The sequence below is a fragment of the Scomber japonicus genome, chromosome 6 (genome assembly GCF_027409825.1).
Source record: "Scomber japonicus isolate fScoJap1 chromosome 6, fScoJap1.pri, whole genome shotgun sequence".
Taxonomy (NCBI): Eukaryota; Metazoa; Chordata; class Actinopteri; order Scombriformes; family Scombridae; genus Scomber; species Scomber japonicus.
The window spans coordinates 39,079,253-39,189,578 of record NC_070583.1 but is presented as its reverse complement, the minus strand read 5'-3'; the positions used below and the strand labels follow the sequence as shown (position 1 = coordinate 39,189,578).

Below are 110,326 nucleotides of genomic sequence, written 5' to 3'. Positions count from 1 at the left end.
CAAACATAAATAATAATACGTGTAGTATATATACAGTAATTATTCAAACCTAGACTCTCTTCACAGAGTCCAGTCTAACCAGCTGGATCTGTGTGTGATTAACTGTCATCTATACAAGAGACTATATACACTATTTATCATGTTTCTTATGTGGGTGCAAGGATGTTTATGTGTACATATATATATATAGTATGTGAGTGCATGGGTATGTATACCAGGGTTATAGTTAACTAAAACTAAACTAAAGTTAAACTAGCAATGAAAAAATAATTTAGTTAACTGAAATTAAAATAAAAACTACAATTAAAACTAAAACTAAATAAAAACTACAATGAACAATTTAAAACTAACTCAAACTAAACTGAACTGCAGATAAATTCAATTACTTCCTGTCCTGCAGCAGCCGTGCTTAAAGAATGAAATTAAAAAAACATATTTAGTGTCACTCATTCTTTCATCTTTTTCAGCTTCTACAAGTCAAGACCTTCTCTGAATACCTGAAATACTAAAACTAAATAAAAACTAAACTGAAACTACTAAATCACATGTTGAACTCACTAAAACTAAACTGAAATAAAAAAGTAAAACTGAAAAACTAAAGAAAAAGAAACACTAAAGAAAATTTAAAAATTATAATAACCTTGATGTATACATTATTTTGGTGCATGTACATATGACTATACATATAATTTTGTTTTTGGGGCGGGTGTGGTTGACTTGTTTGGGGCGGGTGGGGTTGACTTGTTTGGGGCGGGAGGGGTTGACTTTTTTGAGGCGGGTGGGGTTGACTTGTTTGGGGCGAGTGGGGCTGGCTTGTTTGGGGCGGGTGGGGTTGACTTGTTTGGGGCGAGTGGGTTGACTTGTTTGGGGCGGTTGGGGTTGACTTGTTTGGGGCGGGTGGGGTTGACTTGTTTGGGGCGAGTGGGTTGACTTGTTTGGGGCGGGTGGGTTGACTTGTTTGGGGCGGATGGGGTTGACTTGTTTGGGGCGGGAGGGGTTGACTTTTTTGAGGCGGGCGGGGTTGACTTGTTTGGGGCGGGTGGGTTGACTTGTTTGGGGCGGGTGGGGTTGACTTGTTTGGGGCGGGAGGGGTTGACTTGTTTGGGGCGGGAGGGGTTGACTTTTTTGAGGCGGGTGGGGTTGACTTGTTTGGGGCGAGTGGGGCTGGCTTGTTTGGGGCGGGTGGGGTTGGCTTGTTTGGGGCGGGGGGTGAGGTTGGCTTGTTTGGGGCGAGTGGGTTGACTTGTTTGGGGCGGGTGGGTTGACTTGTTTGGGGCGGGAGGGGTTGACTTTTTTGAGGCGGGTGGGGTTGGCTTGTTTGGGGCGGGTGGGGTTGACTTGTTTGGGGCGAGTGGGGTTGACTTGTTTGGGGCGGGTGTGGTTGACTTGTTTGGGGCGGGTGGGGTTGACTTGTTTGGGGCGAGTGGGGTTGGCTTGTTTGGGGCGGGGGGTGGGGTTGGCTTGTTTGGGGCGAGTGGGTTGACTTGTTTGGGGCGGGTGGGTTGACTTGTTTGGGGCGGGAGGGGTTGACTTTTTTGAGGCGGGTGGGGTTGGCTTGTTTGGGGCGGGTGGGGTTGACTTGTTTGGGGCGAGTGGGGTTGACTTGTTTGGGGCGGGTGGGGTTGACTTGTTTGGGGCAGTTGGGGTTGACTTGTTTGGGGCGGGTGGGGTTGGCTTGTTTGGGGCGGGTGGGGTTGACTTGTTTGGGGCAGTTGGGGTTGACTTGTTTGGGGCGGGTGGGGTTGGCTTGTTTGGGGCGGGTGGGGTTGACTTGTTTGGGGCGAGTGGGTTGACTTGTTTGGGGCGAGTGGGTTGACTTGTTTGGGGCGGGTGGGGTTGACTTGTTTGGGGCGAGTGGGTTGACTTGTTTGGGGCGGTTGGGGTTGACTTGTTTGGGGCGGGTGGGGTTGACTTGTTTGGGGCGAGTGGGTTGACTTGTTTGGGGCAGTTGGGGTTGACTTGTTTGGGGCGGGTGGGGTTGGCTTGTTTGGGGCGGGTGGGGTTGACTTGTTTGGGGCGGTTGGGGTTGACTTGTTTGGGGCGAGTGGGTTGACTTGTTTGGGGCGGGTGGGGTTGACTTGTTTGGGGCGAGTGGGTTGACTTGTTTGGGGCGGTTGGGGTTGACTTGTTTGGGGCGGGTGGGGTTGGCTTGTTTGGGGCGGGTGGGGTTGACTTGTTTGGGGCAGTTGGGGTTGACTTGTTTGGGGCGGGTGGGGTTGGCTTGTTTGGGGCGGGTGGGGTTGACTTGTTTGGGGCGGTTGGGGTTGACTTGTTTGGGGCGAGTGGGTTGACTTGTTTGGGGCGGGTGGGGTTGACTTGTTTGGGGCGAGTGGGTTGACTTGTTTGGGGCGGTTGGGGTTGACTTGTTTGGGGCGGGTGGGGTTGACTTGTTTGGGGCGAGTGGGTTGACTTGTTTGGGGCGGGTGGGTTGACTTGTTTGGGGCGGATGGGGTTGACTTGTTTGGGGCGGGAGGGGTTGACTTTTTTGAGGCGGGCGGGGTTGACTTGTTTGGGGCGGGTGGGTTGACTTGTTTGGGGCGGGTGGGGTTGACTTGTTTGGGGCGGGAGGGGTTGACTTGTTTGGGGCGAGTGGGGTTGGCTTGTTTGGGGCGGGTGGGTTGACTTGTTTGGGGCGGGTGGGGTTGACTTGTTTGGGGCGAGTGGGGTTGACTTGTTTGGGGCGGGTGAGGTTGACTTGTTTGGGGCGGGTGGGGTTGACTTGTTTGGGACGAGTGGGGTTGGCTTGTTTGGGGTGGGTGGATTGACTTGTTTGGGGCGAGTGGGGTTGACTTGTTTGGGGCAGTTGGGGTTGACTTGTTTGGGGCGGGTGGGGTTGGCTTGTTTGGGGCGGGTGGGGTTGACTTGTTTGGGGCGAGTGGGGTAGACTTGTTTGAGGCGGGTGGGGTTGACTATTTTAACAAGTGGTCATTAATTTAATCTACAGTTAAATACTCCCAATACACGTAAAGTACAAGAAGTACTAAAATAAAATATTTTTTTCCTAATGGGAACCTGCGTTAATCTCAGAAGTTATTCAATCATGTGATCATCTGTTAAATCTAAATCTTTACCATAATTAATGAAGGGCGTCCATATACTCTCTAAAACATGTCGATGAGCCTTTAATCTATGTTATCCTTTCTAATGCAATGCTAGATAACAACTGCCTCTTCCACTCAGGAATACTTGCTTTGTGAATGCTTTTTCCAGCTTCTTCCTTTTTACTCTAATTATGTTTGAATTGGGTCAAAATGTGACCTGACTTTACAGGAAAGAAGTAAACCCTTAAACCAAACCCAGAGTGAAGGCCTGAAGCTGCTTTGTTTTCAGCCGTAACCATGGTGACAGCAGAGCATCCTCCCATGATCCCCTGTGATGCAGAGTGTCCTAATTGGCTGGAGCCTCCAGAGTGTCCAAGTGTCCACACAGAAGTCTCTGGGGAACTGGCCTTGTGTTTGTTACAGATGGAAAGAGCTGCTGGAGCTCCGCTGAGGCTCATTACTGTCATAGATACAGTAAACATAATGAACCCCCCCCCCACTAGACAGAGATACAGTAAACATGATGAAATGCCCCTCACTGGAGTTCAACCTGATTCATCAAATGAAGTTAGAACAACTAATTTTTAAAGTATAAAGTTTTATTGGTTGACTTCAGGTTGGTTTTATCTGAGCTCCTGAAGTTCTACTGTGGACCACCATAAAGACCCCACAGAGTCCAGCAGAATGACCCCTGCAGACAATTTCTCCTAAAAGTGTGTGTTTGCATCAGAAATGGCAAAGTTTAGTAATATAGCTGCATATATACATAATACATAAATACGTTTTTTATTTATACTGTATGTATGTATGAGCATACCTGTACAATCCAATACAACAGCTCTGCCATGATTCTACAAGTGTTACTAATATTTTGACCTCCTCCTGTATCTTAATGAAGCTGACAAAATATATATCATTAACATTTTAAGACTCCTTAAATGTGGTTGTTGTGATTTGAAGTGAGTGGGACATTTTACAGTGTCTGTGCTCTCTAGATGATGTCAAACATATTCTGAAGCCTTTATCTACTGACGTTTAGTGTAAATACTGTAATAAGACAATATTAGGTGACAGATGTTCAAGGCTGCATTATCATCCATGCGGTCAACTGCTCTGTGGCTTCAAACCTTTGTGCTGATTTGATGTAAGTACTAGTACCTCTAACTGTACTACAGTAAAGTACTAGTACCTCTAACTGTACTACAGTAAAGTACTAGTACCTCTAACTGTACTACAGTAAAGTACAGATACCTAAAAACTGTGCTGTACTAAATGTACTAAGTGACTTTCCACAACTGATTTCAGCCACACGTTTCTCTGATGTTGATTTTGAATCATTAGGGTTAAGAAGGTTAAAGTACCGCTATACTCTGATAGTATGACCCATAAATACTCCTGTCCTGGACTTCTTCCCTGCTGAGGAGATTCTGTGAGAGGAAAGGAATGAAAAACAGCAATGAAACAGATTTCTTCTTTGTCTCTTCCTGTAGTTGGTATGTTGTGATGACTAACACTGTAGACTGGGACAATAATTCAGGCCCTTTTTGTGCAGACTTCTAATTTTGTATTCTAACACTATTTGTTGATATAACGGTTAAAAGATATTTGGGAGTGACAAATAAGTTCTCTATTTGAATATGGTATTTTCATTGAAAACCCTGTATTCAAATGTTGCAATGAGTGAACCCTAAAAAAAAATCCACTGGCATGTGTAGGCCTACTTTGAAATAAATGAAACAGAGCTATATGCAGGCCTATTTCAGTCCTCCCTGTACATGTGGAAAATGAATCAAATGAAAAGTAAAGACTATTAATACCAGTAAACTGCAGCAGAGACTTATGTTAACTGCTCGTCTCCTCTCTCTCAGCGTGTACAGCTGGGACACAGACAGGAAGTGGTGGAGAGTTATCAAAAACTTAACTTACTAATTTAACAATATTTGTATGTTGTGATGACTAACACGTGTCTCTGAGGAAGTTCTGTAGCTATGTTTAGCTCATTGGATTCTGCTAACGCTTGCAAATATAGTAATCAATAATTGAACTTGTCATTAAAGCTGTTTGAGCCTTGATAATAAGGTGGGACTGAACAGGTATAAAACAGTAGGTTTTGCTACTGCCTGCAGGTAGAGGTGACTGCAGAAGTCTGCAGCACAGTAGGTGACTAATATTGAACTGTGTGTAATGATCATCAGTTATTAACAGATCTAAAAGTCTTTTTGTGAGGGCAAAAACTGCTTGCTTCATTTTCTGTTCATGTAAAAATGTTTCAGATTTAAAAGGAAACCTCAGTGAATAATTGTCAATAAGGTGTAAGCAGCCCATAAAGTTCATAAATGCAGTGTAATGTCACTGGTCTTTATGGTAAAAAAGAGAAGCACTCACTTTAAAGAATGATGGGAAATTCAACTTTATCAACTTTTTCATATTTCATTCTTGGAGCTTATATGTACACAGGCCCTTTGAGATACTTGTATTTCATGTTAACTGTGATGACGTACATTGTTATTGTTATTTCCAACACATCTCTCATTGTGGTTATCTGTATGAACAGAAGCTTACATGAACCTATGTACCTTTTCCTGTGCAGCCTGTTTGTAAATGAACTGTATGGTAGTACAGGGTTGTTTCCATTCCTTCTGCTTCAGATCCTCTCTGACATTCACACTGTTTCTGCTCCTTTTTGCTTCCTGCAGATCTTCTGTTTGTACACTTATGCAAATATAGAATTTTGTAATTTAGCCATCATGTCTTATGACAGATATCTTGCTATCTGTTTTCCTCTGCAATATAACACACGGATGACGTCTAACAAGGTGGTTATCTTTATTATTTTAATATGGTTGTACTCATTTGTGAAATTTCTCATTACTTTATCCTTAAACATCCGTTTGACATTTTGTGGAAATGTCATAAACAGTGTGATTTGCCGAAACTACCTTATAGTAAAGTTGGCATGTTCTGACACAAAAGTAAATAACATTTATGGACTTTTTGGCATTTTTTTATCGATCATAGTCCCTCTGCTTCCAATCCTTTTCTCTTACATGGAAATTCTTAAAATTTGTTTTTCTGGTTCCAAACAGACCAGACAGAAAGCTGTCAGTACCTGCACACCTCAACTTGTGTCTCTGTTGAATTTTTCTTTTGGCTGCTGCTTTGAAATACTTCAGAGTAGATTTGATATGAACCGTGTACCAAATGTGCTGCGCATCATTCTCTCGCTGTATTTTGTAATACTGCAACCGCTTTTGAATCCTATCATGTATGGATTCCAAATGTCTAAAATACGAAATACATGTAAACATATCTTCTTCTGTAAAATGTGGGCTTGTCACAAAGATCCTATGCAGATGTAATAATATATCATTTCTTTAAATAAAACATAGATTTTTCAGTCTCATTGATTAATATTAAATGTGATGAATTGAAAGAGTGTCTCAGCAGCTGCAGGTGTGTGTGTGCAAAGAATCTAAATGTTGATACAAAGCAATACTTACCCTGCTCCATAAAAAAGACTAAAACAGCAGAAATACTAATAATATGAAATAAAATGGAACAAATGCCACATTCCGAGACAATATTTTAGTTATTACATTGTCAATGTTGTACAAAGCTACCTGCCAATTATTGATCTTTTACTAAAGTAAAATGATACCAAGTGTGCTTATGAACGTGTTTGAGGGTCCGGCAACAAAACATCATGGGTCAATAACAATGTAAGCATCACACTGCTCTCTGTATTATTGACCAATGATCAGTTTTGAGTCATTTTATTTTATAAATATTTCTCTAATTGTTGAATTTTGGAATTTGGTGAACTATTGGACAATTTGAAGTTTGAAGTGAGTGAATGAACTTAGTTACTTTTGATAACTGCCTGACAGTTATTTCATCATATCTGTTTTCATGAAGCCAAATACAATCACAGAAATGTTATAGTTTTAAAGAAAGTATTCATTTGTACTTTGTGCTTTTTATCATCAAAGTAATTCTACACTTTACAGGGGGAAGAGGGATTCTAATACAACACAAAATATTGTTTTACACATATTCAGCATGTAACAGAGACACAGGATTAGATGTTGGAAAAATGATATTTAATTTCAGTCTGTAATTGATTCCTAAAAACAGAAAAAACTATTGAAGCCATGTCAACAGTATAGTATAATAGTTCCTAGTATAAATCAACATGTCTCAGGGTGTTTTCAGTAAATAAAAAAGAATGAGGCAGATTACTGCACATGAAGCAATGAAATGACATTAGATACTTGAAAAAAGCTGATTTGTAGTTTAATATATGGTATGAACTGAAATGTAGATGATGAAAGGTTTAATCATCCTCACTGTGGATCAAATATTGGATTTTACTTGTGAGTCTCATTAACATGGCAGGAAGACCTTAAAACATTACTATATAATGACCACATGAGGGCAGCACATATGTAAACTGTGGCCTGCCAGTACTCCAACACACTTCTCTACATCACTGACACATCATAAAACAGCAGTTACCTCCATTACACCACCAGGACAGTTTAATGAACCAGTGAAAGTGTGTAGAGGAAATAATCAATAGCATTGCCTTAACTAGCATAGAAATATCTCCTTGAATGATTCCAATTTTATGAGTACATGCACAACACTCTGAATTGAAGAATGTCTCAAACCAACAATCAATTTTCTAAAGTAACATGAAGTGTGAAGCCTAAACGAGTAGTGAGGGTGAACTGGGAACGTCTGGCGGAGGCCCCCATACGTGAAGTCTTCAACTCCCACCTCCAGAGGAACTTCTCCTGCATTTATAGAGAGGGTTAGAACATGGAGTCCTCAGTTGGGGAGGCTGCTCAGAGTTGCGGCCGGAAGGTCGTCGATGCCTGTTGGAGCGTTACCCGGAGAACCCGCTGGTAAACACTGGTGGTAAAGGAGGCCGTCAAACTGAAGAAGCAGACCGTTGGGTCCTGGCTGGCCCAGGGGTCTCTGGAAGCAGCAGACAGGTACTGGACAACCAGGAGGGCCGTGGCTCGGGCAGTTGCAGAAGCAAAAGCCATGGTGTGGGATGAGTTTGGTGACACCATGGAGAAGGACTATCGGACGGCCTCGAAGAAGTGTTGGCAAACCATAAGGCGACTCAGGAAAGGGAAGCAGGGCTTAGCTCAGTTTGTTCTCAGTAGGAGCGGAGAACTACTGTCCTCGACTGGGAATATTGTCAGGCGGTGGAAGGAGGACTTCGAGGAACTCCTAAGCCCGGTCAACATGTCTTTTGTAGAAGAGGCAGATCTGGATGATCCGGGGGAATCTTCACTCATATTCCTGGCAGAGGTCACTGAGGTAGTTAAACAGCTCCTCAGTGTCAAGGTGCCGGGTGCGGATGAGATTCACCATGAGATGCTGAAGGCTCTGGACGTTGTGGGGCTGTCATGGTTGGCACGCCTCTTCAATGTCGCATGGAGGTCAGGGACAGTTCCCATGGACTGGCAGACTGGGATGGTGGTCCACATTTATAAAAATGGGGACAGAGGAGAGGAGGATGTCCAGTTTGGGGACCTCAGAATTGCTTCTCTGCTGTTTGTGGTTGATGTTGTTCTGTTGGACTCTACATGTGAAAACCTCCAACAGGCTCTGGGACAGTTTGCATCCGTGTGTGAAGCGGCAACTGCCCGAGCCACGCTCCTCCTGGTTGTCCAGTACCTGTCTGCTGCTTCCAGAGACCCCTGCGCCACCGGTGTCCACCAATGGGTTCTCCAGTTGCCGCTCCAAAAGGCATCGATGACCTTCCGGCCGCAACTCTGACCAGCCCAACTGAGGTTCTCACCCTCCCCAGAAATGCAGGAGAAGTTCTTCTGGAGGTGGGAGTTGAAGACTTCACGTACGGGGGCCTCCGCCAGACGTTCCCAGTTCACCCTCACTACTCTTTTAGGCTTCCCACGTCTGTCCGGCAGTCTTCCTCATCACCTGATCCAACTCACCACCAGGTGGTGATCAGTTGACAGCTCTGCTCCTCTCTTCACCCGAGTGTCTAAAACATACGGCCGCAGATCCGATGACACAACTACAAAGTCAATCATCGACCTTTGGCCTATGGTGCTCTGGTAACAGATACACTTATGAACACCCTTATGTTCAAACATGGTGTTTGTTATGGCCAATCCGTGGCAAGCACAGTAAAAAGTTTAACACAAAGAGGAGAGCAATAAAACAGTCTATAATTTATACTTTGTCTCTTCCTGTTGTTGGTATGTTGTGATGACTTACACGTGTCTCTGAGGAAGTTCTGTAGCTATGTTTAGCTCATTGGATTCTGCTAACGCTTGCAAATATAGTAATCAATAATTGAACTTGTCATTAAAGCTGTTTGAGCCTTGATAATAAGGTGGGACTGAACAGGTATAAAACAGCAGGTGTTGCTGCTGCCTGCAGGTAGAGGTGACTGCAGAAGTCTGCAGCACAGTAGGTGACTAATATTGAACTGTGTGTAATGATCATCAGTTATTAACAGATCTAAAAGTCTTTTTGAGGGCAAAAAGTGCTTGCTTCATTTTCTGTTCATGTAAAAATGTTTCAGATTTAAAAGGAAACCTCAGAGAGGAATTGTTAATAAGGTGTAAGCAGCCTATAAAGTTCATAAATGCAGTGTAATGTCACTGGTCTTTATGGTAAAAAAGAGAAGCACTCACTTTAAAGAATGATGGGAAATTCAACTTTATCAACTTTTTCATATTTCATTCTTGGAGCTTATATGTACACAGGACCTTTGAGATACTTGTATTTCATGTTAACTGTGATGACGTACATTGTTATTGTTATTTCCAACACATCTCTCATTGTGGTTATCTGTATGAACAGAAGCTTACATGAACCTATGTACCTTTTCCTGTGCAGCCTGTTTGTAAATGAACTGTATGGTAGTACAGGGTTGTTTCCATTCCTTCTGCTTCAGATCCTCTCTGACATTCACACTGTTTCTGCTCCTTTTTGCTTCCTGCAGATCTTCTGTTTGTACTCTTATGCAAATATAGAATTTTGTAATTTAGCCATCATGTCTTATGACAGATATCTTGCTATCTGTTTTCCTCTGCAATATAACACACGGATGACGTCTAACAAGGTGGTTATCTTTATTATTTTAATATGGTTGTATTCATTTGTGAGAATTCTCATTACTTTATCCTTAAACATCCGTTTGACATTGTGTGGAAATGTCATAAACAGTGTGGTTTGCCGAAACTACCTTATAGTAAAGTTGGCATGTTCTGACACAAAAGTAAATAACATTTACGGAGTTTTTGCCATTTTTTTATCGATCACAGTCCCTCTGTTTCCAATCCTTTTCTCCTACATGGAAATTCTTAAAATTTGTTTTTCTGGTTCCAAACAGACCAGACAGAAAGCTGTCAGTACCTGCACACCTCAACTTGTGTCTCTGTTGAATTTTTCTTTTGGCTGCTGCTTTGAAATACTTCAGAGTAGATTTGATATGAACCGAGTACCAAATGTGCTGCGCATCATTCTCTCGCTGTATTTTGTAATACTGCAACCGCTTTTGAATCCTATCATGTATGGATTCCAAATGTCTAAAATACGAAATACATGTAAACATATCTTCTTCTGTAAAATGTGGGCTGGTCACAAAGATCCTATGCAGATGTAATAATATATCATTTCTTTAAATAAAACATAGATTTTACAGTCTCATTGATTAATATTAAATGTGATGAATTGAAACAGTGTCTCAACAGCTGCAGGTGTGTGTGTGCAAAGAATCTAAATGTTGATACAAAGCAATACTTACCCTGCTCCATAAAAAAGACTAAAACAGCAGAAATACTAATAATATGAAATAAAATGGAACAAGTGCCACATTCTGAGACAATATTTTAGTTATTACATTGTCAATGTTGTACAAAGCTACCTGCCAATTATTGATCTTTTACTAAAGTAAAATGATACCAAGTGTGCTTATGAACGTTTTTGAGGGTCCGGCAACAAAACATCATGGGTCAATAACAATGTAAGTATCACACTGCTCTCTGTATTATTGACCAATGATCAGTTTTGAGTCATTTTATGTTATAAATATTAATCGTTGAATTTTGGAATTTGGTGAACTATTGGACAATTTGAAGTATGAAGTGAGTGAATGAACTTAGTTACTTTTGATAACTGCCTGACAGTAAAAGTAAAAAAAAAACTAACATTTCATCATATCTGAGTAGAAAGACTGACTGCACATGAAGCAATGAAATGACTTTAGATACTTGAAAAAAGCTGATTTGTAGTCTAATATATGGTATGACCTGAAATGTAGATGATCAAAGGTTTAATCATCCTCACTGTGGATCAAATATTGGATTTTACTGGTGAATCTCATTAACATGGCAGGAAGACCTTAAAACATTACTATATAATGACCACATGAGGGCAGCACACACGTAAACTGTGGCCTGCCAGTACTCCAACACACTTCTGTACATCACTGACACAATATAAAACAGCAGTTACCTCCATTACACCACCAGGACAGTTTAATGACCCAGTGAAATTGTATAGAGGAAATAATCAATAGCATTGCCTTAACTAGCACAGACATATTTCCTTGAATGATTCCAATTTTATGAGTACATGCACAACACTCTGAATTGAAGAATGTCTCAAACCAACAATCAATTTTCTAAAGTAACATGAAGTGTGAAGCCTAAACGAGTAGTGAGGGTGAACTGGGAACGTCTGGCGGAGGCCCCCGTACGTGAAGTCTTCAACTCCCACCTCCAGCGGAACTTCTTCTGCGTTTCTAGGGAGGGTTAGAACATGGAGTCCTCAGTTGTGGAGGCTGCACAGAGTTGCGGCCTGAAGGTCGTCAATGCCTGTTGGAGCGTCAACCGGAGAACCTACTGGTGGACACAGGTGGTAAAGGAGACCGTCAAACTGAAGAAGGAGACCGTTGGGTCCTGGCTGGCCCAGGGGTCTCTGGAAGCAGCAGACAGGTACTGGACAACCAGGAGGGCTGTGGCTCGGGCAGTTGCAGAAGCAAAAGCCATGGTGTGGGATGAGTTTGGTGACACCATGGAGAAGGACTATCGGACGGCCTCGAAGAAGTGTTGGCAAACCATGAGGCGACTCAGGAAAGGGAAGCAGGGGTTAGCTCAGTTTGTTCTCAGTAGGAGCGGAGAACTACTGTCCTCATCTGGGAATATTGTCAGGCGGTGGAAGGAGGACTTCGAGGAACTCCTAAGCCCGGCCAACATGTCTTTTGTAGAAGAGGCAGATCTGGATGATCCGGGGGAATCTTCACTCATATCCTTGGCAGAGGTCACTGAGGTAGTTAAACAGCTCCTCAGTGGCAAGGTGCCGGGGGTGGATGAGATTCACCCTGAAATGCTGAAGGCTCTGGACGTTGTGGGGCTGACATGGTTGGCACGCCTCTTCAATGTCGCATGGAGGTCAGGGACAGTTCCCATAGACTGGCAGACTGGGATGGTGGTCCTCATTTATGAAAATGGGGACAGGATCTCAAGGCACAGCTGGGGAGAGGAGGATGTCCAGTTTGGGAACCTCAGAATTGCTTCTCTGCTGTTTGTGGTTGATGTTGTTCTGTTGGACTCTACATGTGAAGACCTCCAACAGGCTCTGGGACAGTTTGCATCTGTGTGTGAAGCGGCAACTGCCCGAGCCACGGCCCTCCTGGTTGTCCAGTACCTGTCTGCTGCTTCCAGAGACCCCTGGGCCAGCCAGGATCCAACGGCCTCCTTCTTTAGCTTGACGTCCTCCTTTACCACCGGTGTCCACCAGCGGGGTTCTCCGGGTAACGCTCCAAAAGGCATCAATGACCTTCCGGCCGCAACTCTGACCAGCCCAACTGAGGACTCCATGTTCTCACCCTCCCCAGAAATGCAGGAGAAGTTCCTCCGGAGGTGGGAGTTGAAGACTTCATGTACGGGGGCCTCCGCCAGACGTTCCCAGTTCACCCTCACTACTCTTTTAGGCTTCCCACGTCTGTCCGGCAGTCTTCCTCATCACCTGATCCAACTCACCACCAGGTGGTGATCAGTTGACAGCTCTGCTCCTCTCTTCACCCGAGTGTCCAAAACATACGGCCGCAGATCCGATGACACAACTACAAAGTCAATCATCAACCTTTGGCCTATGGTGCTCTGGTAACAGATACACTTATGAACACCCTTATGTTCAAACATGGTGTTTGTTATGGCCAATCCGTGGCAAGCACAGTAAAAAGTTTAGCACAGAGAGAATAGCAACAAAACAGTTTTTAATTTCTTCTTTGTCTCTTCCTGTTGTTGGTATGTTGTGATGACTTACACGTGTCTCTGAGGAAGCTCTGTAGCTATGTTTAGCTCATTGGATTCTGCTAACACTTGCAAATATAGTAATCAATAACTGAACTTGTCATTAAAGCTGTTTGAGCCTTGATAATGAGGTGGGACTGAACAGGTATAAAACAGCAGGTGTTGCTGCTGCCTGCAGGTAGAGGTGACTGCAGAAGTCTGCAGCACAGTAGGTGACTAATATTGAACTGTGTGTAATGATCATCAGTTATTAACAGATCTAAAAGTCTTTTTGAGGGCAAAACGTGCTTGTTTCATTTTCTGTTTATGTAAAAATGTTTCAGATTTAAAAGGAAACCTCAGTGAGTAATTGTCAATAAGGTGTATGCAGCCTATAAAGTTCATAAATGCAGTGTAATGTCACTGGTCTTTATGGTAAAAAAGAGAAGCACTCACTTTAAAGAATGATGGGAAATTCAACTTTATCAACTTTTTCATATTTCATTCTTGGAGCTTATATGTACACAGGACCTTTGAGATACTTGTATTTCATGTTAACTGTGATGACGTACATTGTTATTGTTATTTCCAACACATCTCTCATTGTGGTTATCTGTATGAACAGAAGCTTACATGAACCTATGTACCTTTTCCTGTGCAGCCTGTTTGTAAATGAACTGTATGGTAGTACAGGGTTGTTTCCATTCCTTCTGCTTCAGATCCTCTCTGACATTCACACTGTTTCTAAAGCTTTTTGCTTCCTGCAGATCTTCTGTATTTATACTTATGCAAATATAGAATTTTGTAATTTAGCCATCATGTCTTATGACAGATATCTTGCTATCTGTTTTCCTCTGCAATATAACACACAGATGACGTCTAACAAGGTGGTTATCTTTATTATTTTAATATGGTTGTATTCATTTGTGAAATTTCTCATTACTTTATCTTTAAACATCCGTTTGACATTTTGTGGAAATGTCATAAACAGTGTGTTCTGCCGAAACTACCTTATAGTAAAGTTGGCATGTTCTGACACAAAAGTGAATAACATTTATGGACTTTTTGGCATTTTTTTATCGATCACAGTGCCTCTGTTTCCAATCCTTTTTTCTTACATTGAAATTCTCAAAATTTGTTTTTCTGGTTCCAAACAGACCAGACAGAAAGCTGTCAGTACCTGCACACCTCAACTTGTGTCTCTGTTGAATTTTTCTTTTGGCTGCTGCTTTGAAATACTTCAGAGTAGATTTGATATGAACCGTGTACCAAATGTGCTGCGCATCATTCTCTCGCTGTATTTTGTAGTACTGCAACCGCTTTTGAATCCTATCATGTATGGATTCCAAATGTCTAAAATACGAAATACATGTAAACATATCTTCTGTAAAATGTTGGCTGGTCACAAAGATCCTATGCAGATGTAATAATATATCATTTCTTTAAATAAAACATAGATTTTTCAGTCTCACTGATTAATATTAAATGTGATGAATTGAAAGAGTGTCTCAGCAGCTGCTGGTGTGTGTGTGCAAAGAATCTAAATGTTGATACAAAGCAATACTTACCCTGCTCCATAAAAAAGACTAAAACAGCACAAATACTAATAATATGAAATAAAATGGAACAAATGCCACATTCTGAGACAATATTTTAGTTATTACATTGTCAATGTTGTACAAAGCTACCTGCCAATTATTGATCTTTTACTAAAGTAAAATGATACCAAGTGTGCTTATGAACGTTTTTGAGGGTCCGGCAACAAAACATCATGCTCTCTGTATTATTGACCAATGATCAGTTTTGAGTAATTTCATGTTATAAATATTAATCATTGAATTTTGGAATTTGGTGAACTATTGGACAATTTGAAGTTTGAAGTGAGTGAATGAACTTAGTTACTTTTGATAACTGCCTGACAGTAAAAGTAAAAAAAAACTAACATTTCATCATATCTGAGTGGATAGACTGACTGCACATGAAGCAATGAAATGACATTAGATACTTGAAAAAAGCTGATTTGTAGTTTAATATATGGTATGACCTGAAATGTAGATGGTCAAAGGTTTAATCATCCTCACTGTGGATAAAATATTGGATTTTACTGGTGAATCTCATTAACACGGCAGGAAGACCTTAAAACATTACTATATAATGACCACATGAGGGCAGCACACACGTAAACTGTGGCCTGCCAGTACTCCAACACACTACTGTACATCACTGACACAATATAAAACAGTAGTTACCTCCATTACACCACCAGGACAGTTTAATGACCCAGTGAAAGTGTGTAGAGGAAATAATCAACAGCATTGCCTTAACTAGCATAGAAATATTTCCTTGAATGATTCCAATTTTATGAGTACATGCACAACACTCTGAATTGAAGAATGTCTCAAACCAACAATCAATTTTCCAAAGTAACATGAAGTGTGAAGCCTAAATGAGTAGTGAGGGTGAACTGGGAACGTCTGGCGGAGGCCCCCGTACGTGAAGTCTTCAACTCCCACATCCAGAGGAACTTCTCCTGCTTTTCTAGGGAGGGTTAGAACATGGAGTCCTCAGTTGTGGAGGCTGCTCAGAGTTGCGGCCGGAAGGTCGTCAATGCTTGTTGGAGCGTTACCCGGAGAACCCGCTGGTAAACACCGGTGGTAAAGGAGGCCGTCAAACTGAAGAAGCAGACCGTTGGGTCCTGGCTGGCCCAGGGGTCTCTGGAAGCAGCAGACAGGTACTGGACAACCAGGAGGGCCGTGGCTCGGGCAGTTGCAGAAGCGAAAGCCATGGTGTGGAATGAGTTTGGTGACACCATGGAGAAGGACTATCGGATGGCCTTGAAGAAGTTTTGGCAAACCATGAGGCGACTCAGGAAAGGGAAGCAGGGCTTAGCTCAGTTTGTTCTCAGTAGGAGCGGAGAACTACTGTCCTCGACTGGGAATATTGTCAGGCGGTGGAAGGAAGACTTCAAGGAACTCCTAGGCCCGGCCAACATGTCTTTTGTAGAAGAGGCAGATCTGGATGATCCGGGGGAATCTTCACTCATATCCTTGACAGAGGTCACTGAGGTAGTTAAACAGCTCCTCAGTGGCAAGGTGCCGGGCGTGGATGAGATTCACCCTGAGATGCTGAAGGCTCTGGACGTTGTGGGGCTGTCATGGTTGGCATGCCTCTTCAATGTCGCATGGAGGTCAGGGACAGTTCCCATGGACTGGCAGACTGGGATGGTGGTCCTCATTTATAAAAATGGGGACAGAGGAGAGGAGGATGTCCAGTTTGGGAACCTCAGAATTGCTTCTCTGCTGTTTGTGGTTGATGTTGTTCTGTTTGACTCTACATGTGAAGACCTCCAACAGGCTCTGGGACAGTTTGCATCTGTGTGTGAAGCGGCAACTGCCCGAGCCACGCTCCTCCTGGTTGTCCAGTACCTGTCTGCTGCTTCCAGAGACCCCTGCGCCACCGGTGTCCACCAATGGGTTCTCCAGTTGCCGCTCCAAAAGGCATCGATGACCTTCCGGCCGCAACTCTGACCAGCCCAACTGAGGTTCTCACCCTCCCCAGAAATGCAGGAGAAGTTCTTCTGGAGGTGGGAGTTGAAGACTTCACGTACGGGGGCCTCCGCCAGACGTTCCCAGTTCACCCTCACTACTCTTTTAGGCTTCCCACGTCTGTCCGGCAGTCTTCCTCATCACCTGATCCAACTCACCACCAGGTGGTGATCAGTTGACAGCTCTGCTCCTCTCTTCACCCGAGTGTCTAAAACATACGGCCGCAGATCCGATGACACAACTACAAAGTCAATCATCGACCTTTGGCCTATGGTGCTCTGGTAACAGATACACTTATGAACACCCTTATGTTCGAACATGGTGTTTGTTATGGCCAATCCGTGGCAAGCACAGTAAAAAGTTTAACACAAAGAGGAGAGCAATAAAACAGTCTATAATTTATACTTTGTCTCTTCCTGTTGTTGGTATGTTGTGATGACTAACACGTGTCTCTGAGGAAGTTCTGTAGCTATGTTTAGCTCATTAGATTCTGCTAACGCTTGCAAATATAGTAATCAATAATTGAACTTGTCATTAAAGCTGTTTGAGCCTTGATAATGAGGTGGGACTGAACAGGTATAAAACAGCAGGTGTTGCTGCTGCCTGCAGGTAGAGGTGACTGCAGAAGTCTGCAACACAGCAGGTGACTAATATTGAACTGTGTGTAATGATCATCAGTTATTAACAGATCTAAAAGTCTTTTTGAGGGCAAAAAGTACTTGCTTCATTTTCTGTTCATGTAAAAATGTTTCAGATTTAAAAGGAAACCTCAGTGAGGAATTGTTAATAAGGTGTAAACAGCCTATAAAGTTCATAAATGCAGTGTAATGTCACTGGTCTTTATGGTAAAAAAGAGAAGCACTCACTTTAAATGATTGGGAATGATGGGAAATTCAACTTCATCAACTTTTTCATATTTCATTCTCGGAGCTTATATGTACACAGGACCTTTGAGATACTTGTATTTCATGTTAACTGTGATGACGTACATTGTTATTGTTATTTCCAACACGTCTCTCATTGTGGTTATCTGTATGAACAGAAGCTTACATGAACCTATGTACCTTTTCCTGTGCAGCCTGTTTGTAAATGAACTGTATGGTAGTACAGGGTTGTTTCCATTCCTTCTGCTTCAGATCCTCTCTGACATTCACACTGTTTCTGCTCCTTTTTGCTTCCTGCAGATCTTCTGTTTATACTCTTATGTTAATGTAGAATTTTGTAATTTAGCCATCATGTCTTATGACAGATATCTTGCTATCTGTTTTCCTCTGCAATATAACACACGGATGACGTCTAACAAGGTGGTTATCTTTATTATTTTAATATGGTTGTACTCATTTGTGAAATTTCTCATTACTTTATCCTTAAACATCCGTTTGACATTTTGTGGAAATGTCATAAACAGTGTGTTCTGCCGAAACTACCTTATAGTAAAGTTGGCATGTTCTGACACAAAAGTAAATAACATTTATGGACTTTTTGGCACTTTTGTATCGATCACAGTCCCTCTGTCTCCAATCGTTTTTTCTTACATTAAAATTCTTAAAATTTGTTTTTCTGGTTCCAAACAGACCAGACAGAAAGCTGTCAGTACCTGCACACCTCAACTTGTGTCTCTGTTGAATTTTTCTTTTGGCTGCTGCTTTGAAATACTTCAGAGTAGATTTGATATGAACCGAGTACCAAATGTGCTGCGCATCATTCTCTCGCTGTATTTTGTAGTACTGCAACCGCTTTTGAATCCTATCATGTATGGATTCCAAATGTCTAAAATACGAAATACATGTAAACATATCTTCTGTAAAATGTGGGCTGGTCACAAAGATCCTATGCAGATGTAATAATATATAATTTCTTTAAATAAAACATAGATTTTTCAGTCTCACTGATTAATATTAAATGTGATGAATTGAAAGAGTGTCTCAGCAGCTGCAGGTGTGTGTGTACAAATGATCTAAATGTAGATACAAAGCAATACTTACCCTGCTCCATAAAAAAGACTAAAACAGCAGAAATACTAATAATATGAAATAAAATGGAACAAATGCTACATTCTGAGACAATATTTTAGTTATTACATTGTCAATGTTGTACAAAGCTACCTGCCAATTATTGATCTTTTACTAAAGTAAAATGATACCAAGTGTGCTTATGAACATTTTTGAGGGTCCGGCAACAAAACATCATGCTCTCTATATTATTGATCAATGATCAGTTTTGAGTCATTTTATTTTATAAATATTTCTCTAATCATTGAATTTTGGAATTTGGTGAACTATTGGACAATTTGAAGTATGAAGTGAGTGAATGAACTTAGTTACTTTTGATAACTGCCAGCAATGAAATGACATTAGATACTTGAAAAAAGCTGATTTGTAGTTTAATATATGGTATGAACTGAAATGTAGATGGTCAAAGGTTTAATCATCCTCACTGTGGATCAAATATTGGATTTTACTGGTGAATCTCATGAACATGGCAGGAAGACCTTAAAACATTACTATATAATGACCACATGAGGGCAGCACACACGTAAACTGTGGCCTGCCAGTACTCCAACACACTTCTGTATCACACTCGGATGCAAACCGTCCCAGAGCCTGTTGGAGGTCTTCACCTGTAGAGTCCAACAGAACAACATCAACCACAAACAGCAAAGAAGCAATTCTGAGGTCCCAAAACTGGACACCCGCCTCTCCCCGGCTGATGAAACACTCTGAATTCAAGAGTGCCTCCAACCAACAATCAGTTTTCTAAAGTAACATGAAATGTGTTAATCAGTCTGTAATGATTCCTCCTGTTCATACTGTGTATGTGTGTGTGTGTGTCTGTGTGTGTGTGAGTGTGTCTCTCTCTCTCTCTCTGTGTGTTTGTGTGCTGTGTTCTGATTTCTTTTTTCTGTTCTTTTTTTTCAGTCCTTTGAAAATCAATCAACTTTTTTTTTTAAGTCTTCATTAATAATTACTAAAACTGAACAATAAAAATCACAGTTATTGTCTCATTCTGGAGAAACTTGTCTCAGATTAAAGCGAATTGCTGCATCAACATGTGACTGCAGGTCTCTAACAGTAACCCTTACATGAGAACAAGATTTAATGGATCGACTTTAAATTATATCAGATATCTAATGTGTGACTGTCTGATTCACTGATTCCCCTCCATGCTGTCAACAGCGTTGGTGGTATAGTGGTTAGCATAGCTGCCTTCCAAGCAGTTGACCCGGGTTCGATTCCCGGCCAACGCAAATGTTTTCCTCCGTTAAACCTTTTTATTTATAATTTATCTATTGAAAACAGTCCCATTTAAATTAAACCTGTAACATAGCAACAAGCAGGAAGAACAACAAGCAGGAAACAACGAGCAGGAATTCAGTTATGACGTCATTAAGTTTAAAACAAACAAAGAAGAAGAAAAAGACAAAACCATCATTAATTAATTATTTCGTTTATTAATTTATTAATTTATTCTTCTGTCAGATGTGTAATTGATCACAGATGTGCAGATTTAGTGATATGATATGAGATTTAAACTATTGATAATACGCGGTACTCCCATACAGTCTATGAGTACTCCACACCAGGTGATGGCGGTAAAGACAAACACACACACACACACACACACACACACACAGAGGAAGTGGTGTGCAGTGACTCGGAGGTGATTGTGTGTGTGTTGGAGCTGTGAGCGGTTTGTTGTTCACGCTGTTCGGACCGTTGGAGCTTCTCTTTCAGCGGCGGGAAGATTCAGTCGGACATTAAGCTACCGTTACTATCCGCCATTAAGCTGCCGTTACTGTCCGCCATTTTACCTCCGCTGCCTACGAGCTGCTGCTGTCATGGCGACCGGAGGCGGCGCGGCTGCTGCTCATGTGGGTGATGTTGAAGAAGATGCTTCTCAGCTGCTGTTCCCTAAAGGTCCGTAACTCACTACAGACACACACTGACTGTCTGTAACTCACCACAGACACACACTGACTGTCTGTAACTCACCACAGAGTCACACTGACTGACTGTAACTCACTACAGACACACACTGACTGTCTGTAACTCACCACAGACACACACTGACTGTCTGTAACTCACTACAGAGTCACACTGACTGACTGTAACTCACTACAGACACACACTGACTGACTGTAACTCACCACAGACACACACTGACTGTCTGTAACTCACCACAGACACACATTGACTGACTGTAACTCACCACAGACACACACTGACTGACTGTAACTCATCACAGACACACACTGACTGTCTGTAACTCATCACAGACACACATTGACTGACTGTAACTCACCACAGACACACACTGACTGACTGTAACTCACCACAGACACACACTGACTGTCTGTAACTCACCACAGACACACACTGACTGTCTGTAACTCACTACAGAGTCACACTGACTGACTGTAACTCACTACAGACACACACTGACTGACTGTAACTCACCACAGACACACACTGACTGTCTGTAACTCACCACAGACACACATTGACTGACTGTAACTCACCACAGACACACACTGACTCTCTGTAACTCACCACAGACACACACTGACTGTAACTCACCAGACACACACTGACTGACTGTAACTCACCACAGACACACACTGACTGTCTGTAACTCATCACAGACACACACTGACTGACTGTAACTCACTACAGACACACACTGACTGACTGTAACTCACTACAGACACACACTGACTGACTGTAACTCACCACAGACACACACTGACTCTCTGTAACTCACCACAGACACACACTGACTGTAACTCACCACAGACACACACTGACTGTCTGTAACTCATCACAGACACACATTGACTGACTGTAACTCACCACAGACACACACTGACTGACTGTAACTCACCACAGACACACACTGACTCTCTGTAACTCACCACAGACACACACTGACTGTAACTCACCAGACACACACTGACTGACTGTAACTCACCACAGACACACACTGACTGTCTGTAACTCACCACAGACACACACTGACTGACTGTAACTCATCACAGACACACACTGACTGTCTGTAACTCATCACAGACACACACTGACTGACTGTAACTCACCACAGACACACACTGACTCTCTGTAACTCACCACAGACACACACTGACTGTAACTCACCACAGACACACACTGACTGTCTGTAACTCATCACAGACACACATTGACTGACTGTAACTCACCACAGACACACACTGACTGACTGTAACTCACTACAGACACACACTGACTGTCTGTAACTCACCACAGACACACACTGACTGACTGTAACTCACCACAGACACACACTGACTGTCTGTAACTCACTACAGACACACACTGACTGACTGTAACTCATCACAGACACACATTGACTGACTGTAACTCACTACAGACACACACTGACTGACTGTAACTCACTACAGACACACACTGACTGACTGTAACTCACCACAGACACACACTGACTGTAACTCACCACAGACACACACTGTCTGTAACTCATCACAGACACACATTGACTGACTGTAACTCACCACAGACACACACTGACTGTCTGTAACTCACCACAGACACACACTGACTGACTGTAACTCACTACAGACACACACTGACTGACTGTAACTCACCACAGACACACACTGACTGTAACTCACCACAGACACACACTGTCTGTAACTCATCACAGACACACATTGACTGACTGTAACTCACCACAGACACACACTGACTGTCTGTAACTCACCACAGACACACACTGACTGACTGTAACTCACTACAGACACACACTGACTGGCTGTAACTCACTACAGACACACACTGACTTACTGTAACTCACCACAGACACACACTGGCTGACTGTAACTCACCACAGACACACACTGACTGTCTGTACCTCACCACAGACACACACTGACTGTCTGTAACTCACTACAGACACACACTGACTGTCTGTAACTGACTACAGACACACACTGACTGTCTGTAACTCACCACAGACACACATTGACTGACTGTAACTCACTACAGACACGCATTGACTGACTGTAACTCACTACAGACACACACTGACTGTCTGTAACTCACTACAGACACACACTGACTGTCTGTAACTGACTACAGACACACACTGACTGTCTGTAACTCACCACAGACACACACTGACTGTCTGTAACTCACCACAGACACACACTGACTGACTGTAACTCACCACAGACACACACTGACTGGCTGTAACTCACCACAGACACACACTGACTGTAACTCACCACAGACACACACTGACTGTCTGTAACTCACCACAGACACACACTGACTGTAACTCACCACAGACACACACTGACTGTCTGTAACTCACCACAGACACACACTAACTAACTGACTGTCTGTAACTGTCTGTGCTGGTCCTATCAGAGTTCGAGAGCTCGGAGACGCTGCTGAACTCGGAGGTCCACATGTTGCTGGAACATCGTAAGCAGCAGAACGAGAGCGCCGAGGACGAGCAGGAACTGTCCGAAGTCTTCATGAAGACGCTCAACTACACGGCTCGCTTCAGCCGCTTCAAGAACAGAGAGACCATCACGGCCGTGCGCAGGTCAGTGCTGCAGGTCATACGCGAAGGAGAGAGGAAAGAAAGAGAGAAGGAGGGAGGAAGGAATAAGGAAAGGAGGGAGGAAAGAAGGAAGGAAGGAAGGAAAGGAGGGAGGAAGGAAGAAAAGGAGAGAGGAAAGAAAGAGAGAAGGAGGGAAATAAGGAAAGGAGGGAGGAAAGAAAGAAAGAGAGAAGGAGGGAGGAAGGAATAAGGAAAGGAGGGAGGAAAGAAGGAAGGAAGGAAAGGAGGGAGGGAGGAAGGAAAGGAGGGAGGAAAGAAAGGGAGAAGGAGAGAAATAAGGAAAGGAGGGAAGGAGGGAGGAAAGAAAGAGAGGAGGGAGGGAGGGAGGAAGGAATAAGGAAAGGAGGGAGGAAAGAAGGAAGGAAGGAAAAGAGGGAGGGAGGAAGGAAAGGAGAGAGGAAAGAAAGAGAGAGGGAGGGAAGGAGGGAGGAAAGAAAGAGAGGAAAGAAGGAAGGAGGGAGGGAGGAAGAAAAGGAGGGAGGAAAGAGAGAGAGAGGGAGAGAAATAAGGAAAGGAGGGAGGAAAGAAAGAGAGAAGGAGGGAGGAAGGAATAAGGAAAGGAGGGAGGAAAGAAGGAAGGAAGGAAATGAGGGAGGGAGGAAAGAAAGGGAGAAGGAGAGAAATAAGGAAAGGAGGGAAGGAGGGAGGACAGAAAGAGAGGAGGGAAATAAGGAAAGGAGGGAGGAAAGAAATTTTCCTTCCTCCTTCCTTCCCTCCTTCGTCCCTCCTTTCCTTATTCCTTCCTCCTTCCTTCCCTCCTTCCTCCCTCCTTTCCTTCCCTCCTTCCTCCCTCCTTTCCTTCCTTCCTTGACTCCTGGACTGATGCTGTGTGATAATGAAGTGAGTAAGTACAGTCCTGCTGTTCATGTTTCTACAGCCTGATGAATGTCACATAAAGATGATTCTCAGTAAACAGTCAATAATCAATACATTAAAACATTAGAGTAGAACAGTGTTTACTGTCTTTGTACACTGAAACATTCTGCTGTGATCATTATCTCTATTAATACTGCAACTATCTATCTACTATATCTACTATTAACTACTACTTCATACTGCAACTATCAATGTTAACTGTACAACAACGAGAAACACCACATCACATGATTGATCAGGTATTGATCAGGTGGTTGATCAGGTGATTGATCAGGTGGTTGATCAGGTGGTTGATCAGGTGATTGATCAGGTGATTGATCAGGTGGTTGATCAGGTGATTGATCAGGTGATTGATCAGATGGTTGATCAGATGTGTTTCTTCAGTCTCCTCCTGCAGAAGAAGCTCCATAAGTTCGAGCTGTCCAGTTTGGCCAATCTGTGTCCTGAAGCAGCTGAAGAGGCCAAAGCTCTGATCCCCAGGTGAGTTCTGATCCATCAGAGACTGCTGGTGCTGTAGCGCCCCCTTCGGGACACGCTGCATGTAGCGCCCCCTTCGGGACGCGCTGCATGTAGCGCCCCCTTCGGGACGCGCCGCATGTAGCGCCCCCTTCAGGACACGCTGCATGTAGCGCCCCCTTCGGGACGCGCTGCACGTAGCGCCCCCTTCAGGACACGCTGCATGTAGCGCCCCCTTCGGGACGCGCTGCACGTAGCGCCCCCTTCGGGACACGCTGCGTGTCTAACAGGAACTGAGCATTTATTGATTAGTGATGACCTGACGCTGTGTGTTTCAGTCTGGAGGGACGCTTCGAGGACGAGGAGCTGCAGCAGATCCTGGACGACATCCAGACCAAGAGAAGCTTCCAGTACTGAGGACCAGGACCAGGACCCGGACCCGGACCTGGACCCGGCAGGTCCAGCAGGACAGAACTGACCCTGATCATGTGATGTGATGCCATCACTCACCTGTAGAGCAGCTGAGCGTTTCTTCTTCTTCTGTCACAATAAACTCTGATTTGTTTTTTTTACATGGTTTCTGTCCAATCACAGCCGAGCTGCAGACCGACCAATCAGCTGATCGGTCAGAGATCAGCTGATTGGTCGGTGATCAGCTGATTGGTCGGTGATCAGCTGATTGGTCGGTGATCAGCTGATCGATCAGCTGATGATCAGCTGGTCGGTGATCAGCTGATCGATCAGCTGATTGGTCGGTGATCTCAGGTCTGAATCTCTGCTTAACCAAAGTACTGATAGGTTATTGATGTGCAGCGAGGTGATTGGCTCAGAGCTGAAGGATGAAGCTGAGACTTTTTTAATAGTTTTTATTTTTGTTTGTTTTCATTAAAAAGTTTAAACGTCGCCTCGTTTGTGTTTTAACTCGTTAACCTGACGAAGCTCCGTCACTTCCTGTCACCTGACCCGTGAGACAGGAAACAGGAAGTGGGTCAGATGTTGATGCAGTACGCCGCCGTGCCGTGGTCCAAGGCTTCAGGCAGGACGCCGGCGGACGTCCCGGCCATCCTCACAGAGTTCCCCCCCCGCAGCCGCCGCTCGTACTCCATCAGCTGCCTCCAGAACCCCGCGTTGGGTCTGATGAACGCACGCCGCTCCAGAACCTGCTCATGAGCCCCCCGCAGGCTGAGACCCTCGAACCTGCAACCACAACCATCACTCAGCATACACCAGCAGCAAGTACTACAGTACTAGTACTAGTACCTCTAACTGTACTACAGTACTAGTACCTCTAACTGTATTACAGTACTAGTACTAGTACCTCAAACTGTATTACAGTACTAGTACTAGTACCTCAAACTGTACTACAGTAAAGTACTAGTACCTCTAACTGTACTATAGTAAAGTACTAGTACCTCTAACTGTACTACAGTACTAGTACCTCTAACTGTATTACAGTACTAGTACTAGTACCTCAAACTGTACTACAGTAAAGTACTAGTACCTCTAACTGTACTATAGTAAAGTACTAGTACCTCTAACTGTACAACGGTACAGTACTAGTACCTCAAACTGTACTACAGTACTAGTACCTCTAACTGTACTACAGTAAAGTACTAGTACCTCTAACTGTACTACAGTACTAGTACCTCTAACTGTACTACAGTACTAGTACCTCTAACTGTACTACAGTAAAGTACTAGTACCTCTAACAGTACTACAGTAAAGTACTAGTACCTCTAAATGTACTACAGTAAAGTACCAGTACCTCCAACTGTGCTGCAGTAAAGTATTAGTACTACAGTACTGTAGTACTAGTACTGTAGTACTGTAGTAATACTGGGTGCAGACCTCATCAGGTAGGCCATGACCAGAGCGGGGGATCGGCTCCTGCCGGCGCTGCAGTGGACCAGGGTAGTCCCGGTCCGGTTCTGGTGGATCCGCTCCGCCACCAGGTCGAAGTGCTGGTCCAGAGGAGCGTGAGGTTGGTCCTGGACGGGGACGTGGAGGACCTGCAGGCCGTCCCGCGGCGGGTAGGACACGTCGTCCAGGCCGCTGGCGTTAACGATGAGAGACACGTTCCTGCTGGACAACACGCCGAGACTCAGAGCCGAGTCCAGACCCCCCAGGAAGAGACCGGGACGCACCTGGGACACCTGGGACATCTGGGACACGCCTGGGACACCTGGGACTGGTCCAGGTGGATCAGAACAGGGTTCAGGTTACAGAAACATCTTTATCTGACCTGTGATCTGTTTAATGAACCACATTAGAACGTCTTCAGGAGCTTCTGGTCTCCTGTTAGTCTTTATAAACCAGCACAGAGACACTTAATAGAAATATAATATAATATATATAATATATATAATATAATATAATATAATATATATAATATAATATATATATATATATGAACATGTAATGTGTAGGGTTATATTTTATGCTGCCTTTCAGTGTCAGCGGCTCCACCGTATGATATTGATAAGCTGCATTCATCTTCAACAGGAGGGTTTAGAAGAGTATCATAAACGTATTGATCCAGGTCCTTATATGATAAAACTCTCCTCAACATATTTAAATAAAGAAGATTAATAAAAAGCATATTTGTCAGAAGTGGGATTCGAACCCACGCCTCCAGGGGAGACTGCGACCTGAACGCAGCGCCTTAGACCGCTCGGCCATCCTGACGTAAGGACATGACGTCGCCATGTCGTGATATAAAGATATACTTTAAGTTTAAGGATTATATTAAAAGTGGTTAAAATGAGTTGATTTTATATATTTTTAGCAACAAATCCTCCGAAATGAAACGCGCGCGGGTCGCAGGTCGGTCAGGGTGAAGGTAAAGACGTCAGGATCAACCAATCAGGGGCAGAGTAGCGGCGCGTGATGACGTCACTGCGTTCGGGGCGTTATCACTGCGGCCGCTAGGTGGCGACATTTAACCCTCCTGTTGTGTTCGGGTCAAGGAAGGGAGGGAGGAAAGGAGGGAGGGAGGAAGGAAAGGAAAGAAGGCAGGGAGGAAAAAGGTCGGGATGAAGGAAAGGAGGAAGGAAAGAAGGAAGGGAGGAAAGAGAGAAGAACAAAGAGAGGAAGGGAGGGAGGGAGGTAGTAAAGGAAAGAAGGCAGGGAGGAGGGAGGGAGGAAGGGAGGGAAGAAGGAAAGAAGGCAGGAAGGGAGGGAGGGAGGAAGGAAGGGATGAAGGAGGGAAGGAAGGGAGTAAAGGAAAGAAGGCAGGGAGGGAGGGAGGGAGGGAGGGAGGGAGTGAGTAAAGGAAAGAAGGCAGGGAGGAAGGGAGGGAAGAAGGAAAGAAGGGAGGAGGGAAGGAAGGGAGTGAAGGAAAGAAGGCAGGGAGGAAGGGAGGGAAGAAGGAAGGAAGGGAGGGAGGAGGGAAGGAAGGGAGTAAAGGAAAGAAGGCAGGGGGGAAGGGAGGGAAGAAGGAAGGAAGGGAGGGAGGGAGGAGGGAAGGAAGGGAGTGAAGGAAAGAGGGAAGGAAGGGACGGAGGGAGGAAGGAGGGAAGGAAGGGAGTAAAGGAAAGAAGGCAGGGAGGGAGGAAAGAGGAAGGAGGGAAGGAAGGAAGAAAGGGGCATGGAGGAAGGAGTGAAGGAAGGGAGTAAAGGAAAGAAGGCAGGGAGGAAGGGAGGGAGGAGGGAAGGAAGGGAGGAAAGGAAAGAAGGCAGGGAGGAAGAAGGAAGGGAGGGAGGAAGGAGGGAAGGAAGGAAGAAAGGGGCATGGAGGAAGGAGGGAAGGAAGGGAGTAAAGGAAAGAAGGCAGGGAGGAAGGAAGGGAAGAAGGAAGGGAGGGAGGGAGGGAGGAGGGAAGGAAGGGAGTGAAGGAAAGAAGGCCCTCCCTCCTTCCTCCCTCTCTCTTTTCCTTGCTTCTTCCTCCCCTCCTTCCTTCCTACCTCCTTTCCTCCCACCTTTCCTTCCTTCCTTTCCATCCTTCCTTCCTTCCTTCCTCCCTCCCTCCCTCCTTTGCATCCTTCCTTCCTTCCTCCCTCCCTCCTTTCCTTCCCCCCTCCCTCCCTCCCTCCCTCCTTCCTTCCTCCCACCTTTCCTTCCTTCTTTCCTCCTTTCCATCCTTCCTTCCTCCCTCGCTCCTTTCCTCCTTCCTTTCCATCCTTCCTCCCCCTCTCTTTTCCTTTCCTTCCTTCCTTCCTTTCCTCCCTCCTTTCCTTTCCTTCCTTGACTCAAGCACAAATCAGAGGTGAGTAACAGGGAGGGAGGGGCACGTGCGGCTCACTGTCACGCGCCAATGAGTCAGTGTCACAGTTTAAAGAGCCTCAGTTTCATTTCTGCTTCCAGTCCAGCAGCTGACACACAGGTAAGATGTGCTTTATTACAGCTGCTATAGAGGCACGTGCTGCAGGTAAGATGTGCTTTATTAGAGTATAGAGGCACGTGCGACAGCTACGTTACTTATAAATGTCTAATTAAATAGTTAAAGGGTCTGAAACTGAAATCCACGGGGAGCATTTCAAACCAAACCTCATTCAATAATCTGACAGTTTAATGGTTCCGTCTCATTTCCGTTTAATTCCGAGTTAATCCAGATAAATGAAGACGTGTCCTCATCGGGCCGGTCAGGGTGAAGTCTTCGGCCTTCAGACATTTATATAAATACTGACTCTGAGTTAACTGAAGCGGATTAAAGAGGAAGGAGAAGACGCGCGGGTCCGTTTCCGCGTGCTCGTGATAAATATCGTTTTTCTGTCACTTTTTTGAACAGAGTTTGGTTTAAAGACGGTATGAAGCTGAAGCTGAGTGACACTCTCACCTGTTTCCTCCTGAGTTAAAGCAGCCTGAAGACTTTTGGACAGAAGCTTAAAATAAAATAGACAAGGATTCAAAACATCCGGTCACGAGACTCACATCCTTCAAAATAAAAGCCGACAGACAGTAAATACAGAGATTCAATCAGGAGCCTCGAATTCAGCTGTTTGAATAAATGAAGGGAGGGAGGTAGGGAGGAATAAAGGAAGGAAGGAAGTAATAAAGGAAGGAAGGAAGTAATAAATGAAGGGAGGGAGGGAGGGAGGAATAAATGAAGGGAGGGAGGAATAAAGGAAGGAAGGAAGGAAGTAATAAATGAAGGGAAGTAGGGAGGAAGGAAGGAAGGAAGGAAGGAATAAAGGAAGGGAGGGAGGAAGGAAGGAATGACAGAAGGAATTAAGGAAGGGAGAGAGGAAGGAAGAAAGTAATAAATGAAGGGAGGGAGGGAGGAAGGAAGGAAGGGAGAGAGGAAGGAAGGAAGTAATAAATGAAGGGAGGGAGGAAGGGAGGAATGACAGAAGGAATGAAGGAAGGGAAGGAATAAAGGAAGGAAGGAAGGAATAAAGGAAGGGAGGAAGGAAGTAATAAATAAAGGGAGGGAGGGAGGGAGGAATAAATGAAGGGAGGGAGGAATAAAGGAAGGAAGGAAGGAAGTAATAAATGAAGGGAAGTAGGGAGGAAGGAAGGAAGGAAGGAAGGAATAAAGGAAGGGAGGGAGGAAGGAAGGAATGACAGAAGGAATTAAGGAAGGGAGAGAGGAAGGAAGAAAGTAATAAATGAAGGGAGGGAGGGAGGAAGGAAGGAAGGGAGAGAGGAAGGAAGGAAGTAATAAATGAAGGGAGGGAGGAAGGAAGGAAGGAAGGAATGAATAAAGGAAGGGAAGGAATAAAGGAAGGAAGGAAGGAATAAAGGAAGGGAGGAAGGAAGTAATAAATAAAGGGAGGGAGGAAGGAAAGAAAGAAGGAAGGGAGGAAGGAAGGGAGGGATGGAGGGAGGTAGGAAGGAAGGAAGGACCTGTTTCCTCCTGAGTTAAAGCAGCCTGAAGACTTTTGGACAGAAGCTTAAAATAAAATAGACGGTGGATTCAAAACATCCGGTCACGAGACTCATATCCTTCAAAATAAAAGCCACGCGATGGATAAAAACTTTGATTCTGTATTGATCCTGAAGGACGTAATAAATGATGGGAGGGAGGAAGGTAGGAAGGAATAAAGGAAGGGAGGAAGGAAGTAATAAATGAAGGGAGGTAGGAAGGAAGGAAGGAATAAAGGAAGGGAGGAAGGAAGTAATAAATGAAGGAAGGAATAAAGGAAGGGAAGGGAGGAATAAAGGAAGGAAGGAAGGAAGTAATAAATGAAGGGATGGAGGAAGGAAGGAAGGGAGGGAGGGAGGAAGGAAGGAAGGAAGGAAGGGAGGGATGGAGGGAGGTAGGAAGGAAGGAAGGAAGGAAGGAAGGACCTGTTTCCTCCTGAGTTAAAGCAGCCTGAAGACTTTTGGACAGAAGCTTAAAATAAAAGACAAGGATTCAAAACATCCGGTCACGAGACTCATATCCTTCAAAATAAAAGCCACGCGATGGATAAAAACTTCTGTATTGATCCTGAAGGACGTAATAAATGATGGGAGGTAGGAAGGAAGGAATAAAGGAAGGGAAGGGAGGAATAAAGGAAGGAAGGAAGGAAGTAATAAATGAAGGGATGGAGGAAGGAAGGAAGGGAGGGAGGTAGGAAGGAAGGAAGGAATAAAGGAAGGGAGGAAGGAAGTAATAAATGAAGGGAGGGAGGAAGGTAGGAAGGGAGGAAGGTAGGAAGGAAGGAATAAAGGAAGGGAAGGAATAAAGGAAGGAAGGAAGGATTAAAGGGAGGAAGGGAGGGTGGAAGGAAGGAAGTAATAAATGAAGGGAGGGAGGAAGGGAAGAATGACAGAAGGAATCAATAAAGGAAGGGAAGGAAAGAAGAAAGGAAGGAATAAAGGAAGGAACTAAGTAATAAATAAAGGGAGGGAGGAAGGAAGGAAGGAAGGAAGGAAGGAAGGAATGAAGGAATAAAGGAAGGGAGGAAGGAAGTAATAAATGGAGGGAGGAATAAAGGAAGGAAGTCCTTCTGTCCTTCCTTCCCTCCTTCCTCCCTCTCTCTTTTCCTTGCTTCTTCCTCCCCTGCTTCCTTCCTTTCCGCCTTCAGACATTATATTAAATACTGACTCTGAGTTAACTGAAGCGGATTAAAGAGGAAGGAGGAGACGCGCGGGTCCGTTTCCGCGTGCTCGTGATAAATATCGTTTTTCTGTCACTTTTTTGAACAGAGTTTGGTTTAAAGACGGATGAAGCTGAAGCTGAGTGACTCTCTCACCTGTTTCCTCCCTGAGTTAAAGCAGCCTGAAGACTTTTAGACAGAAGCTTAAAATAAAATAGACGGTGGATTCAAAACATCCGGTCACGAGACTCACATCCTTCAAAATAAAAGCCACGCGACGGATAAAAACTTTGATTCTGTATTGATCCTGAAGGACGTAATAAATGATGGGAGGGAGGAAGGAAGGAAGGAAGGAAGGAATAAAGGAAGGGAGGAAGGAAGTAATAAATGAAGGGAGGTAGGAAGGAAGGAATAAAGGAAGGGAGGAAGGAAGTAATAAATGAAGGGAGGTAGGAAGGAAGGAAGGAAGAAAGGAAGGGAGGAAGGAAGGAATAAATGAAGGGAGGGAGGAAGGTAGGAAGGAAGGAATAAAGGAAGGGAAGGGAGGAATAAAGGAAGGAAGAAAGGAAGTAATAAATGAAGGGAGGGAGGAAGGAAGGAATAAAGGAAGGGAAGGAAGGAATAAAGGAAGGGAAGGAAGGAATAAAGGAAGGGAAGGGAGGAATAAAGGAAGGAAGAAAGGAAGTAATAAATGAAGGGAGGGAGGAAGGAAGGAAGGAAGGGAGGGATGGAGGGAGGTAGGAAGGAAGGAAGGAAGGAAGGAAGGACCTGTTTCCTCCTGAGTTAAAGCAGCCTGAAGACTTTTGGACAGAAGCTTAAAATAAAATAGACGGTGGATTCAAAACATCCGGTCACGAGACTCACATCCTTCAAAATAAAAGCCGACAGACAGTAAATACAGAGATTCAATCAGGAGCCTCAAATTCAGCTGTTTGAATAAATGAAGGGAGGAAGGAAGGAAGGAAGGAAGGAATGAAGGAAGGGAGGAAGGAATAAAGGAAGGGAGGGAGGAAGGAAGGAATGACAGAAGGAATGAAGGAAGGGAGAGAGGAAGGAAGGAAGTAATAAATGAAGGGAGGGAGGGAGGAAGGGAAGAATGACAGAAGGAATGAAGGAAGGGAGAGAGGAAGGAAGGAAGTAATAAAGGGAGGGAGTGAGGGAGGGAGGAAGGAAGGGAGAGAGGAAGGAAGGAAGTAATAAATTAAGGGAGGGAGGAAGGAAGGAAGGAAGGAATGAATGAATAAAGGAAGGAAGGGAAGGAAGGAAGGAATAAAGGAAGGAAGTAAGTAATAAATAAAGGGAGGGATGAAGGAATAAAGGAAGGAATAAAGGAAGGAAGGAAGTAATAAATGAGGGAGGGAGGGAGGAAGGAAGGAAGGAAGGAATATCTATCATTCTTTTGTGGTTACACCATTTGACATTTTCAGGAGCATTCAGTCTTTTGGTATAAAATGGGTCAAATGTCATTTCAAATCTCTCTTATTGATCTTTTTTTAATATATTGATTATATTGAAGTGGGCGTAACCTCCATGATGTCTTGCTGCGGAGTTCAGTCTGAATTCAGTCCCTTCCTTCCTTCCTTCCTTCTTCCTCCCTTCCTTCCTTTATTCTTCCCTCCCTTCCTTCCTCCCTCCTTTCCTTCCTTCTTCCTCCCTTCCTTCCTTGACTCTCTTATTGATCTTTTTGTAATATATTGATTATATTGAACTGGGCGTAACCTCCATGATGTCTTGCTGCGGAGTTCAGTCTGAATTCAGTCCCTTCCTTCCTTCCTTCCTTCCTTCCTTCCTTCCTTCCTTCCTTTATTCCTTCCTTCCTTCCTTCCTTCCTTCCTTCCTCCCTTCCTTCCTTGACTCTCTTATTGATGTTTTTTTAATATATTGATTATATTGAACTGGGCGTAACCTCCATGATGTCTTGCTGCGGAGTTCAGTCTGAATTCAGTCCCGTCCTTCCTTCCTCCCTTCCTTCCTTTATTCCTTCCTTCCTCCCTTCCTTTATTCCTTCCTTCCTTCCTTCCTTTATTCCTTTATTCATTTATTCCTTCCTCCCTCCCTTCCTTCCTTCCTTCCTTCCTTCCTTTATTCCTTCCTCCCTCCCTTCCTTCCTTCCTTTATTCCTCCCTTCCTTCCTCCCTCCCTCCCTTCCTTCCTTCCTTCCTTCCTCCCTTCCTTCCTTTATTCCTTCCTCCCTACCCTCCCTCCTTTCCTTCCTTCTTCATCCCTTCCTTCCTTGACTCTCTTATTGATCTTTTTTTAATATATTGATTATATTGAACTGGGCGTAACCTCCATGATGTCTTGCTGCGGAGTTCAGTCTGAATTCATCTGATTTTAACCTTCCTGTTGTCCTTGAGTCAAGGGAGGGAGGGAGGGAGGAAGGAAGGAAGGAAAGGAGGAAGGGAGGGAGGGAGGGAAGAAGGAAGGAAAGAAGGAAGGGAGGAAGGAGGATGAAGAAGAAAGGAGGAAAGGAGGAAGGGAGGGAAGAAGGAAGGAAAGAAGTAAGGGAGGAATGAGGAAGAAGAAGAAAGAAAAGGAGGATAGAAGGAAAGGAGAGAGGAAGGAAGGAAGTAATAAATTAAGGGAGGGAGGAAGGAAGGAAGGAAGGAAGGAATGAATGAATAAAGGAAGGAAGGGAAGGAAGGAAGGAATAAAGGAAGGAAGTAAGTAATAAATAAAGGGAGGGATGAAGGGAGGGAGGGAGGAATAAAGGAAGGAAGGAAAGAATAAAGGAAGGGAGGAAGGAAGTAATAAATGAGGGAGGGAGGGAGGAATAAAGGAAGGAAGGGAGGAAGGAAGCAATAAATGGAGGGAGGGAGGGAGGAAGGAAGGAAGGAATATCTATCATTCTTTTGTGGTTACACCATTTGACATGTTCAGGAGCATTCAGTCTTTTGGTATAAAATGGGTCAAATGTCATTTCAAATCTCTCTTATTGATCTTTTTTTAATATATTGATTATATTGAACTGGGCGTAACCTCCATGATGTCTTGCTGCGGAGTTCAGTCTGAATTCATCTGATTTTAACCTTCCTGTTGTCCTTGAGTCAAGGGAGGGAGGGAGGGAGGAAGGAAGGAAGGAAAGGAGGAAGGGAGGGAGGGAGGGAAGAAGGAAGGAAAGAAGGAAGGGAGGAAGGAGGATGAAGAAGAAAGGAGGAAAGGAGGAAGGGAGGGAAGAAGGAAGGAAAGAAGTAAGGGAGGAATGAGGAAGAAGAAGAAAGAAAAGGAGGATAGAAGGAAAGGAGGAAGGAAGGATGGATGGAGGAAAGAAGGAAGGAAGGACAGAGGAAAGAAGGAAGGGAGGGAGGGAGGAAGGAAGAAGGAAGATAATGAGGAAGGGAGGAAGGACAGAGGAAAGAAGGAAGGGATGGAGGGAGGGAGGAAAGAAGGAAGGACAGAGGAAAGAAGGAAGAGAGGGAGGGAGGGAGGAAAGAAAGAAGGAAGGAAGGAAGGAAGGAAGGAAGGAAGGAACAGTTTTACTGGTTTTACTGGTTTACTGTTTTACTGGTTTACTGTTTTACTGGTGCTCAGATTTGAGTCATAAATCCAGTGAACGGGAAGGTTTATGAGTTTCTGTTGCTTCTGTTTTAAAGACGATGAACCAACAAACCAACAAGAACCCGACACAGAAGGCCGTCCTGCCTCAGGTCCGGTACCACCCCACCATCCAGACTGGAGAACCAGCCAGAACCAGAACCGGACCAACCCACAAGACCAGGCCTGGAGCTCAGACTGGGACTAAAGCGGTCGAGAACAACCAGGATGCTAATGGTATAGCACCTGAGGTCCGGTACCACCCCACCATCCAGACCGGAGAACCAGCCAGAACCAGAACTGGAAAAACCCACAAGACCAGGCCTGGAGCTCAGACTGGGATTAAAGCGGTCCAGAACAACCAGGATGCTGATGGTATAGCACCTGAGGTCCAGTACCACCCCATCATCCAGACCGGAGAACCAGCCAGAACCAGAACTGGACAAACCCACAAGACAAGACGGAACAACCAGGATGCTGATCGGACCGGTCCGGCTGATCCAGAGCCGAGGCAGAAACAGGAACAGATGAAGGAAGTGGATCACAGAGCTGCTACGGGTCCAGATCTTCCCACACCGGACCAGGTCCCTCTTGGTCTGGCTGTCGGACTGGACAGGTGTGTGGTGGAGCAGGTGGAGGTTCTGACCCGTGGACAGAGCACCAACCAGGACTGGTTCGCCTGGAGGAAGAACCGGATCACAGCTTCTATGGCTCACCGCATCGCTCACTGCCGCTTCGTTCATGGGAAGACCAAAACCCCGCCCCCCTCCTACATGTCTGCTATCACAGGTAAACCCTGCCCCCCTCCTACATGTCTGCTATCACAGGTAAGCCCCGCCCCCTCCTACCTGTCTCCTATCACAGGTAAACCCCGCCCCCCTCCTACCTGTCTTCTATCACAGGTAAACCCCGCCCCCCTCCTACCTGTCTCCTATCACAGGTAAACCCCGCCCCCCTCCTACCTGTCTTCTATCACAGGTAAACCCGGCCCCCTCCTACCTGTCTTCTATCACAGGTAAACCCCGCCCCCCTCCAATCTGTCTTCTATCACAGGTAAACCCCGCCCCCTCCTACCTGTCTTCTATCACAGGTAAACCCCGCCCCCTCCTACCTGTCTGCTATCACAGGTAAACCCGGCCCCCCTCCTACCTGTCTACATATTCACTAATCTGTCAGGTTTTAACTCAAATTTTTGAACTCACTGTGACTGTGATTGACAGGTGAGGGGCGGAGCATCCAGACCAGAGCCATGAGCTGGGGGGTTCAGATGGAGGCGGAGGTGGTCCGCAGGTACCAGGTGAGTCAAACTGACGGTGCTGTTTTAGGACTAGTTGGTGCACTGCTGAGGTGCTGAATGGGTTCCAGGTAGGAGCCGTGACTCATTGGGCTCACCGGCAACACCTGGCGTCTCAGGTGTGCCCCCCTCTGCTTAACCCTTCTGTGTCACAGATACTATTTTGGGGCCCAGGTGTGACAATGGAGGCACGGAACATGGCCCACCAGGACTCAATGTCCCCTGCCTCCCCCGGTACGTGGTCGAAGCTTTCCCGGAGGTGGGAGTTGAAACTCTCTCTGACAGGAGACTCTGCCAGACGTTCCCAGCAGACCCTCACAGTACGTTTGGGTCTGCCAGGTCTGACCAGCATCCTCCCCCACCATCGGAGCCAACTCACCACCAGGTGGTGATCAGTTGACAGCTCTGCCCCTCTCTTCACCCGAGTGTCTAAGACATGCGGCCGCAAGTCCGACGACACGACTACAAAGTCAATCATGGAACTGCGGCCTAGGGTGTCCTGGTGCCAAGTGCACATATGGACCCCCCCCCCCCCTTATGCTTGAACATGGTGTTCGTTATGGACAATGTTTTAATGATGTAATGATCTCATATTATAATATTATAATATTATAATGTGGTAATGTAATAATTAGGTCTGTCAGCGTTAACGCATTAATCGCGATTAGATTAATGCAATCCATAACGCGTTAATTGTTTTTAATCTCATTTTAATGTTGCAAGCCTTTTTGTCCCTTCTACTCCCCCGTAGACGGCTCCTCTAGCTGTAGCGCTATGCTTTGAAGTGGCCTCCTGCAGTAAACCTACCACGGCCCAGTTTCCTTCTTCCTCTTTTCCTTTCTTCCGTCTGTCCTTCCTACCTTTCCTTCTCTCTTCCTCCTTGTCTTTTTTCTTTCCTTCCTTCCTTCCTTCCTTCCTTCTTTCCGGTCTTCTCTTCTCTTCCCTTCCTTCCTTCCGTCCTTCCTTCCTTCTTTCCGGTCTTCTCTTCTCTTCTCTTCCCTTCCTTCCTTCCGTCCTTCCTTCCTTCCTTCCTTCCTCCTTTCCTTCCCTCCCGTAGACGGCTCCTCTCGCTGTAGCGCTATGCTTTGAAGTGGCCTCCTGCAGTAAACCTACCGCGCTGATGGAAAGTAAGAGAGCTACTGGACTTTTGAACGGCTTGTTTAACTTTAAAACACTTCCAGACCTCCAGGTTCAGGAAACTATGGAAATTCTGCGATTAATCTTGATTAAAAACAAATTAATCGTTTGACAGCCCTAATAATAATGTGATAATATTATTGTGTCTCTGCAGACTCTGAAGACAGCATCGCTGCGTAGCTCCGTCTCCGTTCAGGACTGTGGCCTTTTCATCGATGCTCGGCGCTCCTGGTTGGCTGCCAGCCCCGACGGCATCGTGACGGACAGTCGGACCGGCGAATGGCTGCTCTGCCTGGAGGTGAAGTGTCCCTACAAACACAGACACAGACGGGTGGAGGACGCCTGCAAGGACGACCCCGCCTTCTGCCTGGAGCTACGGGACGAGGACGGGCCGCTCTACCGTCTGAAGACGTCTCACAGCTACTTCACTCAGATTCAGTGTCAGCTGGCGGTGACCGGCCTGCGGCGGGCCGACCTCGCCGTCTTCACCCTGAAGGAGATCGCCATCGTCCCGGTGACCTTTGACCCCAACCTGTGGGAGGAGACGGTGTCCAAGCTGGAGACGTTTTACAGGGACGCCGTCCTGCCTCGACTGAGAGAGAAGACACAGCTGGACACACCTGAGCTGTAGAGAGAGACACACACACAGACACACACACAGACACACAGACACACACACACAAACACACACACACACACACAGACACACACTCACACACAGAGACACACACAAATGGTTCCGATACCATTTTTGGCCCCCGATACCGATACCCGGGTCCTATGTTCCCCAATCGCGGCTAGCTCGGCTGCTAGCTCGGCTGCTAGCTTGGCTGCCTACTTGGCTGCTAACTTGGCTGCTAGCTCGGCGGCTAACTCGATTGCTAACTCAGCGGCTAACTCAGCTAACTGGCTAACTGTAGACGGGATCATCCCTATGTTCCCCGGTCACATACAAAGCGGGGAACACAGGACCCGGGGAACATAGGGATGATCCCCTGATACCACGCCATTTTAATTCCACCTCTCGCAACTTTCAGACCGCACATCTTGCGTGTAGCTACTGTACTCGCTAGGTTACTCTAGGTTGAAATATTTTCCAAACCGCCGACATTTTCTCTCCTGGTTTGTTTTTCCTCCGCATGAAAAAGCTGCCCCGCCATTGGTTAAGAGCGGCTATTGACCCGCTCCCATTGGCCCGGAGTGAGCCAATAGCGATAGCTGCTTGGCACGGCATGCACTGAGCACGTGTGATCAGCAGTGAGTGTCGGGCGAGAGAGGACACAAGACACAAGAGACACACAGATACACACACACACACACACACACTGATACACACAAACACACACAGAGACACACACAGATAGAGACACAGATTTAGGGAGATTGTGTCTTTCTGCCTCTGAGAAAGTTTTTAAATGTTTTTTATTGTTACAAACTTTATTTACACTTTTCTGTCAAGACATTGACTGTAGTTACAATAAAGTAACGTGTGCCTTCTGCCCTTCTCTGTTTTCTCTGTTGTTTCCGTTTCCTGGTTAGCTACCGCCTACTAATCTATCTTTAAAAAGATTAAAAACCAACGTTAAGACCGAAAAGATCTCCGTGAGCCTGCTGCATGCAGTGAACATGTGGAACACAGTCTCACGGAGATCACAAAAAGGACATTTACTAAAAACAGCAGGATTAAGAACAGAGATAAAAGCATTTGTAGCAACAGCACCATGTAAGATTCTCCACTGGAGGTCACCAGTCCTTTTTGCCAGAGGTTGCTTGTACAGAACCCTCCACTGTGGTTTCAGTGTGTCCCGGTCTCTGGGTCCACACATACCCCTTTTCCACCGAGCTGGAGATGGTGCTGGTTTGGAGCCAGAGCCTGACTAAGCACCGGTTCTTTGCTTTTCCACCGCCAAAGCTCCAGCCCCGAGCCTCAGAACGGGAGTTCTGATCAGTTAAAAACAGAGCTGTATCCAACCCCAAGTTACCTGCGCGTCTAAAGATGCAGTTAGCCACATCTCTCCACATTACATCAGCTGGACCTGTTAAATATCTCTGTAAAAACTGAAGTCTGAAAGTCACAGCTCTACTGGCCAGGTGGATGAGGCCCTGTCCCCCCTCCTCTCTGGCTAAAAACAGCACCCCCTGTGGCACCTAGTGTAGACCCTTCCAAAAAAAATCCACCATTTTATTTTGGAGGTTTGCTAACAAGTTTGAGGGAGGGTCCATACAGGTTAGCCGGTGCCACAGTTGGGATGCTACCAAGTTATTTAAAACCAGGACTCTCCCTCTCATGGACATCTGAGAGAGCAGCCATCTCCACTTGGACAGTTTTCCTTCTATCTTCTCTGTGATGGCCTCACAGTTTTTCTCACCACATTTTTCTTCCCAACATAAATTCCCAAATATTTAAAACCATCTTTCATCCATTTAAGGTCTTGGGAAAAAACTGGGAGACCGCCACGCCAGTCACCAACAGCAAGAGCCTCACTTTTTTTCCAGTTTACCCTCGCTGCTGATGCTGTACTAAAATCATTTACAGTTTTTATTAAAAGGTCTGCATCCCTCTGATTCTTAAAGAAAACAATGACGTCATCTGCATACGCTGATAAAACCATGTTTCCATTAAAACCAGGTAAAACCAAACCGTGAAGACTAGAGCGTATCTTGTTGAGGATCTTAGCTATAAAACCAGCGCTGAACCCAAACCTGTCCATTACTGTCCACAGGAAGTTGTGTTCAACGCGGTCAAAAGCCTTTTCCTGGTCTAGGGAAATCAGACCAGTGTCCAACCCCAATGAACTAGAGACATCCAAAACATCCCGAAAGTGGACATTGTCCACCATTGACCTGCCGGGCACACAGTATGTCTGGTCCCGGTGGATGACCTCCTCCATAGCCTTCCCCAGCCTGGAGGCCAAGACTTTGGACAGAATCTTGTAATCCACACAGAGCAATGACACGGGGCACCAGTTTTTGATGTCCTGCAGGTCCCCTTTTTGGGCAGCAGGGTGAGCACTGCTCTCCTGCAGGACACTGGCATGGAACCAGAGGCCAGACGCACAGTAAAAACATCTAGGACATCCTGTCCCAAGATGTCCCAGTAAGCCCTGTAAAACTCTGCAGTGAGTCTGGAACCGGGATCTGACCAGCACCCATGTCCCTGATTGTCTGGAACCGGGACCTGACCAACAGACGACATGGAGAACAGGACGAGACGGGACAAAATCAGAGTTGTTGGCTTACAGGCAGGAGCTGAAGGTGAGCAACCTGTTACTAAACGGGGCATAATTAAAATCGACCGGGTGCACAGAGGGCTCGGACCCGCCCGTGGAGACCGCCCAAGACCCGTAATCATCAAGCTGCACAACTCCGGGATAAACAGCGGATCATGGCTGCACAGAGGGAGCGACAGCAGCTGACACACGAGGGACAGAAGCAGCGCAGCTTCAACAAGGTATGTGAACGTCTGATCGGACTGAACATCCGCTTCTTCATGTGGTTTCCCGCCGTCCGAACCTTCACGTACAACGGGGCGAAACATGTGTTCCAGACCCCCCGAGCGGCGCAGGCATTTGTGGATGGACTGCTGTGACCTTGTGACGATTTTGGGTCTGTGTGTAGCTTGGAGTGAGAGGGACTCACGTCGACACATGTGTGGGATTTCACAAATACTCGTCGTTTATTCATACACAAACCTAAAATACTCCAACCTTACCAAGCCCGGTTGTACGGCTACTATATCTTCATACATGAACAAAAATAGTTACCACACGGATTTATTATCGTCACTTGAGTTGAGAGATAGAGAAGAAAGCAGGAACTCGCATATACACAATCCGACCAGCGTAGTGCGCGCTCTCAACTAGCTCAGTAACCAATAGACACTGCTTGATGACATCACTGTTGAGCGACACACGTTATAGGCACATTTCATATATTCGACTGTTACAACCTGTGCAACGATTACCGCTGGGTAAATACAGTATATTTCTGATGAGATGTCACTCGACAATTTTAATTTAGACTGCTGTATCAAAGCCTAAATTCAACTATGTTTATCTAATATAGCCACACTGCACTTTTATGGTAAGTCAGGGCTAGCTGTGATGCCAATTCAAAAGGTTAAAAGTTGAATTGATCTTAGTCTGAAAAAAAGACCTGAAAAAGAAAAGAAAAGGGATGTCTGTAATTTGGAGTTGTGGCTTGTGGGAGAGAGAGAGAGAGAGAGAGAGAGAGAGAGAGAGAGAGAGAGAGAGAGAGAGAGAGAGAGAGAGAGAGAGAGAGAGAGAGAGAGAGAGAGAGAGAGAGAGAGAGAGAGAGAGAGAGAGAGAGAGAGAGAGAGAGAGAGAGAGAGAGAGAGAGAGAGAGACTGATATATATTTATTATAGGAAGGAAACGTGTCATCACTCATTTCTTACATACACGCACATAGACACAAACACACAGACACACCTACACGCACACACAAATAGAGACACGCACACACACAAACACACACATAGAGACACACCTACACACACACACACACGCACGCATATGTCAAGAACAGGAAGGCCTCATGCATTCTTTAGGCCACGTGTTTCTAAAGCAAACTTTGAATTTCCTTCCTTTCAATGAGTGTCCTATAAAGGGTTAGACGTGTCCCACCTTGTAAGTTAGATATGAGCTACAGACTCACTGATGCTTTACAGCTCTATGGGATGAATTCATGCTATGGAAGGCATCAAGAATTCCTTCCTTCCTTCCTTCCTTCCTTCCTTCCTTCCTTCCTTCCTTACTGATGCTTTACAGCTCTATGGGATGAATTCATGCTATGGAAGGCATCAAGAGTTGCGCAACCATGAAAAATGATCACGCATCACTTCTGGGAAGAGGCGGATCACTTGGTTTTTTTCACGGCTGATGAAATAAAAGATGAAACATGTGATTGTCAGAGGAGAGCTGACGAGTGGGTCAGACAGAGACAGACGGTCTACCTGGTCATGGATCTCCTGCTGATGCTGTTGCTGTTGCTGTGGAGCTCAGGTAGGACTCTGCTTTAATCATCAATGTGTTCAAGCTTCAAAACCTCACCTGTAAAAGTCATGAAGAAGAAAAGCAGCTGATAGTTTTCACACAGTTTAATGACTCATGTGTTTCCATGGAAGTTGTAATAAGTTGGATTTTGATGCTCCTCTATGAGTTCACATTATTTTTCATCACTTTAAACTCAAACACATTTTCAAAACCTTTTGTGTGATGACAGAAATACATCCAGTCGTCCAATTAAAACTGGACAAAGTGTTTAGTATGTAAAGTCATCAAAGTAAAAAATAACTGCAGCAGCCAGAAACTGTAAATGTGGTGGAGTTCAACTTAAAGTAGCAAAAAAGGGGAGAGGAGAGGAGGAAAGGGGAGGGGAGAGGAGAGGAGAGGAGGAGAGGGGAGGAGGGCAGAGGCCGGAGGTCCTGTTACCATGGCAACAGCAGACGTTTAGCGGCTGGTACAGGACGCGCTGTTGCGCAACACTTTGTTCTTATCAAATATACGAAGTTGAGCTGCTTCACACACATACCCACACACACACACACCCACACTTACACACACACACACACACAGACGCACACTGACACATATACACACATACCTACACACACACAAACACACACACACCTTCATATACACACATATACACCTACACACACACACACACACACAACTACACATACACAGACACACACATATATATACTCCTGAGTGAGTTCAATGATCTGTGTGTTTTTCACTGAGATGAACTGTGTTTGTTCAGTTCACAGCTCTGCACCAATATAAATATGAATGTTCTGATTTTGTCTCCAGGACTCCAGGCTGAAGATGAACACCAATCAACAGGTAAAAACAGAGAATATATCTCATCTGGTCTGAGAACTGAGGACTCTCACCTCCATCAGCTGAAGACAATCAGTCCACTTTGATTCATGACTAAATATCCTTCAACGTAATAACTAATATCATATGCTAATGTTAGCATTAGCATATGCTAATGTTAGCAATAGCATATGTGTTATAAAACAAACTTAAGTTAAATAACAATGTTAATCAGTTATCAGTCATGAATGCAGGTTGGTGGAGGCCTGGAAGGAAGAGAAGAGAACAATTACAAAGCAGCTAGCTAAATAGGCTGAGGCCTAAACTACACAGGTGTAGGTAGTTTGCCTGACGTCCTCTAGTCCCGCCCACTGGCTCCTGAGCCAAGAATCCCAAGTAAAAAGGTAGAGAGGGCACATGCTAATGTTAGCATTAAAAGGTGAAAATCCAGATATTAGACACAGTTTTATGTCCCTGTTCACTGTAGAGTTGAACACCACTAAGTTTCTATATCTATAAAATGCAATGCATGGCACTGTGGAACTGTTTGCAGACACAGTGCCATGAACGCCTCTTTTTTTGTTCCATCGTGGACATTCGAGGGTTCGACATATCGGATCAATTTACACACACTGAATTTCAACACTCAGATTAAATGTAGGAGAGTAAATTTAATGCACTTTGTAATAAAAGAGGCAGTGATTTCTTTCCATTTAGCTAACGTGTCTCCTCAGCTCCTCCCAGCGAGGATGTGAGAGATGGAGGAATATATGTTCATATTATAAGTCAGAAATTATTCAGTAACATTTTCAACTAGCGGTGAGCAATATGGAAAAATATCTTTCACTATTATTTAAGGCAGGATCACGATCTACGATCTCATCACTATTCTGTTCATGTTTTCTTTGAAGCATCATTTTCAAGTTACTGAACAGCACTGAAGACTCAACAATTAAAAAGCTTTGTGATAATTAATTTGTCTTAATAAAACAAACACTCACTAAAGACATGAGATCACATAACAACTCAAACAATTCCATAAATAAATAAGAGCAGGTGCAAAGCAGCATTAAACAGTAGGGACAGTCTATCTGACCTTGTTTAAAATGAATATTACAGAGAGAAACCAAACTCACAGCTGAGAAGCAAACAGTGTAGAAGTGTTACTGTGTTGATTCAGATAACAAGCAGCTTTGATTTCTGTTCTAATGAAACTCACTTTATTCTTTTACTGATGACTCTCTTGTTTCTGTTCAGAGCCTGTCAGGTTGGTGGGAGGAGCCAGTCGCTGTGCAGGTACACTGGAGGTGAAACAGGGAGAGTGGAGACCAGTGGGTTACTCTGGCTGGACCCTGAAGAAAGCAGCTGTTGCCTGCAGAGAATTGGACTGTGGCTCTGCTGTTTCAACAGGACGCAGAAAGGAGTCCTCAGACAGACCTGTATGGAGGATCAGAACTGACTGTCTTCAGTCTGGATCTACACTGAGGGACTGTGCATCATCAGGTTCCTCTTCCTCCATGGTGGAGCTCACCTGCTCAGGTAAGTCCATCAGTGACATCATCTCTGACAGTAATACTCTCCTTCCTCTGTCACAGTGATAGTTGGTGGTTTCCATTGAACTGAACTGTAAACTTATGGAGGATGACGGCTTCCTAAAGGGTAGAGAAGTTAGCTTGTTCCTGGAGGCTCATTGATTCAAACTGAAACAATCTGAACCTTTAATCAACCTGCTGTGGTTCACTCACACACTCTGCAGTTCTCCTGAGCCAGCTCAGTCACATCCACCTTACAAACAACTACATCACAAATGAATATAGTTGTTGGTCTGTGTCTGAACAAAGAAGCAACAGTTTGCTAACAGGTTAAATATCTTCCAATCATTTGTGTAGGAAACTATTGTGTATGCAGTGTTGTATGAATGTCTTATTAACATGTTGATGGTCTCAGATGAATCAAACTGCAGCTGTTTTCTGTCTGATCTGAAGGCAGCTGAGGATGTTAATGTGTTTCCTCCTCTGCTCTCTGACTCCTCTGTATTACACATGAATGTAGGAGTTCTCTGTGCTGTGTGATCATCTCTCAGTGATCAACGTTCATTTATCTCAACAAACAAATGAGGAGAAAACAACATTCAGCTTCTCACAGAAGAAGAAGGATTCATCATCTTGTTCCACACTGAATGTAGACAATGTTCATCCAGGTGCCAGATGGTTTTATTTGTAGTGAAATACACAACAAAAAGACAGTCTAGCATCAGTACTCTCCTGTTGCTTCTACTGTGACTGTGTCCACTATGACTGGGCTAACTTCCTTCAGCAAAGGATTACAGCGCCAGTCACTAACATAACAAACTAATACAACAACACATCTGAAAATAATCTGAGCCCCTAAAATGTCCAGGGTGCCACACCTCTCTGTATTTACACACCTGCTGCTTCAGCCAATCACCTCTCTGTATTTACAGACCTGCTGCTTCAGCCAATCACCTCTCTGTATTTACAGACCTGCTGTTCCTCTACACAGGCTGAACGACATGGTGGCGCTACAGAACATTCTTTACAATATGTGAAGCATTTGCTCATGGGCCACCTGTAGTTGAAGTTTGAACACTTTAGCACTTTTTCTTCTTGAGATATGAGCTTTCAAACATCGCTCCCATTGACTTTCCATTATAAATTTTAATGTTTTAAAAAATTATATAAAATCAATGGAATATGTTAGAGATATGAAAAGTAATAGCACACATCTCCTTATGGATATGTACAATTTGACATTGAAACGAAGTTGATATGACAAATCGTGTAGGACTAGTTACGCTACAAAAACGGCGAAATAATGATAAATAAATAATAAACTAGAAAATTTTGCAATTTCATAAGAAATTGCGTGTGGGAGCTGCAAACTGGCAGACTCATCCCTCGCAAACTGCCAGATGCAGCCGCTGCCACCATTCCTGTTATTGCTACCTTCACTGCAGATTTCTGTTGGAGCAGCAATTATTCAACATTTTGTGGCGCCACCTACAGGTGAAGTTTCATTAAATACCACAAAGGTGTTCAATATCCCCATCTGTACAATTCTGCTGTCATCATAGAAGGTTGACATTAAAAGATATGGAACTTAATAAGTCATATGTTGGTGTTTCACTAATGGCCACAAGGTGGGACTATTGGCTCCATGTTTCACTATATCGTACACATTGACATGGAGAACTAATGTACCAAGTTTCATTTTATTGAAGACAACAGAACAGTAGGAATATTGTGTTATAATATTACAGTAGTGCCCCCATTTGGTAAAATTGTATCAAATTTTACATAATGGTACAGTGCCACCATGTGTACAAGATTATCAAATTTTGTGGCGATCTGAATCGGCATTGAAGAGTTATTGATCGTTAAATGCATCAGGCGACGCCCCCAAAAGTTTGCTAACCAATTACGGACAAACGGTAAGGGTTACCAAAAAATGAACATAATAGCTGTGTTCGGGGTCCTCTAAACATATTGTGTACCAAGTTTGGTGAAGATTGGATGAAAAATGTGCCAAAAGTAGTAAAAAATGTATTTTTCAAAAAAATCAAAATGGCGGAAAAATTTTCTAGACGCAAATGGGCGTGGCCTATATCAGTCTACTTGGTACCATCCAAGGAACACACTGTACAAAGATTGTTTGAATACGCCTTACGGTTCATGAGTTATAAGCCAAAATGTAAAACATGTAATAACTGACCACATGGTGGCGCTACAGATCATTATTTACAATATGTGAAGCATTTGCTCATGGGCCACCTGTAGTTGAAGTTTGAACACTTTAGCACTTTTTCTTCTTGAGATATGAGCTTTCAAACATCGCTCCCATTGACTTTCCATTATAAATTTTAATGTTTTAAAAAATTATATAAAATCAATGGAATATGTTAGAGATATGAAAAGTAATAGCACACATCTCCTTATGGATATGTACAATTTGACATTGAAACGAAGTTGATATGACAAATCGTGTAGGACTAGTTACACTACGAAAAACGGCGAAATAATAAATAAAGAGCGAAGATAACATAGTGTGGGAGCTTTGCAGCTCCCACACAATAAAGAGCGATTGTGTGGGAGCTTTGCAGCTCCCACACAATAAAGAGCGAAGATAACATAGTGTGGGAGCTTTGCAGCTCCCACACAATAAAGAGCGAAGATAACATAGTGTGGGAGCTTTGTAGCTCCCACACAATAAGTACGGAGAAGATTAATAGTTGCCTCGGAGCTTGAACCCCGTGGCACTAACTAGAAAATTCCAGGGAAATTTTGAGTGCCACAGGGCTACTGCCGGGACGAGTACACGATTTATTTCCAGTGTTCAAAAGTCACCCTGATCATATAACACTAAGTAACTTTTACTGTGGCAGTATTAAGTACATCTTACTGGTCAGTATCAAGTGTAACAGTAGATGTAAGCAGAGAGTAGCACACAGAGCACAAGGCAGTAGCAACATGCACTAACTCTAAGCACTACAACACAGTGTGTACACACACACACACACACACCAGTCTGCATTTGAGCAGTAAGACTGTCAATATAATTCATATGTATATATAGAGAGACTAAGCTCAGTGTGAACACAGAGTGAGAGTCTTTTGAAAAAAAAAGACGATTACATTAGGTTCAATGGGGAGTGAGACAGGTATTGCCGCCGGTCTCGGCCCCCCCGTTTAAATTTTGTGCAGACCCCGCCTGTCAAAGTCACATTTTATGAATCCCAACACCTATGTCTACATTTTGACAAAAAATTATTTGTCTCCTTTTCACGGTTTTGCCGTGAGCTCGAGTTAAAAATAAAAATTAAGGTTATTTTTTACTGCTTCTCACACTCTAGCTAACTGCCGCTTCCACTCTAACTTTGACAAAAAAGTGATTTCCACTCCTCGTTTGACTGCTCATAGTTTGAAAAGTTTACATGTTATGTAACAACTGTTGGTATTTTTCCAGAGAGCACTAGTTTTCCTCCGTTTTGAAGTTTTAATCACGTTTCTACGTGCACATATGAGAGAGCTAGGTGACTCTGAAAAAAGGTGAAAAAAGATGAAATTTTTGGGGGTTTTCAAAAAATTCCCATTTATTTCCAATGGAGAAATCTCCCGGTTATTTGGGAATAACTTTGGGAAAAATTGGAATTTCAATACCAAAAGTCATAGCACCCCTCCCCCGATCGAGCCGCACGTTTTGATGTATATATTGTCGGGGTTTTCTCAAAGCTGCGGGAGGAGTTACGCGCCGAAAAACGGCGGAAGAATAATAATAAAAAGTATGGAGAAGATTAATAGTTGCCTCGGAGCTAGAACCCCGTGGCACTAATTACAGAAGGTTGATGAGTCTACATTTTAAACACAGATCATCTTTTTATCCTATTTATCTTTTTTAACCTGTTTTACCTGAAAGGTCAGAGCAATGGATCACAGATAACCTTGATCTGCAGATCATAGTGTGTTTTTAAATCAATCCCTTTGATAGAACAATGAATTACAGCATTTTAACTCAGCACCTTTATCTTTTCCTTTTACACACGTGTTTAAATATGTTTTAATTCATATGTATGAGGGGCCGTTTAGGAAATAATTCATACTTGCTCTCACATGTTACATCATACTCTCTTACAAACACTAGTATAGTCACGCACACATACTATCATACTCTCTCACATACACTACTATAATCACACACACTTATTACACACTATTATACTCAAAATTACTAAAGCAGGAAGTTAGTTTGTTTGAACAGGAAATACTATAAAGCCTCATTCCTTGATTGGTGCACAGCTCTGGGAGCGTACTGCTAGCTAAATGGAAGCTGTGTGGGAGAACTGAAATCAAGAAGGCAACTTTATAAGTACAACTTTATAATTTTGTAAGTAACTGCAGTTGCAAATATGATTTTCCCACTAATTTACCTTCTTTTTCAAAGCAACTTTTTGTTAGCAGTAAATGGTAATGAGGAGAGTATTAGGATGTTTTTCACTAATGCAATGAGGTGCCTTCAGCACATTGCAAGGGAAACTGACAGAGGTGGATATGACAGCATGATTTTGGATCAGTTATTCTTTGAACTTAATGGATATGCACGGACAATTTTGTTCTTTAGCCAGCAGTTTGAAGGAGGTGTCGATCAAGAAAGCTTTGTAACACTGGAGGACTGTCCTGTTGTCCCACATTTTCCTGATTTCAAAGGCGCTGAGAATTAAGCCATTCTCGTGAAATTTTCTTTTTGTTTTGTGTTTAATGACTTCATCCCATGCAGAATGGGGTAGCAGGATGACATCCTTGTTGAAACTGGGATGGTGTTGGGTGTTAGGCCTGAAAGAAAAAAAAAGAGTGCACTGTAATTGCATGTTGTCAGTAAGCCAATGTTTTTGTTTTTTGTACATGTTAAGTTGGTGAATAATTTCATTTTAATATAGGTAAGCTTATGTTTCACTTTCAGATGATTGCCTGGAAGTGGAGCGATTCTAAAGCCTGGAATACACTGTACGATTTTGTAAACGTTTCTGTTTAATGCCAACTCACACTGTACAGTAAATCGGCCGTGATGTGAGGCACAAGCTCATGATTTCTGTGCTCACACTGTACGGTCCGATCCTCGGGTACGACCTGAGTGCTCACACTGGCATGAAACATTAAACCCAAGAATTGTGCGGACATGAACACACCAAATCTTCCACCCCGGAATGCCTCAGCACAACCATATATGGTCAGCACGTGCATATTAAGTAGCCATGTGCGCTCTGTGGAGCGGCAACAAAATGACAACAAAGACAAGGGGCGTCTCCCGCTTTCATTAAAAAAATAATTACATCGCTCTCATTTTCCTCTAAGACCTCTAAAAAACGGTGCATGTACTACAGTTTATGTCAGAGTCGCACAGGTGCGACTGAATCATTTTCTGACCCCATAACTGTAATCTCTTCAATACACACGTCATAAATCCCCCACTCCGCTGATTGAAAAATGCGCACGACCTGGAGAAGGTTTACCACAGCGAACCAGGCTTGCATAGTTGCCCTTGTGTTATAGGCTACTAGCTAAAAGTTTTAATGTGGCAGTAAAAACATTGATGATCTGTGAAAGTAGACCTAGACATCCAAACAGACCCACGTGAACCCGAGCTTGTGCTCTTAATGTTATTAAGCAGTCCATAAGGCTCAATTAATCCACTTACCTCCTCCTTGACCTGCTGGAAGCCCATCCGCCGAAGTACTGCTGAGGTTGATTTGCTTGGTTGCCATTAAGGTTAGCTTGAGAGGATCCGCTCTGCCCTGATACACCTGATGCTCCAGGTCTGAAGGCCCGCCGCATTTCCTCATCGACCGCGCTACGTGAGGGCTGTTGATTACGGTTTGAAATTTCCGACATTGTGGTTATCACATTGGAACCAGTTAAAATGTTATTTAAAAGTCCAATTGCCTCATTGACACGGTCCCGGTCGACCATTTTCAGATGTTAGCATCCATGCAAATTCATCATCTTAGAGGAGGCGGGACATTGTCCTTGAGATCCCGCTGGAAAGTAGGACATCCGGTACATCCGCGATGAGCCAATCAGAAACTGGGAATTCAAGTTGACTTCCTTTTCAATCAAACTCTCTCACACATACTACTGTACTCGCACACACTTACTATCATACTCTCTCACACATACTACTATACTCGCACACATCGCATATTATTCGCTCATACATTCACTATCATGTTGTTTCATCCAAAATAGCGTGTAAGAGAGTATGATAGTAAGTGTGTGTGACTATACTAGTGTTTGTAAGAGAGTATGATGTAACATGTGAGAGCAAGTATGAATTATTTCCTAAACGGCCCCTCATACATATTGTTTCCATTCATTCATTCAGAATTACAGCATTCTTATAACCATTACACTGACACAGCTGGAACAAGCAGCATGTGATTGGCACTGTTGTTCATAGAGGCAGGAGACTGTTAGATGCTTTCAAATTCATTATTTAAGTAATGAACTGTTGGCTGTGCATTATTTGCATGTTATTTATCTTACCAACATATTCATCAGCATGCAACATCATTGATTAACAGTGGAGACAATCAAACTGTTTTGTTGTCCCTGAAACTTGTGTAGGACAATTTCTTTCCACACAAAACATTTGATCAGGAATTGATAAGAGAATCAATGAAAAACTGGACCAACTAGCAGAATAGATTATTGTATTGGTATCAATAAAATCTGATCAATTCCTGTCCAGAGGCCGAGGCCCAGCTACCAGAGACTCCACAGCTCCAGGAGGGGACCTCCTGAGATGTTTTATATTTGTCATGATATATAAGGTGGTAAATAAAGGTCAGTATTAAATATTAAATCCTCTCTCTCTCCAGACTCTGTCAGGCTGGTGAATGGGGCTAGTCTGTGTTCAGGCAGACTGGAGGTGAAGTCTGAGCAGTCGTGGTCCTCAGTGTGTGAAGCTGACTTTGACCAGCAGGATGCAGAGGTGGTCTGTAGGGAGCTTGGCTGTGGGACTCCTTCAGTCCTCCAGGGGGCGCTTTATGGAGAAGTGGAGGCTCCAATGTGGACCAAAGAGTTCCAGTGTGGAGGCAATGAGTCTGCTCTCCTGGACTGTAGAAGATCAGACTCAGCTAGAAGAACCTGCTCACCTGGTAAAGCTGTTGGACTCACCTGCTCAGGTAGAAGAGGAGCTGCAGCTTTGATTTGTCTTCATTTCTGTTCTAATGAAACTCACTTTATTCTTTTACTGGTGACTCTCTTGTTTCTGTTCTAATGAAACTCACTTTATTCTTTTACTGATGACTCTCTTGTTTCTGTTCAGAGCCTGTCAGGTTGGTGGGAGGAGCCAGTCGCTGTGCAGGTACACTGGAGCTGAAACAGGGAGAGTGGAGACCAGTGGATGAGTCTTACTCTGTCTGGACCCTGAAGGAAGCAGCTGTTGCCTGCAGAGAATTGGACTGTGGCTCTGCTGTTTCAATAGGAAGCAGAGATGAGTCCTCAGACAGACCTGTATGGAGGATCGACTCTTACTGTCTTCAGGCTGGATCTACACTGAGGGACTGTGCATTATCAGATTTCTCTTCCTCCATGGTGGAGCTCACCTGCTCAGGTAAGTCCATCAGTGACATCATCTCTGACAGTAATACTCTCCTTCCTCTGTCACAGTGATAGTTGGTGGTTTCCATTGAACTGAACTGTAAACTTATGGAGGATGACGGCTTCCTAAAGGGTAGAGAAGTTAGCTTGTTCCTGGAGGCTCATTGATTCAAACTGAAACAATCTGAACCTTTAATCAACCTGCTGTGGTTCACTCACACACTCTGCAGTTCTCCTGAGCCAGCTCAGTCACATCCACCTTACAAACAACTACATCACAAATGAATATAGTTGTTGGTCTGTGTCTGAACAAAGAAGCAACAGTTTGCTAACAGGTTAAATATCTTCCAATCATTTGTGTAGGAAACTATTGTGTATGCAGTGTTGTATGAATGTCTTATTAACATGTTGATGGTCTCAGATGAATCAAACTGCAGCTGTTTTCTGTCTGATCTGAAGGCAGCTGAGGATGTTAATGTGTTTCCTCCTCTGCTCTCTGACTCCTCTGTATTACACATGAATGTAGGAGTTCTCTGTGCTGTGTGATCATCTCTCAGTGATCAACGTTCATTTATCTCAACAAACAAATGAGGAGAAAACAACATTCAGCTTCTCACAGAAGAAGAAGGATTCATCATCTTGTTCCACACTGAATGTAGACAATGTTCATCCAGGTGCCAGATGGTTTTATTTGTAGTGAAATACACAACAAAAAGACAGTCTAGCATCAGTACTCTCCTGTTGCTTCTACTGTGACTGTGTCCACTATGACTGGGCTAACTTCCTTCAGCAAAGGATTACAGCGCCAGTCACTAACATAACAAACTAATACAACAACACATCTGAAAATAATCTGAGCCCCTAAAATGTCCAGGGTGCCACACCTCTCTGTATTTACAGACCTGCTGCTTCAGCCAATCACCTCTCTGTATTTACAGACCTGCTGTTCCAGCCAATCACCTCTCTGTATTTACAGACCTGCTGCTTCAGCCAATCACCTCTCTGTATTTACAGACCTGCTGTTCCTCTACACAGGCTGAACGAGACCTTAGCAATCTAAAACAGATCAGTAGTTACAAACTAGAACTTAAAACTCTCAGAAAAAAGGAAACTCAGGGAAATAAGAGAACACTGCTAAATGTAACTTAAAGTGTATTTTAAACATTACAGAAGGTTGATGAGTCTACATTTTAAACACAGATCATCTTTTTATCCTATTTATCTTTTTTAACCTGTTTTACCTGAAAGGTCAGAGCAATGGATCACAGATAACCTTGATCTGCAGATCATAGTGTGTTTTTAAATCAATCCCTTTGATAGAACAATGAATTACAGCATTTTAACTCAGCACCTTTATCTTTTCCTTTTACACACATGTTTAAATATGTTTTAACTCATATTGTTTCCATTCATTCATTCAGAATTACAGCATTCTTATAACCATTACACTGACACAGCTGGAACAAGCAGCATGTGATTGGCACTGCTGTTCATAGAGGCAGGAGACTGTTAGATGCTTTCAAATTCATTATTTAAGTAATGAACTGTTGGCTGTGCATTATTTGCATGTTATTTATCTTACCAACATATTCATCAGCATGCAACATCATTGATTAACAGTGGAGACAATCAAACTGTTTTGTTGTCCCTGAAACTTGTGTAGGACAATTTCTTTCCACACAAAACATTTGATCAGGAATTGATAAGAGAATCCATGAAGAACTGGACCAACTATTGGTATCAATAAAATCTGATCAATTCCTGTCCAGAGGCCGAGGCCCGGCTACCAGAGACTCCACAGCTCCAGGAGGGGACCTCCTGAGATGTTTTATATGTGTCATGATATATAAGGTGGTAAATAAAGATCAGTATTAAATATTAAATCCTCTCTCTCTCCAGACTCTGTCAGGCTGGTGAATGGGGCTAGTCTGTGTTCAGGCAGACTGGAGGTGAAGTCTGAGCAGTCGTGGTCCTCAGTGTGTGAAGCTGACTTTGACCAGCAGGATGCAGAGGTGGTCTGTAGGGAGCTTGGCTGTGGGGCTCCTTCAGTCCTCCAGGGGGCGCTCTATGGAGAAGTGGAGGCTCCAATGTGGACCAAGGAGTTCCAGTGTGGAGGCAACGAGTCTGCTCTCCTGGACTGTAGAAGATCAGACTCAGCCAGAAGAACCTGCTCACCTGGTAAAGCTGTTGGACTCACCTGCTCAGGTAGAAGAGGAGCTGCAGCTTTGATTTGTCTTCATTTCTGTTCTAATGAAACTCACTTTATTCTTTTACTGATGACTCTCTTGTTTCTGTTCTAATGAAACTCACTTTATTCTTTTACTGATGACTCTCTTGTTTCTGTTCTAATGAAACTCACTTTATTCTTTTACTGATGAATCTCTTGTTTCTGTTCAGAGCCTGTCAGGTTGGTGGGAGGAGCCAGTCGCTGTGCAGGTACACTGGAGGTGAAACAGGGAGAGTGGAAACCAGTGAGTGAGACTTACTCTGTCTGGTCCCTGAAGGAAGCAGCTGTTGCCTGCAGAGAATTGGACTGTGGCTCTGCTGTTTCAACAGGAAGCAGACATGAGTCCTCAGACAGACCTGTATGGAAGATCAGAACTGACTGTCTTCAGGCTCGATCTACACTGAGGGACTGTGTATTATCATCAGGTTCCTATTCCTTCATGATGGAGCTCACCTGCTCAGGTAAGTCCATCAGTGACATCATCTCTGACAGTAATACTCTCCTTCCTCTGTCACAGTGATAGTTGGTGGTTTCCATTGAACTGAACTGTAAACTTATGGAGGATGACGGCTTCCTAAAGGGTAGAGAAGTTAGCTTGTTCCTGGAGGCTCATTGATTCAAACTGAAACAATCTGAACCTTTAATCAACCTATGGATGTTACAGCGCCAGTCACTAACATAACAAACTAATACAACAACACATCTGAAAATAATCTGAGCCCCTAAAATGTCCCGAGGGGTATTGCACGAAACCAAGATAAGGGATTAAGTTGGGATATGTTAGTTATCCTGCCTGAATTTAGCCTCAAGTCGGTTGCATTAAAGCAGGTTAAATTTAACCCGGCCCAGTTACTATGGTGATTTATTCTCTGCGGCTAGCCTGCTCCAGACCAGGCTAACAACCAGACTAAGATTATTCCCAGGGATTCATCTGGCAGTTCTGTCAATCTTGTGATAAATTAATGGGTTTTACAGCATTTCCATGGTCTTTCTAAACATGTTGCATCATTTTAATTATCCTGCATTAAAATATTATAGATAGACTATGTTGTCGTTTCATTAAAGTCTGTTTAACTGTTTAATTGCAACAACCGTTTTATAGTCATTCATGTGGTATCATTATTGTGTATAATGTACTGTAGATTTACTTTGTACTATTTACTAGCCGATACTCACAATGTTACTTGGCTGCTTCTGAGGCTGAGCAGCATCTGGGTCCTGTTACACGTTATTTTCTATTAGCACCTAATCACTGACTTCATATCCATTATGGGCTAAATGAGCCAGACATGATACCTCAAGCCTGGAGTCCAGCAACACTGTCTCCTCATCTGCAGAAGTGCATCCTGCAGCTGCAGATGTGCCTTCCCCCTGCCCTACACCTAATTATAATAATTGTTTGCACTTAATTATATTTCCTGAGAAGCATGCACTTTTACTTGCCACATTTAAATCAAAGTGTACAACTGTTGATTAGTGGGCTTGGACAGTAACTTCTTTAGTCCTTTAATTGTAATTTTGACAGTTCTAGTGGAGCACTGTTGTATTAATTGTATTTTTTTTTTAAAGTATATTTTTTGGGCTTTTTGCCTTTGATGTACAGGTTAGTAGAGAGAGACAGGACAACTGGAGACAGAGAGGGGGAATGACATGCAGGATAGGAGTGCTTGGTGCAGGATTCAAACCAGGGTCGCCTGCAGGGAGGATTGTAGCCTCAACACACGGGGCGAGTGCTCTACCCACTGAGCTATACTTAACCCATCAAACGCATATTAATTGCACTACTTATGCATTGAGCCGGTCCGCGATTGTCTGCCAGGCTTTCTCCCGTTCCTTGATTACAGTGCTTTGTGCTTGTGTTGCCTTTTTTCTTATTTCTTTAACCTCATCATGAAATTCCATCTGGAGCTGTTGTTCAGCGGCCGTGAATAATAATAATAATAATAATAATGCATTTTATTTAAAGGCGCCTTTCAAAGCACTCAAGGTCACCTTACAAGGCACATATAACACAACAACAGTACATCAAACAATATAAATCAGGTGACATTTAGTGCAGAGATAAAGAAGAAAGAAAAAGAAAAAATAAATAAATATAAATAAGTAAAGAAAAAGAAAAAATAAATAAATATGGATGTGACTTCAAAGTGCATTAATATAATAATAAACAAGAATTAAGAGTGCATAGTTAATGGGAGATAGAGTAGGCCACTCTGAATAGGTGCGTTTTCAGGCGGGATTTAAAGGTAGAGACAGAGTCTGAAGTGCGAATGTCTGGCGGGAGAGAGTTCCATAGGCGGGGGGCTGATCGGCTGAAAGCTCTTGACCCCATGGTGGTTAAGTTGGCAGATGGAGCGAAGAGCTGGTTAGCAGAGGAGGATCGGAGAGTTCGAGAAGGTGTGTAGATGTGGATAAGTTCAGAGAGATATGATGGTGCCAGGTTGTGAAGGATCTTGAATGTGAGGAGTAGAATCTTAAAGTCAATGCGGGATTTGATAGGGAGCCAGTGAAGTTGCTGCAGGGCAGGAGTGATGTGTTCAATAAAAGGAGTTCTAGTTATGATACGAGCGGCTGCGTTCTGTACAAGTTGGAGTTTGTGGAGAGATTTCCGCGGAAGACCAAAGAGGAGAGAGTTACAGTAGTCCAGACGAGATGTGATCAGGGTGTTTACCAGGATAGCGGTGCAGGTTGGTGAAAGTGAGGGACGGAGACGGTTGATGTTACGTAGATGGAAGTATGCAGACCGAGTAACGCTATTGATGTGGGCTTCAAACTGTGCTGTCCAGGATGACACCCAGGCTCTTTACTTGAGGGGATGGAGGAACAGTGGTATTGTCGATGGACATGGAGAAAGTGTTGAGTGTTGCTAAGGTTGATCTGGTACCAATGAGGAGGACCTCAGTTTTTTCGCCGTTAAGTTTAAGAAAATTTAGTGAGAGCCATGACTTAATTTCCAGTAAGCAGTCGGATAGAGCTGTGGGTGGCAGAGTGGAAGTAGGCTTAGTGGAAAGATAGAGTTGGGTATCATCAGCGTAACAGTGGAATTGTATGTCAAATTTCCTGAGAATGTGACCAGAAGAGGCAGAAGATAAATAATGAACAGGAGGGGGCCAAGGACATAGCCCTGAGGAACACCGCTAGAGACTGGAGAGGAGCCAGATCTCAGGTTTTTGATTTGAACAAACTGAGTGCGGTCAGAGAGATATGATGTGAACCAAGCCAGTGGGATGTCAGTGATTCCAATGGAGGCTAATCTGTCCAGGAGGATTTCATGAGAAACGGTGTCAAAGGCTGCACTTAGGTCGAGGAGAACCAGAATGGATAGAAGTCCAGAGTCAGATGCCATCAGGAGGTCATTGGTGATTTTCACTAGGGCTGTCTCGGTGCTGTGGAGGGGACGGAAGCCTGACTGAAATTGTTCATAAAGGTTGTTGTCAGACAGATGGGTGTGGATCTGAGCTGCAAAATGACGCGCAACACCTTTCCATTTTCCAATCTGTGATTCTGTGATTGATGCCATGGGTCTATTTGAGAATGCCGTGAACACGCACTTATCCCAACTATCTACACCTGGCTTGACATAGCCGCGCCTTTTCATCCTGGCTCGGCAAACGTGCAACCGAATAAGCCAAGATGCTCCGGTCAGACTAGATCAAGCTGCGCTTGCTCAGTTATCCTGGATTTCTTTATTCTACTTTTGTGCAATACCCCTCAGGGTGCCACACCTCTCTGTATTTACAGACCTGCTGCTTCAGCCAATCACCTCTCTGTATTTACAGACCTGCTGCTTCAGCCAATCACCTCTCTGTATTTACAGACCTGCTGCTTCAGCCAATCACCTCTCTGTATTTACAGACCTGCTGTTCCTCTACCCAGGCTGAACGAGACCTTAGCAATCTAAAACAGATCAGTAGTTACAAACTAGAACTTAAAACTCTCAGAAAAAAAGGAAACTCAGGGAAATAAGAGAACACTGCTAAATGTAACTTAAAGTGTATTTTAAACATTACAGAAGGTTGATGAGTCTACATTTTAAACACAGATCATCTTTTTATCCTATTTATCTTTTTTAACCTGTTTTACCTGAAAGGTCAGAGCAATGGATCACAGATAACCTTGATCTGCAGATCATAGTGTGTTTTTAAATCAATCCCTTTGATAGAACAATGAATTACAGCATTTTAACTCAGCACCTTTATCTTTTCCTTTTACACACATGTTTAAATATGTTTTAACTCATATTGTTTCCATTCATTCATTCAGAATTACAGCATTCTTATGTAATGTAGACTACCACAGTTATGCAGATGACACACAGACAGTGTTGTTTTTGACAACCATCTTAGATTTAGTCTTAGTCTTAGTCTTTTGGACTAAAATGCTGATTAGTTTTAGTCACATTTTAGTCACTTCTATATGTGATAGTTTTAGTCCAGTTTTAGTCGACGAAAACTCAAAAGGGTTTTAGTCTAGTTTTAGTCCCCCCAAAAAAAGAAAAAATAAGTATAGTCTTTTAACAAATTAATTTAGGTCAATAAGTATTGGAGATTGCTGTTGGGCAGTGTCACACATAAGTTGTGAAAATAGCAGCAGATCTATAAGTTCAACACATTGTAAGCTTGCAGATCTGCTATTTTCACAAATAATAACAATAATAAAGGAATGGTTTTAGACATATAAGGTTTCCACCCAACGGCAAATTTCTGATCTAAGGATTGTGTATTACACACAGATAAAGTGGTAACAGTGGAATCAATGTTCATTACTCCAAAAAAGCCAAAAAACAAAAACATTGTACTTCAACAATAGTGGCTTTATTTCTCAGAATTTGGAGGGCCTTTCTCACAACAAGAACAAACATAATTTAACAATCACATATCTGTAACTGTACTAATAATAGTAACAACTTGCTGTTAGCAAAATTTGCCTACTGATCTCGATTTAGTTTCAGAAAAGCGCTTCGCTCTAAAATGGCTCTTGCTCTGTTTCGACGGCCACGAGTGAGGTCACCTGTAATGCTAAACACTCTCTCAGCAAATGCTTGAGATGCTGGCATGGCCAGAATATCTAAGGCGATAGGTTTTAGGCTTGGATAAACAGAATCTCCCTGTGCAGCCCAAAATTTAAGGGCAGTCTCACTCTCTTAGTTTGTAGGCTGTGACAGCTGCTCCTTGAATTTCTTCATTTCCTCCTTGACACATGGCTTTGAGCAGCTAGACCTGGATGGACGGCTTGCTTTTGACAAGAATTTGAATCTGGGCCGCTTTCTTTGTGGTCTCTCTTCCTTTTCTTCCTCCTTTGGCTCCTCATGTTCAACCTCCTCTTCCCGTAGAACTGGTGGCACCAAATGAGCAATGTACTCTTCTGCTTTTTCCAGAAGCGCTGTAATTTGCTCATCATCATTTTCAAGGAGTGCTTCAGGTGAAATTGTTGGGTCGAGAAAGCATGCAGCAGCAGCGAGCGGTGAAAACTTAGAGTCAGTGTGATCAAGAAAGCAACTGAACCGCTTGTCCATGTTTGCCTTCATCTTCTTTGCCAGGGAAGCTAGGTCCTTGAAGCTAGAACCCTGGGCATGGAGGAACTCAGACAGATAACCCTGGAGGTCCAGAAGGGCAGGCACAACAAGGGATAAAGACTGTGTGTCACTCTGGAGCATCTGGGTATGCTCAGTGAAGGGGAGGAGTAAATCTCTTAGAGCAGTCAGCCTCTGCCACTCACTTGGAAGTAGATAGTCCCAGCTCATCCCATCCGCAACTTGAACTACTGAGTCCTTGATCTGAAGAAGCCGTGATATCATCAGATATGTGCTGGACCATCTAGTAGGGCAGTCTTTGACCAGAGTTAGTTGACACAGCTGCAGCAGTCGCTCAGTTGCCACCGATGACTTGCGGAAGAGCTTGACAAGCGCTCTAACTTTGCCCAGCAGTCGGCTGACACTTGCATCTTTCTGGATCATGTTCACCACGAGTTGCAGTGTGTGTACAACACAGGGAGTCCTGTGTCCAAACCTAGATCGATAAGACAAAAACCCAGAGAATAAGACACTTTATTAATCTTATATAGGAAATTTAGTAAAATTGCCATGAACAATACCATGCTATACAATAAACAATAGCTATAAGTGACTATAACCTAGCATAAGTCAATGAGACTGACATTCTGAAATTGTTAATTAACAGCAAACTGAAATAATTTACCTTTGGTCTTCAACCACCTCAGAGTCTTCAGTGTCACTTGTCTCGGAGGATTCTTCCTCTGAGCTGGCTGATGCATCCGATTCATTAGGTTTGAACGCTGCAATCATGTTGCTTCCGTTATCTGTTATGACTGTCAGAATTTTGTGTTGTGGTATTCCCCAGTCCTCTGTGCATCGGTCAACACTGTTTTTTATACATTCTGCAGTGTGTGGGTGGGTGATCTGGTCAAGTCTCAACAATATGTGCTTTGCTTTGTTTTCCACAGTGCAAAAAAAGCATGCACTAATTCCCAGAAATGATGCTGTGAGTCCTTTTTTGGTCCATATGTCCAGCCCAATTGTTATTTTGCGTGTTGTCAACTAAGTTGTTTATTTTTGTTCTTTTGGGTATGGTGAGCCTCTTATCAAAGGTCTCCATCATGAGGATGAAATCTTCATCCTCAACTGTGCAAGCAGGTAGACCAGTACGTCCGATCCAAAGAGCAATCGCCTGTTCTTTGGCACGTTGTTCCAGGGAGTCTGACTTATATTTGAATGCTGCGGCGAAGGCTGCTGGGATAGATGACTGTGCCCTGTTGTTATTTGGACCACCAGGTTTCTCTTTAGTAGTTTTGGTCTCTGGGATCTGGTTGAGGAAAAAACAAAGAAGGGATACAATTACTCTATCTCTGTATACAACATACACCTCCTGTAAAGATTTACAGGTGAATACAAAACAATCAAATGTATACCATAAAAATACTCAAAATACTACCATGTTAAGAAAATAGTATGGTCTTAACTATCAAACAAGAAGAACAAAAATACATAGCTTATTAACTGACCCTGTACTAAAGCTTTCTGATTTTTCATTCTGTACTGTGCATGTGTCCCAACTTTACTGTAAGCGCACTAAACGCACAGGTCCTGGTTAAGGCTGCACAACGTCACTTGTGGCTTTTAGGCTAAAGCTAGCAGACTCTACGTATAACAGTAACTCGACCTGTTTAACATATCAAGTTACGTGCTGACAGAACGTACACACGAAGAGATAACCACACCGTCACTGAATGTAAACATGGCTAAACATGCTGCTAAAGTAGCACACACGTAATGAATTGACGTTAGCGTAACAAAAGCTAACTTTAGCCTGAAGTTAGCAGCCCATTTGCGCCAGGAGTATGTGGAAAACGTACTAATGTATTAGCTTACTATGAAATTTATCGATTATGTTAACAGCACTTGTAACTTACCTTCGAAAAAATATCCTTGTGGCGAGCCTTAAGGTGCCGCTTAAGGTTGGTCGTATTTTTCCCGCCTACTTTGTGGCCACATTTGTCACCGTCTTCCTTCACAATACACTCTGTTTTATTATCTGCTGGGTTATATTTAAAATACACCCATATGTCGTCTCTCCGTTTGCGACCACCGAGCCCCTGTGTTGAAACTGCCGCCGCCATCATGGTCCATTGTCTGATGAGTAACAACAGTGTGACGTGTTGAGCACGTTGAGCGCTGTACGCCAGGTGGTGGGCGTGACCAATCAAGGATAGACTGCAGCAGCCATACTCATCATGATACAGGTTGATGGTCTACCTGCTGGGCATTCCTGCCTGACGCACCTCCACCGGTGCCTTTTTACTGCAGGTGTGCTCTTAACACACCAAAAACACCTTTGAGGGCCTAAGCGGGTCATCAGCTGGGGACCACCAGTCATAGATGTTTCGCTCCTTTAACCCCAGTACATCTCCTGGTGGCGGAGCAATGGCAGGGATCTCTCCCTGCCACCCCCTGCCACCCCCTGCTGACACCCTAGGTGTTGTTCGGCCCCCAACTCCTATGCTTCCTCCTTAGCCACAGCCAGAAGCTGCCTCTCTCCGCCTCCTCAGCCAGTTCTTTGATGGCTTTCCGTTGTTCCCCTCCTATGCATCCCATGTCACGGAGTAGGCGAGCAGTTGAGGAGCCAACAAACCCCCGACACCCCACTTCTACAGGGCACGTGATGGCTTCCCAGCCTGCCTCCTTGCACTCTGCTGCCAGGTCAGCATACTTAGCCCGCTTCCGCTCGTTGGCAGCCTCTATACCCTCCTCCCACGGGACAGTGAGCTCCACCAGCAGGACCGTCCTGCGAGCCTCTGACCAGATGACTAGGTCCGGCCGGAGCGATGTTTCAACAATCTCCCTGGGGAACTGGAGCTGTTTCCCCAGGTCGACCCTCATAGACCAGTCACTGCCGGGTGAGAGGAGTTTTGCTGTATGTTTCTGCCGGGGGGGGTTGATTTTCTCTCCAGCCCTCGCGAACAGGATGGGATGTCTCGCTGGGGCGGAAGGTCTGCTGTTTGCCTCCTGTCTGCACGACTCTGCCACCTCTGCCAGCTTCCTCAGCACAAGATCGTGTCGCCACCTATATCGGCCTTGTGACAATGCTGTCTTGCAGCCCGACAGGATGTGCTGGAGGCTAGCATTGACCTTGACGCACAGGGGACAGGTCTCTTCGGTACCAAACCATTGGTGGAGGTTTCGGGGACAAGGTAAGGTGTCGTATGTGGCTCTGATCAGGAAACTGAGCCTTGCCTGGGGGATCTTCCACAGGTCAGACCAGGACATAACCCTGTCCGTGAGTCCTTCCCATGATGTCCAACCTCCCTGCCGGCTCTGAGACACCGCCTTGATGTTGAGGCGTTCCTGCTCAGACCTTGCCACTTCAGCCCCCACCATGGCTTTCCGCTCTTCCTTGGAGGCCTTTGACCAGAACAAGGGGGTCTCGCCCCTCCCAAGGCCTGCTCGACCCTCCTGGACTCTGCCGACTACCTCCTGGTGCTTCAGCCTGCCGATTGCCCTGTCGACCTCTTCCTGGGCTTTCCACTTCCTGCTCTCACCAGCTGGTCAGAGGATCCCCTCAGTTCCAGCACCATCCGTGCCTTCTCCTGCTTGTATCCCAAGCTGATGGATCGAAGTGGCAATTGCAGCATGGTCCTGCCGAAAAGGCCTACATCTGAGAGGCATCTCGGCAGCCCCAGCCACTTCCTGATGAACGAGTTTGCCAGCCCGTCCATCTTGCTTGCCACTGAGGAGGGGAGGTCACACATCTTCAGAGGCCACATCACCCTTGGGTACAGTATGAACTGGTAACTCCATACTTTATACTTGCCGGGGAGCTGGCTCTGGTTGATCTTAGCCAGGCCATCTGCGATCTGTTTCCTCACCGTCTCCCCCACCTGCCTGTCCGAGAGCTCTGCTGTGTAGGTCCGACCCAGGCTACGGATGGGTTGACTCGCCAGCAGCGGGATCTCCTCACCGCCTGCGACAAAGATGGTTTGGTCGCTTCTGATCCCTTTCCTGAGGGACAGACTACGCGATTTGGAGGGTTTGATCTTCATCCTTGCCCAACCCACTAGCTCGTCAATCCTCTTCAGCAGTCTTGATGTGCACGCTGCTGTCTTGAGAATGGTGGTGATGTCGTCCATGTAGCCTCTCACTGGTGGTAGCCTTTGACCTGATGGCAGTTTCACTCCTCCGACCATCTTCCTTGCCCCAATGAGGATGATCTCGAAGGCTGCAACGAACAGAATGGGAGAGATTGAACATTCCATGGCAATACCCACTTCCAGCTGTTGCCATCCTGTTGTGAAGTCCTGATGGGTGCAGCACATCTGGAGGTCTTTGAAGTACTTGGCTACCAGAGCTCTGATGCAGACCGGGACGTGGAAGAAGTCCAAGGCAAACTCAATCAGTTGGTGGGGGACGGACCCATACGCGTTGGCAAGGTCCAGCCACACAACATGCAAGTCACCTCTCTCTCTCTTCGCCCTCTGGATCTGCTCCCATATCACAGCTGAGTGCTCCACGCACCCTGGGAAGCCGGGCACACCTGCCTTCTGGCAGCTGGTGTCAATGTACCCGTTGCTTGTGAGGTAGCTGGTCAGCCTCTTGGCCAGGATGGAGAAAAAGATCTTCCCCTCAACGTTCAGGAGGGCGATGCTCCTAAACTGGCTGATGGAGCTGGAGTTCGGCTCCTTCGGGATGAAAACTGTAACAGCTCTCTGCCATTCTGATGGGATGACCTGGTTCTTCCAAGCCACTCTCAGGAGGTTCCAAAGGTGTTTCAGGACTCCTGGGCAGTACTTGTACAGTTTGTATGGGATCCCGTTGGGGCCTGGGGCTGAGGCCGCTCTTGCCTTACGGACTACGCCTGCTACCTCACTGAGTTTGGGGAGAGCAGCGTTGAATGGGGAGGCTGGGGGAGCAGGTCGGGGAACATAGCCAGGCGATCCCAGCGGGGTTAACTTCGCCGGGTCACTGTATTGTTCCCTGATGTGACTCTCCAGCTCTGATCTTGAGATCTCCAGCTTCCCACTTCTCTTGTCCTCCAGCAGTTGTCTTGCGTGCTTGAAGGGGTTTTTGAAGAAGTTACTCCTCTCTTTCTCCTTCCGCCTTCTGCGCTTACGCATGCGTTCTGCCCTCCGCAGGCTGGCAAGGCTCTTCTTCACCTCCTCCCACAGTGGCTTCAGGCCCTCCCTCTCCTCATCGCTTGCCTTCCTCCATCGTTTCCGGAGCTGTCGCCGCCTCTTCACCAGCTGTTCGATCTCTCTCTCCCTCCTCCCCTTCTGCATTGGGCGAGAAATCCGCTTCTCTGCCTTTGCTCCGAACCTGCCTCTGCACTCCTCGTACAGGATGTCTCCTATGGCATTCAGCTTGGTTTCCACCTGACCGTGCAGCGAATGCTCCAGGATGACGCTAAGGTCCTTGTCCAGCTGCTGCCAAACTGCAATTTCTTTTGCTTTTGGCCATTGGACAGGCTGCCTCCGCCCGGGTTCTTTCCTCTCTGTTCTCTGGCCTGGCTCCTGGTTGATGGCGTTTGTTGGTGTTCCGGGTGTGTCTTCATCGGTGCCACCGTCAGAGGCATAGGTGTCCACTGAGGGTCCTCCTGTGTCCTCCACCTGCCTTCCCTCAACAACGTTGGATCCCTCAGCACTGTGGTTTGCTACCTGGCTTTGGGTTCCTTTTGTCTGACCTGCGGTTGCAGTGCAATGTTGTTGCTGGCTTTCAACTCCACACCTCTTCCTTCCCTGGTGGATCCTTAACCCTCTGAAAGTGGTCACCTTCTCCCACCCACACCTGCATCTTCTCATGATCCTAGAATCTTTGCCTGTGTCCGTTCCAGTCGTTGCCATGAAATCCGTCTGGTTTGGCCCTTCTTCCACCCCGCCTCTCGGAGGGCCATCGGGTTGTTTTCCTTTATTTGTCTTCGTAGTCAGTTTAGGGTGTCCCTTTGTTAAGAGACTAGTGGGTAAGGTAACTAGCCTGCCACTCCCGGTGCAGACTTTCCTGCGGTCATCCAGTCTCTCCTGGCTGTCCTCCAGTCTTCCCTGGACGCCAACTGCCCTTTCGCAGTGGTCACTGGATGCATCCAGAATGAACTCATCATGATACAGGTTGATGGTCTACCTGCTGGGCATTCCTGCCTGACGCACCTCCACCGGTGCCTTTTTACTGCAGGTGTGCTCTTAACACACCAAAAACACCTTTGAGGGCCTAAGCGGGTCATCAGCTGGGGACCACCAGTCATAGATGTTTCGCTCCTTTAACCCCAGTACATCTCCTGGTGGCGGAGCAATGGCAGGGATCTCTCCCTGCCACCCCCTGCTGACACCCTAGGTGTCAGACTGTTAGGCAGCAGCAGATGCTTTTTAGGTTTTAATTGACACACACAATAAGCAGAAATGTCATGCATTTTAAACGTCTGACAGATCACCCACTAACATTTTCGTCCATTCTCGTCTCGTCAACGAAAACTCACACACGTCTCGTCATGTTTTCGTCATCAGAGAGCTATGTTTATCTCGTCACCGTCTCGTTATCGTCATGAAAAAAAGTGGCGTCAACGAAATGATTTCGTCATCGTCATCGTTGACGAAAACAACACTGCACACAGATATACCTAGCACTGTCCCCAGATGACTACAGTCCAATACAGTCATTGTGTCACTGTTTAGAGCAAGTCACTGATTGGATGAACCAAAATTTCCTTCAATTAAATCAGGACAAAACTGAGGTCATTGTTTTTGGCAATAAAGAGAAGAGGATTGCTGTCAGTAAACATCTCGAGTCACTCTCTCTAAAAACTAAAACTACGGACCAAGTCTGAAACCTTGGCGTGCTGATAGACTCAGATCTGACCTTCAGCAGTCACATCAAATCAATCACCAAAACAGCCTTCTATCAGCTTAAGAACATATCCAGAGTGAAGGGTTTTATGTCTCAAACAGACCAGGAGAAGTTGATTCATGCTTTCATCTCAAGTAGACTCGACTACTGTAACGGTCTTCTGACTGGACTCCCACAAAAAAGCATTAAACAGCTGCAGCTCATTCAGAACGCTGCAGCTCCAGTTTTAACCAGAACAAAGAGATCAGAGCACATTACTACAGTTCTAAAGTCTTTACACTGGCTCCCAGTCAGCTATAGAATAGATTTTAAAGTTCTGCCAGTGGTCTACAATTCACTGAATGGTTTAGGTCCAGAATACATGAATGACATGTTAGTAGAATATAAACCCAGTAGAGCTCTGAGATCTACTGACTCAGGTCAGATAGTTGAGCCCAGAGTTCAAACTAAACATGGTGAAGCAGCTTTTAGCTGTTATGCTGCACACAACTGGAACAAACTACCAGCAGAACTGAAATCAGCCCCAACAGTGAACACTTTTAAATCCAGATTAAAAACATTTCTCTTCTCCTGTGCTTACGATTGAGCTCTTTTCAAGCACTTTACATTTTAATCTTTCATTTGCACTCTATGTCCTTTTAATGATTTTAAAGCTAATTTATTATTTTATGCTGCAATCATTTTATTTATGTCTTTCTATTTTTCTGTACTTTGTTTTTATTATGGGGGGGGGGGGGGGGTTAATTGTATGTTTTAAGTTTCCCAAATTACATGTTTTTCTGTTTTATGTAAAGCACATTGAATTGCCATTGTGTATGAAATGTGCTATACAAATAAAACTGCCTTGCCTTCTTATAACCATTACACTGACACAGCTGGAACAAGCAGCATGTGATTGGCACTGCTGTTCATAGAGGCAGGAGACTGTTAGATGCTTTCAAATTCATTATTTAAGTAATGAACTGTTGGCTGTGCATTATTTGCATGTTATTTATCTTACCAACATATTCATCAGCATGCAACATCATTGATTAACAGTGGAGACAATCAAACTGTTTTGTTGTCCCTGAAACTTGTGTAGGACAATTTCTTTCCACACAAAACATTTGATCAGGAATTGATAAGAGAATCAATGAAGAACTGGACCAACTAGCAGAATAGATTATTGTATTGGTATCAATAAAATCTGATCAATTCCTGTCCAGAGGCCGAGGCCCGGCTACCAGAGACTCCACAGCTCCAGGAGGGGACCTCCTGAGATGTTTTATATTTGTCATGATATATAAGGTGGTAAATAAAGATCAGTATTAAATATTAAATCCTCTCTCCAGACTCTGTCAGGCTGGTGAATGGGGCTAGTCTGTGTTCAGGCAGACTGGAGGTGAAGTCTGAGCAGTCGTGGTCCTCAGTGTGTGAAGCTGACTTTGACCAGCAGGATGCAGAGGTGGTCTGTAGGGAGCTTGGCTGTGGGGCTCCTTCAGTCCTCCAGGGGGCGCTCTATGGAGAAGTGGAGGCTCCAGTGTGGACCAAAGAGTTCCAGTGTGGAGGCAATGAGTCTGCTGTCCTGGACTGTAGAAGATCAGACTCAGCTAGAAGAACCTGCTCACCTGGTAAAGCTGTTGGACTCACCTGCTCACCAGGTAGAAGAGGAGCTGCAGCTTTGATTTGTCTTCAATTCTGTTCTAATGAAACTCACTTTATTCTTTTACTGATGACTCTCTTGTTTCTGTTCTAATGAAACTCACATTATTCTTTTACTGATGACTCTCTTGTTTCTGTTCTAATGAAACTCACTTTATTCTTTTACTGATGACTCTCTTGTTTCTGTCCAGAGCCTGTCAGGTTGGTGGGAGGAGCCAATCGCTGTGCAGGTACACTGGAGGTGAAACGGGGACAGTGGAGACCAGTGAGAGTGTCTTCCTGGACCCTGAAGGAAGCAGCTGTTGCCTGCAGAGAATTGGACTGTGGCTCTGCTGTTTCAACAGGAAGCAGAGATGAGTCCTCAGACAGACCTGTATGGTTGATCAGACGTGACTGTCTTCAGTCTGGATCTACACTGAGGGACTGTGTAGAATCAGATTACTCTTCCTCCGTCGTGGAGCTCACCTGCTCAGGTAAGTCCATCAGTGACATCATCTCTGACAGTAATACTCTCCTTCCTCTGTCACAGTGATAGTTGGTGGTTTCCATTGAACTGAACTGTAAACTTATGGAGGATGACGGCTTCCTAAAGGGTAGAGAAGTTAGCTTGTTCCTGGAGGCTCATTGATTCAAACTGAAACAATCTGAACCTTTAATCAACCTGCTGTGGTTCACTCACACACTCTGCAGTTCTCCTGAGCCAGCTCAGTCACATCCACCTTACAAACAACTACATCACAAATGAATATAGTTGTTGGTCTGTGTCTGAACAAAGAAGCAACAGTTTGCTAACAGGTTAAATATCTTCCAATCATTTGTGTAGGAAACTATTGTGTATGCAGTGTTGTATGAATGTCTTATTAACATGTTGATGGTCTCAGATGAATCAAACTGCAGCTGTTTTCTGTCTGATCTGAAGGCAGCTGAGGATGTTAATGTGTTTCCTCCTCTGCTCTCTGACTCCTCTGTATTACACATGAATGTAGGAGTTCTCTGTGCTGTGTGATCATCTCTCAGTGATCAACGTTCATTTATCTCAACAAACAAATGAGGAGAAAACAACATTCAGCTTCTCACAGAAGAAGAAGGATTCATCATCTTGTTCCACACTGAATGTAGACAATGTCAGAGCTGCCAACTTCTCAAAAAACCTTGGAGTGAGATTTTGTCGGGGGTGACCAAAATTTTGTCCCGCACGCAGCCACACACATTGGTGGCTCAAATATCAGCTAATTGGAATTATGTTGTGCACTGCATTCTGGTGGTTTGTAGGGCCCAAAGCCATTGATAGGGCGGCATACTGGAGATGGACAACATTGGTTACATTCTGAAGCAAAGACATAGCTGGAGGTCCACCCCCAGGAAATTTTGGATAAAGTAGATGTAATTTCCTGCATTCAAGTGGATTTTTGGGTGGTATAATAAAGATGTGCAATACCTGAACTAACTCTGATTCATGTTCATCTGATCATGACTTGTAGGTCCTTCTAGACTTGAGCTGAACATTCAACCAGAAAACTACTGTTGTGCCTCAATGACTGTCTATGTACCACAATATAGCCTTATGAAATTATAGACTTGTGTTTAAGATTTGACCAAGTTAGGTTGATTGACATTTTGAGTACAATGGTATTCAACTAGTTCTTAACTGAAACCTAACCTATATCTTAAGAGCACTTAATGATTAATGTTTAGCAAAAAATGACACAAGATTAGTTAGGCAGAAATATGTTTAATTATTGAAACCACACGTTCCAGCAAACAAAACCATGTAACAAAAGTCTTAAACTAAAAATGAGGTAGCTGGTTTTCTAGGATCTGTGGGCATCATTGTACTGGCCTGTGGCCTTCTTGGAGGCCTTGATGACCTCTGAGGGGGGCTCCCATCTGAAGCAGGGCTCCAGGTTTGCCATTTTCACAGTCATAATGGAAGACAGGGTGCCATCCAGTGCCAGGCTATTTCTGGTCTTCGTCTTGTTCAGCCCCACAACTGAAAACACTCTCTCCGCATCAGCATTGGAATGGGGTAACTGGGGATTTCCACTGGGTCCGTCAGCGGCGCGGAACGGCTGTGCTACGGTTTAGCTCCGTCCTCTGCCCGGCGTCAACTCACACCGGGAGCGTTACAGCAGCGGACCGGAGCTTGCTCTGGTAGAGAAAGCTGCCTTTAAAAATGACGTTGCACTGTTAATACAGTAATTACGGCAGCCCAATCAAACCCGAACGAGTGTCTTTAGTCTACAGTAATTACTGTAGTAGCAGCACAACTAAATGGCCCGGTTTTGTTAACTTGCTCAATTTTGGTTGATTTGGTAATTTTCTTTGATTTTTGTGCTTATCCCATCTGTCAGTAGGCTACGTAGCTAGATGGAGTCTTTATCTGACTGTTTTATTCCTGTTTGTTGCTGAAATACGATCGGGAGGCTGCACGGGTTGTTTTATTTTGAAAAATGGAAGTTTTATTATGCCGATTCAGTGTCGGACTTCCTGTCTGGTGCAATCTGCTCTGTTGAGTTTGTCGCGAGTTAGAAACAGCTCCGTCAAAAATAGAAATGCTACCTATTGATAGCGCTACGGCGCGGAGAGCCGCTGCTGAGCCGTTGCTGACACGCTGCTGAAACGTTCCCGGTGGAGATACTCTCATTGATTATAGTGTTACCTATCAGCTCCGGTGACCGCGGCGCAGCTGTAACGCGCCGCTGCCGGACTCAGTGGAAATTGGGCTTCAGACGAGGACCAGCTTAGCCACGGCAGCAAGCCTCCCAAATTCTTTGGCTCCTGTCAGCTATGGAAAATGAACCAAGAACAAAATGGAAAGACATACCATATTTTTTTATTGAATAATACTGTAAGTATACTGTAACAAGGTTCAGATACAGTACAACATGCATAGTTTGCATAATATATGCATGCATCAATTTCAAAAGCAACAGATGTAGCCAAGCCACACCAACCATAAAGAAAAACAAAATAAAATGTTTACCTTATGTTTCCTTGTTGCCATTTCAGCCCAGAAGCTTTCCATCTCGGTTTCATCCTGAAGGGAGGTCACTGGCATAGTCTGATAATTCAGAAACTCCTCACCCAGGTGGTCATGCTCCTCTGGCCCATGGTATGGGAGGAGATCGGGAAACCTATTTATGAAAGTAGAGTTACAGGTTGTTAAGTTAAGGAAAATTGTCATCAACCAGCAGCAGGTCATACACATCTTTGAGGAAAAGCCATATTAGAATAACAGTAGAATAACAACAAGTACAGTTTAGGTGTGAACATACCTCAGCTCCCCGCGAGTGTCGGGGCGAGGGGGGGGGGACTTGCTGCTGTGTTCAATGACAATTTTAAATGTCGGCTTCTTCCCACAGGTACATACTCCTCGTTTGAACTGCAATTGTTTGCAGTGGAGTTTGCAAGTCCTGTGTTGTGTGCTATTGTCTATCGCCCTCCGAAATATAATAAGGACTTTATTCATGAGTTCTCTGAGTTTCTGGCTGATATTCTCACAAAATATGACGAGCTCCTGATCTGTGGGGATTTTAATGTTCATGTTTGCTGCCCATCTGACAAATTTGCTACTGACTTCAAAAGCCTGTTGGCAACTTTTAATCTGATTCAATCTGTGGATAAACCAACACACCATCTTGGGCACACACTGGACCTTATTATTTCTTTCGGGCTCTCAGTTTCCCTTAAAGAGATTTCTGAGACTGTCATCTCAGATCATCTCCCTATCATTTTTGAAATGATAGCCCCCCAACCAGTTAGCAAGCCCCTTGCTCCATCCCGTCAGCGGCGTATCATCACTCCCTCTACGGCCAATGAATTTATTGCTGCTTTCGATGATTCACAGTTTTTTCCCTTGAGCGGCTTTGCTTCCCCTCTCTGTCCTGATCAATTTCTTTCCTCCTTCCACTCCACCTGTACTGGGATTCTGGACTCTATTGCCCCTTTTAGGCAAAAATCTGCCAAGCCAAGAGCCGACCCCTGGTTGAACGGCACCACCCGCGCCATCAGGCAACGTTGCAGGCAGGCGGAACGCAGATGGAAGAAGGACAAACTGCATGTGTCTCTGGACATCTTAAGGAACTGTCTCACTGATTATCAGAGAGCCGTACGTGAAGCAAAATCTCAGTACCTCTCTAATATTATTTCTAGCAGCAGTCATTGTCCCAAGGTGTTATTCGATACAATTAACGCTGTTGTTAACCCATGCACTTCTGCTGTGACTGATGTATCAATAGCCACTTGTGAGAATTTTCTTCATTATTTTATTGACAAAGTGGATTCTGTCAGAAAAGACACCAGTAAGAGAGTTACTTTGAGTTCAAATAAGCCTGTTGCCCCAGCTCATTTTGCTGTGTTTGATCAGTTTGAGCTGGTTTCTCTCTGTTCTCTCTGTGATGTAATGAAATCTTTGAAACCTACTAATTGCCCATTGGATATCGTCCCCGCCAAACTGTTGAAAATGGTTTTTAATACTGTGGGGCCCAGTCTCCTGGCTTTTATTAACTCCTGCCTTAGATTAGGAACTGTCCCAGCTGCCTTTAAACATGCTGTGGTCAGGCCCCTTCTTAAAAAGCCTAATCTTGACCCCTCAGTGTTATCAAATTTTAGACCTGTTTCCAATCTGCCCTTTCTTTCTAAGGTTTTAGAAAAAGTTGTTTTTATACAATTACAGTCCTTTCTTGAGGATAACTCAGTTCTTGAGAAGTTCCAATCTGGGTTTAGGTCTCGTCACAGCACCGAGTCTGCACTGTTAAAGGTGCACAACGATATCGCTTTGTCCGTGGATGCCAAATGCCCTGTTGTCTTAGTGCTGCTTGATCTCACAGCAGCTTTCGACACGGTGGACCATGCAGTTCTCCTGTCACGTCTTAGCAATTATGTTGGCATTCATAGCACTGCATTGAAGTGGTTTGCGTCTTACCTGTCCAATAGAACCTTCTCCGTTATGGTTGGTGACCTGTCCTCTTCCAGTGCTCCTCTGTCCTGTGGAGTCCCACAAGGATCTATTCTTGGCCCTATCCTCTTCTCATTGTACATGCTACCACTTGGGTCAATTATAGCCAGGCACAACCTCTCTTTCCACTGTTATGCAGACGATTTACAAATCTATCTGCCAGTGAAGCCAAATAGTAACAGTGCACAATGTTCTTTGCTTGACTGTATTGCTGATATTAAGCAGTGGTTGGCCCAAAATTTTCTTCACTTAAATGAGGATAAAACTGAATGTATTGTGTTTGGGGATACTGTGACGGCTGGCTTTGGCACTCTGTCTTCAAAGTTCAGTTCAACTGTCAGAAATTTGGGAGTGACCTTCGACAGTTATCTAAGGTTTGACAAACAAATTAACAATGTTGTCAGGACTAGTTTCTTTCAGTTGCGTCTCCTGGCCAAAGTTAAAATGTTTTTAAGCCGTCACGACCTTGAGATAGCCATTCATGCCCTAAGAAGTTCCAGGTTAGACTATTGTAATGCACTTTATGTCGGCGTCTCCCAGTCTTCCCTCAGTCGCCTCCAACTTGTGCAAAATGCTGCTGCCCGTCTTTTAACTAACACTAACAGACGTGTGCACATCACTCCTGTTCTTAACTCCCTCCATTGGCTTCCTGTCTTTTATAGAATTGATTTTAAACTTTTAATGTTTGTTTTTAAAGCTCTTAACGGCCTCGCCCCACCGTATTTATCTGAGCTTGTAACTGTCCGTAATCCTGGTAGAGTTCTGAGGTCAACAAATCAACTCTTGCTGGAACGGCCCAGGTCAAAGTATAAGCATTGGAGAAGGGTCACGTGATCCGGATCAAGATGGACGCTTGAAACTTTTCTCCGCTCCAGGCTTCAGATAAATCCGTTACTTTCTCCAAGTAAGCTGACCTGTCCGCGGAGGTCCTACGGAGGCGGCGAGAATTTGACACTGTAGGGAAAGCGCTGGCCCGTCACAACAAATACCGTGGTTTTGCCTACCCAGCGCGCCTCCGGTGTCTCCACGAAGGGCAAATTCGCCTTTTTGACACCCCTGAATCTGCGGCTGCATTTCTGGACACCTTAAAGTGAGATATATATATTTTTTTCATTTCCAATGTTATCACATGATGGAGAAAGTCGGACTTTACAGGTAATTACACTGAGCCCTCACTGAACATTGTGCATCTCTCTGTGACCACTACATGGACTGAGAGGGCAATTTACACAACGGTGCTGATTTAATTTGTAGTATTTCCCCTTGAAATAGGGTGATTTTAGTTTTATCCTTTTTTACTCTTTATAACAGAACACTCAAAGACTGTTGATTTTGCATTATATTCAGTATGATCACACTATAAAGTGCTTTTTCTTTTACATGATTTTTTTTTTTTTCTCTCTCTTATTACAAGTACTGCACTTACGTTTTGAAGTTAGTCTTAATAGCTAAGCCGTTGTGTGTAAGTCCATGTACATCTTGCACAAATGTTGTGGTCCAAGCAATAATTTGGAAACTCATCATTCTGGGGTGTTTCTCAGTGGTGCTCATCACTTAGACTGGAGTTAGACACTGTTTCAGGTGTCTTAGTTGTTACTGTGATCTAACTGTTAAGTCAGGATTTGGACTATGTTTAGAATACCCAGTGACTTCTTTTGGGGGGGTTTTTTCCTGTCGTTTGGGGACAGGATAGGGGAGGGTAAGCGCTGCTGTTCAGATCTTTTGCGTTTTATTTTCCTATTGTTAAATGTCTGGAGCCTAGGTTCATTCCTTCATATAACTGTTTGCACCTTGACTAATCCCTCTTCACTCAGTACCTGTTACTCAATTACTTTCGTGCTCTGTAGCTCTCATGTCTGGTTCACTTAAACTCACCACTTGGAATGTCCAGGGATTGGGCCATGTAATTAAAAGGAAGAAAATTTTAACATATCTGAAAAAACAAAAATCTGATATAGCATTACTCCAGGAAACAAAGCTATCTAATACAGAACATCTGAAACTTAAGAGGGACTGGGTAGGCCAGATTTACTTTTCTTCTCATTCACAGAACAAAAAAGGTACAGTTATTCTTATAAATAAGAACATTCCCTTCATATTGGAACATGAAGAAAAAGATTCAGAAGGCAGATTTATTTTGATCAAAGGTTCAATTCTTGAACAGCACATAACTATTCTCAATGTTTACGCCCCAAACAATGATTCACCTCAGTTTATGTCACAAATGATTTTGATGTTTAACCACCATTGCAATGGCCTAGGCTTCTTAGCCGGCGATTTTAATTGTATAATGAATGCCTCTTTGGATAAATCCTCCTCTGCAAACTTATCTAACCCGAGGTCATCGGCCGTCCTTAAGAATTTATGTACCGACACTGGATTGATAGATGTATGGCGACACCTAAATCCTAAAGTGAGGGACTACACGTTTTATTCACACCCTCACAACTCGTATTCGAGACTAGATTATTTCTTCATTCCCAAACAGTTCTTACATTCTGTTCAAACCTGTTGTATAGAGTCCATTGTTTTATCAGATCATGCTCCGGTACATCTGTACATTAACCCAGTGTTTAACATCCCCAGAACCCCCAATTGGAGATTCAATACATCATTTTTGAATAAGGATTCTTTTTGCACCTTTGTACGGATTAACCTATCACAATTTTGGCTCGAAAATAAAAGCTCTCCGGTGTCCTCTGCCACAATCTGGGATGCAGCTAAGGCCACTTTACGTGGACACCTTATTTCTTATTGTTCTCATCAGAAAAAAACCCTAGAAGAAAACAGAAAAAATCTTGAAAGAGAAGTAACTAGATTGGAGCAAATACATAAGCAGTCACCAACAGCAGCGAACTTAAAGGCTCTAGTGGCTGTTAAGACTGAACTTAACATGGATCATACTCGTCATGTCCATAAACTTCTACTTTACATAAATCAGAAATATTATGAATTTGGTAACAAATCCAGTCGCCTGCTTGCCCACCAGTTGAAAAATCAAAATAACGATCACTCAATCAACATGATAAGAACACAGAACGGAGATGTCACATGTGATCCAGTGACTGTTAATAGCACATTCCGGGACTTTTATAAATCCTTGTATAGTGCAGAGCAGGTCGACGCCACGGCTATCGCTTCATATTTAAATAACATTTCTTTGCCTACTATTGTGGAGGAGGATCGCTCCAACTTAGATGCTGCATTCACGCCGGAGGAGGTCTGGGCTGCAATCCAGTCTATGCCTAATGGGAAGTGTCCAGGCCCAGACGGGTTTCCATTGGAATTTTTTAAGAAATTCTGGGCAGAGATCCATCCAATCTTTATGCCGGCCATCAATGGTATTTTAAAAGAGGGCATCCCCTCTTCTTGGAGATATGCCTCTATTAGTCTACTTTTAAAAAAAGATAAAAACCCATTGAATTGTTCATCATTTAGACCTATTAGTCTCCTCAATGTGGACTACAAAATTAGCAAAAGTACTGGCTCGTAGATTGGAAACCATCCTTCCGAAAATAATAAACCCGGACCAGGCAGGATTCGTTAAATCAAGATATGGTACAGACAATGTACGTCGTGCTCTTAATGTTGTTCAGTATCTTAACACTCATAAAAATCCAGCTCTGATAGTCTCCCTCGATGCCGAAAAGGCCTTTGACCGAGTGGAGTGGTCTTTTTTGTTCCCTGTATTAGAAAAATTCGGTCTGGGCCCTAACTTCATTGATATTGTTAAGTCCTTCTACTCAGACCCAATAGCCACAGTTAACACTAACGGCCTGCTATCCGATGGCTTCCCAGTGCGCAGGGGCTGCAGACAAGGGTGCCCCCTGTCACCTTTATTATTTATATTATTTATTGAACCTTTGGCTGAGGTCATCAGAGCTAACCCTGATATATCTGGAGTTAGGGTTGGTGAAGAAAACCACATCATTTCCCTATTTGCCGATGATGTCCTTTTATATCTGAATAAACCTGAGAAATCAATTCCGGCAGTTTTACATACCATAGCCACATTCAGCGCCTTATCAGGTTATAAGATTAACCTTGGGAAATCAGTCGCTACGCCCTTTAATGTTCCCCAGGATATGTCAATTCAATCTCCTTTTCAAGTGTCTAGGAAGGGTTTCAAATATTTAGGCATCTTTGTCACCCCTGACTTAAACAACCTGTTTGAAACTAATTACTCACCTCTAATTCAAAAGATTAAAAATGATCTGACAAAATGGACCTCCCTCCCAACCTCTCTCCTTGGGAGAATCAACACTATAAAAATGAATGTTCTCCCTCGATTGAACTATTTATTTCAAAATCTCCCATGCTTTTTGACTTCTGCCTTTTTTAAGTCACTGAACTCCCATATCTCTCGCTATATTTGGAATAATAAACATCCAAGAGTTAAGTTTTCTTTACTTACCAAGCCAAAAGACCTAGGAGGCTTGTCCCTGCCCAATTTACAATTATATTATTGGTCTGCACAACTTAAAACAATGTCAAATTGGTTTATGAACAGGAAAGATTCTCTATGGTTGGGTCTAGAATCCTCATTCTGTTATCCCCGAAGGCTTAACTCCCTTCCTTTTATCAATAATATAGATCAATTAAATCTTCTCAAGAATAACATAATTATTTATAACACATTGTTGGCTTGGCGAGATGCAAGGAAATACCTCAATATTGCTCCTGCCATCTCTCTTTGTTCTCCCCTAGCTCTGAATCCAGATTTACCAGCACAGATTAGGAGTATTGGTTTGTTGGATTGGATGTCTAAGGGTTTGTCAAATCTTACAGACCTGTTGGATTCTGACTCGGTTAAATCATTTGAGCAAATCAGGGCGGGTTTTAATATACCCCACAAAGATTTTTATAAGTATCTCCAAATTCGCCACTTTGTAGGATCTCTCTTGAAGACAGGCGGGATACGTATGAGATTGTCAGAACTGGAAAACACTATAGTTCTGGCAAAGTCCCCTAAAGGACTGATCTCCAAGCTTTATACTTCACTGCTTTATTCTGATTCTTCTGGTTATGACTCTCTGAAGTGGTTGTGGGAGCGTGATTTGGAGGTGACGTTTACTCCTGTAAACTGGGACAAGATCTGCAGTGGGATTTTTCCTAAATGTACTTCAATTTCTATACATGAACAGAACTTTAAATTTTTTCACAGAACTTACTATACTCCTGTTCGCCTCCAGAAAATGTTTCCTGACACTTCCAACCTTTGTTTTAAATGTAAGACACACAAAGGTACATTTATCCATGTGTTTTGGTCATGTGACCACATCCAGACTTTCTGGAAGGGGGTTCACTCTGTAATCCAGGAGGTCATTGGTAAACATCTTTTGTTGACTCCTTCTTTCTTTTTACTTAACCATGATGCTCCAGACAATTCTTTGGACACAGACACGAAATCTCTATTGACAATTCTTTTGTTCCTGGCTAAAAAATGTATCTTGCTGCGGTGGTCAACTCCCCAGGTTCCCACAGTTGACATGTGGATATCACAGATTTCTGCTCTTATTCCTCTCGAGAAGTTGACTCATGACCTCAATCACAAATCGGACAAATTTTGGAGGATCTGGGAACCATTGGACTCCTTTTTAAAGGAGCTTTAACTCAGCGTCTGTCCATGCAAGATGAGGACTGCCAGTTTTTGCTGTAACTTATTCTGTGTATGTGCTCTTCATTTACCTGTCTCTCCTTATTTATTTATTTATTTTTATTTACTTATTCACTTTATGCATACGTACAACGCAGCGCTCACTGTTGGTTTGGGGTGGGTTTTCTTTTTCCTTTTTCCTTTTTAGTTGTTCTGCTATGTCCTGTTTGTACTTATAAAATTGAATAAACCAATAAAAAGAAAATTAAAAAAAAAAAAAAAGTATAAGCATTGGGGTGACCGAGCCTTTTCTGTCGCTGCCCCCAGGCTCTGGAATAAGCTCCCCGTCGAGATGCATACTATTACTGACCTGGGCCTCTTCAAGTCCAGGCTAAAAACGCACTTTTTTAGGATGGCTTTTAACACCTAGTAGTATGACACTTTTATTTTATTTTATCTTATTTTATTTTATTTTATCTTATTCTATCTTATTCGATTTTGTTGTATTTTATTGCTTTCACTGTTATTTTATTGTTTTTAATTGTTTTTATTTTTCTCTTTATTTATTTATTACCTGTAAAGCACTTTGGTACACCGCAAGGACTGTTATAAAGGGCTGTATAAATAAACTACATTTACATTTACATCATAAAACATATTTTAGTTAAGATGATAGACAATAATTTAAAAAAAACATAGTCCACAGCACTTATTAGGAAACTCAACACAGCTTCATGGAATGAATCCACCTGCTGTGGTGTGACGTCACCCTCGTCGAGTAGTCTGTTGAGTTTAGTCCTGGTTGTGAACCCAATGTTCAACTTTTTTCCTGTACAGATACAGCATCAGGTTAACATAAATGGTTTAACATACTGATGAAGCAATATCAGCTTAACACATAGGGCAAGAAATCCAACCAGAGCCTCACTGTTGGAAGCACTACCACAAACCTTAGGTTTCTACTCATGAAGTGGTAAAAGGCTAGGTACAAGGTTTAATATCATATTTTATCCATCACATATTACAGTGTATGATCATAACAATAGTCAAACACTAACCTGGCAAATGGTTTGCCTTCTCTTTATAGGCTATTTCACAAGGCTCCTCATGGCCTTGCAGAGCTGCAGGAAGCATAAATTTGGAGCATAGCTTCCGCACAAATTTCACCATCTATGACAGACATTTACAAAAATAGTATTACATCCCTGCAGATATAAGCAAGAAACACAGAATGGAAAAAAACAGCAAAATCGAAACCCACCTCTTCATGCAATAAATATATTGCTGACTGCTCTCTCTGGAGAAGCAAGTTGAAATTAGTGAAGGTTGGCATGGCGGCTTGAAAGAATAGCAGGCACACTTCTGTCATGGGATCAGTAAATGCCTGCACAAGCCTGTTGAATCTGGCCTGATTTTCATCTTAAATCAATCAATGAATAACACAAAACAAGAGGTTGTCATTAAATGTGTGACTAACAATCCATGTAGTTGCCGCATAATGAAATTGAAAATTGATGACCATACTAGCAGACTTGAAGTAGCTGGCCAGAGGTTCATAAAGCCTCAGGATCCTGGTCACACAACATTCAAGGCTTAGCCAACGAACTGAGATGTGCAGGAGGACCTCCATATATTCCGCTTCATGCAGCTCACAAAACTCTGTTTCAAACATTTAATTCCATATCATATCTTTTCTTAAGCTCTGCATTTCAATATTACACTTAATAGTATCAGACATGCATACCTGTCAGGTATCCTTTCCGACTTGTGCTACCTTTGAACCAGTAACCGATGTCCACTACCATGTCCTCCAAATCAAAACCAGACACCTGCAATGCATTTTTCAAATTATAACACACTCAGTCAATGCATGTAATTAGGACACAAATATAAAGTTACATGTAAAGATAAATCAGGCCTTAACTCACTTAAAAATCCCCCTCCTGCAGCTTTGGCGGTGTTATGTGCCACATGACAAGGACAACCATGGATATAGGTGTTGGGGTGTTTCTGGAGCACCCTAGAGGCAATGGAATTGTGTCGTCCAACGTTCACAGCTGTGTTGTCAACGGAGAGACCAATACAGTTCTCCCAAGGGATACCATGCTCCTCTAAGGTGGAGTTAATTTTGGCAAAGATCTCACTTGCGGTCCCACATGTCTTCCCACTTGTTGTGCACATGCTTAGAAATTGGTGGACAACTTTGCTTCCCATGAAGACCCAGACAGTAAGCGGGTTCATCTTTTGCACTCCTATAAAGACAAGTTAGAATTATACAAATGTACATGTTGTTCGATGTTTACACAAAACAAATTGTCAGGTTCAGTCAACCTAAAACACTTAAAAATATCAAACAAAGGAGAGAAGACAACAGGATTAGAGTTTTTACTTGCAAGGAGAACGGACAGATCTGCTCAGTTAAGATCTCCAACCCGCTCTGAGCAAATCTTGCCGAACCCTTTCTTTTTATTGCTTTAAGGGAGTCCCTAATTTACATAGTCAATTTTGCTCTAAGGGGTAGGGGTCACACATCGGTCATAAATAGGTCACTGATCTGCAGCTGGTCTGCCTCGGGTGGACACACACACTTCAAAGACCTTTTTATAAGGGTTACAGTTTGGCCATAAAACTTCAGATAGTCGTCCTGTGCAGGATCACAGGTTGGTCGCAGATCTTCAGATAGTCGTCCTGTGCAGGGTCACAGGTCTTCAAAGAGTCCTGAAAAACAACCTTAAAAAACAGCATGCTTGTACACCATAAGGACTAATGATTATAGAAAAGGGGTAAATATGGGATAACTTATATACAATAATTCCAACATTTCCCTCCTGTTTATCACATATTTGCTCAAATTCTCATTTCACTTATATCAACCACTTCAAAAGATTTTCAGTTGTAAGATCATTTTTATGAGTACAAATAGGTTTACACTCAGATTTATCAGACTGATATTTTAGTACTAGACCATCCTTGGTTTTATTCATGCTGAATTTTTCTCTCATTTCTATAGCTCCATATGTTGACCATTCTGACCAATCGTACTCAGTTTCTCCAATCAGCGCTCCCCATCCGTAACCAATAGTGGCATACCATTCATATGCCGCTCCCCAGCTTTGTCCTTTATCATTGGCATCATTTCTAAGTGCGGAATATGGAATTATTATCAGAGCAGTTTGATTTTTTGGAGAACAGAAAACTAAAGGGTTATGTCTAGTCTGTATGCCCTCTCCGCACGTCACATCGTCTGCAGTATTTCTCTTAATACGAATTAATGACTTCATCTTTGTTTCATTGATGTGATAAGTGACATTTTCAGAATATGTCTGGACAGTGTTCATTGGTCTATCAGGCTTAGGTGGTTCCCACAAACACCAAACAAACAGAAAGATCAGAATTGCTAATAGGAATAGGAACCAATACCGAATTGCAACACACAACCATCTTGGAGTCATTTTGACTGAACAACCTCCTCTACTAGGTTTGGTGGCTTGTAAGATCTTCACTGACTTTCAGGTGTACCTGAACTCTAAATGTCCAGGTCCACCCTATTATCGGTCTTTGGCTCACCTCCCCTGTCGGAGTCTTCAGTCGAAATGATCTTTTTACAGTGTGTTAAATGGATCCAAGTTGATCTTTCTGCTATTTTTAATGCTGTGGGGGTTGTTATTAATACCTGATACGGCCCTTCCCACTTTGGTGAGTGCCAGTGTTTCTTCTTTATGCTTCTTATTAGCACCCAATCTCCTGGTTTCACTAATTGGATTTCCTGCTGGGAAACAGAAGGATTTTCATCAGTTTGTTTCGGTTTCTGTTTTTCCAGCATGTTTCTCATGTAATCAGCTAGATTAGCCTCTTCATCTATTTCCCATTGATTCTTAAATTGAGGTAACCTATAAGGTCTTCCAAATAATGTTTCATATGGTGTTAACCCAGTAGTGCTTGTAATATTAATATACAATTTTACCAAGTCTAAACACTGTGTCCATAATCTGCCTGTTTCCTCCATACATTTCTTCAGCCTATTCTTAATTGTTCCATTCATCCTTTCTACTAATCCTGCACTTTGAGGGTGGTATGCACAATGATTTTTTAAATCTATGTGGAACATTACACCAATCTTTTTAACCACTTGGTTAACGAAATGGGTTCCATTATCACTATATATCTTCTCAGGAATGCCATACCTGGGAATAATATCCTTACAAAGTGCTTTTGCCACCGTCAAAGCGTCTGGATTCTTGGTTGGGAAAAGTTCAATCCATTTTGAAAATGCATCTATTATGACCAAACAATACTTTTTCCCTTCACTTTGGTTTAACTCTATAAAGTCCATATGGATAATTTGAAACGGGTACTGAGGTGTGGGAAAACGCCCTCTACGCGGTCTCAAATTTCCTTGTGGATTATGTTTAGCACAGGTCAAACATGCCCTGCAAAAATTTTTTGAATAAGAGTTGAATCCATAAGTGGTATAGTATTGATGTACTTGTCCTACCATCCCTCCTGTTGAGACATGCGTAACGCCATGACTCAATATTGCTGCCCATTTATATAAATTTTTTGGAAGGATAGGTTTATTATTTGGTCATACATAGATGTCATTTTGTAATTTAGCTCCATTCTTTTCCCAAATGCTTTTTTCAGATTGTGGACTTTGTTGTTGCATGTCTTTTAATATGGTATCATCTAAATTAGTTTGTTCTTCTAAGGTCAGTATATTGATTTGACCTGCTGCAGCTGCTTTCGCGGTTTTATCTGCAAATGCATTTCCTAGAGAAACTTTATCAGTACCAGATGTGTGCGCTGCACATTTGCATACTGCTATTTTTCTTGGTAACTGCACTGACTGCAATAGGTCAGATAGGAGCGCTGCGTGTGTTACAGGTTTTCCAGTAGAGGTATTCATACCTCTATTATTCCAATACTGCGCAAATACATGTACTGCAGCGAATGCATACTGACTATCTGTGTAGATAGTTGTCTCTTTATCCTTCATTAATTTACATGCTTCAGTTAGAGCTATGAGTTCAGCTGCTTGTGCCGAATAGTGTGAAGGTAATTTTTCTGCTTTTAGCACTGTAGTTTGAGTCACCACTGCATATCCTGTTTGCGTTTTACCCTTTTCATCTTTTTTAGAGGAACCATCCACAAACAAAATTTCTCCTGTTTCTAATGGTAAATCTTTTAAATCCTCTCTACTTTTTGCCATTTGTTCTGCTAAATCTTGACAGTCATGCTTCATTCCATCTTCTGGTAATGGTAATAAGGTGGCGGGATTTAGGGTTGTACATCTTTCAATAGTAAGATGCGGCTGGGACAGTAAAGTGGACATGCAAGACAAGTGTCTTGCTGGTGACAAAAATGTCATATTTGTCTGTAACAACAGTGCCGAGACTGCATGTGGTACTTCCAATGTCAAAGGATGAAACAATACTATAGTTGCACTTGTTTCCACAGCCATGGAGGCTGCTATCACTGCTCTTACACAATGTGGTAGTGCACAAGCTACACTATCTAGCTTTGATGAAAAATACGCTATAGGCTTCATCTTATCTCCATATTGTTGTGCCAATACAGAGGTCATAAAATGACCTTTACAGTCAACCATCTGAATGAATGGTTTGTTATAGTCTGGCAATGCTAGTGCTGTACTGGACACTAACACTTGCTTTACTTCACAGAAAGCTTTTTCAGCTTCTTCAGTCCATTTTAGCTGAGATGTCATTTTAAGGTCCTCTTCATACATCAATCTACTTAACGGTGCCGTTATTTCAGCATAGTTTGGTACCCAAATTCTGCAATAATTTGTTAACCCCAGAAATGACATCATCTGCTTTTTTGTTAAAGGTTTTGGAGCTTGGAGAATTGCAACCTTTCTGTCTTCCATTATTGTTCTTCCTCCCATACTTAGATTATGTCCTAAGTATTTAACTTGCATTTTACACATTTGGAGTTTACTTTTGCTTACTTTATGGCCCTCTTCAGCCAAATGCTTTAGTAAAGCTAAAGTGTCTTCTTTACATGTTTCCAAATCAGGAGAGGCTAATAACACGTCATCTACATATATTAGAACTTGACTTCCCCCTGGGGGTTGAAACTTAGCCATGCTTGCACTCATTACTTGAGAATAGATAGTTGGACTTTCACAATAACCTTGAGGCAATCTAGTATAGGTGTATCTTTGGCCTCCAAAGGTAAATGCGAACCAATATTGACTATCTTTATCTATAGGTACAGAGAAGAACGCATTACTGATATCCACTACAGTAAATACTTTAGCATCTGGTCTTAAAGAATTCAACAGTGTATATGGGTCTGGGACACACGGAGCTCTCTGAATCACTGCATTATTCACAGCTTGCAAATCTTGCACCATGCGCCATCCTACAGACGGTGCTTGCTTTTTAACTGGAAATATAGGTGTATTGCAAGGTGAATCGTCACATTTAATTATCACTCCTGCTGAAATCAAGTCTGCAATTACTGGTTTGATCCCTTCAAGTGCGTCTTGTTTCAGTGGATATTGTCTCACACAGGGTCTATATTCTGTCTTAGGTCTAATTTGAACAGGTAAAGCTCCTTTCACCAGCCCAACATCAGTTGGTCCTTTAGACCATAGTTCATCAGGAATATTCTTTAACAAATCTTCCTCTGCGTCTGTTAACATTATTTGTCACTGTTTGTCAGAGGGGAACACATGCAAATGTATTCCTTCTTGTACTTGTATCTGCCAAAACAGAGCCTTTTTAATCAGGCCTGTTGATAAACTAGCCCATGTATTGACTGACGTGGCTATCCAGTCAGTAGCGTTCTCCCCTTGCTGGATTATCTTTCCCAAATCTTTCCAGTCTTTATCTGGGTCTTTGTACAGAGATATGTGGGGCGCATACCATGACTTGTGCATGCTCATTTCAGAGGCTCTTAAAGATACCGCTGCAACTGCTGTACTTTTTCCATCTCCATACACATATGTCACTGTTACTTTTGTGGGAGTCATTTTAGCCAATTTAACTTCATACTCTCTGTCTGGACCAGGAGTTGTTTTATACCAAAGAGTGATATGCAAATCATCCTTACTCATTTGGTCTTGTGGCTTTGATATAGTATTTCTTCCTTCAGTTAGGAGTACATCTGCGTTCTTATGGGGTGGTTTATTAAGAACATCAAGGGAATAGAAATAATGTGGTAGTCATATCCCTCGGAGAACAAAAAAGTCTCCCATCTGTAGTTCTGCTTTTCTTTTAACTACAATTCGCCCTTCTGGCGTAGGCACCAATGCCAATCCTAATAACAACAACCCATCTCTCCCAAGGAGGTTAACTGGACATTCTGGAAACATCAGAATGGATAGACGGCAAGACGAGCCATCTGGATCTCTTAGCCACACTGGCTCAGATTCTTCAACTTCAGTTAACTTCCCGCTTGCAGATCTTACTACTACAACATTGCCATTAGTTTTAGCCTGTGGTACACCTTCCCTACAGGTAGTTCTGCAAGCTCCTGTGTCACACAAAAACGTAATAAGTTTGCCATTTACCAACAATCTTACTTCAGGTTTCACATCATCCATTGAGAGTATATCTTGTAAATTTAAAAGATCTCCATTTGTCTTATCCTGTTCACTCTCCTGATGACACTTTGCCTGCCATTCTTGGCCTAGTCAGGCTGAAGTATACTTTCTTTCTGAACAATCTTTGGCAATATGGCCTTCTTTACCGCAACTCCAACAACAGAAAGGGTTTCTGTTCTGTCTAAAATTTCCCCTTCCTGCTCCCCCTCTTCTTGCTCCTCCTCTTCTGCCTCTATAATTTATTCCTCTTCCTCTAGCACCTACTCTACCTCCTCCCTGGTAGAGGATTTCTTCCATGTCATGGTAAAAGGTCTCTACAGCCTTCTTACTCCTGTTCTTTTCTTTTACAACTTTCTCTGCATGCAAAGCGTGATTAACATATTCATCAAGAGTTCCTGTTGGAAGTCCTATGTAATGCTTAGTCACCCAACTACGGATTGCATCTTTAGATCCTGCATGAAGAGCATTTTTTAGCTGTTGCTGAAAAGGCCCATTTGGTTGATTATCATCTTGAAGCCCACTATGAGTTTTGAAAGCAATAGTCATTCTTATCTGATATTCCTCAAATGGTTCATCTTCTCTTTGTTTTACTCTTCCGATTTCCACATAATTTGCTCTACGCCTGAACCGTTGGGTAACTCTCTCCTGAAGACCTCTTACTCGGTTACCTAATTCGGCATCACCATGTGCCAGCACTACGCCAGCATTCACTGGGTTCCAATTTCCTCTCACATAATGCCAATCAGACCCCAAAACAGTCATCCAAATCTGCTGTACCTCTTCACCATTCAGGTGATATGAGTGTCTCAGACTTTCCATGTCAGCACAAAACTGAGCAATATCCTCCTTATAAGGAGTCACTCCGGCTACAGCTTTCTTAACATCCTCCATAGTCCAGGTTCTATAAACCAGTATAGTAGCAGGATTATTATCTTGTCCACCTGCAATTGGATTTGCTACCTCTATCATTGGAAAGGCTGAAAAAGCTGGAATCTTATCTCTGTTTTCATCAACTTCAGGTGCGGATGTGGACTCCCCTGATGGGGATCCTTGCCACCAATTAGTCATCCGTCTTACTGGTGTCACCACAGGTGACATTACTTGCCCTAAGGTTGTGGACCACCCCCATTGGGTCGGACCCTGACTTCTGGTGTTTGGTCTTCGGGGGTTTGTTTCCTCATACTCAGGAGGTGCTCCAGTAGATAAATTAGGATACAATCTTTCTCTATCTGCCGCTGCCTCTCCTCCTTCTTCCTCATGTCTAACTTCTCTTCGCTTCACTGGCCCTGTTTCATCATCCTCTTTCCTTTGAAACATCAACTGTCTATTTCCTTCTTCTTCCTTTCTCTCTTGTCCCTCTTTCTTACACTTTCTCTCTCCCTCTCTTCTTTTCTCTGCTTCACTCTTCCAAAACTCTGTATCATCATAACCTTCATCCTTCATCTTTTTAGGATTACCTTTAGTTTTTGTTCTTATTGCGTCTTGCAAAGCAGTTATTTTTTGTGTATTTAATCTGCCATCAAACTCATATTTCCTTATCCATTTATCTAGATGTTTAATTTTACCAGGATCCTGGGTTTCAATATACTTCCAATCTCTTGAGACTAGTTTCTCTTTTTGTTTACTCACTCCTTTCCCCATTTTTAAGAATTTGTATCCAGTTATTTAACACCTAGGGTGTTCTAAAAACTGGTTTCTTGTTAGTAGGACAGCAAGAAAATTCCTGTTGTGGTAATTCTCACTTCAACTCTTTCGAGTGGAGAATTCTTGCCTTTGCATCCACAAGAGGTTTGCTGTTTACAATCCTACTATTTTGGTATGAAATAAAAATACCTAGTGGTATTTCATTTCCACTCACACTCTCATTCACTCACGTACGTTTCACTGAGCTTACAGGACACCGTTGTCCACTAGGCCTATTTTACTTTACACGGATATTTTTGGACTCCGTCGCCCCTCTCGTTACCTGATAGTGACTAGTATTCTCAGGGTTTTTTTATCACAACGCGCAAAGACTCTCAGTCAATCGCTTGTTTTTAACAAACTCTAACTCACCACTGTCGTCTTTCTCCTCTCGAACAACCGTCAACCTTCAGATCCCAACAGGCGGGCAAAACCCAGTCCTGGAAAAGGATTTTAGAATCTGCTGTGGCCACAGTCTTCCTGGAGTTTACCAGCCTGCTGGAATCCTTTTAGGTTTGTTGGTCTCCGGCTCGAATGGACCAAGTTAATGTCAGGTTCAGTCAACCTAAAACACTTAAAAATATCAAACAAAGGAGAGAAGACAACAGGATTAGAGTTTTTACTTGCAAGGAGAACGGACAGATCTGCTCAGTTAAGATCTCCAACCCGCTCTGAGCAAATCTTGCCGAACCCTTTCTTTTTATTGCTTTAAGGGAGTCCCTAATTTACATAGTCAATTTTGCTCTAAGGGGTAGGGGTCACACATCGGTCATAAATAGGTCACTGATCTGCAGCTGGTCTGCCTCGGGTGGACACACACACTTCAAAGACCTTTTTATAAGGGTTACAGTTTGGCCATAAAACTTCAGATAGTCGTCCTGTGCAGGATCACAGGTTGGTCGCAGATCTTCAGATAGTCGTCCTGTGCAGGGTCACAGGTCTTCAAAGAGTCCTGAAAAACAACCTTAAAAAACAGCATGCTTGTACACCATAAGGACTAATGATTATAGAAAAGGGGTAAATATGGGATAACTTATATACAATAATTCCAACACAAATGTTTTGCAGAAGAGATAAATAGTTTGGGAAATACCTGTGTCATTTGACCCATGTGTAACAAGGGTATACGGGACGTTTTTGAGCTCCTTCACAAGCTCTTGTGTAAAATAAGGCGCGAGTGCTTCATTAATAATGCAGGATGACTTAGTCCTGGCACACCTGTAGTCCTGCGCCGTCTTCGAATCTCCAAAACAGTCTTTTAGGAGAGGCCCCAGGTGGTCAGCAAAAGCTAGAGGAACATTATGAACTACCAACCCAGCTGTCATTTTGACCTCAGCCCTTCTTGTCTGAAAGAAATTAAAAATGATTATAGTTTATTTCAAATGGACACCTGTGATAAAAACCTGTGACATTCAGCAATTAAGATCTCAAATTAAGAAAATTGGACTGCACTACACTGAAATACAAACCAAACTATCAACCATGACTTTACCGTGATCAACTAGATCACAAAACCCTTGACTGAATCTTCACAGGACTGTTACACATATCATATCTTAACCTCTTGTGCTGACATCCCTCCAACAGAGGGAACAGCATTGTATACTGTGATATTGTGGCTGTGGACTGAAGAGCTTGTTGTTTCTCTTGGTGGCCTTTACTTTTTATATGGCGGACTACATCAGCCACACCCTGGTGGGAACATGAATTCTCAATTCGACAGACTGCACACCAGTAGTGTGTGTTGAGGCTCCCTCTGGTAATGAATGGCCATGAAGTGGTCCACTTATTTTTGAACAGAGTTCTGTAGGTTGCCGCTCCAGCCTGAGCACGACTACTCTGGCCCTGCTGATGGATTGGGGCAGTCTCTTCAGCCTGTCCCTCTGTGTCCTCTTCCATCTGTACTGTCAGTTGTTCTCCTGTCTGTTGCTCCTCTGCATGTGCTTCTATCGGCCCTGTCTGTTGCTCCTCTACTTCTGTTGCTCCTCTAATCTGTCCTGTCTGTTGCTCTCTCTGTCCCGTCTCCGGCTCTGGCTCTCTCTGACTGTGTTGCTCCTCTGTCTCTTGTCCTGCTTTAATTTGGTCTGACTGTCTTTTCTGACTCGGCTGGTTCTTTAAGTAATGCAACATATTTCTGTTTTGTCCTGGGCCTGGCAAAGGTCTTTTACGAGACATCTTTTCAACCTTAAACAATTCAAATGGTCATGTTGGTTTAATAACTCTACTCTCAGTTAAAAAAACAAAACATGCCTACTTCAATTGCACATATTTCCTGTCTTTATGTTAAATACTTTGGAATAGGCCTACATCTTACCAGTTTGAAGTGCTGTTTGGAGAAGTCTTCAGTGAGTCCTTTTCTTTGCCCTGTTAATAAAAAGATAAATACTATGTGAGTAGCCTGAATAAACATGAGCTGATATTTTGAGCATGATGCAGTACACGACGAGATAGCCTAAGGTGCTCCCCTGCTGCTTGTTTACAACATAGACTGTATAAGGTTTACAGCAGCTGAGTTTACATTTACCACACAAAATCAAGTTCATGCACACAAATGAATTTCTTTCAAGATTTAAAGTTTAAGAGAGTGATTTCTTAATTAACGATATGTGACACTGATTGTAACAACATGCCTAGTCTCTGCGCTCAGATACTCAGATCTTTCTTCTTCTTTCTCAAGCTTCTCCCGCCAGTCTCCTTGTAACTCTTCTTCTGTCGCAAGGATGTCTATGCAACTTGTTACAGTGGCGCTTCTTAGCGCCATCTACCGTCGGGGAGTTTGAAAAGGAACGAACGAGTCTCAGCCCAAGATCGGATTTTGTTTTGCGTGAGAAAATGGATGTATGGCGTGAGTGCGTGTGAAAACAGGCAAAATCGTGTGTCACACGCCGAAAGCGTGAGTTGGCAGCTCTGCAATGTTCATCCAGGTGCCAGATGGTTTTATTTGTAGTGAAATACACAACAAAAAGACAGTCTAGCATCAGTACTCTCCTGTTGCTTCTACTGTGACTGTGTCCACTATGACTGGGCTAACTTCCTTCAGCAAAGGATTACAGCGCCAGTCACTAACATAACAAACTAATACAACAACACATCTGAAAATAATCTGAGCCCCTAAAGTGTCCAGGGTGCCACACCTCTCTGTATTTACAGACCTGCTGCTTCAGCCAATCACCTCTCTGTATTTACAGACCTGCTGCTTCAGCCAATCACCTCTCTCTATTTACAGACCTGCTGCTTCAGCCAATCACCTCTCTGTATTTACAGACCTGCTGCTTCAGCCAATCACCTCTCTGTATTTACAGACCTGCTACCTCAGCCAATCACCTCTCTGTATTTACAGACCTGCTGCTTCAGCCAATCACCTCTCTGTATTTACAGACCTGCTGCTTCAGCCAATCACCTCTCTGTATTTACAGACCTGCTGTTCCTCTACACAGGCTGAACCAGACCTTAGCAATCTAAAACAGATCAGTAGTTACAAACTAGAACTTAAAACTCTCAGAAAAAAGGAAACTCAGGGAAATAAGAGAACACTGCTAAATGTAACTTAAAGTGTATTTTAAACATTACAGAAGGTTGATGAGTCTACATTTTAAACACAGATCATCTTTTTATCCTATTTATCTTTTTTAACCTGTTTTACCTGAAAGGTCAGAGCAATGGATCACAGATAACCTTGCTCTGCAGATCATAGTGTGTTTATAAATCAATCCCTTTGATAGAACAATGAATTACAGCATTTGAACTCAGCACCTTTATCTTTTCCTTTTACACACATGTTTAAATATGTTTTAACTCATATTGTTTCCATTCATTCATTCAGAATTACAGCATTCTTATAACCATTACACTGACACAGCTGGAACAAGCAGCATGTGATTGGCACTGCTGTTCATAGAGGCAGGAGACTGTTAGATGCTTTCAAATTCATTATTTAAGTAATGAACTGTTGGCTGTGCATTATTTGCATGTTATTTATCTTACCAACATATTCATCAGCATGCAACATCATTGATTAACAGTGGAGACAATCAAACTGTTTTGTTGTCCCTGAAACTTGTGTAGGACAATTTATTTCCACACAAAACATTTGATCAGGAATTGATAAGAGAATCAATGAAGAACTGGACCAACTAGCAGAATAGATTATTGTATTGGTATCAATATAATCTGATCAATTCCTGTCCAGAGGCCCGGCTACCAGAGACTCCACAGCTCCAGGAGGGGACCACCTGAGATGTTTTATATTTGTCATGATATATAAGGTAATAAATAAAGATCAGTATTAAATATTAAATCCTCTCTCTCTCCAGACTCTGTCAGGCTGGTGAATGGGACTAGTCTGTGTTCAGGCAGACTGGAGGTGAAGTCTGAGCAGTCGTGGTCCTCAGTGTGTGAAGCTGACTTTGACCAGCAGGATGCAGAGGTGGTCTGTAGGGAGCTTGGCTGTGGGACTCCTTCAGTCCTCCAGGGGGCGCTCTATGGAGAAGTGGAGGCTCCAATGTGGACCAAAGAGTTCCAGTGTGGAGGCAATGAGTCTGCTCTCCTGGACTGTAGAAGATCAGACTCAGCTAGAAGAACCTGCTCACCTGGTAAAGCTGTTGGACTCACCTGCTCAGGTAGAAGAGGAGCTGCAGCTTTGATTTGTCTTCATTTTTGTTCTAATGAAACTCACTTTATTCTTTTACTGATGACTCTCTTGTTTCTGTTCTAATGAAACTCACTTTATTCTTTTACTGATGACTCTCTTGTTTCTGTTCTAATGAAACTCACTTTATTCTTTTACTGATGACTCTCTTGTTTCTGTTCAGAGCCTGTCAGGTTGGTGGGAGGAGCCAGTCGCTGTGCAGGTACACTGGAGGTGAAACAGGGAGAGTGGAAACCAGTGGATGACTCTTTCTCTGACTGGATCCTGAAGGAAGCAGCTGTTGCCTGCAGAGAATTGGACTGTGGCTCTGCTGTTTCAACAGGAAGCAGAGATGAGTCCTCGGACAGACCTGTATGGTGGATCAGAGGTGACTGTCTTCAGTCTGGATCTACACTGAGGGACTGTGTATCATCAGATTCCTCTTCCTCCATGGTGGAGCTCACCTGCTCAGGTAAGTCCATCAGTGACATCATCTCTGACAGTAATACTCTCCTTCCTCTGTCACAGTGATAGTTGGTGGTTTCCATTGAACTGAACTGTAAACTTATGGAGGATGAAGGCTTCCTAAAGGGTAGAGAAGTTAGCTTATTCCTGGAGGCTCCATCCATCCATCCATCCATCTTCTTCCGCTTATCCGGGGTCGGGTCGCGGGGGCAGCAGCCTAAGCAGGGAAGCCCAGACTTCCCTCTCCCCAGCCACTTCGTCCAGCTCTTCCCGGGGGACCCCGAGGCGTTCCCAGGCCAGCCGAGAGACATAGTCTCTCCAGCGTGTCCTGGGTCTTCCTCGGGATCTCCTACCGGTGGGACGTGCCCTGAACACCTCACCAGGGAGGCGTCCGGGAGGCATCCTGATGAGATGCCCGAACCACCTCATCTGGCTCCTCTCGACGCGGAGGAGCAGCGGGTCTACTCCGAGCTCCCTCCGGATAACTGAGCTTCTCACCCTATCTCTAAGGGAGAGCCCAGCCAGCCTACGGAGGAAGCTCATTTCGGCCGCTTGTACCCGCGATCTTGTTCTTTCGGTCACTACCCAAAGCTCATGACCAGAGGTGAGGGTAGGAACCAAGATGGACTGGTAAATCGAGAGCTCTGCCTTTCGGCTCAGCTCCCTCTTCACCACGACGGATCCGTGCAGAGTCCGCATTACTGCAGACGCCGCACCGATCCGCCTGTCGATCTCCCGTTCCATCCTTCCCTCACTGTGAACAAGACCCCGAGGTACTTGTTCCTGGAGGCTCATTGATTCAAACTGAAACAATCTGAACCTTTAATCAACCTGCTGTGGTTCACTCACACACTCTGCAGTTCTCCTGAGCCAGCTCAGTCACATCCACCTTACAAACAACTACATCACAAATGAATATAGTTGTTGGTCTGTGTCTGAACACAAATGACACTTACACAGCTGGAACAAGCAGCATGTGATTGGCACTGCTGTTCATAGAGGCAGGAGACTGTTAGATGCTTTTGTGGCGATAGCAGTAAGGGCTTTCAATTTGAATTTGTGTTGCTCGACAACGCCACCTTGGGAATTGCACCCAAGTAATTATTTATCACTTATCAAAGTCACCATAAAAAGTACAGTGACGACATAGGTTCGTTCTACTCAGGCAAGACGAATGTTTCCAAGTACAAAATTATTTTACTACAAATTATTATGTTAAAATTCATTCATACAACAAGATAAAGATAAAAAGAACCTAATCAGTGGCTGAGGCTTACTGGTGGGGAAGGACTAGTGAAGGGGAACGGGACTCAAAACGAAAAAAGAAAAGGGTTCACCCAAGCACACGTGGCAGCCACACACTTGTGATATCACCAACACCAGAGCACAGCACACAGGAAGGACACCACCGGCAGGCAGCAACTGAGAAAGGATAAACAAAAAGATAATTACAGAGAAGTCAAATATACAACAATGTGTAAATTAAAAAAGACAATTTAAGCAATAATTAAATAATATTGACTAAAGAAAATAATTTACTTAGATTAAACAAAAGTAAACAAATTTAACCAAAAGTAAAGAAAACAAATAACCACAAAGCAATATCTAAATTACAAAGAAAATAATCAGAATATCAAAATAAACTAGAAACTAACTGAACAAATCACCAAATCAATTAAAGAGAAGCAAATACAAATGATCCAGAAAATAGGATTAAATCATTGTACAGTTAAAAATGAGCTAAAGTTAAAACTGTCCGTTAGAGGCTAAGCCAGCCGCAGCCTGAATCTATAGAGCAGCACAGAGCTGCAGAGGAGGTAGCAATGAACTAGGTGCTGCTGGAGACACCGTAGTGTGTTAAACAGGGGAAACCGACACCCGGGACACCACCACCACCACCGCTGGCTCTCAGCAACGAGAGGGGAAGGAGAAAGAAGCACAATTAGTGAAACGCAACACACAGTCAAACTGCACAATAATAATACAAATAGATAAAATATAGACATCAAAATAAAGCAACCAAAACAAATGAAGTATTACTGCACAACCCAAGACTAGAAATCCACAAAAATTAGAAGACAAAAATAATTATTCAATTAATTAATTAGAATTTCAATTAATAACAAATTACTTCAAAAGAAAAACAACAGGGGTTGAGCATAGCTCAGCGGGTAGCGCACCCACCCCATGTGTTGAGGCTGTAGTCCTCGCTGCAGGCGACCCCGGTTCGAATCCTTCGTGTTCGAGTCCTCTCCTGCGTGTCATTGCCCCCTCTCTGCCTCCTGTTTCCTGTCTATCTCTACTGACCTGTCCATTAAAGGCAAAAGCCCAAAAATATATATATATAAAAAAAATATATTTCATGACAAGGAAAACTAAGATAAATTAACAACCAATAAATTCAAAGGAAAGACAAGAAAACAGATAAGATGGCCTGACCCCACTGAACCCCCCCCCCCCCCCCCCCCATTAGCTACATCTACCTGCGACCACACTAGCGTTGGCTACTTCTACCTGTGACCACACTAGCGTTAGCTACATCTACCTGTGACCGCACTAGCGTTAGTTACATCTACCTGTGACCGCACTAGCGTTAGTTACATCTACCTGGGACCACACTAGCGTTAGCTACATCTACCTGTGACCACACTAGCGTTAGCTACATCTACCTGTGACCACAGTAGCGTTAGTTACATCTACCTGCGACCACACTAGCATTAGCTACATCTACCTGCGACCACACTAGCGTTAGCTACATCTACCTGCGACCACGCTAGCGTTAGCTACATCTACCTGCGACCACACTAGCGTTAGCTACATCTACCTGTGACCACACTAGAGTTAGCTACATCTACCTGTGACCACACTAGCGTTAGCTACATCTACCTGTGACCACACTAGCGTTAGCTACGTCTACCTGCGACCACACTAGCATTAGCTACATCTACCTGTGACCACACTAGCATTAGCTACAGCTGAACAGCACTCAAACACACAGAGAGAGAGAGACTTACCACCGACAGAAGCGACACTACATGGAGCGGAGCACTCGGTCGCTACTCTGTAATAATAATAATCAATCTTTAACGAAGACACTACGCGATCAGCAGTGGTCTCAAGTCTCACGCATTCAAGCCAGTTCTCACGGTCTCACACCACACAGAAGTACGTGGGGAGTGAGACCTCTGTCTGCACTGACTTCATACAACCTTGAGTTCGCGCCAATCAGAAGTCCCCCCCACACCCACACACACACACCTGTCATTTGTCAGAAATTAATATATACATAAACTAATCCAGACATCCCAATTCTCCCGTATATTGATAGTGGCTCCCTCAACCAAATGAGATCCAATCTCCAATCTCCATGAATCTGGAGTGAACGAACAAGGGAGCACGCTAGAGAGTGATTGCGCACAACCACCCCTCCCCCCCGCCCCCCCGGGAGGTCCGTTTGGGAAAGGGGTGGGGGATTATCTCACGCCACACTTTTCATGAAACTTGAGAGCCCTGGCGATCAGTGAGTTAAAGCAGCAACAGCGCATGACATTTACCTGCACGGGAAAACACCTTGACCCGGAAGTGATGCGTCAGAGGGAGCGCAAGGGGAAGGGCCGTACTTATACACTGTCGCCCTAGCAACCGGCTGTGTACAATTATGGCAGCAAAACAACTGCATTTCTATGCTGCTACACTTTCAAATTCATTATTTAAGTAATGAACTGTTGGCTGTGCATTATTTGCATGTTATTTATCTTACCAACATATTCATCAGCATGCAACATCATTGATTAACAGTGGAGACAATCAAACTGTTTTGTTGTCCCTGAAACTTGTGTAGGACAATTTCTTTCCACACAAAACATTTGATCAGGAATTGATAAGAGAATCCATGAAGAACTGGACCAACTAGCAGAATAGATTATTGTATTGGTATCAATAAAATCTGATCAATTCCTGTCCAGAGGCCGAGGCCCAGCTACCAGAGACTCCACAGCTCCAGGAGGGGACCTCCTGAGATGTTTTATATGTGTCATGATATATAAGGTGGTAAATAAAGATCAGTATTAAATAATAAATCCTCTCTCTCTCCAGACTCTGTCAGGCTGGTGAATGGGGCTAGTCTGTGTTCAGGCAGACTGGAGGTGAAGTCTGAGCAGTCGTGGTCCTCAGTGTGTGAAGCTGACTTTGACCAGCAGGATGCAGAGGTGGTCTGTAGGGAGCTTGGCTGTGGGGCTCCTTCAGTCCTCCAGGGGGCGCTCTATGGAGAAGTGGAGGCTCCAATGTGGACCAAAGAGTTCCAGTGTGAAGGCCATGAGTCTGCTCTCCTGGACTGTAGAAGATCAGACTCAGCTAGAAGAACCTGCTCACCTGGTAAAGCTGTTGGACTCACCTGCTCAGGTAGAAGAGGAGCTGCAGCTTTGATTTGTCTTCATTTCTGTTCTAATGAAACTCACTTTATTCTTTTACTGATGACTCTCTTGTTTCTGTTCTAATGAAACTCACTTTATTCTTTTACTGATGACTCTCTTGTTTCTGTTTTAATGAAACTCACTTTATTCTTTTACTGATGACTCTCTTGTTTCTATTCAGAACCTGTCAGGTTGGTGGGAGGAGCCAGTCGCTGTGCAGGTACACTGGAGGTGAAAGATGGAGAGTGGAAACCAATGAGTGACTCTGGCTGGACCCTGAAGGAAGCAGCTGTTGCCTGCAGAGAATTGGCCTGTGGCTCTGCTGTTTCAACAGGAAGCAGAGATGACTCATACAGACCTGTATGGTTGATCAGAACTGACTGTGTTCAGGCTGGATCTACACTGAGGGACTGTATATCATCATCACATTCCTCTTCCTCCATGGTGGAGCTCACCTGCTCAGGTAAGTCCATCAGTGACATCATCTCTGACAGTAATACTCTCCTTCCTCTGTCACAGTGATAGTTGGTGGTTTCCATTGAACTGAACTGTAAACTTATGGAGGATGACGGCTTCCTAAAGGGTAGAGAAGTTAGCTTGTTCCTGGAGGCTCATTGATTCAAACTGAAACAATCTGAACCTTTAATCAACCTGCTGTGGTTCACTCACACACTCTGCAGTTCTCCTGAGCCAGCTCAGTCACATCCACCTTACAAACAACTACATCACAAATGAATATAGTTGTTGGTCTGTGTCTGAACAAAGAAGCAACAGTTTGCTAACAGGTTAAATATCTTCCCATCATTTATGTAGGAAACTATTGTGTATGCAGTGTTGTATGAATGTCTTATTAACATGTTGATGGTCTCAGATGAATCAAACTGCAGCTGTTTTCTGTCTGATCTGAAGGCAGCTGAGGATGTTAATGTGTTTCCTCCTCTGCTCTCTGACTCCTCTGTATTACATATGAATGTAGGAGTTCTCTGTGCTGTGTGATCATCTCTCAGTGATCAACGTTCATTTATCTCAACAAACAAATGAGGAGAAAACAACATTCAGCTTCTCACAGAAGAAGAAGGATTCATCATCTTGTTCCACACTGAATGTAGACAATGTTCATCCAGGTGCCAGATGGTTTTATTTGTAGTGAAATACACAACAAAAAGACAGTCTAGCATCAGTACTCTCCTGTTGCTTCTACTGTGACTGTGTCCACTATGACTGGGCTAACTTCCTTCAGCAAAGGATTACAGCGCCAGTCACTAACATAACAAACTAATACAACAACACATCTGAAAATAATCTGAGCCCCTAAAATGTTCAGGGTGCCACACCTCTCTGTATTTACAGACCTGCTGCTTCAGCCAATCACCTCTCTGTATTTACAGACCTGCTGCTTCAGCCAATCATCTCTGTGTCTCCTACCATGGACGGGGTCTCCGGGGCCCAGCAGCAGGGGTTTCAGGTTCTCCAGGGCTCCAGATTCACCATCAGCTGCTCCGTCCAGCCTCAGTACCCAGGAGGCTCCTTCCAGCTCACCTTCACCTCCTCCAACACAGCATACAACTACACCCAGCCAGCTGTCAATCACTCTGCTGACTTCCTGTTTCCTGCTGCAGACCCCGCCCACCAAGGAAGCTACAGCTGTGTTTATGGCGTCTATGTTTTTTCTCATAACTTCTCCTCTGAGAGCCGTGTGCTCTCTCTCACTGTCACAGGTAAGCTGAAGCAGAGTGTGAAGCTCAGTCCAACTGAGACGTCACACTGACTTTGTTTCCATGTTTGATAAAAAGTCATGAGGCAGCCGGAGCGACCCAGCGACCTACAGAGAGCTGAGTCACAATCTGATGAAGGAGCTGTAAACTGTTTCCTTCCCGGCTTCTTTAACATTATTCAACCATAACAACTGTGTTGTAGTGGAAAGTAAAAGTGAAGCCAGATAAGCACTATAATGATAATAAACAGGGTTTACATGATGAACTCAGAGCTTCACCAGGATCACATGTGATTTAACTGCATGTAAAGATGTTGACTGTTAACAATCAGTTGAATCATTTTAAGCAGACAGGAGCTTTAAGGAGAGAATCAGCAGACTTTCATTCATTCTTTCAAAGCAGCTGTGAACACATTAGTGGTTTTTGTTGAACATCATCAGCATACAGAGAGGATCAGATGAACTTATTCTCTAAGAGCTGAATCAACAAGCTGCTTCAGACTTCACTGATTTTAGGAGATTTAACGTCATTAAAGTTTCTGTTTGATGGGAGCTGTTGTCCTCATGATGTCATGTGATCTAATGTGATGACTGAATGTGTCTCATCAGGTCCAGATGAGACATTTCACAGAACAGTTTTTATCATCAGACTGGTCGTCCTGCTGGTGGCTCTGCTGCTGTTTAACACTGCCCTCTATTTCATCCTGAAGGTACTGAACATGTTTGTTTAGAGGACTGGTTGAAATGAAGCACTCAGCCTGTTTATACTGCAGAGAGGAGTGATGCAGTCACTTAGATCTGTGTTGTCATGTCTCTCCAGGCCAGCAGGGGGCAGAAGTCAGACCCACAGGAGAACATTGAGCTGACTTATTATAACCTGGGTGTTTCCAGAGCTGAAGGAGAGCCGGCTGGAGAGGAAGGAGAGCCGGCTGGAGAGGAAGGGGCTCGGGGAGCAGAGTAGGACCTCCGAGGAGCCACACAAACCCTCTGAAGAAGAAATTCACGTTTGGTTTCATCTCTCCTCTCAGTCTGACAGGTTTTTGCAGCTCAGCACGGCGAGGAATGGCGTCCATATTGTTCGATTCCACAGCTTCTGATTTCCATCCAGCACCAACGCTCAGTGCCAAAACAGGAAGTAGTAAGACCTTTATTAAAACCACTAGAAGAAGAGCAGAGAGGAGATCTGATTGGACCATTTGTAACATAATTATCTGTTTATAATTATAGTTTGACAGAATATTAATCTCTCTTGTGAACAGCTTTAACATTTTTACTTAACCCTTTACGTACTGTTCAGTGACGTGCGGTGAGGTTCATGTCTGGTGAAGCACTGACTTCATCACAATCAGACTCACAAACATATGAACCCCACAGAGTAGTGTGTATAGTGTGTAGTAGTGTGTAATAGTGTGTATAGTGTGTATACAGAGTAGCTTATTCACCATTTGATTGGCAGCAGTTAACAGGTTATGTTTAAAATCTCATATCAGCTTTCTTTACACATACAAACTGTAGCACACAAAAAACACATTTAATTTAAAAAACTTAATTTGTCTATGTAATCCTCCATACTGAAAAAAGGCCAGACAAGAAGGAACAAAACGGATGACTTGCCGACTTGCTCACTGTAGTTGTAGCTTACTGTCACTTATTCTGCAGCTAATGAGTCGTAATAAGAATCACTGGGATCAGGAGCGCCCCCTGCCATGAGGCCAGAGAACTGCGTGCCTCACTTAGTGACTTTTTGCAGCCGTTTTATGGGTTAGGGTTCGGCTCAGCACACGAAACACGCTACAAACACTGTACATTATATCATCAGCTAAAATATGGAAATGTAGTTCATATAGTAAAAGTGTTTGAACATGTTAATAGCGACATACAGAGAGACAGCTGTATAGCTGTACTGTCTCACTGCATAGCATGCCAGCGCAGTAAACCGAGTCATTGCGCAATCCATGGTGAGGCTCGTCTCGCTGCTGCCTCACTGCGCGTCTCTTTTCAGTGTTTGATCAGTACATGTGAAAATTCAGCGATTTTGAATTAAAAATAATCTGAAACTGGTAAAGTTATGTAGAAAATAACGTTATAGTGTAAATCACTGGACAAATATAAGCATTTATTATTTTTTTCATTTTTAAGTCTTTTTCCATGATAACAGGTGAGGCACGGACTCACCTGCCTCCCCTGACCGCACGTCACTGGTACTGTTCATATTCTCTCCTCACTTACTAGATAAATAGTGTTGGGAAGATTACTTTGGAAATGTAGTTGGTTACAATTACAAGTTACCCTGTTGAAAATGTAATAGTAGTGTAACTATTTCAATTAATTTCTCAAAGTAATGTAACTAACTTGATCACATTTTGATTACTTTTCTTCATTTTGAATGAATGCTCTCGACTGTTAACCATTTTCACATTTTAAGACCTGATAGTGTTACTGTACTGTGTTAGGGCCTTTGTCTGCTTTCTGTATGAAGTGGTGTTTGCAGACATCCCAACCCTCCCAAGGGAGTTTTGTTCCGCGGGGGGGGGTTACACTTGGTGTCGGTACGGGGGGTGCGATCGGTGTCGTATAAGGAAGCTTTGCTCTCACGCACACTGAATTTATAGTCACACATATACACACGTGCACAGACACTCTCTAGTGTGCACTCTGCTCACTCACTCCAGATTCCAGGAGATTGTGTTTTTTATTTGCGGTCGTCAGGGAGCTGCTATCATGTGCGGGAGATGGGATGTCTGTGTTTGTATTTCCAACACAGGAACGTATTCTACTGCGCCTCCGACATGTTGCTGAGTTTGACTGAATGGCACATGACCAGAGACAGCATCAGGATCCAAGGAAGGAGGAGGTTGATATGAAAAAAAACATATTCGATAAATCTGAGTTTTTGCGGCGATTTTTCAAATGTAACTAATAATGTTGTGATGTTGCTCTACAGTGCCTCCTAGTGGTATTTTGCAAGGTGCTCTTTTAGTATGAAAGTCCTTGTTTTTTATTGGTTATCACGGTCATGTGATTAGGGTCTCAGATGAGAGCAGCCATCTTGTTTAGTTTTGTGTGACAACGTGCCACTGTCCTGTAATCCATTGCATCTGTCGCTGTTGAGCTTTGGAGAAGCTTTGTTTGTAAGTTTATATTATAAATTATATTTGTATTATTCATAGTTTCGAATATTGTGATGGTTTATTTCATATTTTTCAAGATTTATAAGTGAATGCTAAAATTCATATTTTTCTTATATGTAACATATTTACTCATTTATAACACCTTTTCTATGTATATGTATGGACGTTTTTCTGTGTTTATTTGTAGTTAACAAGAAAGAAAGACTGTTCTTGGCATTGTTGAGTACGGTGACAAAGATCTACAGTAAACAGACTTCAACTTACTTCACGAACAAAGTGTTTAGCTATCTGTCACTCCGTGAAGCCACGCACGTAGGGGACAGAATAAATGTACTCATGGAAATTTCCAAAAGCAACTGTAATTTAATTACGCATTTTCTTACAGTAATGTAACGGATTACAATTATGTAAATTTTGTAATTAAATTACGTAACGTCGTTACATGTAATTCGTTACTCCCCAACACTGTAGATAGATAGATAGATAGATAGATAACCGGTAACCATTGTGATTATTGAGGTAGAACAGTGATACAGAGGGTGGAGATTCAGCAGAGAAGTCTATTTCTTTTCCTTTTATTGCCAGATTGTACAGTTGTATGGCCCTAGGGACAAATGATTTACTCAGTCTGTCAGTTTTGCATGACAGTGAGCGTAGTCTCCAGCTGATCAAGCTCTTCTGCTGGATGATGGTGATTGCTCAGGGTCCTTTTGTCTGCTACGGAAGTGATGCTCTCCAGTTCAGCTCCCACAACAGAGCCAGCTTTCTTTACCAGCCTATCCAGTCGCCTGTCATCGCTCTTCTTAGCGCTTCCTCCCCAGCACACCACCGCATAGAATAGGATGCTGGCGACCACAGAATGGTCAAACATCCTGAGGAGTTTGCTGCAGACACTGAAGGTCCGTAGCCTCTTCAGGAAGTACAGCCAGCTCTGTACTTTCTTGTAGATGGCATCAGATGTACCCCCAGATACTTATATGTGCTTACCACCTCCACATTGACTCCCTCAATGGAGACTGGTAGCAGTGCAGGCTTAGACCTATGGAAATCCACCACCATCTCCTAGGTCTTAGCAGTGTTAAGTTGTAGGTGGTTGAGTTTGCACGAAGTCCTCCACCAGGCTCCTGTACTCATGACTCCTTGTTGTAGCTGAAGCCAGATGTATACAGGGAGAACAGGACAGGAGAGAGCACGGTTCCCTGAGGTGCTCCAGTGCTGCATACCACAGTGTCAGAGAGGCAGTCCTTTAGTCTGACGAATTGTGGCTGCCCTGTCAGGTAGTCAGTAATCCAGGATACCAGGTGAGCGTCCACACCCATCTGCAAGAGCTTGTCTCCTAGCATGAGGGGTTGGATGTTGTTGAAAGAGCTGGAAAAATCAAAGAACATGATTCTCACAGCGCCTTCCCCCTTGTCCAGGTGAGAATGTGTCCTGTGCAGTAGATATGTGATGGCATCGTCCACTCCAACCTTCTCCTGGTATGCAAACTGTAGTGGGTCTAGTGACTGGGGTCTAGTGACTGGGGTCTGAGTATGTGCAAAAGCAGTCTCTGAGGGCGACCGGCTGGAAGTCATTGAGTTGGCTTGGGTGTGGCTTCTTTTGGACAGGGATAAGACATGATGTCTTCCACAGTGTTGGGGCCCTACCAAGACGTAGACTGAGGTCAAACATGTACTTTAGTTCAGCAGCGCAGGTCCTCAGCATTCTAGGACTCACTTTGTCCGGACCCGCTGCCTTCCTGGGATCAAGTCTCTTCAGTCCTGCTCTGACTTGATCTCCCGTAATCGTAGGGGGGAGGGGCAGGGTGGGTGGGGGGGTGCTTCAGTAGACAGTGGCTGGTGATTGAGGTCGGTGACGCCTTTGATGATGGGGGGTGTTGGGAGATGGGGGGGCGGGGGGGGTGAGATCTGTATATAATTATAGTTTGACAGAATATTAATCTTTTGTGTGTTTTCTGTTCATATTCTCTCTTCACAGTTTGTTCTCTTAAAAAGTGTTTATACCAAACATTGAAGCACAGATGTGTTTAGAAAGCATCAATAGTGGATCTGACTGATCAATAAATGTGATTAAACATTGATTCATGTTTCAGAGAGCAGAGAGACTAAACAGCTCCTATCACACAATATCATTTTGGGCCACTTTAGGAAAAGTCATCAAATTTCAGAATAAAAGACATTTGCAGTGTTTTTACAAGCTGTTAAATGTCAAAACGGGTCAAATTTGACAGAATGTAAGAGTTGAATATTTACATGAATCCAGAGTTTTATGATCTCATCTGGATAAATGTTGAGTCAAGAAATCATTTAAAAATCTATCTGCATGTTTGATGAGTTTATATCTTTGTTTCTTCTCTTCCTTTTATAGACTATATACTACTTATTCAGCTTAGATGTGTTATTGAGTTATTGAACTTTTTGAATTAATGTAACCGAACAAAAGGAAATATTATTTAGTGAAATGAAGTGTTTTATCTTTGTTCTGCTGTTTCCAATAAATAAATGTGATGTTTGACAGAATTGAATGTTTGTTCAGCCTTCATTTATTGTATGTGACAGTTTCATGCTAATAAATCAGTTTCTAATACAGTACACGGCATAAATGAGTAACCCGTTCTGAACATACAGAAATATTTATTTTCTAAATGATCACCATTAAAACTCAAAGGATGACAAAATTAAAATTCATTAAATGTATATTTAATAGAGAACTAGAAAGATATGCCATCAATATCTGTAAAATAAGTAAATTAGGCAACTGTGCTTAAATATAGAGACAAGAATGTAATATTCTAGTACTGATTCTGTCCTCCTTTACTTTGAGTACTTTGAACTAGTTTGTATGAAAGGTATTCAATAAAAGTGGTTAAGTGACAAACCTGGGTTAGTTAACCTAGAGTGAGAAGTAAATCTGATAATAGAAGACCTCAGTGGCTTCAATATATTAGCTAAACAAAGCCAAAGGGTTCATCTATGAATTTACCCCTTCTCACGAGTTTACTTAGCCAGGTTTGCCACTTAACCTTCTTGGAATACCCTACCCTCACATGAGTGAGGGTAACTGGTCATTGTAAATATATACTTACAAATCTGGGGCCTCATTTATCAAAAAGGGTCTAAAACTGCTACTACATTTTTGCATACAACGAAAAGACAAAAATGGCGTACACCCAAAATATTTACGCACAACTCTCAATCGCAATTTTCCATTGACAAATCACACCGGACCCAAGAATGGTGCGGACGTCTCTGTGGAGCAGCTACGAAGTGACAACAAAGACAAGAGGGGGGGGGGGGGGGGGCGAGATACACAGCCATATTGGGCAATAAATCAGTCAGAAAAAATAGCTACAATAAAAACAAAAACACATTTTCGTCTCGTTTTTATTCGTCAACAAAATGGGATTACACATTTTATTATTGTTATCGTCACGTGACCGCTCCCTCTGCTGGAGCCCTGCAGTAACTACACCACCTCTCACTCTGCTGGAGCTTTGCAGTAACTACACCACCTCTCACTCTGCTGGAGCCCTGCAGTAACTACACCACCGCTCCCTCTGCTGGAGCTTTGCAGTAACTACACCACCTCTCCCTCTGCTGGAGCCCTGCAGTAACCACACCACCGCTCCCTCTGCTGGAGCCCTGCAGTAACTACACCACCACCGCTCCCTCTGCTGGAGTCCTGCAGTAACTACACCACCTCTCCCTCTGCTGGAGCCCTGCAGTAACTACACCACCTATCACTCTGCTGGAGCCCTGGAGTAACTACACCACCTCTCACTCTGCTGGAGCCCTGCAGTAACTACACCACCACCGCTCCCTCTGCTGGAGCCCTGCCGTAACTACACCACCTCTCCCTCTGCTGGAGCCCTGCAGTAACTACACTACCTCTCCCTCTGCTGGAGCCCTGCAGTAACTACACCACCGCTCCCTCTGCTGGAGCTTTGCAGTAACTACACCACCTCTCCCTCTGCTGGAGCCCTGCAGTAACTACACCACCGCTCCCTCTGCTGGAGCCCTGCAGTAACTACACCACCGCTCCCTCTGCTGGAGCCCTGCAGTAACTACACCACCGCTCCCTCTGCTGGAGCCTTCAGTACCTACACCACCGCTCCCTCTGCTGGAGCCCTGCAGTAACTACACCACCGCTCCCTCTGCTGGAGCTTTGCAGTAACTACACCACCTCTCCCTCTGCTGGAGCCTTGCAGTAACTACACCACCTCTCCCTCTGCTGGAGCCCTGCAGTAACCACACCACCGCTCCCTCTGCTGGAGCCCTGCAGTAACTACACCACCTCTCCCTCTGATGGAGCCCTGCAGTAACTACACCACCGCTCCCTCTGCTGGAGCCTTCAGTACCTACACCACCGCTCCCCCTGCTGGAGCCCTGCAGTAACTACACCACCGCTCCCTCTGCTGGAGCCCTGCAGTAACTACACCACCGCTCCCCCTGCTGGAACCCTGCAGTAACTACACCACCGCTCCCCCTGCTGGAGCCCTGCAGTAACTACACCACCGCTCTGCTGGAGCCCTTCAGTAACTACACCACCGCTCCCCCTGCTGGAGCCCTTCAGTAACTACACCACCGCTCCCCCTGCTGGAACCCTGCAGTAACTACACCACCACCGCTCCCTCTGCTGGAGCCCTGCAGTAACTACACCACCTCTCCCTCTGCTGGAGCCCTGCAGTAACTACACCACCTCTCCCTCTGCTAGAGCCCTGCAGTAACTACACCACCTCTCCCTCTGCTAGAGCCCTGCAGTAACTACACCACCTCTCACTCTGCTGGAGCCCTGCAGTAACTACACCACAGCTCCCTCTGCTGTAGCCCTGCAGTAACTACACCACCGCTCCCTCTGCTGGAGCCCTGCAGTAACTACACCACCTCTCCCCCTGCTGGAGCCCTGCAGTATCTACACCACCGCTCCCTCTGCTGGGGCCCTGCAGTAACTACACCACCTCTCCCTCTGCTGGAGCCCTGCAGTATCTACACCACCGCTCCCTCTGCTGGAGCCCTGCAGTATCTACACCACCGCTCCCTCTGCTGGAGCCCTGCAGTAACTACACCACCTCTCCCCCTGCTGGAGCCCTGCAGTATCTACACCACCGCTCCCTCTGCTGGAGCCCTGCAGTAACTACACCACCGCTCCCTCTGCTGGAGCTCTGCAGTAACTACACCACCTCTCCCCCTGCTGGAGCCCTGCAGTATCTACACCACCGCTCCCTCTGCTGGAGCCCTGCAGTAACTACACCACCGCTCCCTCTGCTGGAGCTCTGCAGTAACTACACCACCTCTCCCCCTGCTGGAGCCCTGCAGTAACTACACCACCGCTCCCTCTGCTGGAGCCCTGCAGTAACTACACCACCGCTCCCTCTGCTTTAGCCCTGCAGTAACTACACCACCGCTCCCTCTGCTGGAGCCGTGGAGTAACTACACCACCGCTCCCTCTGCTGGAAGGCCATCCGACCCTTATCATCCAGCACCGGACCGGGCAGTCTGACAGAAGGCCATCTGACCCGGATCATCCAGCACCGGACCGGGCAGTCTGACAGAAGGCCATCTGACCCGGATCATCCAGCACCGGACCGGGCAGTCTGACAGAAGGCCATCCGACCCGTATCATCCAGCACCGGACCGGGCACTCTGACAGAAGGCCATCTGACCCGGATCATCCAGCACCGGACCGGGCAGTCTGACAGAAGGCCGGCCGACCCGGATCATCCTCACAGATCTTCCGCTTGGTGTGCGTACGCGTGGTTCTGAAGGACTGGCAGCTGAGACCCTCCATGGATGAAAGTAGGACCAAAATATATATTTGTTCTTTCAAAGTAAAACTCAGTAAAACTTGTAAGTTTCTTAGTTTCCACATAATTCCATGTCCTTCATTTAACTTCCTGTTTCAGCATCATGTTTCATTCATGCTGATATATCCAGTAACAATCTGTTGAATTCATTTTGTATTGCAAGTTTATCATTATATGTATTGATTCATCATTTACAGTTTTTCTCTATTGCTTTAACACATTTCACGATACTGCCCTCACTTTTCACAAAACTCTAAACACAAAACACTTTTCTAAAGCTACATACACTAAACCTCACAGTTTCTTTTCAAAACCAACCCATCACACCAAAACAGATGCTCATATGCTCAAAAGCAAACTCTGACACCAATATACCACTCAAGGCCTGCAAAAATGTAAACACTACTGAGCATCATTAACCACATTACCAAAAAAAATGAACCACAATTTTCACAGTGTGAGACTGTTCTTTTTACAGTTTCACAACTGCCAGGATGCATTTGAGCAACCCTTATTTATTCTCAAATATGTTTTGGGCATTTACTATAGATTTGTGCATTTCATGGGAATAGTTACATAATGCAGAAAATGCAGTAATATCACAACTCAATGCAAAAATGAGTCATGTCATGACGTGGTCAATGACTGTTGCTCTCATTTCATCTGTAATGAAAATGCGTTGTCTTGCTTGCCCTCCTTCTCCTCTCCCTCCTTGGCCTGCTCCTCTTTGGACTGCTTCTCGCCCTCTTTGGCCCACTCCTCGACCCGCTCCTCTCCCTCCTCGGCCCGCTCCTCTCCCTCCTCGGCCCGCTCCTCTCCCTCCTCGGCCCGCTCCTCTCCCTCCTCGGCCTACTCCTCTCCCTCCTCGGCCCGCTCCTCTCCCTCCTCGGCCCGCTCCTCTGCCTCCTCTGACACGAACTCCTCTTCTTCTGTCTTGATCATCCATTTTTGTTTTTGAACCTTCAGCAAACTGCACTGACTTATATAGGTGTGGTCACATCATTTGCAATAGGTGTTTTCAATTATGAGTCGTTGTGTTTACTGATTGACACCAGGTATGTTCATTGTGTTCAAGTTTTGCTGATTGTGGGTAGCATTTTGCATCACATGAGCTTCACAATGCATATTGGAGCAGAGTTATATGCAAAATGTGTTTTAGCACGGCAAAATGTGTTTAGAGTTTTGAGAAAAAGGGGATGGGTTTTGTGAACAGTGTCTACAGGTTGTAATGGAAATTCTTATTATTCATCTTGTCTGAGCAAATGAGTAGTTATGTTATTTGATTAGACATATGTGTGTGTGTCATAATCTGTTGACCATGCCATGAAATGCTGATTTAAGGAATATCATTGACCTTTGATGGAACATCATGTATGTTATAGTCTACTGATTAACTATTGTCCTGATTGTATACACGTGATGACGTGCCTATTGTGATGACATTGGTCTG

General features: G+C 43.9%; 8 protein-coding genes and 2 non-coding genes across 10 annotated transcripts; 8 read left to right on the top strand and 2 right to left on the bottom strand.

Moving 5' to 3' along the window:
• Nucleotides 1–5,434: 5,434 nt before the first annotated feature.
• On the top strand, nucleotides 5,435–6,400 carry LOC128360064 (olfactory receptor 10A6-like). Its single transcript, XM_053320377.1, has one exon. It carries the CDS (start codon nucleotides 5,435–5,437, stop codon nucleotides 6,398–6,400), a length of 966 nt encoding a protein of 321 aa, XP_053176352.1.
• Nucleotides 6,401–9,801: 3,401 nt separating this feature from the next.
• LOC128360063 (putative gustatory receptor clone PTE03) lies at nucleotides 9,802–11,846 on the top strand. The gene is made up of 3 exons (XM_053320376.1): nucleotides 9,802–10,604; nucleotides 10,730–10,786; nucleotides 11,729–11,846. Exons 1-3 carry the CDS (start codon nucleotides 9,814–9,816, stop codon nucleotides 11,844–11,846), a joined length of 966 nt encoding a protein of 321 aa, XP_053176351.1. The 5' UTR covers nucleotides 9,802–9,813.
• A 1,795-nt stretch (nucleotides 11,847–13,641) lies between these two features.
• LOC128360062 (putative gustatory receptor clone PTE03) lies at nucleotides 13,642–14,751 on the top strand. The gene is made up of 2 exons (XM_053320375.1): nucleotides 13,642–13,700; nucleotides 13,815–14,751. The coding sequence occupies exon 2, from the start codon at nucleotides 13,843–13,845 to the stop codon at nucleotides 14,749–14,751; it is 909 nt and encodes a 302-aa protein (XP_053176350.1). The 5' UTR covers nucleotides 13,642–13,700; nucleotides 13,815–13,842.
• Nucleotides 14,752–17,750: 2,999 nt separating this feature from the next.
• Nucleotides 17,751–18,713, top strand: LOC128360061 (putative gustatory receptor clone PTE03). The gene has a single exon (XM_053320374.1). It carries the CDS (start codon nucleotides 17,751–17,753, stop codon nucleotides 18,711–18,713), a length of 963 nt encoding a protein of 320 aa, XP_053176349.1.
• Nucleotides 18,714–20,044: 1,331 nt separating this feature from the next.
• trnag-ucc (transfer RNA glycine (anticodon UCC)) lies at nucleotides 20,045–20,116 on the top strand. The gene has a single exon. It is a non-coding gene; the product is annotated as a tRNA-Gly (tRNA).
• A 435-nt stretch (nucleotides 20,117–20,551) lies between these two features.
• On the top strand, nucleotides 20,552–25,477 carry polr2d (RNA polymerase II subunit D). Its single transcript, XM_053321580.1, has 4 exons — nucleotides 20,552–20,786; nucleotides 23,292–23,472; nucleotides 24,751–24,846; nucleotides 25,161–25,477. The coding sequence occupies exons 1-4, from the start codon at nucleotides 20,708–20,710 to the stop codon at nucleotides 25,237–25,239; spliced, it is 435 nt and encodes a 144-aa protein (XP_053177555.1). The 5' UTR covers nucleotides 20,552–20,707; the 3' UTR covers nucleotides 25,240–25,477.
• Nucleotides 25,478–25,582: 105 nt separating this feature from the next.
• On the bottom strand, nucleotides 25,583–29,611 carry LOC128361002 (dual specificity protein phosphatase 14). The gene is made up of 3 exons (XM_053321573.1): nucleotides 29,597–29,611; nucleotides 26,671–27,071; nucleotides 25,583–26,019 (listed from the first exon to the last, which is right to left on the bottom strand). Exons 2-3 carry the CDS (start codon nucleotides 26,982–26,984, stop codon nucleotides 25,812–25,814), a joined length of 522 nt encoding a protein of 173 aa, XP_053177548.1. The 5' UTR covers nucleotides 26,985–27,071; nucleotides 29,597–29,611; the 3' UTR covers nucleotides 25,583–25,811.
• On the bottom strand, nucleotides 27,425–27,507 carry trnal-cag (transfer RNA leucine (anticodon CAG)). Its single transcript has one exon. It is a non-coding gene; the product is annotated as a tRNA-Leu (tRNA).
• Nucleotides 29,095–38,430, top strand: LOC128360963 (uncharacterized). The gene is made up of 4 exons (XM_053321528.1): nucleotides 29,095–29,143; nucleotides 35,378–36,107; nucleotides 36,539–36,615; nucleotides 37,904–38,430. The coding sequence occupies exons 2-4, from the start codon at nucleotides 35,381–35,383 to the stop codon at nucleotides 38,378–38,380; spliced, it is 1,281 nt and encodes a 426-aa protein (XP_053177503.1). The 5' UTR covers nucleotides 29,095–29,143; nucleotides 35,378–35,380; the 3' UTR covers nucleotides 38,381–38,430.
• Nucleotides 38,431–42,630: 4,200 nt separating this feature from the next.
• Nucleotides 42,631–101,215, top strand: LOC128360945 (scavenger receptor cysteine-rich type 1 protein M130-like). Its single transcript, XM_053321507.1, has 9 exons — nucleotides 42,631–42,772; nucleotides 43,586–43,618; nucleotides 44,852–45,133; nucleotides 93,038–93,343; nucleotides 93,536–93,823; nucleotides 97,912–98,217; nucleotides 98,410–98,691; nucleotides 100,763–100,808; nucleotides 100,840–101,215. The coding sequence occupies exons 1-8, from the start codon at nucleotides 42,730–42,732 to the stop codon at nucleotides 100,801–100,803; spliced, it is 1,581 nt and encodes a 526-aa protein (XP_053177482.1). The 5' UTR covers nucleotides 42,631–42,729; the 3' UTR covers nucleotides 100,804–100,808; nucleotides 100,840–101,215.
• The last annotated feature ends 9,111 nt before the right edge of the window (nucleotides 101,216–110,326 follow it).

Coding starts and splice junctions, on each gene's coding strand:
- LOC128360061 (XM_053320374.1), top strand. CDS start 17,751: ATGATGGGAAATTCAACTTCATCAACTTTTTCATATTTCATTCTCGGA.
- LOC128360063 (XM_053320376.1), top strand. CDS start 9,814: ATGTTAACTGTGATGACGTACATTGTTATTGTTATTTCCAACACATCT. Junction 10,605..10,729: donor TTGAATCCTATCATGTATGG/ATTCCAAATGTC, acceptor CATAGATTTTAC/AGTCTCATTGATTAATATTA. Junction 10,787..11,728: donor CAGTGTCTCAACAGCTGCAG/GTGTGTGTGTGC, acceptor AGTAACATGAAG/TGTGAAGCCTAAACGAGTAG.
- LOC128361002 (XM_053321573.1), bottom strand. CDS start 26,984: ATGTCCCAGGTGTCCCAGGTGCGTCCCGGTCTCTTCCTGGGGGGTCTG. Junction 26,020..26,670: donor GTCATGGCCTACCTGATGAG/GTCTGCACCCAG, acceptor TTGTGGTTGCAG/GTTCGAGGGTCTCAGCCTGC.
- LOC128360945 (XM_053321507.1), top strand. CDS start 42,730: ATGGATCTCCTGCTGATGCTGTTGCTGTTGCTGTGGAGCTCAG. Junction 93,344..93,535: donor TGTTGGACTCACCTGCTCAG/GTAGAAGAGGAG, acceptor GTTTCTGTTCAG/AGCCTGTCAGGTTGGTGGGA. Junction 98,692..100,762: donor GGTGGAGCTCACCTGCTCAG/GTAAGTCCATCA, acceptor ATGTCTCTCCAG/GCCAGCAGGGGGCAGAAGTC.
- LOC128360064 (XM_053320377.1), top strand. CDS start 5,435: ATGATGGGAAATTCAACTTTATCAACTTTTTCATATTTCATTCTTGGA.
- LOC128360062 (XM_053320375.1), top strand. CDS start 13,843: ATGTACACAGGACCTTTGAGATACTTGTATTTCATGTTAACTGTGATG.
- polr2d (XM_053321580.1), top strand. CDS start 20,708: ATGGCGACCGGAGGCGGCGCGGCTGCTGCTCATGTGGGTGATGTTGAA. Junction 20,787..23,291: donor TCAGCTGCTGTTCCCTAAAG/GTCCGTAACTCA, acceptor TGGTCCTATCAG/AGTTCGAGAGCTCGGAGACG. Junction 24,847..25,160: donor GCCAAAGCTCTGATCCCCAG/GTGAGTTCTGAT, acceptor TGTGTGTTTCAG/TCTGGAGGGACGCTTCGAGG.
- LOC128360963 (XM_053321528.1), top strand. CDS start 35,381: ATGAACCAACAAACCAACAAGAACCCGACACAGAAGGCCGTCCTGCCT. Junction 36,108..36,538: donor CTACATGTCTGCTATCACAG/GTAAACCCTGCC, acceptor TGTGATTGACAG/GTGAGGGGCGGAGCATCCAG. Junction 36,616..37,903: donor AGGTGGTCCGCAGGTACCAG/GTGAGTCAAACT, acceptor GTGTCTCTGCAG/ACTCTGAAGACAGCATCGCT.